The sequence below is a fragment of the Salminus brasiliensis genome, chromosome 6 (assembly GCF_030463535.1).
Source record: "Salminus brasiliensis chromosome 6, fSalBra1.hap2, whole genome shotgun sequence".
Lineage (NCBI taxonomy): Eukaryota > Metazoa > Chordata > Actinopteri > Characiformes > Bryconidae > Salminus > Salminus brasiliensis.
Window position 1 is genome coordinate 11,481,629 of NC_132883.1, and position 106,956 is coordinate 11,588,584.

At 41.0% G+C, this 106,956-nt stretch overlaps 3 protein-coding genes across 3 annotated transcripts in view; 2 read left to right on the forward strand and 1 right to left on the reverse strand.

The window, feature by feature from the left end:
• Positions 1-18,813, forward strand: part of wnt2bb (wingless-type MMTV integration site family, member 2Bb) — a 23,142-nt gene extending 4,329 nt beyond the window's left edge. The window contains exons 2-5 of the mRNA XM_072681623.1: positions 4,965-5,185; positions 8,025-8,302; positions 9,630-9,894; positions 15,474-18,813. Of these exons, the coding sequence (XP_072537724.1) occupies positions 4,965-5,185; positions 8,025-8,302; positions 9,630-9,894; positions 15,474-15,703 (994 nt within the window). The 3' untranslated portion in view covers positions 15,704-18,813. The remainder of the gene's footprint in view (positions 1-4,964; positions 5,186-8,024; positions 8,303-9,629; positions 9,895-15,473) is intronic.
• A 20,741-nt stretch (positions 18,814-39,554) lies between these two features.
• mov10b.2 (Mov10 RNA helicase b, tandem duplicate 2) lies at positions 39,555-59,733 on the forward strand. Its single transcript, XM_072681624.1, has 22 exons — positions 39,555-39,807; positions 39,900-40,005; positions 44,562-44,749; positions 45,594-45,832; positions 45,961-46,204; positions 47,059-47,187; positions 47,322-47,484; positions 47,603-47,757; positions 48,051-48,227; positions 48,343-48,490; positions 48,946-49,107; positions 49,198-49,295; positions 49,477-49,574; positions 49,826-49,924; positions 50,902-51,004; positions 51,210-51,327; positions 52,747-52,938; positions 53,295-53,369; positions 53,472-53,597; positions 56,068-56,156; positions 56,240-56,358; positions 58,245-59,733. Exons 1-22 carry the CDS (start codon positions 39,653-39,655, stop codon positions 58,304-58,306), a joined length of 3,045 nt encoding a protein of 1,014 aa, XP_072537725.1. The 5' UTR covers positions 39,555-39,652; the 3' UTR covers positions 58,307-59,733.
• Positions 59,734-68,191: 8,458 nt separating this feature from the next.
• On the reverse strand, positions 68,192-104,417 carry rhocb (ras homolog family member Cb). The gene is made up of 5 exons (XM_072681625.1): positions 104,307-104,417; positions 75,978-76,135; positions 71,243-71,363; positions 70,006-70,136; positions 68,192-68,851 (listed from the first exon to the last, which is right to left on the reverse strand). The coding sequence occupies exons 2-5, from the start codon at positions 76,131-76,133 to the stop codon at positions 68,678-68,680; spliced, it is 582 nt and encodes a 193-aa protein (XP_072537726.1). The 5' UTR covers positions 76,134-76,135; positions 104,307-104,417; the 3' UTR covers positions 68,192-68,677.
• Between the last annotated feature and the right edge of the window lie 2,539 nt (positions 104,418-106,956).

A 106,956-nucleotide genomic window follows, 5' to 3' on the forward strand; every position in this document is an offset into this window, starting at 1 on the left:
TTGGATCTAAGCAGCTAGCAAGCCGGCATATTCCATTTGTTTCTGCAGGAGAAGAAATGAAAAATGATAGAACTGGCAGTGTAGCAAGAAGTGGATTCGGAGTAATTTTGCCGAACTCTCAATTAAGTCTTATAAGCTTAGTTCCAAGTCAGGTCAAGTATTAAAACAGCTTGTGTCAGGGAGTTCTGAATGGATAAAGACAGGGCCAGAGTGAGTTCAGCTGCTCCTGTCTCTCTTCATTCATATGCAATCCTGCAAAATTGCTCTCGCTCATAACAATTCCTGAAAAGGCTCGAGATGAGACAAGGTTCCGCAAGTATGCAAATAAAATAACTCTCTAAGTATTGCTTACATGTTGGGCAACGTTTGTTCTTGGGAAAAGTCGCTGGTGTGCAAGAAATACAAGAACGCGTTTCTGACTAACATGTTTAGAGAACCTGAAAGAATGCTGCCATAACATCTTACGTTGCAACCGCTTTATTAACTTCACATAAGGCACAGTATCAGCAAAAAACTGCGATCCCAGCCAGACGTCCCCAGTTGACGATTAAGCAGGACTAGCTGTACCTGAGGGCAAGATCATGGATGTTGAAGCAGGGACTTGTGCATGCCTCAGACGTAAAAGGAGAAAAAGTCCAGGCCATAATTTTGGTCACCGTGATCATTTTGTACGCTGAGACAAATGGGTCTACATGGTCTGCGTATTATGAGGTTATTGGCCAGCACTAACTCTAATTAGGTAATTGCTGAAATGCTGTTTTGAGTGGCGGGTTTAATTTTCTCAGTGTCCTCCTCTGACTGTGCGTGTGTGTGTGTGTGTGTGTGTGTGTGTATGTGTCTGGCTCTCTACCCATCCCTATGAGGGGCAAATCACTAGAGTCATGCATTCTTTACCCAGTCAAGCTTAGCCATGTCTGATCTCTCACACATACACACACAGTGTAAATTCAGGGGTTACTGAATGTGTTTTTAACGGTGTGTTGTGATAGTCCCGTGGAGAATGATTTACTGCAGCAGTAAAAAAGCCCCTCTCCATCCACCATCATGTGTGAAACCAGAATGCTGTGTGTGAGAAGTGAGCATATGTGTGTGTGAGAGTTTTCTACTACTTAACACTCTCAAAATTATCCAGCCACAAGACAACCAGTGTAGGAATAGACCATGACCAGCCTCAATTCAAAAATTGTTTAACTCAGCTGACCTCATCAGGGGCAGCCCAGTTTTATGATGAACTTATGAAGGGTAACCATGGAAATGAGGCCTAATCGTCCATGTAATATTAGTGGTGTAGTCTTCTGCAGGTATAGTTTTACCCAGTTTTAGTTCAAATTACTGAGAAATTTTTCACACCTGGGCAGGTAATACAGTAATCGCACTCAGATAGAGAGAATATGCTTTGTTGTGACGTAAGGATTTTCCCCCTGTGTGAAAACAAACCAAACCAAATTTGCAAAACCTGTAAGTGTGAAAACGCCCTAAACATTTCTTGCAGTTTTTCCTGAGCTGGAATTTAGTGTTCTTCCAATGTTAGCTAGCAGAGTTAGTTATCTGAGCAAGCCACCCTGAACCCTGTAGGGTCATGTAGTGATGAAAGGTTTTAGATAGTGAGTCAGACAGGCCCATTTGTCTTTTGCCAGTCAGATAAAGTTATAATTTATCAGTCAGTCAGCCATGGCATTTAGTCCTTTATTTATTTTCTAAGGACCAATATACTTCGCTCCACCTCTTTTGAAGGTGTGGCACAACCCCTGCACTCAACAACCACCAGCTTCTGGCTGAAGAGCTGAAAACAAAGTTTGTGGTGGAGCACCGTTCTACTGGGCAGCACTGCTCACCCAAACTTGATCTGCGACATCATCACAAACCTACACTAAATAACATCTAGGTAATCCAGAGGCATTTTGGAAACAAGCTGTTCTGTGGACTGATGATTTGAAATCTTTGTTTAAAGAGAAAAAAAGGATCAACATTTAATGAGAAGAACTCCTTGACAACTGTTAAGGGGTTGCATGTATTATGCTTTGTGGGAACTGGTAGTACAAGAAGAATTAAGAAAGTGGAAGAATGGGTTCCACCAAATAAGTGGGAGCAAAAGTGATACAATCAGTCAGGAAGCTGAAGCTGAAGCTGAAGCTGGATGTCCTGGGTTCCACACCAGGACATCCAAAATCCAAAACGTCTCCACAAACCCCTTCTAGGAATGCAAGTTGAAGCTTTTGGAAAGATCCTCGCAGCCCATTGACTTGAACATCATTGAAAATCTGTGGATTCAATATGGAGGAACAGGAACAGTGACCCAACTTTTGCACACGCCATAACTGCAATTTTTGAAGTTCGTCAGATATTAAGAGACTAGGCCTTGACGTTGGTATAAAAATGCAGATTCACTCAAAAAAATCAACATTATATGCAGTTTGGCAGGTTGCCCAAACTTTTGCATGGAAAACCCGCAGTAGGAAATCCACCAAGTTCATCAGGTACATGGAATAAAGCTAGTTCCAATGTTAGCAATGGCATCCCGGCTTGAGTGTGTGTGTCTGTGTGTATACATGTGTGCGTGTGTGTTCCGCCTGTAGTGTTGTACAAAGACATGCGTCCTGCTGTTGTATCTCAAGCTGAGACACAGGAGTTGTTAACAGGAATGTTAAAGATAAAGCTCATAGAGGGAACGAGAGAGAGGGAGAGAGAGAGAGTCAGACAGAGACAGAGTGTATGTGTATCATGCCTATACGTAGTTTGTGCCACTCTGTTAACGGGGGCGTTAGGAGAACGGTAAACAAACGGTGGGCAGTGATGGAACAGGACATCCATAACAGGAGTGGAAACTGGCAGGCGGGAGGGCGAGAGAGAGACTGAGGGAGAAAGAGAGGGAGTAAGCAGTAGGCCCTGCTATCTCTTAGGCCTGAGTTAGATTAGTGAAGATAGCAAAGTCACGGTGAGTCTCTGAACACAAAAGAGTAAAAGCAGGACAGCATTTAAACACCCCTCAGAATTCCTGTAGTATTACACTTGATGTAGTATCCTTGTCAGGAGCTGTCTTGGAAATAGATCGAACATCTCACACAGCTGTTTGTGCCTCAAAATGCCATATTTCAGCATTTCTGGACAAGCTGAGAGATACAGAACCGGCACTGAAAGAAGCAAGTGGACTGAAATAGTAAAGTAATATTATAGGATTTTACACGCATATAACTCATATAAATCAATACATAATTCTCGCGAGTGTTGTCCTGTTGTCCTCGTTGACTAGAGAGGTCAACTGAGAATAGCTGGTTTAAGCTGACAGGAAGGCTACAGTAACTCAGATATCCACTCTGTACAATTGCTGTGAGCAGAAAAGCATCTCAAAAGGCACAACATGTCCGACTTTGAGGGCGGATGGGTGACAACAGCAGAAGACCACATCAGGTTCCACTCCTGTCAGCCAAGAACAGAAAGCTGAGGCTGCAGTGGGCACATGATCACCAAAGCTAAACATATGAAGACTGGCAAAAGATAGCCTGGTCCGATGAGGCTCACAGATTGTAAAGACAGAATTCAGCACCAAAAGCTTAACTCCATGGATGCAATTTGCCATGTGTCAACAGTCCAGGCTGGTGTAAGTGAGGTAATGGTATGGGGAATGCAATTGTACCAATGTGGACCAGAATCTTTTGAGAGCAAAAGGAGGCCCAACCCAGAATTAATATGGTCTTCCTAATAAATTGCTCAGTGAGTGTATGTGTTGAAACTGATGTGGGTGAACTGCCATCTTCATATATCATTGTACCCTTTGGTTAAGACCCTTTTGGTCAAACTGATGCAATAGTGCAGTAACAACAGTATGCAGGTATTCAGACTTTTCATTGCCAGTGCTTTTTTCACTCAGAACCTGATGTGCACGTCCAAATAAATCTTACAGTAACACTGTTGCCAAAACCTGAAGAGCACAGTCAGGATCTTTTGTGTTCTCACCCACAGCCAACTTTACCTCTCTACTATGCGCAGTAGTTTTAGCAGGTCAATAGTGGGGAATTTAAGCCTTATATTATTTGAATGTTTATGGAATATTTCCAATATGTATTCCTTTTAAAATGCTATTAAATCCAATTTAATTGAGCTATTCAGACCATTTTACCCAACTTTTTCTAAGTCAGATTTCCATATCCATTTGTTGTAAAGGACAAACATTGCTTTTCAGTTGTCACTGAACTAAAAGACTGCTTGGTCATACAGGTTATTATGGAATAGGAATACAAATAATAACATAAAATATGTGATTTGAGCTTTGGGCCCATATTCTACAATTCCTTTGCCACTTACATCCACTAATAGCATGTGTGTAATTATATGAACCAAAAAATATTTTAAATATTTTTGGATGTGTCAGAATTAAAATTTATATGACCATTTTATGACCAACCTCTCTTTATCCTTTAAAATGAAACAGTATGTTACGGTGCCTTTAAGACTAAGATATGTCAATGACCTGGATGCCCTGTTTTTTGCCTTATTCAAAAAGCAATCCAGGCTGAAACACTCCTTAGAACTTCAGTGTGAGTGGGCGGAGCTAAACTAAGGTAGTCTGAATGAGGGTTAAGTTTTCACATATACTGTATATAGTACAGACAGAGTAAAGACCAAAACTTTTACCATGTTTTTACTTTTATACACTGAATAAAAATCAAGCACAATTTTTTATCTGTGATCTCCCGACTGCTCGATCACCATGTCTTCCGTGCCTGGGAGTTCCAGAAAGCACAATTGGCCTTGCTGTCTCCGGATGGGTAGGCTGGCCATCCTTCTTCCCCAATCATTTAAACGCGAGACTAGTCAGTACAGGCATCTATTAACTGACATAACAGAACTGGCAGTTAGTGATCTCCTCCAAGTGTGTTCAGCTGTCCAATTATTTATTATTTTTTGTATTTTTTTATTTTTCTGTTTGCAGTATATGCTCAAATATGTTTGTGTGTGTGTTGCAGGTACATCGGCGCTTTGGGAGCACGGGTGATTTGTGATAACGTCCCTGGCCTGGTGAATAAGCAGAGGCAGCTGTGTCAGAAGCATCCAGACGTGATGCAGTCCATCAGTGAAGGGGGTAAAGAGTGGATCCGCGAGTGTCAGCACCAGTTCAGACACCACCGCTGGAACTGCAGCACTCTTGACCGCGACCATACCGTCTTTGGCAGAGTCATGCAGCGCAGTGAGTGTCTCTCTGGATGTGATGTGAAGTGTTTGTGAGAGAAGAGAGAAAGAGAAATGCAGAGGTAGTGAAAGGTAACAAGTGTCGGATGATGCTAGTGCTGATAGTACGGTATCAAGGTCCCAATTACTCACCCATGGACCACGAATGGGGCCTCTTATTTCACATAGCGCAGTGACCTTGCAATACCTTGCATTTAGCCTTGCTTGGTTCAGTAAATATGTCCTACAGAGGGTAGACCTTTCCCATTTAACCATTCCTCTGAAATCAATAGCATTAGTAAGGGGTTTGCCTTTACATTTCTGGGAAGACCTTCCACCAGATGTTTGAACATTGCTGTGAGCATTTTATGCAATTCAACCACAAGAACAGTAATAGGGTCAGGTACTGATGATCTGATCAGATCTGCTTTACAAATGATATTTAGATGCTCTCTCCCACCAATTAACACTGTTACACTGCTTTACAGCTCAATGCCTGGGAAGCTTTTACCCCTCTAGATAATGCTAAATATTAGGCATGGAGACCTCAGGCTCATCTGTTGCTGAATTGTCTAATTGATTGGGGTGTCTGGATATTTTTGGACATCAAGTAATGTCTACTGAATTGATCCTGCCCCCACCTGTCTCAGACTATCATAGTCAGAATTACTTTTATTTATTTATTGTCATTCTCATTACACCTGTAAATGTAGAACAACAGCAGACTATAGTCCAAGCACTGGACAGTAGTAACTAGACATTGGACAATTAGGGTTGGGACAAACAGGCAAGCTGTCAGTCCACATTATCAGTGCATTGATGGTTAGGTTGTTTTTTGGCTGTTTTCCTGGTACCCTACTCTGGATTCAGAGTTTTCCAGCATACATCCTTGGAAACCCTTAGGAAGTCCACACATTTGCTTTACCTGACCTGAGCAATTTAATGCCAGCTACAATTGTCCTGCAAGACAGGATACTGTAAAAATGATGACTGTCTGGGGGTTCCTAAGGACTATTTAAGCACTTTTAGATGAGTGGAGACCACATCTTCTATCTCTGGTTGAAGAATGAGGGCTATTGTTTGGTCTTGAGTTGGGTGCACTAGAAGACCAGGGCTGATAAATAGATGTAGAAGTCAGGAGGAGTAGGAAGGACACATGCAGGTGGTGAGGTATGAAATAGAGAGATGGATACAAAAGGCATTTTTGGTGTGATTTGAAAGGTACAAATTGATCCCAGGTCAGCAGCCACACCCTGAGAGCTCTGTCTCTTTACCTTGAACTGTGTTGGAGATGCTGGTGCCCCGCTCATTCCTACCGTGTCTTGTTTGTATGAGATGTCAGAGTGAGGATGTATGTGTTTTAGACCTGCATGTAGTTCATGGTCATCAGGGGCATGAGGGGTGATGATGAGGAAAAACGGGTTTCTTAGCTTCATTGCTTGTACCGGGGGTAGGGTAGGAATTCCATCCCTCCAGAACTGGATTTCTCTATTCCTGCCTTATACTCTAATGATCCATACGCACACTTTAATTCCAAGAACACAACCAAATCAAGTAGTTTCATAGTAGTTACTGAATAATCTTGAAAAAGCTTGATAATAGGTGAAAATAGTGCTTATAATTTAGAAACCTTGTATCTAAATGATTGCTCTCTCGTCATTATTTGACATGTTGATCTGAATATGGCAGTTGTTCAATATGTTGCATCCAAATGATGAAGGAACCAATAGAAATGCTTCTAAATGGGCTTCCAGTGGATTAAGACTCTGCCACTGTAATCCGAGGATCACCAGTTCGAATCTTGGGTCATGCTGCCTGCCATCAACAGCTGCAGTCCAAGAGAGCACAATTGGCCCTGCTCTTTCAGGGGTGGATTCCTCCCCACATCACTCCTAATGTGATGTTGGTCAGCACAAGTGTCTGTTAGCTGTTGTATCGGAGCTGGGAATCCGGTGTTTTGCTCCTGGTTATCCAGTGATCCTGTGTCAGTGGCAGTCGAAAATTGCCTTTACATGTATTGTGTGCTAGTCTTCACCCTCCTAGTGTTGGGGTATCACTAGTGATAGGGGGAGTTCACACGAACAGGGGTTTTGGTAATTGGCCTTCCAAATTAGATAGAAAATGGGATAAAATTAGAAATGAAAAATTGAAAGGTTTTTGCATCATATAGCAGGAATATTTGGTTCTGACACCAACACATACTCCCTGAACTGGGCCAATGCAAGACAACACTTTCTGATGTGTTAAATTTCACTGTAATCTACTGTAATTCCATGTGCTTTATGAAGGCTGCCTCACGTTCGCCGTCTTCCCAACACCAGGGAGAAATGAATGGTTTATATTTTCTCATTTTCTGTTCAGCCAGATTAATCAGTTTGAGTGACTGAAAGGCAAACACAGAGGCTGCTCTCGGTGGGGAAGTGGGTGTTGGGGAGAGCAGCCTACCTCAGCTGACTTCCACAGAGCAGCAGTGAGAGGGGGTATCAAACTGCCTGGCTTTAAACAGTTTATCTGAGTGGAGAGGAGCCCATCCCAGAGAGATTACTCCTGTACTAATATTTAAAAGTAACACTTACGCTCCGCGCTGACGCGTTCTTTCAGCGCTGTCAGTGGCAGACGGACGAGCTACGCGGGTGTGTGTGATATTGTTTGGGATTGGGAGTCTCTCACTTAAACAACATGGAGTGTGTGATTATACATTTGAATAAGAGAGAGCGAGTGACTGAGTGAGTCGGCATGTGTGGGTTTGTCATCATCTCCTCTGATACCCTTTGTTTTTTAGGGGGCCAAGCACTGCAGTCCTGGAACCCTATTGTTAGCCCTTAAAATACAAGCGTCATTCTGTCTTTCTGTTCCAGGCAGCCGGGAGGCAGCTTTTGTGTATGCGATCTCCTCTGCAGGCGTGGTGTATGCCATCACCCGCGCCTGCAGTCAAGGGGAGCTGAAGCCGTGTAACTGCGACCCACACAAGCTTGGTAAAGCTCGGGATGAACGAGGAGAGTTTGACTGGGGCGGCTGCAGTGACAACATTAACTATGGGATAAAGTTTGCCAAAGACTTCATAGATGCGAAAGAGCGGACGGTGAAGGACGCTCGAGCATTAGTGAACCTTCATAACAACCGCTGTGGAAGAATGGTGAGCAATCAGTAGACACTTTCAAAACAGTTATGTTCAAAACACTTTTCCACATATTGTCCAAAGATATTGGGCCCATATAAGCATGGCCACCAACCAGAAGGGCTTAATTTATAATGATGAGGTTTTAGAAAGCTGAGTAGTGGAGATCTGGCATGTCAGTAGGGTAGGAGAGATGCATCAGACACGGAATTTAGTGTGAGGTTTTCCAATAGTGTTAAAGTCTATGACGTCTATGATGATGGTTCTGAGGTGCTAAATGTTCTTGTTTAGCAAATGTTGGTTTCCCAATACCAAACAAACAGCTTCTAATGCGTGGGTATATTGATGTCTCAACATCACAAGCAAATGATTTTGCTCAGCATTACTAAGCTCTTTTAAGGGATGAACAATCACAGCTGCAGCAAGTGATAAACAGTTGCTAAGGCCTTGTTGAAAGTGAAAATGCAGGTGTTTCATTGCAGGAGACGGCACAGCATGCTACTTTCAGTTGACGTCAATCCGTTTTATAAATCATCAATTTTACAGGAGAATTTAAAAAACCTATCAACTTATAATGGAAGTCGATGTAAAACATGTTATTCTAAGGCATTCCTATTGGTCTGTTCACCATGACATTTTGACACAACGTGTGGTGGGAGGAAGGCAGAGTTGCAATTTTACTTGCCTTTTCATGTTAGGAGCCCATTTCCAGATTCCAGACAGCTTCAACTTGTGACGAAGGCGCTCCCAGCTGATTTAAAAGCACAGCTCTCTCCAGGATGAGAGAGAGGATGGGAGAGAGGACGCTAGTCTCCTGGCTAAGTAGCGAGAGTCAGTAGAAAGGACGTTAGCATCACAACTACGTAGTGAATTCCAGGAGAGAGGATGCTGGCCTCGAGGCCATGGAGCGAGAGCCACCACAAAGACTCATACTAGGGACGCAGGTTTAGAGAAGGGGTTTGGGTTTGATTGGTGCACTTTTTGGTTGACTCGCATCACTGTGTGTCTCTGAGCTTCGCACAGTTCTACAGTCATATGACTCAACCTCTCTCTGGGCAGAGATGTACACAAATCTTTATACAAATGTAAAGAACCACTGCCAGATTTAAATTAGGTCAAAAAGTTTTCCATTATGTTTCCACATACCATTATGTTCACTATAGCATAGACCTACTCCTGATGCAAGCTGTCCTGATCCTCATTGGTTATTTTCAAAATGGTCACCAACTGACCTAGTTGGCTTCATAGAAATGGCTGTGTATAATAGTACAGCGGTTAGCGGTTAACTTACTACAGTGTTTTTAGGGGTCTAACACCTTTGTTTCCTCCTGTCTGTTTATGCCAGTCAGTGAAACGCTTTATGAAGCTGGAGTGTAAGTGTCATGGTGTCAGTGGCTCCTGCACATTGAGGACTTGCTGGTTGGCGATGTCTGACTTCCGGAAGACTGGTGATTACCTTCGCAAAAAATACAACGGTGCCATCGAAGTCACTGTCAACCAGGATGGAACGGGATTCACTGTGGCTAATAAGGATTTCAGGAACGCCACCAAAAATGACCTGGTGTACTTCGAGAATTCACCTGACTATTGTTTAATGGACAAAGCTGCAGGTAAGAGATGATCACTGATGATGCCTGATAGTCTAATCACTAAGGGCGTTTTCACACAAGTCCGCACCCAGGACCGATTCCGACTGCTTTTAGGGGAGACGCAAACAAGAAACTGTTCTCATAGGGGAAGGTTTTTGACCATGCAAGCGACAACTAAAAGCAGTCATGTAAAAAAAATTAACCAATCACGCAACCCCACATACAGCATCAGGAGCGTATAGTTTCCACACCTTAAACCAAACTTATCAAACTCACAGAGCAATCAGCCCTGGATCCAGAAAAAAAAACTTCTAGTGTGAAAATGCCCTAAGATAATGTTAATGCCATAGAACAGGGCTGGGCAATGGGGGCCGTAGTGTTCTTTGCTGATTTGCCTGTTCTAACAGACCTACTGCCAATTAACAGATATGTGGAATCAGGTGGTTTTGAGCTGGAAAAGCCAAACCGTGCAGCAATGCTGCCCTCCAAGACCTGAACTGGCCACCCTTGCCATATAGCATTAGGCATATTTTATATATCTCACTTTGCTATATACACCAACCAACTATAACATTAAAACCGCTGACAGGTGAACTGAACATTGATTACCGTGATGCAATGGCACCTGTCAAGGCTTGGGAAATATGGGTGGCAGGGTCATGTGTGCCTATGGGTTGAAAAGGAGGCTAAGAAATTGATTGGGGAGTGAAGTAGTTCAGCTGCGTAACTACACTAACTACTAGGTGGTGTTATCTATAATAAAAACAATGAACTCATATTTCCCTATTCTTATTGGTGCCCACATGAATTAACATGTTCACAAAAAGAAAATAGGCTTTGTGTTGTAGATAAGTCATGAGTATCCGCCACTGCAGCATTTATTTCTAGTGCTAGCGTTGGATAGCAGTGCATTATAGTAGCATATTTCACTATCTAAAAAATAACTAATCCAGTGAGCGCAAGATGCTCGTAGTGTAATTGGCTCGTAGGCATTGCTGGAATGGGAATGTGGACTGTAGACAGCGAGGGTCCACAGCCATGTCATGCGCCTAAAGCCAGTCCGATTAATCTAAAGTGGGTAAAGTATGCGTGAGAAAGCCACTGAGAGTGAGACAGGTGAGATTTGCTGGCGGGAGTAAGCTGATTCTCACACCTGCCCCTGCGCAGGCCCCTGCCATGCAGCCCCTGGGGCAGTAAGAGCTTTTTAGGGGTCAGGAGAGGTGGAGCATGATGTTTCTGCCCCGTTAATCCCTGACACTCTCACACTGTGACCCCTGCTGCCTGCAGGGACTACACTGAGACACAGCAGACACTCACCTATCTGCCAGTACTCACACTACTTCACACACGTCACCACCTGACACACACACACTTATGGCCACCAACTTGGGTTAAATGTTAGAGGGGAGTGGGTTGATATATGTACTAATCGAATGACAGTTGAATTGGGTCAGGAATGTTAACATAAGAGCAGGAATCATGTGGGAATTACGTTTATTAAACAAGGGTATTTAAAAAATAGTTTATCCTGCTTTTGATGGAGTAACTGTCTCCGCTGTACCAGGAAGACTTTCTACTAGATTTTGGAGCATTGCTGTAAAAATTTGATTGCCTTCGGTGACAAGATCATAAGTGAGGTCAGGATGTTGGATGATTTCCACCCACCTCAACCCTAACTTCCCAGCACATCCCAAAAGTATTGGATTGACCACCATCATTCCAGAGAACACAGTTCCACTGCTCCACAGCTCAATGCTGGAAGGCTTTATACCCCTATGGCCCAGGCCTGGCATTAGACATGATGTCAATGGGTTCATGTTTACCTGCTGTGGAGAGTCCTATTCTGTTGGTAATACTTCACACAACCTTTCTTGTGCTAGGCTGCCCCCATCGCCCCCTCTTTCATTTTGGGGAGGAGTGGTTAATGACCTATTGGCCCCCCATATTTGGCGCCTACGCACATTCAACCACAAGTGCATATGTGTGTTTTCTTTTGGGCACATTTGGTAGTAAGAACAGCACTGACAGTCTCTCAATACAAGCAGGACTTTCTTATCTTCCTACATTCGTGGAATTTGGCAGACTTTCTAATCCAGATTGACCATGACTATAGAGCTAGGACTAGGATTCTACAGTAAAGCATGGATGACATGCTATTGGACAGACAGCATGACAATAGTAAAACCCTATTTGGTGTTTTTAACAGAACCATCTATGGGAGGTTTTACTTGTTGTTAAAACTCTCCCCAGTTTAAGAAGATTTTCACCTACTAGCTGAGCCTCCACTACAATCTTGCAACCAATCCTGGGAGGGTAAAGGCTAGACACCAGCCAACCACCTATTTTCAAACTGCTCTTTACACATTAGACAACTGATTGTGTTTGGAGGAGAATGCCAACTGTCAACTCTGTTAAGTTAGCTATCATATGCCCATGTTGGCTAGTATGTCTCTGAGGGACAGGGAAAAAGAAAGGTATGCTCTCTTGGACTCCCAGTCACAGGACCAAATTCACCATCTCCAACTGACAATGGGGCCAACATTTATACATTATCTCTTAATGGTGAGGCCATGTAATTCCCACTGTACAACATACTATTTGTTTATCTAGTTAGTGTAAAACTGCGAGACACACTAAGCATTTGCAGCAAAACAGGTGGGACCCAAAATGTGAGCAATCTTTCATTTTGATGCAGTCAGCAGTTAAGCAATGAGCGCAGCATTTTAGCTGTGGCTAGTGAGATTGTGGTGAAAATGGGGAAATGCGCTCAGTCAGTCAGTTATTATCCTCTGTCTGTACTGTGTTGTCTGTCCGCACTTGTTTGTTTGTGTTGCACTTGTGTCTTGTATGCACTGTCTATGTTGCACCATGGTCCGGGAGGAACGTTGTTTCGTTTCACTGTGTACTCTGTATGTAGTTGAAATGACAATAAACCCACTTGACTTGACTTGGACATGGGACAGTAGTTCAAGACCAATGGACAATACACAAGACAAGGTGCGTAGAAAATAAATAAATACAATAGAAAATATACACATATGTGCAAATGTGTGCCACCAATTACTGAACTTCAGGCCTCGTTTTATCATCTTATAACATTGATGTTAGTAATACTACTTGCCAAACAAAAGCACTTTAATCTAACTGGTCACAAAACCGGTGCCATGATCATACAGAACCATCACACAAGACAGACAAATACTTCAAGTTTTGACTGGATCAGAGCAAGTTTCACACATTTATTTACTTATGAAATCATGAAATTTTTCTATGTAGATAATGTTATCTTGCTCCCAAAATGTCACAAAAATGTTGAAGACTCTTCTTTCACTAGACACACTGGTGCCAATTCAGGGGGGCATGTGGAGGTCATGTTATCTCAACCTTTTGGTTGCAGGGGGTAGCAGACAATATGACTGAAAATCCAAATCTTACTTTTTCATCATTAAATTTTATAGAAATCAATGACAGACAATAAAAAAACTAAATTGAATCTGTATACTGAATACACTATATGTCCAGATATTTGTGGACACTTCCTCTAATGAATGCATTTATCTACTTTATGTTGCACCCATGCTGACATATGTGTTCACATATATAATATGAATCAGAATATGCATTAGGTTATTATTATTGACATTATATCAATTATTTTTGTGGTTTACTGTTGGGAAGCATTAGATGTCATGAAAAGATGAAAAGCCATTCTTGTTCAGTTAGTGTGTAGAAACCCTTGTATGGATACTATTGTCTACTCATGATGCCCCCAAACCCCCCTTCCAGTTTGTTAGACCAAATTTGCATCTTACTGGACCTGAGCTGGTGACGCTGCTGTTTTGTAACAAGACATATAAACTTAGTACCTGAACTGGGGACACAGGTGTGAGAGACACTGCTTGTGTGGCAGCGCTGCGCTGATCTGGGTGATTGTGTTACTGTTGTGAGGAATGGCCGCTGGAGCGGTGGAGCATGACTCATGTCGGAGTGTGTGTTTCGTCTGGGTTGTGTTTGGTTTGGGTTTGTGTCTGACTCAGACAGACAGCTTACAGCTCAGTGATTTCAGTGGGTCAGTGCGCTCTCGCTCTCTACCCCCTCCCCAACTCCACCCCTCCTGGTGGTATTTGCACCCCAAGGATACAACAGGCTCATTTTTCAAAAGCCATTCTCTCTTCCTGCCAACATGGCTCTCGAACTGATGTGAGCACGGCCTCAGGGCAGAGGGGGGGAGACGCCGGTGTCACTGATTCTTTTAGAGTAGTAGTCTCGCTGTCCTAAGCCTGTTTAACCCTCAGACAGCTATATGCACAGCAGCTAGGACCAAGCAAAAGCTCCCACCCCAGAGTTAGGCTACAGGACGAGTGTCTGAACATTGAGCAGCTGTTGAGCTAGATCTAAATATTTTAAGGCATACAAATTAATCACTGCATTTTTTAAAGACATTTACATGACTATTCTTTCATCATTATGCACATATACACTCTTTGCACACTTATAAAATGGCACATTATTTATATACATATTATTATGCTGCCTTTTTAAGAAATAATTATGTAATCTAAGAAATAATTGTGATACTTATTTTTAGATATTGTCCAGCTCTAGCAACTAGCACATAAGCAGAGCATGCTTGAGGTACTTGTTTCTAAAATCATGAACACCCCTGTGACATTTTCACTTACAAAACTATACAAAAAACTCAGCAGTCACAATAGTCATCAGGGTATTTCCTTGTAATGTACTGGCTGCTATTGAGCCCTACCAGCAATAACTTGTACAATTTGTATTGTACTGGGTCAGCTTTTGACTCTGGACTGACCCTTTACTGTTTAATTACTATTACTAGGGGCATATAGGTTTACACCACTGTAAAAAATGGCATCTTAACTTGAATTAAAGTTGCCATAAAATGCATGTTTTTGATGTATGGATAGTAAGCATGTGAATTTGGTTGGGGTAAAATTGTCCATATGTGGTTTTACACACCTGTTTACAACCACAGTAATTGCATAGCATAGCCTGGCATAGCCTAGCTTTGTTTATATACCTGTAATGGAATTGTTTTGTAATTATTTCAGAATCTGGAATAGTCTTGCCCTCCTCCCTGGGTGTCTGGTCAACATGGTAAAAAGATTCTCGTAGGGTGTGCTAAGCTTAGCTTATTGTCTATCTAGCACCTATTTGCTCCTGCACAGATAACCGTCGCAGTGATTCCACTGGTGGGCCCTTCACAGAGCTGTGTTATACCAGTGGATTACCAGAAAATGCTAAATTATTAATTTTTTATTTATTAGGGAAAGCTTTACGCTAGATGCTCGAAAATAGCTGTGAGGATTTGATTGCATTTAGTCACCAGAGTATTAGTATTGTCAGGCTCTGATAACAGATGTTTAAGTCTGGGTCACAAAAGCTAGTAGTGCAGTGCTAGACATTGAGAATGGCAACCTGTGCGTTTCCTTCTGTTGTCAATGCTTTTCTGTGGAGCTTATACAAGCCATGTGTGTGCGAATTAACACCTGTGCCAAATCACTAATAAGAACTAGTGTTTAAAGATTTAATTTGTTCTAAAATTGTTTCTTTTTCTACATTTCCTCTGTCAGGTTCACTGGGTACAGCTGGCCGCATCTGTAACAAGTCATCTCGAGGGACGGATGGATGTGAGGTCATGTGCTGCGGGCGGGGCTACGATACGACGCGCGTGAAGCGCATCACAAAGTGCGAGTGTAAGTTTAAGTGGTGCTGTGCGGTCGAATGTAAGGACTGTGAGGAGGCGGTCGACATACACACCTGCAAAGCTCCAAAACGAGCCGAATGGCTGGACCAGACCTGATGAGGCCTGAGCACCAGCTGCCTCCTTAAACCTCCTCCTGAAGATCTCCCTGTGAACGATGGCATTCTGGGACATGAAGTCCATCCCTCGTGACTGCTCTCCCCGATCCCTATTCCTTGTTGCATGGCTTTATTGTAACTCTCTGTGAAAGCACTACAACTGAAAAAAAATGCATTTCCCATGAGCGCCTTGCACACTATATCCGGCACGTTCTTCTGCCTCTCTGTTGCTCTTTATTTTTGGCAGTGAACTAACCAGAGGACACTAACGTGTAAAGAATGAACTGTGTTGCAACTGTGAACGTTTTTCTTGGTGATTTTTGTGGGAGGTTTAATATTTTGTTAATTGAGATGTTTTGGTCTTGGAGTGATGTTTCATGCTGCTTTCAAAGTGCTTTAAGGACATTTTACAAGGACTCTGAGCCTTTCTATAATATCATGGCTAGTAGCAGAGTATTCACAGTTATTGGTTATTGAAAACACAGCTGTGTGCTACGTATAAGTCATACACCTAGAAGGTTGTCTTGCTTTGACTGATGATGAAGTGAACATCTGAGAATGGATGCGGCGGCACTAAGACACAAAATGACTGACTCCACTCCATGGTCAGTTTGGACGGAAGGCCTTGAAGGATTGTACAGAAGTTCTTGGAAGACGACGAGAGTGAAGGAGAGCCTGCACTAAGAACATTAGCTAACCTTTGAGCAAAATCCTCAATATCATTGCATAACCTTCAATAACAGGAAATGCGTCAATATATGAGTATAAACACAAAAACCTTGTCAAAAAACAGCCATACACGAAAGTACTCACTTGTTTGACTGATGGTGTTGCTGTCATCTGGAATTGTGGTATCAGATAGATGCTGATGCTCTCTTTTGGCTCTTCTGTATAACTTGTGTATACTGCATTGGTATTTTTAAACAGACGTTCACATAAAAGTATTGAATATTCCATTTCATTTCATTCATTTCTTTCATTTCAACTCTTCTCTTAGGTTGAGTCCTCCTAACAGAACATGCTTATCTGTGACATTTTTTTCACCTTTCCCATTAATTTTTGGTTTGATTGACATTTGGTATGATTTTGAACGTACAGTGTTATGTACAGTAGTGGGCAAAAGTCAGAGACCACACCTCCTTCATTTAATTTCCAGTCAAAATGCAATTAAGTACAAGTAAGTTCATTTTTGTCATCAGTAGCACAAAACACACATTTGAGAAAAAAATTACAGCCTCAACGTCTAAATAGATCAGATTTGTCAGTATTCAGTGAATCCACTCTTTACCTTTACTACAACGTCCAGCTTCTTTAGGAGTTTGTCTGCAGAAGTCTACCAAATAGATCTATGACATGGAGAAGTGGCATTCTACACAATTGACTCAAACAATATTGGCTCCGGACCAGTCGTACTAATCGTAAGCTTCTGCTCCCTGAATGTCCCTGATAGTGTGGTGTTAATTTGATAATGATTTTTTTGGTGGAAAAAAAAAACCATATATAGTATTTCTATTGGCTAATACATTTTCTTGTCGGAAGCTGAGCCTTGTACACAACCACACATGACAACACAAGTGGCCTCGAACACTTACACAAGAGACAAGCTTGGGCAACTTTGCCTGATAGTGTGAACACAGGGGTAGAAGTTCACTCTTTAAAAAAATAGTGCTACAAAGTTTTCTTTGAGAGATTCCATGGTGTGGAAACCTTACACATGACCTGTAGGCACCGGTAAAGTAGCTAACAGTGCTGCTCTACAAATATTAACTAGGGGAAGAGAACATGAACATTTTTAAAGGTTTAAAGAAGTGGATGTAAAGGTTCTATACCATTTGGCTCAAAAATGGTTCATTATGGAACCAAACGTGGTTCTTCTATAGAATCGCTTAAAGAAGCTTTTGTTGCACCTTTATTTTTAAGAGTGTTGAAGATTGTTCTGCTTTTGACCACCCAAGTCACCTTAAACACATTCAGTGATGTTGAGGTCTGATGTTGAGGGGTGCTCAGTCCCTCGTTTTGAGAACATCAGCAGCTTCTCATATAGATTAGTAGATGTTTTCTCAGCAAGAGCTCCACCTCCCTTCAGACCCACAGTGTTAAATCATCTTCTCACAGTGGCAGGATTTAAGGTTTTTTTTTTAACTCCAGCTTAGCTCCTTGTGTATCGTATATCTAATGTCCTTAGAAATCTTTTCTGACACATGAATAGAACAGAGCAGAATCCTGGATAAACCATCAGCAATGCGCTATGTACAGAATGCCTCAGAGGAATGAGTTATTGCACAACTTGTCAGGAAGCAGCTTGGTACTTGGTGGAGTGACCTTGCAATCAGTGTCTCTGGACTGAAGTAATGATGAAGATCACAGGCTTTCTCCCTGGGCTGGAGACACTCCTGATTGGCCAATATCCAGCTGATTATCTTAATGACAGGGCAGCTGGCCATCGTGACAGCTAGGAATGCTTGTATGACAGTAGAACTTGTGTCTGCTTGTGTTTTCTCTGATTTTTCAAAGGCAAGCTTATCAAAGCGCATAGTTTCCTACAATCCTCCCTGTCTTTCCTCCTTATTAGCAATTATGTCCTTTTCTTGGAGGAAGAGCTCTTAATGAAAAAGCCCTCACACAAAGCAAGATAGGCCCATATAGATCATGTGCCTGTGTGGAATGTGATCTTGGATCTTGGAATGCAGAGTTGATGTCCTACTGGCCATATGTGTCTATTGATTAGAATGCACTATATGTCCAAAAGTATGTAGACACCTGCTCATCCAAAGTTCCTTCCGAAATCAAAGGTATTCATGGTTATAGGCAGATTTAAAAACATCCCAGTGCTTTTTATCGAAAGTCCACAAGACACACTTACATTTGAACTCACTGTTCAAAAGTTTGGAAACACTGTTCTCAATAACTATTAAAGGGGCAGGTAAATGTATTCACCTTATTTCGTCATACCAAGCAATTTTTTTAAGCTTACCAAAAGTTCAAAATAATTGAAAATTTCACCATAGGTAACCTCAGGCCACCTTTCCATTTCATCCACCCACTGTGTTATGAACCTTGGATGAGGTAATGTTGTTCCATTAAAGCTTCTTAGTTTCTTAGTGTTTTTAGTCTCCTCCCATGTAACTTTATTCAATTAGTTTGTTGTTGTTGTACTGATCCAAGTAGTATCAGTAAATTCCTACAGGCTATTTAGCATTATTTACAGCTATTAGGAGCATCTTCTAAGTCTTGCCTAACAGTCTCACAAGCACCCAAAGTATCCGCTTCACCAGCACCATGTCCTTGTGTTGGTTTCCCCTACAGAAAATGGTAAGAGCAGATGTATGGACGTTGGGTGGATTTTTCAAATGTAGCACCTTCAACCAGCCATGGGTTCTCTTCTATGGAAGGAGGATATAAGCTATATGGTGTCCCACAACACTGTGGTCATTTTGAGCTTTTTGTGTTATTTTATTATTTAAGTGAACTTCTCCTCTTCTTCCAATTATTGTTGGAGCACCCGCTAATGGAGCATATTACATACTCATTGTTTGTTAATGAATCCGCTGTTGCACCGGACGTTCTAATACAAAGAAAACAAAGATCTTCCCCATAAAGCTGTCATGGAAAGTGTGAATGATTTTTTTTTTGATTACCAATAATTAGTAGGAAGCCATAAGATGCTAAAAATAAATAAATAAATAAATAAATAAATAAGAGATTTCAGTGCTGTCAATGATTTGCAGAAAATAATATATAGGCAAGTAGATTGACAAAAAAAGTAGCTTGGCAAGTAGCACTTATACAAAAAGATCATTACTATATATTATTTATCCTTGAACATCCTTTTGTGGCAAAGATATGGAAACATTAATATCTAAATGTAATTAATTACTGAGCAAATATTTCACATTAATGTCCTACACTGTTAAAAGTATAAGATCCATGAAGACCTTTTGGAGGTTCTATAGTTCTTTAGGAGGTTCTTCAGAAACCTCCTATGGTGCTTTGAGGAATCTTCAAGGAACCTTTTTAAAAAAAAAAACAAAAAAAACTTTTCTTTAAGGTTCCTCAAAGCACTATAGGTTCACTCTCAAATGAAGAACCTCCAAAAGTATCTCAAAGATTTGTCCATGACCTTCTTTGTAAGCCTGGGCTAAAGCACCTGCCTACTGGCTTTTACTACAGTGTGTGCGTGTGTGTGTGTATGTGTGTGTGTGTGTGTGTGTGTGTGTGTGTGTGTTGACATAGTTTTTCAAAGTTTTCTTTTTCTAAGCACAGAGGTGAAACCTCAGTGTGTTCCAAGACACTCCAAGGTATCACCATGCTAGAATCATACATCACTCTATATTGCCAGAGTGGCATGGGGTAGTATGGGAACTGTAGTCTCCAGTGGTCGTTGATGTCTCTAGTGCATCTCGCTTAAGTGAGGGAGCAGTTGCTGTCCGACGGCGCTCCCTCCCAGGTCTGTAATGTGCTACAATGCTCCATGTAATGCGTAGAGATGGTGTATGTCTCCCACGGTGATGAGGTCACTGTTCCTCTCTGCCTGGGAGACTTCATGCACCACAGCCCTGCGTGAAATGTGGCCCACATTATTCAAGAATGTGTTTCTCCAAGGTGCAGCTTCAGGGTGTTCAGGGAGGTTTCACTCAGGAGATCCTGCTCAGAATGGAGGAACTTTAAGCAGACTTTGTGCTGTTTGGGGATATGCATTAGTTAATGCTGTATTTTACATTGAGGTCAGTGCGCTTAGACGTAATCCATAACACATGCATGTAATAGTGTGAATCAATGTGAATCTGAAATCATGAAGCATTTTCCTTGCATACCATGACACTGAATGCAGTCTTGGATAGGGTCTCTGAGCTATTCGAGCATTTCTAATTGGTGGCTTTAGGTGGAGGTGGTGGGAGAGGGTTATAAACCTTTATATTATTGGTTAGTTTACCCTGAAGGTTGGTACATGGTGATGTAGTCAAAGACCAGAAGATGTTTCAGAAGCTGGACAAAGTCATTACAAACAATAATGTTTTGGAAAACTAATTGGTCTTTGGAATGATATAATTGTGTTTAATATGACCAGAACATGACACACTCAATAGACAAAAGTATTGGGACACTACTACTACTATTAATACTACTAAACATCTATTGTTTCAAAGGGCATTTAAAAAGAGTTTATCCTGCTTTTTGTAGGAGTAACTGTCTGTACTGTCCAATAAATGGCTATTAGATTCTGGAGCATTGCTGTGAGGATTTGATTGCATTCATCAACAGCAGTGTAAGTAAGGTCGGGATGTTGAATGAACACAACTCCACCTTATCCTTAACTGCCCAACTCGTCCCAAAAGTATAGGCTAGAGCATCATCCGTCATTCCAGAGCAGTTCCACTGCTTCACCGCTCAATGCTTTATTACTCCTATAGCCCATGCCTGGCATCAGGCATTCTGCCAATAGGTTCATGTTTACCTGCTCCAGAGAGTCCTATTCTATTGGCAGTACTACTTTACAGGGTCTAGACAAGCTGTGTGTGTGTGTGTGTGTGTGTGTGTGTGTGTGTGTGTGTGTGCATTTGCACCTCTGTGTCATCATTAGGTGCAACGTGAAGTAGGTGAATGCGTTCATTCGAAGGGGTGTCCACAAACATTTGGACATAAAAAGTGTATTACGAACAGTGAAAGTGTTTTACAGTGAAAAGGGCACCGCCACTCACTGAAATTCAGTCACTGTAAATCAGCCCTCAAACCCTGCAGCATTCTGCAGACACACTGCTCTACTGTGTCCAGCATGGCCTGTTCTGCATCATGCCATTACTGCCTGTGCTAGCATGGTGATGTAGTCTTGGGCTCATATGGGAGCAGATGGCAGCAATATGTTAGCAGAGCCTGAAAAGATCTGTAACAGCAGAGGCTGGAAATCACTCGGGCTGATCTGGATGCAACTGGCCATTTTACCAGCTAATTATCGTCGTTGCATAAAAAAGGGAAGTTAGAAGTACTCCTAAAGGCTCTTAATGTGACCCTGGGGACAGAGCTTTACTGAAGAGCCATGTGATTACATACATTGAGAGAGAGAAAGAGAGAGAGCGCAAGAACAGCCACAAAGTAGTCAGTCTGCCATTTGATGCAAGCAGGCTGAGCTGTTAGCCTTTACTCTATTGGAGGGTGTCTGGTGCTCTGCCTGGACAGAGAGTGAGATTTCTGCAACTGATTTTTGAAAGGATATTGTTAATTTAACAGCTAGGTCCTTTTTTATACAGTGTAAACATTTACAGTAAGGAATCAGGTCATGTATGTTGCATGTGACAGAGCTTGAATCACCCATGGTGTAATGCTTAAATTGAGGAGCTGGTGTTTATTAGCCTAAGGTCTCCCCATGTAAAAGTTCTCCCAGCTTAAAACTTCTGATCAGACCTATCTGACAACTATGTGGATGTAGACCTAATATTCTAATGAGCACAAGATAGAGAAAGCTAGCTTGCCAGCTTCTGCACTCAAAAATGTGGGTTTGAGTTTGAGACTGTTGGTTTTACATAAAGAAAACATGCTGGGGTGACACATTAGTCACATTTCCCATCTAAATATGAATAACCTAACATAAATGAGCTGCTGGTGATTTCATTCGTTTTTGAAGACACAAAATAGTTTGCTTGTGTTCAAACTTCCACACACAAGGTGCATTCTGGCATGACCACGCCCACAACTAATTTAATTGGCCAGAAGACGGTTCGACACTTGAGATTGCATTTCTGGGACTTGGTGATGAATTTATGGGCAGTGCAAACCTAATTAACAAAACTCATGCACCCAACAAATCCCCCCCACCCCCCACTCACCATCAATGTGTATTCGATTGACCCCAGGCTACTGTCTCTTAGGAATGTACCCAGCTAGCATGTCAAAGGCTTTAGATGTGAGTTTCTATGCTGTTGCTGAGTATGTCATATGTTGACTGGATGCTGCTGTGGCTCTTCATATAATAATGCTGAGCTGTGTTGGGTTTTGATTTCAGTCGGCTTCAACATGGTTTACAAACACATATATTGGGTTATTTTGTTTTTTTATTCAGTTTTCCATCCACTTCAGGATTGGTGTTTACTTCTTGAACTATAGATATAAATGCTAAATGCATAACCTTAACTCGAGAAGCAATATCAATACTTTGTTTAACTTAAGTTGAAGCCAATAATTGCAACAAATGAACAAAGCTCATATTAAGTCATCTGTATTTTAAACATGTAAGTCGAAACAGCATGCACTATATTGTCTAATCATTTGCAGAGAGGAGTCCATTAAGTTTTTGTATTACAGCTGATAATTTGTTTGTACTTAGAAAGAAATCTGAATTTAGCATCTATGCAACTTTAGCTTTGAGTTGAATACAGGAGCATTCTCTGCTCATTGCTATACTTAAACAGCCTTTACTGTAAAAAACAAAATGCTATTACAGCAAATTGCCAACAGTATTTCTTGATGTTCTTAAAAAGCAGCTCTGTAGTATAAAATAAAATGATAAAATTAACAGTCAATTTGTCTCTTTTACTCTTTTTACAGCTCTTTACTGTGAAAAGAGTAAAATTGACTGTTCATTTTAGAATTTTATTTTATATAAAATTAACAGCCAACTTGACCTTTTTACTCTTTTCGCAACTCTTTACTGTGAAAGCATTGTGATGCAGGAGCAGTGTGTTATGGAGCTGATGTGGCAGTAGCTGGTCACAATCCCTCATGTTCAAGCTCTTAATTTTCATCCATCCTCAGAATGAACTGGTTAATTCAACACTAAGTCAAAAAGATGGTAAAACACCATCATGGTGCTAAAAGGGGATAATGTTAAATTGTCAGTGTTTCATTTAACTCTGAAAGGGTTAAATCACCACTGAACACAAGTCAAGTCCTGATAAACTCCCAGTGAGTGTTAATGGATTAGCTCCACCCTTCACATGCTGTGTAGCCCTAGGGGGGATGTGTTAAAGAGGTCTGCAGCAGCAAAGGAGGATTTTCCTGCTGTAAATGTGCTGTAAATTAGCTGTAACTATGCTGTGTTCTGCTAGTTATTGTAAGGTATGTGTGTGTTTTCTTTCTGTATGTACACAAAGTTTACACACACTTTTTTACTACTGTCACCATTTATGAGGCATGTGGTGTGTGTAATGATCTCAGACTACAGTGGATGACAAACTTTCTTTCTGTGAGTCAGCTTGATGACTTTTTTCTTTAGTTCTTTATTTGACTTGCAGCTTTTTTGGGATGTTTTCAATGTGTTCATCATCTGATAAAGAAGAAATGATACAGTACTGTAGTACAAAATGCGAATTCGGAGGTGTGGGGTTTACAAAAGATGTGCTGGTTAACACACCAGTGTGGAGGGGAAAAAATAATTTAACAGTATAATACTGTAAAGGTTACAGTTATGTTGTGTATTTATAATAATGCAGTATTTAATTGTATATTTGTACAATTTTTACAATTATATATTTTTTGCATATTATGAGTAGTATTTTCAAGACGTTCCACTGAAATAGATGTATGTGTTTGATGTAGGTTTAAGATTTGAGGCAGCTTTTGAACTGAGGTTTTTGTAGAATAATATTTTTCCAAAATACTGGATTTTGCCTCCATATGGCTTTAGCTTTGGGTTGAATATGGGATGCATTCTCAGCTCACTCAAAAACAAAAAAGAATGCTGCAAAATAATGGCCATTTTCCAACAGTATTATCCGGTTATACTGAAAAACAGCTCTTTACTGTATAATGAATGCATTGTGACGCAGGATCAGTGTGGTATGAAGCTGGTGTGGCTGTAGCTGGTGACAATTCCATCTTGATTTTCATCCATCCTCATAATGAACTGGTTAATTCAACACTAGTCCGAGTTCTCACAATTTTGGTTTACTCCATCAGCAAAGAGATGGAATTAAAACACCATCATGGTGTAAAAAGAGAGTCACAGTGTTTACTTAACTCTGAAACTGTTACATTATCACTGAACACTGTCAAGTCCTGATAAACTCCCAGTGAGTGTTAATGGATTAGCTCAATCTAGCTCAATCTCATGCTGTGTAGAACTGGATGGGCGTGTTTAAGAGGTCTGCATCAGCAAAGGACTCTGGGAAGGAGGATGTATGTACTGTAAATCTTGTGTTCTGCTAGCTATTGTCAGGTGTACGTTGCTGTAATGTGTGCTGTGTGTTTTTGTTCTATATGTAGATACAGTGTGGGTACAGAGTTAACAACCTCCACAGTTACCATTTATAAGACATTTAGTGTGAGTAATTATCTCAGGCTACATAGAAGCTACATCCCTCCCTGGCATACATAACTCCCTATGGTGTTGTAGGAGTGAATGGCTTCTTCAGTTCTTTGATTGACTTAAAGGGCTTCTTTTTGGAGCATTTGTCTTATGTGTTATTCATCTGTGAAATGGTTGTAAACTGTAGATGGGGAGGTGTTTCCGTCAAAAAAGGCTACTACTTAACACTGCACATCAGTATTGAGGAAAATATCATTTGACAGTGTGGTACTGTTAAATGACTAAATTACAGTTATATCCTGTACTGAAAAACAAAACAGTAGGATATTGATAATTTAGTATTTAGTCAGAATAGACCAATAGAAATGTTCCAAAATGACTTGGAATTAAAGCTTCTTGCATTAACTTGCAATGCAATTAAAAGTTCAGGTTTTAGACAGTGGTGATCTATAAAATGCAAATAAATGCATCAGTGATTTCACACTTCTGAATGGTGATTGCAGCCGTTTGATCAGCAGTGTGTTTTTGACATGACAGAAGTCAAAGGCGTCTGCAGGGCGAGAAACTTTCAGCATGACTGACTGCGTCGTGAGGATGCAGACAACAGTGCGAGATGGAATCCGGGATCAGAAGGCTGGACGGTCTGTCTCAGGACAGGGCAGGTGTGTTGTGGGTCATGTCAGGACACAACCTAGAAAGCCTTGAGGTCAGGAGTGAATGGCGCAAAGTGAATGAAGGATTGGGTTTTCTGCTGCTGCATTGCGGAAATGGAAAGGTAATAGAGTATAAAATTAGAATGTTAGCAGTTAACAGCTCCAGGGGTCTATGGCTGGACATTAGAGGACTGTATGGTGACTGAAGTGGGGAGCCCAGAATAACAGAACTGGCCAGAGAAGATTAGAAAGAAGAGGAGAAAAAAGAAGAGATGAGGGAAATAGAGAGAGAGAGAGAGAGAGAGAGAGAGAGAGAGAGAGAGAGAGGAGTGTAAAGTTACTGAGTTGCCTAGCGGGCACATTTATCAGCAGGCCTGATCTTAATCTGGGAGGGAAAGACAGCCCCCACACAAACACACACACACAAACACACACACAGATTCATCTTCATTACTCACCCTGTCGGCTTTAGCGTCTCCACACATGAGACCAAAACAGTCAAGAAATCCCTACTGTTTCAGCCAACAGATCAAACCTGAGCTGCAGTTAATCTACATAAACACACACACACACATTTTATGTGTAACCTCAGCAATCAAAATGAAACATGTAACTTCTGTATAAATCTCTGTAAACGCAGGGTCTCTTTGGTGGTCCTGATATGGGCTGCATGGTATCCCTGTTTATTATATTCTGCCATTTACACGCAGCCCTGAGCCCTGAGGCAGGAGATATCGGTATCAGAGACACCCGGCCCCCCTTTCAGTGTCCATGACACCAAGCAATCATTTGTCTTTCTCTAACAGCAAGCATGTCAGCACACTTTTCCAACACGTCTCTCACTTCTGTCTCTTCCTTTCTTCTCTCCTTCTCCCTCTCATTCACCTCACCCTTCACATTCTCTTCCTCTATCTCCTCCTCACTTCATTAATCTCTCCTTTAACCCCCCCTTTATCCAGCACTGTATCCCTGTCTCTTTCCTCTTTAACTCTGTCCATCTCTTTGCCTACATCTTCATTTTGCTTGTTGCTTGTTTCTGACTGTGATCTGAGAATGAATCTATCTATCTATCTATCTATCTATCTATCTATCTATCTATCTATCTATCTATTCATTTAATTATCAATATATCCATCCATCAATTTATTTATCCACCCATTTATTTATTTATTTATTCATTATTTATTTATGTATCTGTCCATCACTCCATTAATCCATTATCACAGGGAATAGGGGAACTGAGTTAGAAAATCTAAATAGAGAAGTGGCGGGGGGGGTCATCTGTACCTACCACCTGTCTGTCTGTTTAATATACATGTGCTACATCAGAGACATGCTCAGAATAAATCATATAATGACATTATTTATTTCTTCAGCCTGCTTTCAAGATTTTTCTTTATTTTGTTTGCTTTTTTTAACAATTACCTTTCAAATCTGTGATTACTGAGCCTCACTCAGTGTCCAGTATGGGGACAGTATTCCACTCCAAGCTACTCCAACACTTGAGACACACCTTGACCTTCAAACCACAACTGCTAGAACATTAGCACTGATACACCCTTTAATAAATACAAAAAATCTTTTTTTTGTTTGTCAGTGTGTGTGTGTATGTGATTGTGTGTGTGTGTCTGTTGTGATCAGCGGATTTATGGAAATAGCACAGCTTTGATAAGAGCGGGCGTGATAATCCGTCTGCATGCTAATGTTTTGATATGTGTATGTTTTTTTTCTTTGCTGCATATGGAGGTGCTGCCTCTGGGCTTCAGGGTCAAATATACAACATTCCAGCCCCCTGAAAGGTGTGAGAGAGTGGGCAAGAGACACGGACAAAGAGGTTGAGGAATAAAGAGAGGGAAAGAGAGAAAGAGAATAAAGAGAAGATATAAGAAGAAATATGATGATAAACATGTTAGAGCAGCAATCTCCAACCCTGCTTCTGAAGATCTGGCTTCTAACACTGACTTTACCTCTATCTCTTCATCTACCCCACCTGATCCATCTAATTACTGCCTTACAGCATTGATTTAGTCAGTAATTCTCACTGTTGTTACCAGTGAATGAAAGTGAATAGTCACTGAACCTTCATCATTCAAATGAAGTATACTGACCAGTCATAACATGAGTACCAGGTGAAGAGAAAAACATAGATTATCTTCATCTACAGTAGCATCTGTCAAGAGATGGATGTATTAGGCAGCAAGTGAACAGTCAGTTCTTGAAGGTGACGTGTTAAAACAATCTGAGCCACTTTGACAAGAGCCAAATTGTGATGACTAGACCACTGGGTAAGAGCATCTCCAAATGTCAGGCAGGTCTTGTGGGGTTTTTCTGGTATGCAGGGGTCAGTATCTTCTAAAAGTGCAGCACGGTCCGAGACAAGATAACCTGTGAACAAATTCCTAAGGCTTATTGTTGTGATCCATGGAGGCCCCACCTCACAACTTTTAAGATTTAAAGGATCTGCAGTTAATGTCCTGGTTCCAGATACCACAGGAAGCGTTCAGAGGTCCTGTGCAGTCCATGCCTCGACTGGTCATATCTGTTGGGGACGGGGGGGGATAGGGGGGTTCAGTGTCAGACAGGTTATGCTAATGTTATGGCTAAATGATGTTTTGCAAACTGGTGACTATGTTCCAGTCATTGTTAGCAACATTAGCATGCATGACTATTTTATTCTAATAAACTATTCTTTTCTCTTAAACTTAAACTTTAAAACTTAAAAAATAGTCAAATGACTGGCAGCAACAATAACCAAACAAAAACAATGTGAAAGATCCTAATTCAAATTCAGTGCAAAAACAAAGACTTAATAAAACTTTATGTGAAGTTTTTAAATTATTAGCACTTTCAATAAAGCAACAGCACTGAAGGTTCTGTAGTGGAACTGTTACTTCACAGTTAATCTTTCTGAATTACTGCAGTGAGGACCTTCTACAAAAATAACTAGCCACTAAACAATAACAAATAATCAAGATAGAACAAAAAAGCAAAACATCCACTAACCAAAAAATACCATAGCAATTTATTCATACAGCCAACACCACCATAGCCAGCCAACCTACAATAGCAATGCCCAAGGGCACCCAAAGAAGGTTATGTCGGGGAACTGACAAGTCATTGACGGTAAGTGTCAATGACTGAAGGACATGCCCAGTTTGCAAATACATGGTGCCATGAGCCAATAAGAAATAATTATAGTCTAAGAAGGTTTTAATCAAAGAGGCTGTGTTGCACAGACAAACCGTACAGGTCAGTGTATATCATTAAAGCAGCACAGCCGACTCAGAAATGATTAAATCCAACACCAGTGCAGTGCAGTTTCTGCTTTAGAGTATAACTCACACCTTTCCCATTGGCTCCTGGCACCAACTATTTGTATATTGGGTGTGTCCTCCCTCCTCATTCACCGCCAATGTGTAGTTGTTTCCCACATGCTACCTTCTCTTTGGTGTGTGTTTAAAGATTGTGCAAGGGTTAATGTACTGACTGCAAATAGCTGTTTTTTGTGTTGCAGATTGTGTTAATGTTTGTGTTACCACATGCTTGAACTGTAAGTTTTTTGAATGTCAACATTTAATTAAGAAAGTCAAATATCTAACATTTGCAGTGCCTGTTTGATCAGTGTTAGTGGTAAAACTTGTAGGAATATGGATCTTTAAGAGGAAATAACTATTCAATAGCTACAGGGATGTCTGTGCAAACTGGTGGGGCTATTCTTTGGTTATAGAAGTTTGTAATATAGGCTGTTAAGGGGGTTCATTTAATAGTATTTAGCGGTATCCCTGTATGGTGTATGCTTATACATCAATACTGCTCAGTTTGATGTTCAGTTTCTTAATTCTAATTTATTGTAAAGAATTCTTCTTATTTTTATTCATCTGAATGTTGTATGTAACCTGGCCTTGGCAGTAAAAGTATACTGTTATCTGTCATGCCAATAAAGTGCTCTGATTTGACCTGAATCGAAACTGAGAAAGAGAGAGAGAGAGAGAGAGAGAGAGAGAGAGAGGTGGGTGCTATGGCACAGGCAGTGTAGAGGGAGGATCTATCATGTGCTTTGAAGATCTTTAGTGAATCTGAGCAGAAATTCGTGGAAGCACAAACAACTCTGACCTGGGAACACTGGGGAAATTCCAGCTGGATTCCAAGCCCGGATGGATCAGGATGGAGACAGCAGGGCAAAAAAATGGAGGAGGAGGACGTGTTCAGGGTCATCAGACAAACACACACACAGACACGCAAAGATATGATAAATGTAATAGACATAATAAGCAAAAGCTCATACCCCAATTAGCAAATTGGCTTTGCGATGGCTGATGCTATTTTTAGTTATGCTACGTAGTTTTTATAGATAATTGTAAGTCATACAGTGTCAGAGACCAGTTCCTACACACTGACTAAAGAATTCATTAGGAAGACCTGTACATTTATCCAAAAGCATCTCAGAACACATTGGACATTGGAAGGATGGGTTAGGATTGATGGACAGAAAGCTAAGGCTGCAGCGGGCAGAGGCTTACCAAAACTGGGCAGGTGAAGACTGGAACAACTTAGCTTGGCCTGGTGAATTTCAAATTCTGCTGAGGCACACAGATGGTGCAGTCAGAACTCTGCACCAACAGCATGAATCCATAAACCCAACCATGCTTTGTGTCAGCAGTCCAGGCTGGTGGAGGTGGTGTAACATCTCAGATGTCAGGCAGGGTATTTGCACTCACTTTGTGTAATATCACCACCATTATGAAGAATTTCATGCCAAACCTTTGTTTACATCTTAAAGCAACATTTTATAGCATGTTTAACTTAAAATAATAATAAAATGATAAAATAATTGCTTTAAAATCGTGTTGACGTGGTACTGACGTGTTAAAGGGGGAGTAGTGCCTCTATCATGGCAACTCGGGGCTCGACACGCTGCTAACTGCACTACGTAACTAGGAAGCATGCACGATAACAGGAGGACTGTCTAATGCTGCACAAACCGAGTCATATTTGTGTGAAATTCTGTAACATTACTCTACCATGTCAGTCCACCTGCTTCCCTCACATTTAAGGCCAGTGCTATATCTCTCAGCTCGTCCAGAAGTATGGGGAGCACAGAAACAAGAAAGAACAATTCCCACATAATGTTGCTTTAACGATTTAATTATAAAGAAATTTTGAAAAACTGGTTGAATTGCCCTTCAACAACTTGACATCGGTGAGGGCTCAGAGTGGCTCAGTAGTCTAATGCGCTACCACTATAGCCTGGGGGTTGTGAGCTCAAATCCTGAGCCGTGCTTCTTTGCCATCAGCAGTCTGAATAAGCACAATGGGCCATGCTCTCACCGGGTTGGTAGATGGCACTCTCTCCCCTCATCCCTCCTGAACCATGTTGGCCGGCACAGGCATCCAGTGTATTAAAAAGGTAGAGAGTTAGTCCTGCTTTTGTTGGAGTCACTGTCTCTACTGTCCAGGACAAGCTCTCAAACTAGATGTTGGAGCATGCCAATAGGTTCATGTGTGCATTTGTGTGTGTGCATTTGTACATCTCGGTCAACAATGGGTGTAACTTAAAGTGTCTGAATGCACTCATTAGAAGGGGTGTGTCGTCGACAGTCCCTCACTGTGTCTGTGTCTAATCGCTGTGTTCTTCTTACGACCTGAGAGGATTTGTGAATGAGCTCGGTGATTACTCCGTGTCCATCTCTTCATGTCTGTTATTTAAATAAAGAGTCCAAATGAAACGCATTGCCACATCCTGCTGCTAATCTCTGACTCATGGACATGGACCCCATCTAATGCTGAGTCACTTTTATGATTCCCATCACTAATAAACACTGACGCATGTCTCAGCCGTGCACACACACACACAAACCTGCATGTGGACACACACGCACAGGGATGCGAAGCAACAGCTGAGTAGTCCTCTCCGACTGTTGCCTTTGTTTGACATTTCCTTCATCATTGCAAAGCTGACTTCATTCCCTCCCCGCAGCCTGTCCCAGGGGTCCGATGCTGAGGACTCCCAAAGCAAAATAAACAGGCACGCCAGGGACCCCTAAACGGAGCTTCCTCAGGGTTGTGCTCACAACACTGTAGCTCCAGCCACATTTTTCAAAAGTGTTTAAATCGCCACAGTTATTCAGCCGTAAACAAACCTCTAATGTGTTTACAGACTCATATATTCTACCTATCACCAGCTGCTGGAGAGAGAGAGAGAGAGAGAGAGAGAGAGAGAGAGAGAGAGAGAGAGAGAGAGAGAGAGAGAGAGAGAGAGAAGGAAAGTGAGAGACAGAGAAAGAAAGAAAGAAAGAAAGAAAGAAAGAATGTGTGTGATAGAGAGACAGAAAGAGAGAGAGAGAGAGAGAGAGAGAGAGAGAGACAGAGAAAGAAAGAATGTGTGTGATAGAGAGACAGAAAGAGAGAGAGAGAGAGAGAGAGAGAGAGAGAGAGAGAGAGAGAGAGAGAGAGGGAGAGAGAGAGAGAGAAAAGGGAAGTGGGAGACAGAGAAAGAAAGAAACAATGTGTGTGATAGAGAGACAGAAAGAGAGAGAGAACGAGAGAGAGAGAGAGAGAGAGAGAGAGAGAGAGAGAGAGAGAGAGAGAACAAGAAAGGGAAAGTGAGAGACAGAAGGAGTGCTGGAGAAAAATACTACAAAAGAAATTAATAAATGACCCATGGAGGAATGTGGTATTGACTGTGGTGATACTGTGTCTCTTGACAAGCAGACAGTTAGACTGCTGCACCACCCTAGAGTTGTGAAGCCATGTACATTTCTGTGTAGAAGAAAGAACGGAAATGTAAATTTACTCAGAACTGTGTTTATATGTAGTGTGACTTCACAGCTCTAGGGTGGCACAATGGTCTAAATGCTGCTCATTAAGTATGGGGAGATTCCTACATGGGCTCAGTTCTCTATTTTCAAAGTCTATTTTCCCAGTCTGGGGACACCATGTGACAGGGTGAGTTTTAACCTACAAATGTGAACAAAGTGTGGAGGAGGAGCGCAGAATAAACATTGTACAAAATAACGAAGGAATTACAGCTGCAGCTCATTTACCGATGTTTCTGAGGCTCAAATCAATGTGTACTGTTGACCAAACTGAGATGCAGAACTAAAAATGTGAGTTAGGAGAACATCTGCCTAAACTGAGTAAGCAGTTATATTAAACATGTATTACAGGGAGTCAGAGAAAGGGAGAGAAAGATGTGGATGAGTGCAGTGTGTTGTCAGTGGCAGTGTAAGGGCAGCCAGTGAAAGGGAGCGACAGTGGGCGAGGGAGAGAGGGATTCGGAGAAACGGGTGTGTGTTTGAAAAGCTCAGTAAACATTTCAATAAACACCCGTCCACTCGGCCGAAGCCAACAACTCCACTGACCAGTCCGCAAGAGTCATGTAGCAGAGAGCAGCACAGCACAATTCTGGTACTGTAAAATGTGTCCTCCGCATTTAACCCATCTGGTAGTGAACACACACTCACATGTGTTAGGGGCAGTGAGTACACACACACACCCAGAGTGGTGGGCAGCCAACTCCAGCACCCGGGGAGCAGAGAGAGTAAAGGGCCTTGCTCAAGGGCCCAACAGTGGCAGCTTGCCGAGCCTGGGAATCGAACCCACAACCCGGTTATCGATATCCCGGCGCTTTAACCGCTGAGCCACCACTGCCCCTGTAGGGGGGGAGGGGGAAGGGGGGCAGAGAGAAAGGGCTGGCTTTGGTGTTGACCCTCACTCAACAGCCTCCCCACATTCATCCCTCAGCACCCTTTTTTTGGTTTACCAACCGTCCTTTTTGGAAATTACATTGCAGAAGACAGAGAGGGAGAGGGAGTGAGAGAGTAAGAGAGAGGGGTCACTGTCATGAGGACACACTTCAGCACTCTTCTGCTCTTCTGTCAGACCACCAAAGCTACGAGGCGCAGCATTCCAGCTTGAACTGAATTACATTATATTTGCCAAGTGTACATCATACACGAGTGTGGAGCATACATCACACACACCAACACAGCTCTGTGTACTGATAAATACTGACAAAGGCACAGAATGGGAGCGAAAGTAGGTCCGTATGTAGGTATGAAATGTAAACAACGAGTGAAAGCAGAGTAAAAAACTAAATAGAGATCAATATCTCTCGCTTCCTGCTGCTTCCTCGCTCGTGGCTGGGTGGCCTGTACATCACAGTGGTGTACATCTAACTGTGTGTGTGCATGCTGGAGGCCCTATAGCCCACACAGGCTACTTTACTAACAAACTCCATCCCCCTAGCAACACCACTGTACATGTCTGTGTATACTGTGCTACTGAGATGCATCATATGTGGGGTGGGTGGGAGGAACGAGAAGGGAAGAGAAAGTGAGAGAGAGAGAGAGAGAGAGAGAGAGAGAGAGAGAGAGAGAGAGAGAGAGAGAGAGAGAGAGAGAGAGAGATGTAGCTCTTTTAGAACAGGTCAGTTAATGAGGGCTCTACACTGTCCCTCATAAAAGTGAAGAAGCCTGTCTCTGATGGTTATCTCTGCAGCATTACAGACAGGAACCAGTAAAACACCAGGCCTCCTTAAGCATGAGTGACCCACAGCCTTTACTGCTCACCATCTGCCACAGACAGCTTCCATTCCTTTTTCCTGTGGCCACCATGCTTGAGAACTTCTAGAGCCCTTTGCACAGCTGGGATCGAATTCACATCAGTTTCTGAACTACCGAGCTGGCCACTGGCCACCTGCCACCGGCCACTGGCCACCACTACGTGCACTCTATCACTCAAAAGTCAAAAATCACTGTATTCTGTGAAACCATTTTTTAACAAACCAATGTATTAAACAATTAAAATATGAAAGTGATACTCTAATAATTGGAAATAATTTGTGGGAAGCTGAAATAACTACATAATGTGATTGTTCCTAGAATGATAAATAGAGCTGTAGGTGACTGCAGTTATAACTGAGAAAGCTGCATAAATAATATAGTGTTTGAAAAGTGTGTGTATTTATTTATTTATTTATTTATGCAGTACAATTTTGTTTATTTAGTTTTATTTAGGCATCACTGTGGTAATTTACATAATTAGATTCTTGACTGCATAAAAATTATATATATAAATAATAAATTAATAATATATATCTCATTAATTTATTATTTTAAGCACTATTATATAATCTATTATACTACAGTTAGTTCCGAGCCCGCAATATAATTGGCTAAGAGATGTTCAGTGTGTACGATAATGGCACACCGACCGAAGCTCTTTAAGTATTACTCCGCCACATACATGATACATGGCAAAAACAGCAGCCATAACTAAGCAGCAACGCTATAATGAGCTCAGAAAATGTATTCGCTTTAAAACATTTGTTTCGATTTCAATTTGGAAGATGACAAGCCCGATACGTCCAAAGAGCCGAAAGCTAAATCCTGGACATTTCACGCTATTACTCGCACGGCGTCCCAAACCGCATCCAAGTACACTAAACCCAGACACTGTGGGAGCAGCACAGAGCAATACTCCTCAGAAGTGTAGGTAGGTAGGTAGGTAGGTAGGTGGGTGGGTGGGTAGGTAGGTAGGTAGGTAGGTAGGTAAGTAGGTAGGTAGGTAGGCAGGTAGGTTGGTTGGCAGGTAGGTAGGTTGGTAGGTAGGTAGGTAGGTTGGTAGATAGGTAGGTTGGTAGGTAAGTAGGTAGGTTGGTTGGTAGGTAGGTGGGTAGATAGGTAGGTTGGTAGGTAAGTTGGTAGGTAGGTTGGTAGGTTGGTAGATAGGTAGGTTGGTAGGTAAGTAGGTAGGTTGGTTGGTAGGTAGGTAGGTAGGAAGGCAGGTAGGTAGGTAAGTAGGTAGGTAGGTTGGTTGGTAGGTAGGTAGGTAGGTAGGTAGGTTGGTTGGTAGGTAGGTAGGTAGGTAAGTAGGTAGGTTGGTTGGTAGGTTGGTGGGTAGGTAGGTATGTAGGTAGGTAGGCAGGTAGGTAGGTAAGTAGGTAGGTTGGTTGGTTGGTAGGTAGGTAGGTAGGTTGGTAGGTAAGTAGGTAGGTTGGTAGATAGGTAGGTTGGTAGGTAGGTAGGTTGGTAGGTAGGTAGGTAGGTAAGTAGGTAGGTTGGTTGGTAGGTTGGTAGGTAGGTAAGTAGGTAGGTTGGTTGGTAGGTTGGTAGGTAGGTAGGTATGTAGGTAGGTAGGTAGGTAAGTAGGTAGGTTGGTTGGTAGGTTGGTGGGTAGGTAGGTATGTAGGTAGGTAGGCAGGTAGGTAGGTAGGTAGGTAAGTAGGTAGGTTGGTTGGTTGGTAGGTAGGTAGGTAGGTTGGTAGGTAAGTAGGTTGGTTGGTAGGTAGGTAGGTAGGTTGGTAGGTAAGTAAGTAGGTTGGTAGATAGGTAGGTATGTAGGTAGGTAAGTAGGTAGGTTGGTAGGTAGGTAGGTAGGTTGGTAGGGTACATTGTGTGGTTTGAGAGACGGAAGTAGATCAGAGGAAGCTTGATCTTCTGCATCGTTTAAGGCAGTGCTAGCTGGAGCGGATCATTTAAATGTAGAGTGGGCGGAAAGTGCACGAACTTCAGCTTTGCATAAAAGTAAACAGTGTGTTTAGTAGTGTGTGAAGCCATGGGATTAATATAACCTGTAACATCTCCTAATGTTTGGAAATGATTGGGAAATTATCAACAGTTCCTCTACTATCAGGCCTGCGGGTTCGTGCCTATGACCACAGTACACCAGTGCCTGTATTTCATGTTATAGGACCCTCTCCCGTGTATTAGTAGCTTAAATCTACTACTACAATTATTATTATTATTGTTATTGTTATTATTATCCAAATACTATTACTAGCAATCTCAATAGGTAAGTTGCAGGTATTTGTGTTTATTGTTGCTTCTTCCAAATTAAAAATGCTGAACAAAATAAATAAATAAATGAAGGTGACAGAATTACACAGTAAATAAAAAAATAGTTATAAGAAAGAGAGTTATAGTTATATAAAGAGATAGTTGTAGTTATAAAGAGAGTTATAGAATAAGTTATAAGAAAGAGATTGCTAATTTGAAAAGTGCTGACCAATCTCTAGGTCACATGATAAGAAATGACTAAAATAGATAGTTACAGTATGTGAGTAAGAAATTTATAAAACACTTTTATACTTTTTTATTAATTTATTAAACTAAAAGTGCTGTGCATAATAATAAATAAAACACACAAACGTTTGAACATGTCACATAGAGTTTAAAACAAAACACAAACCATATAAAATATATACAAAAGCCGGACGCATTCTGGAAATCATCCCTGTGATCTAAACCAAAGGTTTTGGCTACAATGAGCAAAGGTACGTTTGGAGAAAAAAAGGTGCAGAACATCATGAAAGAAACACCTCTTCAACTGTTAAGCTAGAGGTTGGCTCAAGCAAGCTTTGGGCTTGTGTTGCAGCCAGTGGCACAGGAAACACTGCACTGGTAGAAGAAGGAATGGATTCAGTAAAATATGTTTTCCAGCAAATGTTACAAGCAAACATCACTTTGTCTATAAAAGGAGATGTCAAAAATTAAAAGATTGCTTCTACAGCAGGATAATGATCCTAAACACACCTCTAAATCAACAATGGACTAGCACAAGATGTGCAAAATGAACGTTTTTCCATGGTTCCCACAGTCCACCGACCCAAACAACATTCAAAAATCCTCCAAACTAGAATTCTGGCTAAAGAAAGCATGCTGTTTACAATCAACAGCTTTTGATTTCCACATGACAACCACACCAACTCGTTCTCTAGCAGTGATGGAGAGGTTCTTCTCCTCGCCATCTACTCTCTTCTGCTCCCCTCGTTTCCTCAGAGGGCCGTTTCCCAGTCCCGCTCGTAAACAGCGCAGTAAACAAGAGGAGAGCTCGTAAACACAGTGGAGTGCAGATTATCAGCCCAAACACAGAGGGAAAGTAGGAGGCCATCAAAGCGCAGGAGAGAGGAGCACTTCAGGCTGGCCTGTCGTCTTTTTAAAGAGGCGGAATAAATACACACTCACACTCACACATACACTCAGACAGAACAGCATGTCTCATATGTCTGGAGCATTCCTGCGGAGAGCAGAGAGATAAGGGCATAATGAGCGAGCGGTGGCCCAGCAGGGTGCTCTTGTCGTGGGGCATCCGAAGGAGGGCCACTCCAGTCTGTCTGGATCCAGAGAGCCATGGTCAGGAGGAGATAAGAGACCCGCAGCCAAGTGGACAGGCCTCTTCACCATAGACAGACCAGCTCACTCCCAGCACCCCTCACCAAATAAGCACCTTTGTTGCACGGACAACAAGTGGAAAAGGGAAGAAATGTCTAACGGTTCACATGTAGAGACTAAGCTACATTAACAGCCTGCTTTGAATATACATTCAATACATTTTCTTATATGCTTCTGTTCATACCTATAGCCCACTATCTTTATGTTGAACTAAGCTTTAAAGAGTGTTTTAATCTGGACTGTCTTTTTGAATGAGGTAGAATACAAGGCAGCCAGTCAGAACAGAGATCATTTACATAATTACATGTCAGTACAGTAACAAAAGACACAGTAACAAAAGTAGCCTGTTTAATATTAGGGGATAAATAGAAATTGGAAAACAGAAACATGCATTGTAATTGTTTTAAACACACAAATGTAACAAGTAATAAGTGGGCACCAGAGCCAAACAAATAATATTTAAAACATAAATAAAAAAAAATACATACAAAACAATATATAAATACATCAAAGAAATACATCCATGCTTGGCCTGTATGGATCTTATAATTTAGTTAAAGAAACATATGTTAGATCAACATTATAGCAAAACTCTGTAACAGTTACAGCCTTTTAATACACATTTTTAATACACAGTAACTCATTTACAAGTTATGTGAGTTTTATTGTTGTCAAAAAGTTGGGATTTTAAATAAACAGCTACCAGGAACCTTTTTTCTGTTTTATAATGCAAAAAATTAGGGGTGCTCAGTCCTGGTCCTGGAGATCTGCCATCCTAGAGAGATTAGATCCCATACACCTGACTCTAATATGCAGATTCTCTCAAATACTTAGAGAAAGTCAACTGCTAAACAACATTTATAACAGAAAGGACATGCAGTGAATTGCAGGGATATCCAGCAGAGAATACAGGTGATCAGAAATCATTCAGTCCTTTGAGTGTCTCTACAGATAACAGTGAAATAACAGTGACATCTAACGGCTGAGTTAGGTAACTGCAAGTACTACATTTTCTCCCATAAAAAAATATTTTATTTAGCTGACATAAACTGAATTTATATATTTTTTCGTGTTTTCTCATTTTTATTTATTTATTTATTTATTGTTAGTCATTCGTTCGTTAATCCATGGATCTACAGAGAGAAACAGGTGGATAGTGACACCTAACGGCTGAAATAGGCTACTGCTAAACAACCTATATAATAGACCACAAATATCCTCCTACTATAAATAATGTACAGCACAAATAACCAACACAAAATACATGCATTTTAAAGCACGAGGGTCATACTAAATATGAAATTCATTTTTTAAACCCCGACAGAAAGCGACATAGAGAAAGTGAGAGGACATAAAATCAATGTAGCTAAGCTAATATTTCGTGTATTTTAATGTTTATTATTTTTTGCTATCCTAATATGTTTTTTTTTATTATTTTGTTTCTTTGTTTATACATTTATTTATTCTCGTTGATTAATCATTTATTTATCTGGGGAAACTACCGCCCCCGGCCACCAGGTGGCACAGTTTCACATAATACCGCACCTGTCCGGTTCACACTGAAAGTCCTCATCTTGGATAAAAAACGTGAAACTAATGTAAACCGAGCATTTCTCGACCTCTGTGGGCCAGTTTATGTTGTATTAAGCTCGAGATCCCATGAACCCCTGCCGTGTGCTCACGGCACGTGTTCCGTGTGTTTCTGCTGAGTATTTGGCCCATCCTCAGAGACGTGCGCTTAGTTTCGTTTCACTGTCAGGGTCATGTTTTCTTCAGAAGAGGCGTCACGACGCCCAGCCCTGTGATCAGTGTTCCTCAACCGCTTACAGACTCCAGTACATCCGCATGAAAACCAGACCCACAGCAGGAGTGCCTAACTTCACACGATGAGCAGGAGAAGGAGAAACACCCGACCTCCTGCGAGTATCGGATTAGTTGGCCTCGAGTTTATAGGGTTTCTACAAGAGACGGAGAGGATCGGTATTACTGAGAGAACTGCCCTTCAGCTGATCTACAACAGCGAGTTCAAGCTCAGGCAGAGGTGAGAGGCTCACAGCCTTGTGAACTCATAAGCTGTTCTAGCTGAAAAAACGAGGCTAACTGTAGCTCCTACTGTTCATTTCGTCCTCACAGGGATGGGGTCAGGAAAGACCCAAACTTCTCATCAATCCTCTATGCGCTCAAACTGGACTGCAAAGTTCGGGTCACCAGGGACCGACAGGTTTTCTTTAACAGAAATGTGAGTGTCTTCTTCTGAAGTCAGATTCAGCTGCTGTTGAATCAGTCAGTGTGAGACTGTAGTGATGGACGGCCCTCCTCTGTGTCCGCTGTCCGGCGCTTCTCCAGGTCGGTCACTTGTTGATGTTGTGAAATTGGCCAGTGGCTAATAAATAGCCTAATAAAGTGCTGGAGGAAAGTATCAGCTCTAAAGATTTCTGCAGTCGGTGACCTGTCTGTAATAACACTGCAGAGGACCTCCTGTCTGCTGAGCTCCTTTGTGCTCTAAAGGAAATACAGTGCACAGATAATAGACTCAGGGGTATAAGATGAGATAATATTATTCTTTATTAGGATTATCTTATCCTATCTTATCCTATCTTATCTTATCTTATCTTATACCCCTGGATCTGTTAACTTTGCACTGTAGCATTTAATTTACTTGTATGTGTATTTATTCACACTTTACCGTTCATAGCTTTACAGACGTGTATTTATTCACACTTTACAGTTAATAGCTTTACAGACATGTATTTATTCACACTTTACATTTCATAGCTTTACAGACGTGTATTTATTCACACTTTGCAGTTAATATCTTTACAGATGTGTATTTATTCACATTTTACAGTTCATAGCTTTACAGACGTGTATTTATACACACTTCACAGTTAATAGCTTTACAGACGTGTATTTATTCATACTTTACAGTTAATAGCTTTACAGACATGTATTTATTCACACTTTACAGTTCGTAGCTTTACAGACGTGTATTTATTCACACTTTACAGTTAATAGCTTTACAGACATGTATTTATTCACACTTTACAGTTCATAGCTTTACAGACGTGTATTTATACACACTTTACAGTTAATAGCTTTACAAATGTGTATTTATTCACACTTTACAGTTCATAGCTTTACGGACATGTGTATTTATTTACAGTTTACATTTCATAGCTTTACAGACATGTATTTATTCACACTTTACAGTTCATAGCTTTACAGACATGTATTTATTCATACTTTACAGTTAATAGCTTTACAGACATGTATTTATTCACACTTTACAGTTCATCGCTTTACGGACATGTGTATTTATTTACACTTTACAGTTCATAGCTTTACAGACATGTATTTATTTACACTTTACAGTTTGTAGCTTTACAGACGTGTATTTATTCACACTTTACATTTCATAGCTTTACAGACGTGTATTTATTCACACTTTACAGTTCATAGCTTTACAGACGTGTATTTATTTACACTTTACAGTTTGTAGCTTTACAGACGTGTATTTATTCACACTTTACATTTCATAGCTTTACAGACGTGTATTTATTCACACTTTACAGTTCATAGCTTTACAGACGTGTATTTATTTACACTTTACAGTTTGTAGCTTTACAGACGTGTATTTATTCACACTTTACATTTCATAGCTTTACAGACGTGTATTTATTCACACTTTACAGTTCGTAGCTTTACAGACGTGTATTTATTTACACTTTACAGTTCGTAGCTTTACAGACGTGTATTTATTCACACTTTACATTTCATAGCTTTACAGACGTGTATTTATTCACACTTTACAGTTCGTAGCTTTACAGACGTGTATGTATTCACACTTTACATTTCATAGCTTTACAGACGTGTATTTATTCACACTTTACGGTTCATAGTTTTACGGACATGTGTATTTATTTACACTTTATGGTTCATAGCGTTACAGACATGTGTAGTTACATTGTAGTTATTTATTTATAGTTTACAGATAATAGATTCAGGGGTATGGATATGTATTTACAGTTTGCAGTTGTGGGTTAAGTGATGTACAGTTTACAGTTAATAGCTTGAACTGTGATGTGCCTTATTTCAGTTTAAAGTTAATATTTTAGTGATGATGTGTTTTCATTTACAGTTTATGACTTTAGGGATTGTATTTTTAATATTTGCAGTTTCACAAAATGTGTTGTGACATTGTTGATGATCATCATTATTCATCAGTAATGATCACTTTCATTTTCTTCAAAACGAAACTCCCGGTGCAGACTCACTGGCTTTTTGCAGCCTTACAGATAACCCAGTTTTTAGGGCAAGAGCTGCAATCAGCACTGCTTGTACTTTGAAGTATTAGCTTTCTTCTGTCATTCTGAACTCCTCGACTATGTAGGTATGGAAATTCACATGTCTGTGTGCTTAAGCGATGTATGAGTTTAACATGGATTGCAATGAAATGTTCTTTAAAGGTCTGAGAGAGAATTCCCCTCTCTTCTGTATATTGATCAGTAGAAATGGGCTGTGGATATCTGTCAACCATTAATCTGCCACTTTGGCTCAAAATGGCGTGATGACTTGGTCGTCACAGGAAATTGTGACTCCTCGGCCACGTCAACAATTCCGAGATACCACGGTTTGAGACATTTCCTAGTTAGGAAAACTAGAACATTTAAAAGATGAAACTAGGGATGTTAAAATATGTTGATGTATCCTGATGCAGTAATTTAAAGGTGGCAATTTGTAGGTATGCTGTCATATTTATATGTATTTATAAAATAGCATTTTCAGCTGTAAAGCTACACTGTTTGTGCATTGTTTTTCATGGCCTTTATTCCACAGCTGTGTGAATAGTTATGTTAGTCATATTTGTGTATTTGGTGTATTTTTAAAATGAATCATACCAAAATAATAAACATCTAATAAATGTGTGGTGAAATGTAAGATTTCACAATACAGGAACAGGTGTTCATAAGTGCAAATTCGTTCTGCTCTCTTTTGAGGCCCATTGTGTCTCAGTCTTTACCAGCCAGAGATCACAGTACTTAGATTTTTAGAGATATATTTAGGTATACTTCCATTCTATTGCCAAAATGTGTAAATTTAGTGTATTAAAATAAAAATAACAACTAAAATCATAAAAATAATATGGAATAAGGTTGGCTGGTTGTCAGAGCAATGCTGTGTGTGTGTGTGTGTGTGTGTGTATGTTTGTTAATCAGTAAGTGCTTTTTAAACTGGTCTCAGTAGTTTAATCAAATTTAATACACGTAATAAAAGTTGTGGAAAAGTTGTTAGTTACATAAAAGTTTAGGATCTATCGTGATGCTGTTATTCTGTGACTTCTGCTGGCGTCTGGCGCATTTTGTCCCCACTTAAATAGCAGATTTAGCAAATATTAGAGAACAGTGGTATATTTCAAATCCAGTATTCAGTAGGGCCACAGTAAACACCTCAAGTAATGCCTTAATTAAAGTCTGCTGTACATCTTAAATTCCATCACTTCACATTTCACACAACAATTAACATATATAAATATGGAATCTGCCAATCTGACGTAATCAGTGAGTGTCTACACAGACTTTGGCATCATTATATGTCAGTAACAGCGTCCTTGTATAAAGGCCGTTCTACAAGTGGATAAAACCAACACAGCACTTCTATAAGTAGGTAAGGTGCTTCTAGTGATTTTCAAGATCAGATGTTTGCCATATTAAATAAAATATTTTTGGCATTTCTTTGTGTAACATATACTGTGTTTTATTTAACAAAATTGAAATGAAACCTACGCCACTGTTGTGAAATATTTATTACAGTAACACTAAATATCACCATATTGATCAGCTCAGAAGGGTGAGGACAGCTCAGCCCATTTCAAGTTCATTGTATTGTATTCATTGTGTTCATTGTATTGTGTTCATAATTTTGACTGGACAGCTTTGAAGTTTGGGCTCACTTTCAAAGAATTCTTATACACCTACTGAATCATCTTTAATCCTAACCCATGCATTTAGTCATTATTAGGCAGTGCTGTGTTGTGTGTATTATGTACAGTTATTTATGTCATTATCTTTTGCTCATGTTTCTGTTGAGATGCTATGAACTGTCTTTGCTGAATTTTTGAAAAGAGAAATGAGGCAGGATAAGGCAAGAGCATTATGGAATTTCTGATGGCGCTACAGGGCAGTCAGCTCCCTGTCTGTTGGATTCAGGATTATTAGGGTGTGCCCAGACTGCATAAATCCTGTAGGTTATGTAATATGCAAGTATGACAGATGTTTGGTAGCAAGTGATATGTTGCACTATGGACTGATTTGGGACTAGCAAACAATGCCTTGTGACTTTGCCTAGTTTTATTGGTTAAGGAGAAGATTCAGTGTTTTTCCCTTCTTACATGATGTATCTGGGCTGACCCTCTTGTGTAGACGGAGTTATCTGTGGTTAATGTGTCGGCCTTTGTTCGTTTCAGGAATTTTAGAGAACAGTATGCTTAGCAGTGGAGTATCTTAAATAATATAACCTTCATTTTACATCTTACATCTTTTTCTGGACCAATTGAATCATTTGCAGTGTTGTGCAATAACTTTAAAAAATAGCAACTGCAGGCCAAAAGAAAAACCTTCTTTAAGTTTTACTGGATGTCAGTGTAAAAATACTTTATTACTTTATTTTTACTAATTAAGTCTATTGGTCTATTTTATTTGACACAATTGTGAAGGACAACTGCTCAAATTTAATTAAGGAAAATTTTCTTGATATAATGCTTGACAAAATGCAAACTCTCAGTCATTATCCCTGCAGGAGGTGTTACGGGACCAGTGGTGGAGGCCTCGTGACAGGCAGCAGAGTTCCAACAGAAGCTCTCCACTGCCCCCTAATGGTGCAGAGGCAGCTTCTTTTGCCACTCCCTCACCCAGTGAAGCTGAAGGTGGTGTTAAAGCCAGAAGGAAACTGGCTCGAGAGCTTCTCAGCAAACTCAAGAATAATAGGTCAGCATTCAGGCACATACAGTTGCTGTTGAAAATGTACATACAGTTATCAAGACTGTCAGTACTGTAGCACTGGGCTTTCAGTGATTGCTTTGAACTGTTCCTTTAATACAGCAGACAAAAAAGCCAGAGTTCGGGTTGGATACTCGAGTACTCAAATAAATTTGGTTTCCTTGCAAGAACTTTTAAGCACAGTTCACTTATGTGAGGTCAGAACTTTGAGAGAGCCATCGCAAAAGCATGATGCTTTTCTGCGTTATCCATATTACAGTATTATATACAGTATTACAGTATAGTCACTTTTGATGTGTATTTGGGTTCACTGTCCTGTAGGAACTTTTCCTCTTCTTCATGATTACATCTACTTGATTTTTTTTACACATATTTACTGTATGTTGTTTATGTAGCAATAAAACATGGTAACAGCCAATGCTGGTCGATGAACTAAGCCATACAGCAAGATCCACTTTATGAAGACTGATTTTCAGCTAAAACTCAAATCACATTTAATTTTGCGTTGTGTTTGTACAGGTAATCTAAAACCATTCACTGAAAATACTAAAGAAAAATGTAATCAACTTGTCAAATATCAAGATGTCTTGTCAAATATCAAAGATTAATGTCCAATTCCAATGCTGAATTCATGCACATACAGTATTTACTTTCTCTTATTTTGTCAAACAGCCTTACTTTTTTAACGCCACTGTCTGCAAATGGTCGCTTTGTTGCCATTTATCACCTTTCAGCTAATTTCTCCTTTTGTCAATTACATACTTGCATTAAACTTAAAAATGTCACCTATCACTGTGTCTCCCTTACTAGTACAATGCTGTTATTTCCTCAGGTCAGAGTTTTTAGCTGATAAAAATGGAGTTCACGTCACCTCTGATATAGAGATGGTGAATGACAAAATCCACTTCTTTGTGGACTGTAAAGTGGTTCATGAACAGAAGCTGTTTGTGGAGAACAAGGGGGACAGCAACGTTTATTTCACCTACTACTCGCCACTTCAGTGGATACATTGCTTCAAGTTTGAGGACGCTGAGAGAGTCACACGCAACAATCCTCTGCTCATCAGCCCTGGTGAGAATAATCCTCTCTGTATAGCCTCAACCATGTGATATGATAACCCATCCTAGACCTGTTTTTTTTCTTGATTTTACATTGTGGCCCAAAACCTGACCCCACGTTATACTTGTTTTGTCCACCAGGTGAGACGTATGAGGTCAGAATGAAGTTCTTCGCAGAGGATGTAGGTGTTTATGCGGCTACAGTGGCCTTTGAGTTTAAAGCACACTTGTCCACCAGACCATTCCACATTGTGCGCTTCATTGAGGCGCAGTTCAGGACACAGCTGGCAGCGGAGTTGGCGCCCATTGAACCCTACAAACCATTCAAACTGAGCAGCATCCCAAATATAAAGTTCAATGTGGATGAAGGACAGCCTCCAGAGAGGTACGGCTTATGAGCACAAACAGCTGTTCTTTAGAGCAACCTAAGACTTAGGCTCTGCCTAATAGAATTTTTTGTTCCTCATTTTTTACACAATTTTCCTCCCTAATTTTAGATAGCAAATTAGCCATGCCACTCGTTAGTACTCTTCCCCTATCACATGTAATCCTCTGGACACTGGAAGGGTGAGGACTGACAAATGCCTCCTCTGACACGTGCATCCAGCCACTTCCTCTGTTTCGAACTGCTGCCGATTGCAATATCACCGGGCAACCAACACACTCAGGGGAAAGTGCCGGGTACCTGGCTGTGATTCATTGGCTAGCAGATGCTGGTGCCAGCCAGCATCACACTAAAGTGATGTGGGGTAAAAGAGTTACATCTACCCACTCTGAGATAGCAAGACAAATTGTGCTCTCTCTTAGGCTTCGGCTGCTGATGGCAGGCAGAATGACAAGACCACCTTTCATTTATTTAATTTCCAGTCAGAACAAAAGCAGAAGACATACATTTGATAGAAAAATACACAGCCACTACAACAAGTAATGTAATACCAGATTCTCAGTATGTAGTTTCTCCACCCTTTACCTTTATTACAGCCTTAAGAGGCTCACTTTCAGTTTCTCCGAAAAAAATGTGAGTCTTAGAAGTCTTCTAGGAACTTCTAAAAAGCGCAGTCTTAAAAGTTAAACACATTTAGTGATGTTGAGGTTTGGACTTGGTCAGTCCGTTGTTTTGAAAACACCAGCAGCTTCTTGGTTTGATTTGATCAGTTCATCTTTTTTGTGTATTTGTCCCAGGTGGGACACTTTCCTCTGAAGTTACAGTCTCTTGTCTCTATGTTTTGTCTCCTTTAGCCAGGGCTTAAATCGTCTTAGAAATGATGTTCCATTACAGCAGTATAATATTCCGCCTTACATCAGTGAGCTAACCAAGTTCCTGAAAGACCCTTCAAAGCCCCCTCGGGACCATCTACTGCAAAAGAAGTAAGTGTGACCCACAGGACTAACCATACAGTTCAATGTCTGTGTTGTGATGACCAAGACCAATGACCATAGTCCCTGTAGTATTACTGTTAAAGCCTTTTTCGTATTGTGTTTTTGTGTGTGCTGGTGGTTAGGACTCTGCTGGAATCTCCACTGGATTTCCAAAACTATGCAGAACGCTTCCAATTGCTGCTTTACCTGGAGGAGTCTCAGATGTTGGTGGACATCAAGCGATATGACAAGGACAACATCACCATGATTCGAGACAGGCAAAATAAGAAGCTGTTGGAGCTCGAGGTAAATGCAAAAGCATTGTCAGAACATAAAAGCATTGCTTATCGTCCCACATGATAATACTCCATTAACTGTCCTTATTGATAGGTAGCCATTTTAAGGTAGACATTTTTGTCTCTAGGTTCCAGGTGTTTCTGAGAATCGGCCATCAGTGCTGAGAGGCGATCACTTGCTGCTCACTAGGAAGGAAGACCTAGACCTGCAGTTTGTAACCAAATACAAGGGCTACGTGCACCGTGTGGAGCTCGACAAACTCAAACTGGGTTTCTCCTCAAAGTAAGATGGGCTTTAGATGTTGAAAATGATGATATTTAATACTCACTTAATACTTGTGTTTACTTCTGACCTTTAATATTTAGAGAATTCATGTGAACATGCAGTAATGAAATGCAGTATATGAATGTGGTTCAGTTAGAATCTGTGAGAGCTACTTCAACTGTTTTATGTTTGTTGCCTGATGTTGCAGTTGTCTGTTGTACTTGTAGACTGGAGTGTGTTTATGATCCTTATGGTTATCTGTCTTTTTAAGGCTAGACATAAATCTGTACCCTGTGTACATGGTTCTGCAGGTTCCTGGCCACTTTTATAGACAACATGAAGTTTCGGGTGGAGTTCACTTTTAATCGACTCCTGATGAGACTCCAGCATCGTGCTGTGCAGCTGGCCATCGAGCACAATCTTAAAGAGGTCTTATTCCCAACAGGATCAACGCCTGTGACCTCAGGGCCTAAACCTTCATTGGACAAGTCAGTGAGCCTTCACTCAGTGTCTTTTACTGGTTGTGAATGTGTTTGTGAATGATTCCATAGACCTGTTTGTGTTAGCAGCTGTATAATGCATTTTTCTTGTGTTTGCAATCAGGCTCTTTGATCGTAGTTTGGAGCAGAACCATGAGCAATACACTGCTGTGTGCAACATTGTGGCAGGAGTGTCTAAGCCAGCTCCCTATCTGGTGTTTGGGCCTCCAGGCACTGGCAAAACAGTCACTGTGGTGGAAGCCATCAAACAGGTAGGTCAGGTTTCATCAACAGCAGCACTGGCCAGACATGTAGTATGGACAAACATAGTCATTACACACTTATCCAAACATACACACAGGCAAGAGAGTACAGGGGACATACGGGTACCAAAGTGAATACTGCAACCTCAGATGTCCATGAGCAAGATGCAATAATATTTTAATTGGGATCTCACCTTTAGGAGTTAGTCGTGTGTTTTGTTGTTTGTTTGTTTCCAACACTTAATTTCCTGTGGTTTGTGGGCCATTATTAGCCATTAATTTTACACTGGTGGGATTTTGGTGTAGCATCATTGTGACAGTTGCCTGCCTGCAGACATTGGACATAGCAATGGTCTGGTAAAACTAGTGGCTCTGAAATTCAGCCCATGTTGTTTACATAAGAAAATGGAAAGTGTCTTCAGTTAACTCCACTTTCACTCACTTTATCTCTCTCTCTCACACAGGTGGAGAAGTGTGTGTTGGGTGCCCATATCCTGGCTTGTGCTCCCTCTAACAGTGCTGCAGATCAGCTATGTGAGAAACTGCTTGTACATGTCGACTCCCACAAAGTCTACCGAATGTATGCCCTCAGCCGCAGCCCTGACCAAATACCCCTCAGTCTGCTGGTTAGTAGCAGTTAATGCATTGTGCTGACATGAAGCCTGTAAATATCATGCTCTCTGTGTGACCACTGACAGTGTTTGCTGTCTCTTTAGGACAGTTGCAATCTTAAAGGTGAAGAGTATGAGTTCCCGAGTAAGGAGGAGTTGATGGAGTACAAGATCCTGGTCACCACTGTGTACACAGCTGGCAGGTACAAAATATTTTCAGGATGGGTTTAATTACTTTATTCTATTAATAATCCAGCCTGTTTAGAGCTAATGGTTAAAAACTCCCTCGAAAATTGAGCAGCATGGATTCTCAGTATTAAAAATAAATTATCTTACATTGTGCTTACTGCATGTGTGTGTGTGTGTGTGTTTGTGTGTATGTAGGCTGGTCACTGGGGGATTACCTGTTGGTCATTTTACTCATATTTTTGTGGATGAAGCTGGTCATGCAGTGGAGTCTGAGGCCATTATTGGCATGGCTGGTAAGAGTTCTACTCATCCCCTCTCACACTAAGAAATGATCTGATACATAAATCACACACAAAACCGGTATCTGAAGTGAAAGATGTTACTCAGGTTCTGAGTACTGAGTAACATCATGTTACCTTTGTCTGCAGAATATCCTTAATTTTAACAAATGTACAAATGAAATGGGTGGAATTCCCCTTTTATTTGTTGTAGTATTAGTCATAGGGACAGACTTTCACTTTTGTTTGTTTGGGATTGTGTTTAGGTCTGCTGCGTGCAGAGGCAGGGCAGCTGGTACTGGCTGGAGATCCAAAGCAGCTCGGACCCATTTTGAGGTCTCCAATCGCTATTCAATATGGACTGGGTGAGTTGCAGGCGCTCTTCTGTCTCAGGTTATATATCAGTAGTTATATATCATTGCTGTTTTAAAAATGACATGGGCCGCTATTCATCAAAATTTTGGTGATCATTTTGGTGAGTTACTGCACACAAATTCCAGCCATTTTTCTTTGATAGAGTAAGTGTATCTTTGAAATAGCTATATAATGTTGTTTGATTTGAGTGCTTGTAAAGTTGAGCACACATGTTGAAAAATGTTTGAATTGGTAATCAATATCAGCAATGATATCAACAGTAACAAAACAGACCATAATAAGTGACACTAGTTTCATACCAATTACTAAATCATTTAGAGTAGACATAGAATAATTTATAATAGTTACTAAACCATTTAGTATAGTAAACACAGAATCATACATAATGGACCCTGAATAATTTATAGTAGATACTGAATCATTTATGGCAGAATCATCTATAGTAGATTCAGAATCTTTTATAATCGGTACTGAATCATTTATATTAGACAGTCATTTATAACATATACTGAATCATTGATGGCAGTAACTAAGCAATTTATAGTATCTACTGTAACATTTATAGTAGACACAGGATAATTTAGAATGGATTTGGATTCCTTTATAGTGGATACAGAATCATTTATGGCAGTAAATGAATCATTTATAGTAGATATAGAATAATTTAGAATAGGAATCATTTTTATAGTAGATAAAGAAGAGAATCAGAGGGAGCTGTGCATTCACTGCTCAACCCCAGCCTGCGTACGAGGCTAGCTTTTGGCTCATGAGCTACTGAATGCTTTCTATTAGCTCTAACTACTATCCTATCAAAACAACTTCAAAGTTGATGTTCTTCATCCTGGTGCTTTTCACAAACATCATCAACAGTGTTCAAATGTCTACTAATTGTTGCTGTATTTAGAGCAGTGTTTACACAACTTGGCTGAACAAAATTAATGTTGTGTTGTCCACTGTGATATTCTAGGTTTGTCACTTTTGGAGAGACTGATGACAAAAAACCCTCTCTATCAGAAAGGCGACACTGGGTTCAACACTCGCTATGTCACCAAGCTGCTGCGCAACTACAGGTGCAGTGTGGCCAACCAGTTTGTCTAGAAACTGCTTGAAATTTTGCAGCCATTTGGACAGCGGCCTTGTTGTTGATTGTATTTATTTGAATTTTGTTTGTTTTTCTATTTACTCTGCATTATTCACAATGTAAACAATGTAAGGTGTAGTTGATTCTGGCCCTGCTTGTTCTGCTCCTCACCAGTTCCTCTCTCTCTCATACAGATCTCACAGGTCCATCCTGAAGATTCCCAATGAGATGTTCTATGATGGAGAGCTGCAGCCATGTGCAGACGAGTACAGCGCAAACTTGTACTGCCACTGGGAACACCTTCCCAAGAAAGTGAGTGCAGTATACATGCACCTTACTGTGTGTGTGTGTGTGTATGCCATAAAGAGTTACATGATTGGTACGAATTAGGGAAACTGGGGCTGGTTATTTTTTTATGCAGTTAGTAGTTCGCTTTTTTTAGCTGTATAAATACAGGTTTTGCTGGTATGACATAGGTCGTTTGAATGTTTTCCACACTTTTCATTACCATGTGACTCACACACTCACCATTCCTGCAAGAACTTTTTGCATTAATTAGTTGTACAGAATGAGATTGTTGCTGTTAACAGCACTAAGAGATGGGAGGCAATATAAATAAATACATGAAACTGAAGAAATGTCTTTGTCATGTTGGGTCAGGCGTGGCAGTAAAAACATGGAAACACTTACAGGTATGGATGGTGCACAGTTTTAAATAACAAAGGGTACAAAGTAACAGGGAACAACCAAACAAAACATAACCAGAGGTACAGCAAACTAGAGGACAGAACTATAAAGTAAAACTCAACTTGGCAAAGTAAACTGGGCAAAACAACAAACCTGGGACTGGGAGGAGGCTGAGAGGGGCAAGGCGGAAAAGCACAGAATATACTGGGAAAGGAAAACAACTAAGTGACAACTGAGCTGTGCTCAGAAGGGAACAAGGGAAAAACCAAAACATGAAGCAAAGCTTCGGCTGGGCAACGAACAAAAACACGAAGCAGAGCTTCGAAAAAACAGGGAAAAAACAGTAAGGCAGAGAATACGAAACAGACTAGGGGTACAAGGTAAAAAAAGGGTCAAGGTTACCTCAAACAGGGCAGGACAGGACAAGAAGCACCGAGACTAGAGCGCTTTTCCCTTGAGCAGACCATGGAACACACTGATACAGAGGCTGTAACAGAGCTAATTCATGGTGAAGTGTGTGTGAGGTGCATGAGTATATAAAGGCACAGTCCCAGGTGTTGTGCGGCTGACTTCTGGAATCCCGGCTTTTTATTTGCAAAATATAATTCAGAAAAATGTAGCTTTCTAGTGAGGAATAAATTAGGTGACCCCCAAATTTATTACTATAAATGCCTACCATTACAATCAGGTGCAGCACATCAGCATAGTTAGAGAGGATTTTGGAGAAGCCAGTCTAATTTAAACCTCAGATATTTAGTTAGGTTTGCCCTTCATAACTGTACATGAAACAAAACATGACACCTAAAAAGAGACGTTGTCTCTAAATATTGTAGGCCTTTTTGCTGCAAATTAAAATGCATATTTATAAATTCCTGCTGATCTATATAGATATATATATATCTGTATAAAATCCAATTAGGGAACTAGATTGGCTGTAGATTTTACAGTATTCACTCCTACTGAGATGTCTTGGGGCGTGCGCCTCTGCACACGCTCACTAAAGACTGACATGTCATGCTCTCTGCTTATCCCTTAATTTCTCAGGGCTTTCCTCTGATATTCCATGGTGTACAAGGGAAGGATGAGAGGGAGTCGAACAGTCCGTCCTTCTTCAACACCACTGAGATCAGCAAAGTCGTCGACTACCTGAAGATGCTGCTAATGTCGCAAGGCAAGAAGGGCATTGCCAAGATCGCACCCAAAGACATCGGCATCATCACCCCGTACAGGAAGCAGGTGAGAGTTTGGTTCTGTTCTGTTCGGTTCAGTTCAGTTCAGTTCATCCTATCCCATCCCATCCCATCCCATTCCATCCCATCCCATCCCAGCCCATCCCAAAGGGCTACTGGTGGCAGGCAAACACAATTCACAAACATACATTAATATTAAAAGCAATTAAGAGTCACATGAAATAAAACCATCAATAACATACCTCAGCAGTCATCTTACCATCATACCAACAATCATTCACATTTGTCCCCATTTCCCAAAATCAAACAAATCAATATATATACACTAGGCAAACTTAGCTTGGACAGAATAAACCTTACACTGTATGTGTCTTTGTGTATATGTGTGTCTGTCTGTCTCAGGTGGAGAAACTGAGGAAGGCCATCATAAAATGTGATAAAGAGTTGAAGGTCTTCAAGGGCATTGAAGAGCTGAAGGTAATGCTGAAAAAAATCCATATTCACATGGAGTGGCCTTGGTGCAGGGCTTTCTTCTTACAGCCCTGTTAAACCATGTATGTGTGTGTGTGTGTGTTACAGGTTGGCTCAGTGGAGGAGTTTCAGGGTCAGGAGCGGAGGGTAATCATTGTGTCTACAGTCCGCAGCAGCAGTCAATACATCAATATAGATGCAGATTTCAACATTGGCTTCCTTAAAAATGAGAAGGTACTACACGTGCACACACACACACACACACACACAGCTGCATACTCGCCTTCCTCTTCTGCTTCATGTTGCCAAACAGGTGTAAAATGTGAACTGGTAGGTGTAGCTAAACCTAAACCCATACTCTAACGTACTTTATGCAATAATGAATCAAATAAACGTTGAAGTACTTTTCCAACCAACTACTTGATTAAACGAGCAATAGCAGCAGCTTTGAAACTACTGAAGTACTGAGTTCACTATAGAATTGCAGTGGAATCCACTAGTACATCCAGAAATGGTTTGGTAGGCTTATTCTTCTGAGGTGTGATCAACTACAAAACAGTACAGTTGCTGTCACCAGCACACACACACACACACACACCATGTAGGTAAACACCAAAAAATGTATATGATTAAAATGTGTTTCCTTCCTCACAGATATAATTAGGTAGAATATTTAATGCTAATAATGTAACTATATAGATCCAGCTGCTTACTACCCACCTGTAGAAGAATTTCTCACAGCAGCTAAACTGTACAAAGCTAAATATTTATATGCAGTTTAACCAGCAAATTGGTTGGCGGACAATAGTGGCCAATATTGGCTACATTTGGTTTGATCTGTAAAAATATTGTCAGTATTGTGCCGATAGGTAACAATAATTATGATTTCTTTATAGCTGTTAGTTGGTGTGGTGGAGTTTTTTTTTAAGCGTGTCAGCTGCCAGGCGAGTTAGAACAAATGGCTTCAGATTGTAAGGTTTTTGAGTCCTTGGTGAAAAATGTCAAAATGAAGAGTCTGAAATTATGCTTTGCTAGTTTAATGATGGAAAAATGCTGGTCAAAACAAGTTTTTGATGATGCAAAAAAAATATGAATAACAGGATACAAATCAGGCTTAAAATCAAGTTGAGTAAATAAACAAAAATCAATAAGTCTGGCCCAAGCCAGAGTAAAAATCAGAACTTCCATGAGGAAGAGTTGAGCTGCGTATTGGCTGTCAACTAAGAAAGTGAGTTCGGTCTCAAGTGGTCAGGTGGGGGTGTATTGGTTAGGGCAGGTATTGTAGGCCTTCCTTTAGAAGTGTGTGTGTGAAGGTGTGTTATCCGTGTGGCCAGTGGGTATGTGTATGGGGCCTTGGAGGAAAGGAACAGGGTGTGATGGATCTGTCTTTAGCACTACGAATGCATGCGTAAACATGATAAAGGGGATGGGGTAAGGTGTCCTCTGGGCCTGCTGGAAGACAAAACAGCTTTGGCACATTACATGCATTTCAAATGAACCAATAGTACATTAAAAGCAGTTACATAAACGTTTAAATGCTTCTAAATATGATTGGTAAACAGTTAATATATATTATTAGCAAATTATTATATAGTATTGTGAATAAGTAATGACCTGGGATGGATGTAGACCATGCATTTCTCTTACAAGATGTATCGGAGGAGATGTGTTAGGTCCTTACCCTCCTAGTGTCGCAAGCATTGCCAGTGCTAGGGGGTAGCTACAAATGGGTGGGTGTTCTACCAAATTGGGAGAACACAGGAAAGATTACTTACTTGATGTGACCCATGATGCGCTCTGTACGGCCTCTGCTCTGACTGAGCCAATGAGCAGTGGCTGAGCAATGGCTGGTTCGTGAAATTGCAGAACCAAAATGGAGGACCATTTACGCCACTGATTTCCGGCCCCGCTCACAGCCATGGCCATTTCGCCAGACAAACAAAAAAAAGGTTAAATGCAAAAACAACAGTGTGACTGCAGCGCAAGAGACCAGTGGCGACAGTGGTTAAAACCTGAACAAGACCAAGAGTGCTTTGAGATTCAAGTACGGCTTGGCTTGACCCACCATCCCCCAAAGATGTATGAAAGATCTTCTAGACTTTTCTTTGGCACCATGGGAGGGGGGTGGATCAGACCTCGCCTGGGTGTCTGAATGGCAGAATCGCCGACTTAAGACCCATTTCTTTCAAGAGCTCTTAATCATGCACTTATCGAAGGCTTGATATAGCTCTTATGGTATTTTCTTGTGTTCGGGCACAGTATCTAGCTGTTGAGTATGACGCATCTTTTGTTTGTAGGTATGCAAACTGACTTTTGTATTTGGGAGTATCCAAGTATTTTTTGCATTCTAGCCTATTCAAACAAGCTAGGGATATTTTCTGAGTGAACTGCGAAGTAGCTGTGTATGTCGCTTTGGATAAGAGTGTCTGCTAAATGCTGTAAAAAAACAAATCCACCTAAAATTATGGGTAGCCTCACCTCCAGCACCCAGTATTTACATTATTTACATTTTTTATTTCATTTGAACTTAAAGAAGTTTATTTATAACTATAACTGATCTGAAATGTACGTATGAAATAGAATTGGCTGATTTTACTGATTATTAGAATTTTCACCCTCTTAAACAGGTTCAGCATCAGCCACAGAAGTGTCATATTAGATAATCCCCATTAAAATCATCTCATCTCATTCTCTATCCTTGCAGAGATTCAACGTTGCTATGACACGAGCCAAGTCCCTCCTCATTGTGGTGGGAAACCCCATCATTCTCAGCAGCGATTTCTCCTGGTCCAGGTAGGACAATGTGATGTCATGTCATCTCTATCATTGTGTTTTGGTGTCGTTATGCGCAAATATGTTTGTGTGTGTTTATTTAGGTTCATTCAGTACTGCACTGATGAGGGAGGCTACACTGGTTTGAACCGTGCCATTGTAGAGGGACCAGATGAGGTAATAGAACGGCTAGCGGCCCTTAGCATCCAAATGGAGGACGAAGGTGAGTAGCTCTTGTAAAACAGAGAAAACAAGCCACACTTGATTCAGTTCCTACATCCTTCCTTTGACTGTTCACGCCTCTTCTGTACAAAAGAAAGGTGTATTAATGTGTATTAATGGTCCAAAGTCCAAAACATACTCATTGAATGCTACCTCAGATGAGTACGAGTGGCCAGAATTAGTGGGCTTGACTAATTGCTTAGTCTGGCTAAAATAAGAAACATGGAGCATTGCCCTATACTTTTGTTTTCCCTGAGCTACACAGTTAGCAAGCAAGGGAAATTGTCAGAATCGTGTGTCCTTTAAGTCCCTAACTGTACGTTCACACCAGCTGCAACTTTTTGCCTCTCTACTGATTGCTCATCATCTCTGGGCATTTCTAAAGCCGACCATTGGCTAAAGAACGTAAACAAGACCAATTCACAAATCACACACCTTCCTGTCTGATTTTTACCACAAATCGGACAATCATACTGGAGGGAAATTGCTTATATATAAATTCCGTCCCTGCTAAGTGCATCACTGTCACTGTCAGAGGTGACTGCTGATGTCTGTTTGCGGCAAAACCACTGCAACTGTTTTATGCAAAAAAAAAAATGGTTCAAGTCTGGAGCTGCGGCTTGATGATTTCAGATTCCAGCAGCATTTCTCCTCCATCTTTAGTAGGAAAAAATATCTAGGAATCAAATAATGTCCACTGTTTCACAGTGAAGGACACACGCCTGCAGCACCTTGCTTGGTTTTCACTGGATATCGCCACACCGCTTCGGTCCTAATTTGTATTAAAGTTCAATTCCTAAACTCCACCAAATCTGCGTCGCCAACAGCCTTCTTCTGTCACTGGAAATTGCCGGCTCCCGTTGTAAATAAATGAGTATCGGCTGCTTCATTATCTGGAGGTGTGAACGCAGACATATTGACATATTGTCAATATTATCAGTCAAAATCAAAAAATATAAAATCACCGAAATGTAGCTCACTCGCATTGCTTTAAAATTATCATGTGTCTATTGTGTAATAATACTAATAATAAATAATAATACTATAATTATTAAAGTAATAATAAATAATACTAATGAAGATTTAACACAAATAAATCTAAAAAGTGTTTTACTGAAAATGATCAGGGTTGTGGCATTGTAATTTATGAATTATCGATTGTTTTTAAATATTGCACTTTTTTAGTTTAACATAAGTAACTTCTTATTATGTTAAGCTATGTTATTATAGCTGATGTGAAAACACCGTTTTGTACAATAATGTGTGCTAGCACAGAAGGGTATTCGCCTTTTTAGTGCAAAACCTTCAACCGTTTTGCATATGATGGGGTTAAAGGGTTGTTGCAGAGTTAAATGACTGTCACCCATTCCTGAGAATGACTCATAAGCCCCCAATTTTCTCCTGAGTCTTGAAAGGAAACTGCATCAGATCTGGGTAGCTTCTCCCACTGATGAGTACATGTATATGAACTCTATCCACACCACCAAGGGCTCATCCTACAAACTTTAGTGGAGGCCTATACAGTAATGGAACAGCCAGCACTTAAAGTTACATTGAGGAGAAGTGAAGAAATGGACAGTACAACTCTCGCAACTGGACAAGGGTATTTTTTTAAATGATGAAATAGAGGGTAAGTTAACATAGGGCCACTTTCCCACGCCCAGATTGAGCTTAGACTAGCAGGAGTCTTAAATGGTGAAACATCATTCACGTTGTACTTTAGTCCAAGACTGGGCTTAATCTGTGAGTGTTAGCATGGGGTACAGTGGTGCAGCAGTTAACTGCAAAGTTTCTTGTAGTTCTTAAGAATTAAAAAGGAGACTCTTAACAAAAGTGTCTGCTGTTAATTCCCTTGTACCTTTTTTCTGTCTCTCTCACATCCTCTAGTGGACACTGAGGAGAGTAGCATCCAGCAGCTTGTGAACCCCGAGTGGAGGAATGAACAGTGACCCTCCACCGATTGCATGTTTCTAAGGGCTTCAGCAGACCTGCCCCTCTCTTTCACCTGGAGTTCTTCATCTTTAGAACCAGTGGGCATTATCTGAACGAGTTTACATTAAGACATGAGTCACTATATGAAAGAACACAAGCTTAAGTTGAACTGACTCAGTATCACTGGGTTAAATGAATAACCAATCTGCAGGGTCATAAGAGTTACCAAAAATATATTCACTCTGACCAACTCTGGATTAATTTGAACACTTTTTTATTTGTTTTTCGCTATAAATTCTTTTCTTGTCATAATAAAATATAATACACCATAATCGGAAATCAATAAATTAAAATCAGTAAAATCCTTTATGCTTCATCTTCGCTGCAGAAATGATAATGTTTGCTCCAACTTGTAAAGAGGCGATGAATAAAGTTGAAAAATAATATTTAACAGACACACGACATTAAACACTTTACCCAAATTAGTCTATCCAAGTTTGACTGGTTAGCTGACTAACTCAACTGCTCGGCCAGTGTTAGCAAAGTAGCGCAAATTACACAGACATGTCAACTTAAATGCAGCAACCTGGGATACCATAGTGACCACTTAGCTACGCCATAGCAACCAGCTCACAACCCTGGAGTCCATTCTGCAGCTCCTTTAGAAAATGCACTTTTGTAGTTCATGCTGATAATTGACACTTTGGCTGAGTTGTGAACAGTAGCCCAGCCACTGGGCTACATAACTACCCTGTATACTGACGTATACTGACCCTACCGTCTCAACCCAGCAGTTTTTAGAATGTAAGAATATACTTGAATTTATGATCCTTAATGTAAATCTGGTTATTGTTGATTATGTTGTGATGGCATTAAGAACGCAGACCTTTTATTGTGGTCTAAATTAAAATGTATTTTTAAGTTGGTCCGGGAACACTGGATGAACGCAATAATGAGAGATCTAACTAGTGATTGTTTAAACCTCAGGATTTTTGTACTGCAGGGTTGTTGTTGTTTTGGGGGGGTTTGTTTGCACTGCTTTAGACCTGTGTGTCTAATCATGCTGGAGCTGTGTGTCTGATGAAATGTGTATCTGCTGGTCAGTCTGATATTACTTTGACTTCATTTGAATTTTCATTATGTGCAATTTGCTTTGACTGAATCTTGTCATGTACAGGTTTCCCCAAAACACAAGTAAATCATCTGATTTGCTACTTCATTATTTTGCTTGGTATAAAATAATGCAATATTGTAAAGGTGTTGGATCACCTTTAGTTCTAGTCCCCCCCCATTTATTACACTCAAGCAATAGAAACTGTGTTCCCTGTACAGGATTTGTACTAAAAAATAAACCCAGAATTTGAACAGAGGTGTCTAAAAAGGTTGACCTTGTATTTTAAATACACCCCACTTTCTGATATATTAAACAATATTAAATATTAAACTTGTCTTATTGATCACTTGCCTGAACTGCTACACGACTTTTAAGTAGTCTCGTTAGACCTGGTTCCCCAACTAGAATAAATGTTAGTACTTACAAGTTTATAGTATTTAACATGACTTGCTATAAAAGATACAACACACACACTCACACACACACTGGTATTTATTTAATACCATCAACAAATTAAAGAGACTTACTTTAAACCTCCTTCTATAATCTAAGAAAGTACATAAATCACATCCGATGAGAATAATCCAATAAGAATATTCTGACTAGATTATTTGTAGCTGCTGGCCCATGTCTGCATTATATTAGGCATTGCACTGCTGCCACTCGATTGGCTGATTAGATAACTGCATTCACATGCAGGCAGCAGAGATGGGTTTCTGGATTGGTGCCAGTGTTTCAGGCCAGCAGGTCAGGTCTGACTGGGCCTGATAAATCTGCAGTGCTGACAGCATTAAAAAAATAATTCCTTACAAACAGAAAGTCAACATGATCACAGACTCATCCATCAACTAAAAGCAACGTGATGCAGAAGCTAGAGTACATTTATTCTTAAACATAAGAACACCACGGCAGAAGAGACCCTCTCATCGCACTACATACATGAAAACGTGTTCAGGGCGCCTACTGGTTATTAAGGAGGAGGAGCCCTTGATTTGAGACACAGCCGATTATATGGACTGTTGTTCAAAAGATTCGATTCACTGTTCAGAATCGGAATTTTTGGGACCTTATGAGCAGGGGTGAAGTTTAGAGTGTCAGATCAATCAATCAAGCTGAGCTTCGTCTAAAAACGGAACTCTGAGCCTCTGGAAGACCTACACGCATCGGAAAACGTTACAAAAAGCATGAACCGATTCACATTTACATTTAAGGCATTTAGCAGACGCTCTTGTCCAGTGCTTTGCTATTTACCCAAGAAAAACCTCAGCTAGTTTGAAAAGACTAAAAATTAAAAGATACCTCTAAGTTTAGACTCTACTAAACACAAGTCAGTAAGGTGACCACTCTGCTATTCACCCAAGTATTCTCTGAAGAGGTGGGTCTTCAGTCTGCGTTTGAAGACAGTGAGTGACTCTGCTGTTCGGACACCCAGGGGAAGTTCATTTCCCTGGACGCTTGTCTTCCGTGGATTTTGAGGGATGGCGGGTCGAGCCGAGCCGTACTTGAAGCTCGAAGGGCTCTTGGTGCGGATCGGCCTTTGACCATTGCCATCAAGTACAGAGGGGCTGGTCCAGTCTTGGCTTTGTAGACCAGCCAAGGCTTTGAATCTGATGCGGGCAGCAGCTACAGGAAGCGAACAGGAAGAGAACGACTCATGAACCGATTCGCACATATTAGCATGAACGCTGTCGTTAGCCTGACACCGAAATTCCACTTACCTGCTTTTTCCAAATTAATTTACTAAGCTTTTACAAGACAAAAAAAATACTGTGCATTTCTTACAGTACTGAGATATTTAGTAGGGCGATTAAATGAGTCATTTTTATTAGAAGAGAGAGGGGAAAAAAGAATAATTTAGTTTTCTAAACCTGGAACGGCGAGGTTTGGTGCCAAATTGCATTAATTAGTTAATTAATTGATGAATTTATTAATTAATAATTCTAGCTTATCTAGCTAACTCCTCATCCACTCAATACATCCACTGAATATTGCTCCTAATTTACCTTCATTCACGTCACATAACAAATTCACAGTCCTTATATTTCTTGTTAAGGTCACTTTAATAATTTAATAATTCTTACATTTAATAATCATCCTTATATTTACCCCATCATACAACATTTGCGTCCAACATCTCCCCATTTAAACGTTATAGCCGTTATAACCTGTTGGCTAGTGCTAGCTAGCTGCTTGTTCTACAGGTTGTGAGCATGGCTAGGTAAATAGATGGGTGCTGGGTCACTAGCCAGACACCTGAAAAGCTGTGTTGCTTTTTAAATGACCATTAAAACCTCCTGGCCTTTTCCTGATATATTTAGGAAGACGCACACCAGGAGGCAATTATTTTACCGGATATAATAAGCTTGGAAGTATATTTTGGATCCTAGTCTATACAAACTAGCTAATTTTCTGGTACTTTTGTAAGTGCTTGACTGTCTCCATCCTGAGAGCAACGTGGAGCTGCAAGGATTTACATTAACAGTAAACGCCTTAACTGTAAATGTAAATCCTTGCAGCTTCATGTTGCTCTCAGGATGGAGGTGGAGATGGAGAATCGACTCAAAATGACTCAGTTATTTGGTTCTGAAGCGTCTGGGAGTCGAGGCCCACTTTTGGTTCTATAACCAAAGCCAAACTACAGACAATGAGACCTGTGGTATTCTACCATTAGCATTATTAGAAATAACCAGATATTGAGTGAAGATTAGTAGTCAGTTGTAACCCTGGGTCTCCAGCTAGATTTTTATATCACCATGATCCGCAGCAACTCCACAGACTGTGTCCGGAGTGGGAGTCAGGAGTGGGAGTCAGGAGTCAAGAGGTGACTGTGGAAACCTCGGAGTCGTGCACTATTTGGCAGATGCTTTGGAAACATGGTGTCCAGACTATCAAAATAGTATAAAAATATCAAATATCAATATGCACACAATCCAGATATGGCTAAAAATCGAACCTGGGCCGGCAGTCTGAACACAACCCTAGAGAGCACAGTTGGCCTCTCTCTCTCTCTCTCTCTCTCAGCTGCCACAGAAAGATGGGTGGTACATATGGCATTAATGGGTTCATGTAACAAAAGCATCAGGGTGGACCATTGGTGATAAAGTAAAGGCTCATGGTGATTTCTGCTGGACAAATAACCTATTTGTTAACCTATTTTTTTTTTTTTAAGAATATGACTAATCACATTTGTAGATGTACTTTCACGTTCATGTTTTAGGAACAACATTTCATTGCAGAAAGATAACGGAGTGATTCACTTTATCAGAGATTCTTTCATCTGTGTTTCTGTGTGCTTTTCTCTTGCTGCTCTGGGCTTCCTGGGTCCTAATTAAAGTATGGAGGAAAAGCTAACAGAAGGGAAGCGCCTTTTCATTCAGAAAGGACTGATTAGCCAAACAAAGAATAAGCCTTAACCTAGACTGCAAACACTAGACCCTTGCTATTTGGACGTGCAGTACTTTTAAGACTTTCTATTACAGTGGAAGGTTTGCTTTCCACCTAATGTGTTAACCAGTAATTGAACGAGCAAATGAACCACTGGTGACAACATATATGGATAACTTCAGTTACAACTGAAAGTAACATTGTAACCGGATAGCTCCTGGCATTTACACTGTTTATACAGATCCAGAATGATATGTTAAAAAACTGAACTATGGTCAATCTATTAGTTATAGAAGCGTCCAGCATCTCTGCATTGTAAGTTTCCAGTGTAACCCTGGAAACTGCAGTGTAATACATAATGCACTTAAGTCCCTAGCCATAACTGGGACCATTTTTTTTTAAATCAGCTATCATCTAAGCGTTGCACTTTCATTGGGAGAGCGTAAGTTTGACTGCCAGAGCAACCACAGCCTAGGCTATAGGTAACGGTCCACTGTTATTCGCAAATGATCGGATTTGGGTGGCCGGACATCACATCGGACATCGGTCGCCCTGGATTTGACGTGGTCGCTGTCTGTCACGGCAAGCAATGCAAAAGACACTTGGAAATCTGACGGTCAGATCATCCAGACTGAGCTGCATCTGAACAAATCCAACTATAATCGCATTTCAAACCAAAGATTGAAACCAGATTTCATGTTATTTTTGGCTGTTCAGTCTTTCCAAAATCAAACTGCATACAATCCAGACAGGCCAAACAAAATCTGACCTGGGCCGGCAGTCTGAACTCAACCCTAGAGAGCTGGCCTTACTCTCTCTGGGACAGTAGGAAGCCAGTACACAAGCCCTCACACCCACATCTCTCAATGCCAGTCAGATGATGTACCCGAACACTGTAGAGGGAGCTGTTCTGCACTAGCTGATCACATGCACGAGCAGCAACTACGTACATTACTGGGACGCGCTTTAGCTCTTCGCTGTGCTTCCTTCAACAAGCGAAGACAAACGTTTTCATAGTATGAGGTCTTCTAATAAATGTGTGCAGACCAGAGTTTCATTCGCTGTTTTAACATATGAAAACTTCGGGAACGTGATCGTCAGAAAATAACACTCTGTTTTCTCAACACAGTAAAAACTGAGTGAAACACGAAGTGAAATTAGAAAAGACCACAGCTGACATGTACACGTTTATCATAGCACAGCAAGAAGCTATCTGCAAAGGCGCATCCGAGTAACTACCGAAGATTGCGTGTGAAGGCATGTGAACAGATATCGCAGGACAGCGCCCTCTATAATTACAGAATTCAACGCTCACAAATTTCGGTACAACCCTGGCAGTTAACTCTTGAAGGATCTGTCCAATGTCCAAGGAGTTTGAAAAGATGTAGTTGTCTGGTTCATGCGACTCAGAGAAAGCATACGTAGCCTCCACCCTCCCTGCGCTAGTGGCCTAGTGTGACAGGGGGAGTCTTAGCTACTGGGTGTGAATTAGATATGACTAAATTGGAGGGGGACTTTTTTCTTTCTGTCTTTTGGCTGTGATTAATCATTTTAAAGTCTTTTCAAATGAAAGTCATGTATCGTGTAATACTTCCCCCACAGATTCCCAATTAAGTTTTATTTTAATGTATTTTTCCAAATCAGATAAAAATGTGTCCTGCTGCACATTTCAGGTGTATTCAGTGTTCAAAATGCATTTTGCGATTCATCGAATCCTTTCCTAAAAAACTGTAATCAGATCAAAATTACATCCCTTGTATGGACATAAATGGAACCCACGTCCGGAAATGTCAGCATTCAGCTACAGCCAGGGAACCGAGAAGGATTTTTTTCCCAGTATACAGTGAGTCCAAGAAGTATTTGATCCCTTGCTGATTTTCTTTGTTTGCCCACTAATAAAGACACTATCCTTCTGCACTTTTAATGGTAGATATATTCTAACATGGAGAGACAGAATATCAAGACAAAAATCCAGAATATAATTTTAAAGAATATATTTTAATTAATTTGTATTTCAATGAGGAAAATAAGTATTTGATCCCTCTTGCCAAACACACTCAATACTTAGTGGCAAAGCCTTTGTTTGCAAGCACAGCGGTGAGACGTTTGTTGTAGTTAACCACAAGTTTAGCACACACACCAGGGGGAATTTTGGCCCACTCTTCTTTGCAGATCCTCTCTAAATCATGAAGGTTGGTGGGCTGTCGCTTGGCAACTCTGACCTTCAGCTCCCTCCATAGATTTTCGATCGGATTGAGGTCTGGCGACTGGCTGGGCCACTCCATGACCTTAATGTGATTTTTCTTGAGCCAATCCTTTGTTGCCTTTGCTGTATGTTTAGGGTCGTTATCATGTTGGAAGACCCAACCACGGCCCATTTTCAGATCCCTGGCAGAGGGGAGGAGGTTGTCCCTCAGGATTGTGCGGTACATGGCTCCATCCATCTTCCCAGTGATGCGGTGAAGTAGCCCTGTACCCTTGGCAGAGAAACACCCCCAAAACATTATGCTTCCACCTCCATGCTTGACGGTGGGCACAGTGTTCTTGGGGTCATAGGCAGCATTTTTCTTCCTCCACACATGGCGGGTGGAGTTGAGGCCAAAAAGTTCAATTTTGGTCTCGTCTGACCACAAAACCTTCTCCCAATAACTTGGTTCATCTTTCAAATGATCATTGGCATACTTGAGGCGCGCCTCCACATGTGCTCTCTTCAGCAGGGGTACCTTTCGGGCACTGCAGGATGTGAATCCATTGTTGCGCAAAGTGTTGCCAATTGTTTCCTTGCAAACTGTGGTCCCAGCTGCCTTCAGGTCATTTGCTAACTCCTGCCGAGTGGTTGCAGGACGATTTCTGACTGTTCTCAGCATCATTGCCACCCCACGAGGCGAAATCTTCTTTGGAGCACCGGGCCGAGGTCTGTTGATTGTCATGTTATACTCTTTAAACTTTCTGATAATTGCACCAATAGTTGTTACTTTCACATCCAACACCTTACTAATCTTTTTGTAGCCCATTCCAGCTTTGTGAAGGTCAACAATTCTGACTCTGAGGTCCTGTGACAGCTCTTTGGTTTTACCCATGTTGGAGACTTGAAATCTGTGTGATCTGTCTGATTCTGTGGACAGGTGTTTTTCACACAAGTGATTAGTGAGAACAGGTGGCTTCAGGTCAGGTAACAAGTTGATTGGGAGTGTCTAACTGGTCTGTAAAAGCCAGAACTGCTAATGAATACTAAGGGATCAAATACTTATTTCACTCCATGAAATACAAATCAATTAATATATATTCCTTAGATTTATTTTCTGGATTTTCTTTTTAATATTCTGTCTCTCCATGTAAGAATACATCTACCATTAAAAGTATAGAATGATCATGTCTTTATTAGTGGGCCAACGAAGAAAATCAGCAAGGGATCAAATACTTCTTGGACTCACTGTATATGTGCTACATTAAGTAATCTGAATCAATTAGAGTTGGATCAATTACATGAAGATGTAACTTCCGTTTGTGTTAGTGTTAGGGCAATAATACAGCCCATGAAAAATGAGGAAATGGCAAGATGGAGGAAAACGTGACTTAAAATCATTAAGGAACCAGGTCACATTAGTTAAGCTGGTTGACCCTAGGTGATGTTTTTATTTCATGTTGATGGTTTAGCTGGTCTACCAGGATGACCAAGTTGGTCAACAAACATAACCAGCACAACCAAGCTAGTCAACAATCATGGCTACACTGGTTGACCATCAACGTGGTCCTCAGACCATCTGAAACCAGTTTCTAGCAAAAACCTTCAGCTGTATTTTTTTTTCCTTCAGCAGGGATTACAGATGAAATTTATAACAAAGACCAGTAAAATGTTATATTTTTGTTATATTATGCATTTTATAAGCATTTTGCTGCTATGGATTATGAACAGCATTGTCCACCATTTTTCATGTGTGAAAAGCCCTTTAGATTTGAACACACCGGATCTTCACTTCAGTACAGTTTCTCTGTGATTCTCCCACCCCCAGTACAGTCACTGTGCATTTTATTAGACACATGATACAGCTTCATCGTCACAGTTGTCCACTCCCCCACGACCTGATTCTCACAACACTCTGACCAGGTCCTTCTATAAACCATCGATTCCACTCTTAATAAGCAAAGATAACGTAACCAACACAAATTGAGATGTTTATGTTGGCCCTCTTGCATATTTCTGAAATAAAAACCCATTAACAGTCCTATAAACTATTATAAAGAAAGCAGGGCACCTTACAGGTGTTGAATATGGTAAATTCTCTTGCTCCGCTTATACCGGACAGCATTAGTGTTTTTGTCCCCCTCTTGTGGTGGCTGAGAACACTGCAATTGAAGCAGTCACAGCTCAGCATGTGCTCTGGGTATTTGTGTACTGGCTACCAGTGGCACTATAAAGCTTTTAGCACTTACAAATGAATGTGCTAACTGGATCAACTTCATCCCCAAAAACCCCATTAAACTGTTGGCTGATTGTGTAGCTGTTAATCATTAGGGTTGGTATTCAATAACTACTAAAACAAGCTAGTTAACACTTAAAGCCCTCCTTCCAACTCCAAGTGCATGTAAGCATACACTTCTTTACCGTCAAAATGTGCATCAGTTTTGTAGGCCCTCGAATAGAACCCTGCGGGAGTTTTTTGCTTTAGGATCAGTAACTGAATCGTTAGTATAGGGGTTATGGGGTTCAGTGGAGGCTTGTAGGAGAGATGTGTGATTAAAGATGAGGAGTGAGCCCACACATGCTTCTTTACGGAGTTAAACACAACCCAAAAGCAACTGAACTGTAATTCTAGGCAGGAATGTTGCTTCTTTACTACAGCATGGTGCAACAGAGCAGATTAAAAACGTATTCTCAACACCACACTAATACAAAGGAGAGGCTTAAGACAATATTATCATAAAGAGCTAAGCCAGGAAAAGGCAGAAGAAGACTCTAGACAAGAGCTGGTTCAAATGCTTTGGCACTGGACCAAGCTGCAGACACTGGGCTCTAACTACCTTTCACAGTAAAAGTTAGGAGAACTGTTAAATGTATTCATCCGTCATTGTCCAGATCCATGACTGGTTGCCCTTCCCAGCCCTGAGGCCTGACTGCAACCGAGACAGTTCCGTCAAGATACTGACAGTTTCAGACTCCGTGCACACACGGCAAGGAGCAGAGAGTGACAGGTTGAACGAGCTAATTTTGTTAGCGCTCTGTGCTAACTCAATTTCACCCCACTGGGCCCCATCTTTACTGTTCATCTGAGTTATCGCTGGCTGCTGATTTGAGAGCAGTTTCGCTGTCCCTAGCCACAGAAAAAAACAAAAAACAAAAACAAACGCCGGCCTCCAATGACTTCCAATAGCACATAGACTACGACACAATGATGCCAAGTGGTTTGAATGAATAATAAATGTATTCTTGATAAATTTCCAAACATAGCAGAGTTTGCCAGTCAGGCTTCAGCCCAAATAAGTAAACAATACATAAAGAAGCAAATGTCTGAGTATAACATGGAATGGGGAAAGAGAAAGAGAAAAAGAGAAAGAGGAGACTAAGATTTATGTACAAATACATACAAAATCAAATCCATCAAATCTTTCTCCAACACAGATGAAGATACGCTGGTAGAAGAAAGGAAAAAGTCAAGAGATGGCAGAACAGGTCTGTGTGCATACAGAAACGTTAAGAGCACAGGTGGGTTGGTTTCGCTATAAACAGGTTTGTCAGTCTCTCTCGCGCACATCTTGCTTGCGTGAAATGCGTAATACAGTACAGCGATGATGTCGGTTTGGTAAAGGTTTCTTGGTTGTTTTTTTTGTTTCTTTTCCTGGAGCACTGTGTCAACCGTCAGCAGAAGAAGTGTGTGCATGTAGCGTGGGCTCATAAGATCAAGCAGCCGCTTCTCTTCTTGCGCTTGCGGACCTGCAGTGCCGCTCTGGTGGCCATCTCAAACACCTCCCGCACCCCCTCTTTAGTTTTAGCGGAGCACTCCAGATAGCCGAAAGCGCTGATCCTATTAGCCATGTCTCTGCCTTCCTCTGGCTTTACTGGCTCCTAGAAAACATACATATAGAGCACACATTTATATCTTTACCTAATAAAGTCAGTAAAGTCAAATGTATTTATATAGCGCTTTTTACTACTGTTGTCACAAAGCTGCTTTACATAATTAGTGAAAGACAGAAAAAAAGAAATAACACAAGAAGACCTGAAAGTCCATAAACAAACATATACATTGATGTCAAAAACCTTGCATCTCTGTTTTTGACTTTGACAGAATGAATCTGGCAGTAATTCTGTACATTGTGTTACAATTGTGAGATAAGTAGACCAATTGGGGGGGGGGGGGTATTTATCATATAAATATCATTATATGATATTTGGAGGATCATATTATGTCCCTTAGCAGCTGAATTACTCTTTTGCTCATGCATACCCAGATTTTTTGCTTGTTTGGGTTATGGACAAATGGGATCTCCTCCCACCCCTTAACTTTATCCACAAATCTGTGACAACTAAGTTGAAAATGTTGTCATTTTTTCTGCTTAATAAAGTGGACATTTCCTCTGCAAGAGTCCTGGATCCATGTGTTATTCCTAAAGTTATGATTCCTATTGTACAATTTAAGACCAGGAAAATGATTTTGCTCCATGAATTTTAGTTTTCTTTTACTGGAAAAGCACCATTTCCCCTCAAAAAGATAAGGACATGACGTAATTCTAGAGGGAATAATGGGCAGAAAAATGTAACAAGAATAAATAGACTTAAGGAATCCCATCACTCAGGCCCTGTGTTTTCAGGTCCAAGTGACTTCTTTTTAATCACTTACACATGACTTGTGACTAAGCGTGTCCTACTAATGCAATGTAACATGGGCAGGTTACACGCATACACACACTCTCCCACACACACGTACACACAGTCTTCCGAAGCATGATGCAACTACTAAGGAGAGAAGTGTTTCTTTAACAGGAAACAGCTGCACTTCCACTTCCTAATGTGAGTGAAGGAGAAAGGAAGTGCCTCAGCGTCTGCTGTTACAGTGGATAAGTCAACATGAGCATCTGCCATCATTTAGGATATGTTACCTGCTATTGCCATGACACAACACACACACACACACACACACACACACACACACACACACACACACACACACACACACACACACACACACACACACACACAGCTCAACTCCTTGTGTGTACCTGCTTCATCTTGGCAAGCTCTCTGCGAGTGTGTTCGTCATTACGCAGGTCTTTCTTATTCCCCACAAGGATGATTGGAACATTGGGACAGAAATGCTTCACCTCTGGTGTCCACTTCTCTGGAATGTTCTCTGTGTGGGAGCACACAAATAATTAGTGCAAGAGCTCACGTGCATATCAATCCTTTTTTGGCTTGACAAACAGAACAATATAACTTAACCAATATTATTTATTATTATTACTTTTAAAGGGGCCCATATCCCACATTTCATTTCATTCACAGCTTTACATGTTCCATAAATGTCACAATTTGTATTTTCTTGATCCCTTACACTTAAAACAGGCAGTTTCTGTTACAGTGCCTTAGTTGACTAAGTTGCTGTGTAAGTAAGTAAGTAAGCTGTGTTCTGATTGACTGTCATTATAATGCGCCTTGCCCAAAAAGCACTCAAAGATGAAACCCTCCTACAAACTGCAATATGAATGGGTGGGGCTAAACTGCAAGAGGAAAAACAGGTGGAGATATGCATGTGAGCTGGACCTCATGACAATAGACAAACAGTGATTTCGAAACAGGGTGTTTTTGAAGCTTCATGTCCGTATATGGATTGTATGGAACTGGGAAGTGAATGGCAAGTTTTGAAACTTTAACAATGTGTGTGTGTATTACTTCTGTATTTGAAGTAATAAACATATTTATTTCAATACAGCAAGTGAAATCCAGTTTTCTATATTAGGGGCTTTATGTTACATGAACAAATTCATAAAAATATTCTTTTCTTTCCCCAAAAAAGTAACTGTTACAGATACAAGAAAAAAATAAATCTAACATTTGTATTAGTACAATAACATATGCTAATATAGCATTTCTTTAATTTATCTATTAATAACTGCTGTGGGAGAATCAGAATCAGAATCAGAATCAGAATCTCTTTATTTCACCAAGTATGTTACCCATACAAGGAATTTGTCTTGGTGAGAGCAACACGCATGACAAGTAACAAGAAACACAGAACACAGTCTTAAACTAAAGGAAAATGACACTAAACAATAAATAGGGTAGGGGATAAATTAAAAAAAGTAGAAAGTACTAAAGGTAATAAAGGTAATAAAGAGCTGAAAAATATATTTACAGAAAAGAAAAGGACATCTGTACAGGTGTGCAAATAGTCATAGGGAGGTTTTGTTATGTAAAAAAGCTTTGTGTACAGTGCACCTCGTGGTTATTGTAAAGTACCTAAACTGTCCGGGCTGTCTATGGAAAAACACATGAGGATGACGTCTGTGTCGGGGTAGGACAACGGCCTCAACCGGTCATAGTCTTCCTGCCCCGCCGTATCCCATAATGCCAACTCAACCTGGGAGAGGGAGAGAGAGAGATAAAGAGAGATGGGGGGGGGATGGAGATTTTAAAAATGTATGCACGCATGCATGCAGCCACACACTTTATATCCCCATCTAACACCTCATATTTTTTGACTAAGTATGACAGGGCCTTGTCAGCTGAAGGTCCCTTTCCTGGGCCTGTTGAGTGGCCTCAATTCCAGCAGGCACAAATATGGATCTCTCTACACACACATATACACACACACCAGGGTTTATTTATGGCACTAGGAATGTACAGATAACTGCACACAAACAACCTTCTTCCTCTTCCCCTTAAACAAACTGCGCGTGCCGAGCCTCAAAGAGTAAACGGAGGTGTCTACTTTTCATTCCTCACAAAGCTACAAGGGAGAGAAAGCTAAAAGGAGAGAATGTCAAGCATGTCAGTGTGCTGTGATCCATAAAAGCAATGCCTTGCTGAGATCAGAAAGCTGACCACACTTAGGCCTGCTTATTTTACTACCACAAACAAGTAACTGCCAGCTACCGAACACTACATACAGGTCAGTGCTGCTGTAACAAAGCCCATCTCTAGTTTCGCTACAAGACGAGGATGTGGTATTTATAAGCAAAACTGCTAAAAAAGGGTAAACTATCCACTGCAGGTCTGAGTGAACGCAAGAAACTCCAAACAGCATGTGCATATTTGGCTGTCACAAGCATAACTTTGGGTTCAAGTCAAGGCCATCTTGTATTAAAATAAATGACCCCCATCAACCACTGAATACCCAAGGAACACTCCTCCACTCTACATCCTCTTCTCCTCTGACTAACAAAGTGACGTGGAGTTACCATTTTTGATTCAGTCATTAAGGGAGCCTTATGTGGGCATCCCACACAGAAAGTTGGGTAACAACCACATTTCCATGGTTTTTAGTGAGCATCAATACATCTCCCTGTAGGTCGTCACATGATGAAATACTTTCTATTCTTTAAAATAAATGGATCAGCGGTGTTGGGGGACTGCTTAAAGGTTTCTCGCAGTGCAGATCAATTTGGTCATAAAGGCCATTCAACGTGCTGTGCATATCCCTCCAGCAGACCATGCAGAATTCCACAGTACCTGGTTCTCCAGCAAGGAGCCAGCACCTGAATGGTATATATATTTTTTTAGAGGATCCTATGCAAATGTGGCAAGAACGACAGGGAGCCTCAGTTTTACCTGTAACAGAAAAAAGATGTTTGTAGACTGCCTTTGCAAGAAATGGACAAAAATGGCCTTCCCAAACTCCTGACTTCAAAATATGTGGACTAGGCAGTAAAACCACCATATTTAATTGATCTTTACCAATTCTGGCAAGAGTAGTGGCAAAATAGTCAACCAGAATTCTGCCAGAAGCTTGTAGATGGATATAATACTTTTTATGCTCTTGCTGTGATGTTCGCACGCATTAGCACTGGAATCTTTCAGCTGTTTACCTTTCCTTCTGAGATTTTAGCAACAGCCTTTGGTGTTCTAGGCCTGGTCTCAAACATTAGGACCTACACCACATGAGCCAACATTATACCCAATATGCTGTTGGTTCTCTGTGCGCCACCAAATCCGCTCACTCCACTGAACATCTGAAGGTCCCTGATGGAACCCAGCACCAAGATGTTTGCAGCAGATTTTGCAAGGTTGCAATTTTGCAGTGCATGCCACAGATAATCCCACCATGATGAGAGAGGGAAAAAAAAACAAAAAAAACACAACAACAACACAGGACTCACAGGACGCTTCTTTCATTGCTCGAAGGTCAAGTTCTGATGCCAACATGTTCACTGTAGGTGCTTTTCTGTGTGGACATGCACCCTCTGACAGGGTGTGATGTACTGTGGTTTAGATGACTTGTGTTACAGCAGCCCTTCTGTTTGTCTGCTTTTGATAGTATAGCCTTTGTTGTCCTCACATGTGTCTTGTCGTCACCTGGTTTTCTCTGGCCAAAGCCACTCAGTTCTCGTAGTCAACGTGTAAAGGCATGGAGACCTAAGCTAACCTCGAACCAACATCACAGACCTCGACAGGTGCCATTGGTAAAACATTTACTTCATTTCTTGTGTTCCTAACATTTTGGTATGTACTTTGAAATTTGGTGTTTCCTGTAATTTCATGTAATGAATGTGCGATCAAACTGGTTGCAGTGCGCTAGTGAAAGGAACAGCCCTCGGCAAGTATCACTTCTCTGAACATGACCATCGAAAAGTTAATAAACAGTGTTTCAGTACAAATTTACACCCACTGCCCTAGTGTGAGTTTCAGCTAGACAGCCAGCCCACTGACCATCTGACACAGTTCTATGTGATTTCCAAGTTCGACTTCAAAGGCTTCAGAAATATCCCTTCAATTGGCCAAAAGAAGTGTTAATCATAGGTACTGTTCCTAGACATCAACAAAACCGTGTGTGTGGGCTTGATTTGCACCTGGTCTGTTGAGTGTATATCAGAGGGTATGTTTGCACAGTGTTTGCTGCTAAAACTGAATGATGATGACAGATCCTTTTTTAATTATATGGAGGAGACATCTACAGATGCATTACACAACATATACCCAACAGCCATATACATCAGTTCTTTAAATAAATAAAAAAAATATATTGTAAACCATGCATGACCAACATTTACCTTCCTTAGCCTAAACCTCACAAATAACACCTGTACTAGTCTTTAGTCTTTCTAAATCTACTTACTACTCAAGTTCTCTATAATAGCTTCTCATTCAAGGCAAAACATGTTCCCCACACGTTCCCCCTTGATCGTGCTTGATCCATTGTTACCACCAGTATCTGAATTATACTATGCTCATGTTCATTATCTATCACACACTGTTTCCTGTAACATGTCTATCTACACCGCACACTTTAAATCCCTTATCTGGATAAAAACTGTTACTTGTTATGGTCACTTTACACAATGTGTTGCATTACAACACAATGTCAGCTGCTATAATAATCTCAGGTCTCAGAGTACACATTTTCCACATTGTATCATTAAAATACATCTAAATTATCCAACCATACTGGTTAAACTGTTGCCACTACGATAGTTCAACTACTGAACAATTGACAGGCACTGTTCATACTAATATTAGGCCACTATTAGGGATGTCCCAATCCAGGCATATTTTAATGGATCAGATAATGGCTATTTTAATCCCAATCCAGTTCTGAGTCTATATAGTATAGTATACAGTCTGCAGCATGGAGCTATTGTACATGGAACATAAAATATATAAAATGATTAGAATCTTTATAAAACTTGCTGAAACACCCTGCTTTACTGGCAGAAAAAAAACCCCGCACACATACGATTCATTTCAGACAAAAAGAGCAAAGCCATTAACACATCTACAGAGCAGAAACTCTTAATAGTCAGTTTTTCCCTTCCCAGCATGAACACTGCAGGTGTTAATTGAACTCCGTAGGTATTAATTCAGAACCTGGGATTCTGCTGTGTAAATGTGCATTGCCTTTCATTTGTGGGCTGATTACATAAAAGCACAACCACTACACTCCCAGAATCAGTATTAACAGATCACCACATACAGCTAAAGCTTGTATCCTAAGATATCCACATTTAGCCTCCAAGCAGGCAAGCAAGAAACTCAAAGTCAAGTGCAACCATACCTAGTCAGCCATGGCCGACTAGCTGCTTGAGTGCCATTCCAGCCCGCCCAGTCTATAGAGACCATCTCACCCATTGACTGTACATTAAACATCAGCGGTGCGTGACTAGGCTTTGGAAAACCTGATTACACAGTGCCCCTTTTGTATTGTAAGAGATTCTATACAACATGTCCAGCATCACTGAGGCTAATGTTCATGAAGGCATGCCGTCCCATGTCAGTGACCAATGAAACAAACCTGTTCAAGACACTCAGTCAGTCAGTGTAGTTATTAGAGCATGTCGACATTTATCTAATGGCACTTACTGAAAGCACGGGGTATTGTGAAAGTGAACGACACAGTCCTTGGTGAATCCGAAAAGTGTTATTTTAACAGACCATCACTCCCCCGACACACACAAGCACCACAGCTCACTGTCCCTTCCTAACACTTAATTAACTGTTATTATGATCACCTGATTCTCATTTAATAAAAGAACAACCCCACCATACACACAGTAATACAAATTTATTTTTATTATTATTATTAATAATAATAAACATTCTGTGGGGGGGGGGGTCTTAGTATAAATATTGTATTTTACAACATGCTAATAATTTTTCATAACTTAAAACATTTGAAAAAATAAATGCATTTAAATCACTTTATTATTTATGTATTTATTTTTTCAATATTTTAAATTAGGTAAATAAAATAGCTTACGATATATAATTAGTACATTCTCTGGGATAATAATAATAATAATAAATAAATAAATATCAAAATGCACTCCTAAGCACTGACTGACTGGGGACTAACACAGTCATAGTCAACTCTTTATTTATCCCTGCATTTTAATAAGCATACACTCAACATCTCAAGCAGTGAATTTCTTTTAATTCCAGAAGGCAACTCCTTCAGTCTCAAGGCCAATCCTTCAGGTTTGACAGCCCTACTGCTGAAGTATAGAAGCTGTAGAGGACTGCCTTCCGGCGCCTGACTGACCTGTTTCCCGTCCACTTCAATGTCAGCAATGTAGTTCTCAAACACGGTGGGCACGTAGACCTCTGGGAACTGATCCTTACTGAAGACGATAAGGAGACAAGTTTTCCCACATGCTCCATCCCCCACGATCACCAGCTTCTTACGGATAGCTGCCATCGCTGTGGAGACACAGAGAAGGGACAGAACTGTTAAAATGGCTGACACATCACTGTTCCCAGCGTCTGACACATTGTGTTGGATTTAAAGCAAGTCAGAGTGGAAGGTTAAACTACGAGATACCAACTACTACAGAAAGTGCTTGTTCCTTTGCTCAGAGTGAAAGTGGACCTGAAGCTTGGCCTTGTTCAGCAGATTGCAGCTCACCACTATTACTACTAGACTCCAGAGTGAGAGAGAAATAGTGAGAGGTAGAGAAAGAGCAGCACTGATGTGGACCTACTTCCACACACTTGGCAGAAGGGAAATAACAGAGATTGAGCGCTATTTTGCTGCCCCGCCCTTTTCCTTTTGTCTCTTCCTGCAGGGAGCACATGGAAAACAAGGACACGATGGCCTGGAAACGTCTCTGCCAGAACAGCATGGGAACACGAACACACACATACACACCCTTAAATAGATCCAACTTCAGCTGCCGTCCGAGTTTTGTAGGGATACAGACTTTCAGGACATTGCGGTCACGTCGCTTCACTAGTTCATGAAAAGTCTGCTGGTTCAGAAAAACCTTACGGACACTTGTTCAGACTTTTGCTTGGCCTTGGTGTTCACTAGAGGTATTCACTATTTTGTATTGTCCTAATAAATTAGATTACAACACACTTGAGTATAAAGCGAGTATTATCAAACTCTAGAGCAACAAGTAGCTGATTATTCATTAATTAAATCATCTTATCCACGTCTTCCTGGTCGGGACGAGTTAAGTTTGGAGTCTACCCAGAATCAAAGGGCAGAAGGCAGGAATACCCCCTGGACAGGGTGCCAGTCCATCACAAGATGTGGTGCATATGCATTCGTTTACAGTTAGGGCAATGTAGCATAGTCACTTCACCTTCAAAGTGTTTTAGGGAGGTGGGAGGAAACCGGAGCAGCTGGAGGAAAGCCACACTGACAGCAAAAGACCCCCTCAGAGACATTGAGCACAACACCACACCACCAGCAACAGCACTTGTAATTTACTTTTACAGTCTTCCCCCCTTTTGTTATGGAGAACTGGCATTTCTTGCTCCTGGGCTCCCCCTACAGTCAAGTAGTGTAGTCAAGGCACTGGACTAAGACCCCATTTGCACCTTGTCACTTCATGTAACTAGTATCTGGATTGTATCCACATACGATTTCAGCCACGCGCTTGGACATGCCGTTGTCAAATGTGTCTCCAGTTAGTCAGACTGAAATCAATCCAATCACTGTGTGGGACGAAATATGCAAATTTGCTCGTTGCACAGCAATTACTGGCGTATTGGTTGTCGAATGTGTCTTGGGCTATAGCAGGAGGCTCAAATGAGTCTCAGCCCACCTTCTGGTATCATTATGGTTTGTTATAAATACACATACACAAAAAGTATAGTAATGGTATTTTAGTGTCATATTGCCCACCCTGCAGTAGAGCAGTGCAATACAAATTGGTCAAGCAGGACAGTGGCAGGGTCGAGCACGGATACAGTTAATCCCAAGTTAAAGGACACATCTAGTTATATACACCAGAAGGAGGAAGGAGGGGCTGCATGACAAACACAAAGAAACCCCATCAATCATGACTGCTGGAATGAGACCCTTTATACACACACACACACACACACACACACACACACACACACACACACACACACACACACACACACACACACACACACACACACACCTCCTCTGACCAACACACGTCAGAGTTGGTTTGCTTTCTAAAAGCACACACCTATGTGCAATGACTAACTGGCACGCATACACACGCACAAATCGATGAAGGACTCCCACAAGTGGACATTAATAGAGTGAAGGGAAGGAGACTGTGGGTTGCTTTTCTGGGGGTCTGCCAAAGGTCGGTAAAGATCTATACCACCCCCCCCACCCAATCCTCTGAACACCCACCCACACATACACACCAGCATGAGCCTGTGGTCCATCAGCCAGCCTTTGCAGAGTCTATGAGGTCTAGTGCAGGACACAGAGGGTGATTAGATATAGATTAGAGCTGCTAACTGCCCAAACACAGCACTCAGGATTTCACCTCTACTCTCCCCGCAGCACACACACACAAAAAATCAGGACAGGTCATACACACTTCTACACAATACCACAGGCTTAAAGTGAGAGAGAAACTCAAGGAAAGGAGATCAAAAGCAGGTCAGGGCTGTGTGTGTCTGTGTGTGTGTGAGAAAGAGAGGGAGAAAAAGAGTGTGTTCCTGGTGATACTGTCCCAGTTTCACACACACATTCATCACACTGTCACTCTCGTATGAGAAAGTCTTCAATTACACTCGACTCTGCTCGCTATAGCGGACCGCTGACTTTTAAACCACCAGCGGAGGGTTTACTGCAGATTGAACACAAATGCTCTCCGTCTGCAATTACTGCGACACAAATGAGAAACAAGCAGCTCATAAAACCTTTGGCTGCAGCCGGTCTTTGAGTTTGACCTTGGTCTTTACTTCAGTGAGTGGATGAACAAAGAGCAAACCGTTTCTGCCCTTTCTTCGTTTACTGTAGAAATATACTGATTCCTGGCCATCTTAATTCTACTGTACTACTAGACTGTAAGCTACTCCCTGCAAAGGTTTTGGGGGATAGTGGAAATTGGGGATGTCCTGATCAGGCTTGTACCAACACAAGTCTCTTAATGCAAAGCATCAGCCGAAACCGATCCAATATTTGTGTTTGTATAAATAACCTAGTTATTTTACTTAAAATGACCTTCTAAGAACGTCCTTACTGCTGCCGGCTGGATAATAATGTCCATCAATGGCGCCTTGAGGACACTTGATGCCGCTCTTAACACCGGATTGGGATTAAAATAGACGATACCCGATCCATTAAAAAAACGGCCTGGATCTGGAAAATCCCTAGTGAAAATTATATTTAAAGACCTCTGGGTCAGTAAGTGTTTATTAGCTCAGTAAAACACTAATATTACAATAAATACAACTAACCTCCCTTTATGGGAATCTAGTAGTATTTACAGGTATTATCAAACAACTGGTTTGATAAATCTGTGCTTGATGTTAAAGAAGAAATTTGGAGCCAAGCTTTGTTCTTCGTACAATATCTCAACTAATTTATTCATAATGACAAATTCCATTACTTTTTAATGTATTCATGTTAATCTGTACATGTTCTAATCTGATCCAATGTAAAGTAATGTATATTAAATAAACAGTCATACACATGAATGTAACAATATGTTTGGTCAATAAACTAATTTAATTAATGATATGGGCTTTTACAATTCAATATCTCCACAATATGGTAATGAAAAATGGTAACTGTAACAGTTTTGTTCCATATTCTACTAAGAAAACTAGTGCCGAGAGTGGCGGTGAGCTACAGTGGGTTGCTAATTGGTGCTTGTTGTTTGCAAACTTTGGTGTTCAAGCAATGCAACTGATGTTAACCATCAATTCATTCAATTCAATTAATTAACCAACCTTTAATCTTGGAAATACTATCTAATAAAGACCTAGTATAATATATAGCAGAGTATATAGGGCTAAATAAAAACATTAAACTAGGCGGATAAACTAAGAAAAAGTGAATCTGTAAATCTGTGAATCAAGTAAATAAAAACAAATGCATAAACATAGCTAGAACCTGCAGAATAACCAAATACAGATATGAAACATAGAACAACCAAATCAGTAAAATAGCAAAAAACCAAACAAAAACAGATACAAATAAGTTAAATAAGATAAAAATAAGATAACCTATAGAAAATTAAAATTCAATTTAACAAGTAATGTACGAAGGTAATAACCAGTAAGAGCCTATAAATAAAGTGCCCATCATGCTTTGTGCCAGCCAACCATACAGCTCACAATAAGTACTGTAAATACCAGAATTAAACATCAAAAAGATAAAGGTTACACTCAGTTTGTCCCGTTTGTCAATTTATTATTTGATATTAGAGAACTAATCTTACAAACTCACTATTTTCAAGCTAAAGGATGAAAGCCTAAGCACTCAATGTGACTAGGTTAGCAACACTGGTCAGGTCAGCTATGTTATTCTGTAGCTTTTTATTCAGGTTTTCTTTGGGTGGGGTGATTATTACATTTTTGTTTAAGTATATTACTAATATAAAAACCAAACTTAACTGCAATGTTCTCTAGCAGCCCAGCCCCTGATACCATTTCCACTGGCTTTTTTTTTTTAATAAGCCACACTCTGAGGTTTTCCTCCCTCAGGTCTTTAAAAGCAGCAACACAGAGAGAGGGGAAGAGGCAATGAGCTCACTTCCTGTTCTGACCACTCCCGTTCTGTGTCCAGTCAGAGGTCTGAGTGTGAAGCAGAGAAGGTTTACTTTCACATTAGAAAATATACAGATTACATTTGCAGCATCTGACTTCACCTTGAAGCCGCACATGGAAAAGCTCTTCAACAGCTTGCTAATAATAAGTAATCTGAAATACTCTCAGGGACATTACCGATGCCCTGCCACTCTCCTGCTCTATGCAAGGGCATGAGTGTGTATGTGTGTGGTGTTGCTGCAGTATGCGTAGTGGGGCAGCGACACAGAGGGGTGCTGAGATGAAAAGTAGGCAGGCAAAAAGGAGAGCAGATTGCTGCCTGCGACTGGACCGACGGCAGAAGTGATTCTGTCTGGATAAAGAATGGACCTTTTCATAAAAGAATCACAAGGGAGGAAACTGCAGCATTAGAATGACCTCCAAATTGTTGCAGCAACAAAAACTAAAAGAAGATTAAAAGGTTCGCTCAACTGAATGCCCCCTATTTATGAGTGAATCGTTGCTGTCGTACAACAACCTGGATTTTTGTCGTTTCATCTTTCGACTACTTGACACAGGCAGGTGTCTTTTCCATAGCATCAAAATTTTATTATGAATGGACCAATACTAATGCTCCAAAATGAACTGGAATGAAATTCCACAAAATGTTTTATACTGACCTGCAATATAAGTTAAGAAGGCCCTATGCAAAGATGCCCTTTTGGACATACCAGGGTTGTGTGATATCCGTTTAACTTTGAATAAAGAAAAAAAACTGGCTGCTACAAGGGGAAAAAAAGCTAGCTGAGTGCCACGTCTGTGCAACTTTCTGTCCCTTCTATCCTTATACGCTGTGAATACACTAGAGCCAATCAATCAAGACCACAGTATATCTGGTACAGTTGCGCTAGAAACTCTGGGGAATGCATATATAGACTAAAGCCCCTTTCAGACATGGCACGGCAACACAGAACTTTACCTCTTTACCTGGAGTGGCTGCATGTGTGAGTGTTAACTGAACCAGCTGTACCGGACATTACACAGACTTTATCCTGCCAGCCCCCTAGTACAAAGTCCAGGTAATGTCTGAGTGAGCCCATCTGCAAACAGAGCAAGTAATATTCGGATGAGAATTCAGAGTGGTTATGCTGGACCTCCTGTACGTACTAAACAGGCATCGTCCCTTGCTATCCTTTGCTATACGCTACATGTGAACTGGAGGGGGCCAGGTCTGACAGCCAAGGACAGAAAGCTGAGGCTGCAGTGGGCACAGGACAAAATGGAACAGCTGTAAACTATAGCAAACACAGCTTAACCTGGTGAATCTCAAATTGTGTTGAGGCACACAGATGGTAGGGTCAGAATTTTACACCAACAGTATGAATCCATGGAGCTGCCTTGTGTCCGCAGTGCAGGCTGGCGGAGGTGGTGTAATGTGTGGGAAATGGCTCATTAATAGCAATAAATCATCACTTGAATGTCACAGCATATTTAAGTATTGTTGCTGACCATGTACATCCCTTCATGACCACAATTTACTATCCTTAAAAGGCTACTTCCAGCATGATGCACCATAACCCAAAAGCGTCTTAAACTGGTTTCTTGAACTAAACAGAATCTCAAAGGATGGAATCCGGATCTAAGATTTGGGGCTATTTTGAGAGCAAAGGGAAACCTTACCTAGTATTAGAACTAGTTCCTGATAAATTGCTCAATGAGTGTATAAAGCTAAAGGAATTGTTTTCTACAGAGGTTCAGCAAACCAAAACCCTTTAAAAAGTGTGCATTCATTGAGCATTTTGCAGAAGTCTTTGCATGACTCCACCATTTCTTTCTAATGATACAGCAAATGCTCCAATACACTTAACATATCCACTATCCGGCTTTTAGCTCAGTTGCTCATGAAACGGCTATGAGGAGTACTCTTGTGGCTGCATGTAAGCGAAGCACTGTGACTGGGACAGGGCCAGCTAACTGTACATTCGGGACAAGACCAGGGCTCTGGGCTCACCCTGCGAAGCAAAACAACACACTTCCTGATCCTGGGAGGGGTGCTTGGCAGAGCATTTGCCTACAAGGGTTTCCACACAGAAACAACAGAAGGGCTGGGCTCAAATCTGCGCCTGCTCTTCCAAAACACACGGCCTAATCTGCAGCCAAAGCTACGGATCCTACTGACACGATCACAGAGATTTTCCTTAGGGAGTTAAGCACTGTGCAGAAATGGCCAGGCATTAATAGAAAGTGTATGAGAAAGAGGGAGTTTCATTATGACTGATAAGAATCGATGGTAAGAATCCGATTATGAAAAAATGAATGGAAATTAACTTGAATTAATGAGAGGATTTGACAGATGTGTTAGGAAGATTTACACCAAGGAGTACAGAGTAATTGAGTTCAGTCAATGTTCTCAGGCCTTAGCCATGGCTCAATCAGAGATGACACAGGTGGTTGAATGTTATGATCATTGTTCACCCCCTGAGAAAGCCTGACCTGAGCCCAAGCATTAATGTGGCCATGTGGGAAAGAGCAGCAATGGTGAGACTGGAGGCTCTAAACGCCTTCAGCTGACCTTGAAGGGTTTGAACTGTTTGGCCTCTTTTACTAAGGCCACGACAGTACAGAGTTTTCTTTTCCTCATTTTGCTGTGTTGCGAAATTGGGACCAGGAAGTGTACGGCATCTCGTACTAATGAAGCGATAGTTTCAATTAAGGACTGTTCCAAGTATGGTGGGCTAACCGTGCTGCAAAAACCGGGGCCAGCCTGTGTTGCAAGTGTTCTGTGCCGAACCGTGTCTGTGTGACCAAGCCACTGGAACGGTTACCCTCCATGCTCAGAACTGTTCGGCCCTGCAGTGGAAAAGCAGCCACCGTTTCCCACAGGTCTGAAACTAGCCCAGAGGGTGCACCAGGAGGTGGGTGGGGGATGTTCTTTGAATATGAATATCTGAACTCATCATAGCTTCGGGTGTATGAATAAGGCATCAACTAAATTACGTCACATGGGTGCTTCTCAAATTTTCAGAAATATCTGAATGCTTGTGGACAAGGCCGCAGTCTATCTGACTTATCCCTTTATCTATAGAACAATTTCAAGGGTCCTCAATCCATGGGAATACAAAAAGAATGCCCGCTAGAACCTGGAGGCATTTTTGACCTCACGCAGTTAGACCCACCTACATCTCAAATGTAGACTCACTCACTATGTCTGTCCTGGTGTAGTTCTCCATTTCCCCCAAACCACACGTCCCTGGACATGTAATAAAACCTAAAAATGGCTTCAGTGAATGGCCATTGCTTCCCCTATGTGTTCTAGGGCAATGGATCAGTGAGTGAGAGATGTAGATGATCATGAGAGGCTGTCTGGTGCAGGCTCTGAAGGACATGTTGTTAATATTTTATGTCTGCAGGAAGAGCAGAGCTCAGCGAGATGAACCTGCTACAAGCAGGGATGTGACAGTGCTGCCTGAAATCTTCACACATTCAGAATTCCAGATGCCGAAATTCAGCCAACTGCGAAATGACTTTCTGTACCACTTTTCCCTACAGGCAGACACCAAACTAGCATGATCAGGTTAACAACGACCTTGGACGGTTAGATCAACTCCTCACCGAGATCCATGACACTAAATGTACACCCCAAGAAAGGATGACGCAGGGAGCCAAGATGTATCTTTTCATCTGAAAATCCTGAGGTGAACATCAATTTAGCATAACCTGCTGGAGGCAATTAGAACTATTTAATGAGCTTTAAGTATTTATTTAATGAGGAGAAGCTGCCCCATTAATTTTGAACTAATCTCGTGGCGCAGCTGAGGCAATGACTCACGCAGCTCATGGGGGAGAACGAAAGGAATATCATAAAGATATAAATCCAAAAATACAACAAAAGAACTGGTCCATCAAAACAACAGCAACTCTTGAGGGTCCACCTGTTCTAACTTTCCTGCAATTTTGCGTCGAGAATTGAAGTTTTGCTCCTTACGTTAAAGCTAAGAGCTAAGGATGGGAACTGCTGTGTTGTAGGCTGCACAGACCAGCACAAATCATTACATCTCTGACTGCATTTCCAACCACAGCCTGGAGATCAGAGATGGACTGATGCGTGTTGTTGATCACAGATTGTCTTTCAGATTAATGAGCTAATCACCGATAGAGACCAAGGGTGGAAGTAACCACATTTAAAATGCACTGAATTACGAGCACTAGCAGGAAGAGTCAGTGAATTGCTGTACAGAACTGCACTGTGTAGCTCAAAGTATCATTAGTGATGTCTGCTAGCTCTGCTGTGCACTGTACTGGGCTGAGTGATGTACTCTCATGAGGAGTTTCTGGTTAGTGGTGTTAACTCTTTATCTGACTCACTCACATATTTGTAGAATGTGTAAAAGTGTCATTGGGGTGTGGAAATCAGAGTATAGTAAACAAAAAAACCAAAAAGGAAAAAAAACAAAACATCTAGCTGTTGAATGAGGAACTGCAGCCTCCTGTGACCTCGCACAATGCTGCAGTAACTCACTAAATATAGATCATATGACCTGACCAACTTTCAGGACTGGCTGAATTATCAAAACACCCGCATATTTGGGCTAAAAATCGTCCAATATCAATATCGATAATAGACCAATATTGACATCTGTACTGGCAACAAATCTATTATTGTACACCAAGCGTCCATGGCAAAACTTGGGAAACAATAGTGCTAGCTAGCACAAACAGCGGAGGTCTTTTTTTTTTGCTGCACAATAAACGAACTTTCTCAGGGGTTAGCAACATTAACATGCTGTTCCATGGAAAAATACTTCACGACCATTAACTTTGAGCTAATGTAGAAGAGTCTGGTGTGAAGGACTCCAACACAGCAGCTTATTGCCTATACGTTTTACGGCTTGCACTGAGCATATGCCACTGGTTTCTACTCTCCTGTGGCGATTCAGTTTACTGGTTTACATCTATGGTTGTTAAATTTCAGGAACTCTACTAGACTCCTCAACCTTAGCTCAGCTTAATGCATTGCACCAATGTCTGCTGTTTTAGGTTCACCCCTGACCAGGGCTGTGGGCGTGGCAAGCAGTGGCTCATAACCATTGAAAGAAACAGGTGCACAAACCAGCCATTCTGAATAGGACTGAACAGGATCAGAAGGGTTCTGTGGTGCCTGATGGTTAAAGTATTTTGATCACAGACATTTTATTAAGACCCCAGGGAACTGTAAGAATATTTTCCTTTGGTTTCTGTTGGTCGAGTCAATGGGTTTTCTGTTCCTTTATGAAGTACAAAGAAACGTGTCAAAATTGTACACGATAACAGACTACATGCTACAAATGTGGCACATAACATTAACCAGAAGGGAGAAGCAGAACCAGGACAGTTATGCGTGGCGTGGGCATATGCCCGATCTGATTTAATCAAGGCCAAGGCTACAGCAAAACGCTCAGCAACACTGTTGCGCTACATTATTAAAGTAAATTAAATTTAACCAGGACAAATACTTCTTTAGGGAGATTCTGCAGAACTACGCAGCGGCTGTTAGCGCTCTTAATCTGTCACCTAATGAGACGTGTGATCTTATTCACAGGGTGGAAACAAGAGCATCAGGGAGAGGAGGTGCAATGCCATTGTTCTCAGTTTAGTGTCTGGACTAAATGAATTTAGCTTGAAGCTCCAGCAGCAGCCCCAGACAGCGGCTGCTGATTTAGTATTTCAGGCACTTGAGAAAATTCAATCAGGGGTCGCTTCTCTCATCACCTCCTGCATCACACTCCCCTTTCTTGCTGTGGGAGGAAAACTCCAGCGCCAATATAGCAAAGTGGAGGGGCACTGGAAAGTTTAATAGAATTTTGTACTTCATCATGGCAGTCCACCAGCAATCACACAATGCTTGCTTGCAGGTCTCTGATGAACTGCAGTGCACCATTTTCTTTACAAAATCAATCCACAACACAGAATAAACAAAAACATGATGACCATAAAAAGTAGAGTCTCATCTTGTGTGTAGCTTGCTGATGTAGGAAGCTGTGTCCCTGCCTACAGAACTGTTTGGGCTTGGAGATACAGGTCACATGGCATGTCTGTCAGCGTAAAGAGGCCTAGCTCAAGGCCTATAATTACCATGTTTCATTTCTACATGAGAAACAGTAGTGAGAGTACTGGGAAGAGGGAGGGGCAAGGATCTCATGCCTGTCTGCTAATGTGAAACATCAGCCAACATCTTGCTGGTCACATAAACGGATGTGACCACAGACAAGGTATAATAGGATCTCTCTGCTTCACTGACATGCTGATGACAGTCGATGTTCCTAGCTCAAAGAACAACTGTGGGGATTTTCTTACTACTTTTTTTGGCACAAACATGGACTGATTATCAAAAGAAAACCTGTTCTGCATCCTCCTACAAAATTCATAGGAAGTTCTGAACCAACATCTAACAAGTTTGCATAAAACGTTTTGCAGTGAGCAAAGAGAAATGCTTGAGGACAAAAAGGTGCAAAATTTCACAAAGAGAACTAAAGAGAAGTAAAAAAAAATGTAAAGGTTTTAAATGTGATGATATTTTAGACTGTTTGTACCTAAACAGCAGAAAGATTTGGTTCCTCAGGGCTATGTGTCTAAAACGTTTTCATTTGATTTATTTTATTGCATTTATCTGACAGAAACAAGTGTTCTATTTCTCTGCGATGCTAGTCTAAGCAGATCCACTTTTGTAGATGTTTATGTTTCAGCAAAGGCAGATCTATAAATGGAAGCATCAGATATGGGCATCAGTCAACAATTCCCAAGTCTGTGCAATCTCGAGTACATTTATTTAAGGGATTTTTTCCACTTGATCAAAACATGATTTTACACTTCCACTTTAAATGTCAAATAAAATATCTCTACTTATTTGATGCAGAACATAAAAGTCCACAGACTTTAGAGTGAAACCCGACCCGATGGGATCAAATTGACCTAAATGCATGTTCCACAAAAGAGGAGCCACCTACAGCTATCCATGCAGACAAGTCTCCTAATGCAGTTGCGTTAACAGTCAGCCATTATGATTTTATTACACACTTTATAAGGCTTCTTTTACAGCCCGGGCGCCGCCTTTGTTTATTTTGTGTGGAAATTGCTCATGAGTGAACTAAAACTTGTTTTGCTATATTTCTAGGAACAGTTAGGATAAGGATTCAAGTAGTAGGACCCAAGACATCACTGTAAAAGGAAACACCACTATAAAACCTGGCTCATATAAAATCATTTGGTGTTTTGGACTCCAATACACTCTTTTTCCTTGGCTGGATTTTTTAAGATGATCAAGTTTCTCACATTTAAAGGTTTAATGCCAGTAAAATATTTTGTTTACATCTTCTGCATGAGAGGCAAGTGGAACAAGGGATTATTTGCCAAAATGTCAGTTTTGTTCTTTAAACAGTGTGCATCTGTGAGTGCGTGACCCATAACAGTGAGTAATTCACAGAGAAGTGTGTGTGGGTCTCTCAGAGATGTGGAACACAACAAGGCACAAACACTCAGTTCCCAGACAAAGCAGAGCCTCTCTACAGAGAGTGATGAGGTCATGGTAAAAGAACTTACTCTGTCATTCTGATGTGCTCACTTCTCAGACGGTACTGAAAACAATCCATGTTCATTCAGAAAGCATACACAGCAACATCTCCCCTGTAAAAGAGTGAGACAGGCCCCAGTTCTGCCTTTCACAAATTTAGAAATTTCGTAAAATTATGTATCCCTTTTTGAACTTCTTTCAAAAACTGTTTGTATTATTAAACACTTTGGTCAGCATCAAAATTGTACCATGGGTACATCTACGGTCTACTCTACCTATCTAGATACCTAACCATATTCCAGAACATCAGCACCACTGACAGGTAGAGTGAAAATCATTGGTCATCTTTATCTACAGTGGCATCTGTCAAGGGCTGGATATACTATATTATACAGCAAGTGAACAGTCAGTTGCTGAAGCTGATGTGTTAAAAGAAAGAAAAATGGGCAAGTATAAGGATCTGAGCCACTTTGACAAAGATGACTAGATGACTGGGCCAGATAATCTCCAAAACATCAGGCAGATCCTGTGTGGTTTTGTGGTCAGTATCTACCAAAAGTGGTCCAAGAAAGGGCAACCAATGAATCGGTGACAGGCAGACTGATGTGATCCAGGAAGGCCTCGCCTCACTAACTAACAGCCCTTAAAGGATTTGCTGCTAACATCTAGGTGCCAGATACCACAGGACACCTTCAAAGGTCTTGCCTCGAATGCTCAGAACTGTTGTGGCGGCACAACTGGTACTCAACATAAGGCAGGTGGGGCTAGCGGTATGGCTGATCAGTCTATATATCACCAATTTATTTTTAGAACTTTAGAACTGTATTTCAGCAAAATTAAATGCATTACAGTATTTCTAATCTAATCAATCATTTCAAATCCTCCTTAGCCTAACTCACATTAACAAGAGGACATGTATGTTGAGGATTAGAGCACAAAAACAGCCATCAAAGAACAATGACAAAAAAGGCTTCTGGACTGAGGCTTATCCCCACCCCCCCGCACATTTATCAGTAAACTCATTCTCAATTTATCAAAACTTCATTCTTTCAGTGCAGCAATATTAAGAAAAATGTTCCTTCACTAACACATGTGGCTACTGAAACAATTTTGGCAAACCAAGTTGGACAGGGACAATTAATCAATTTAAAAGAATCAAATTATTGAATATGAATTCCACCTTCACATTCGTGGATGTTACACATATGCAATCTTGATTAATGTGGGTTGCCAACAGACACATTGATCAAGATCATCATAAATTATGTTGAACTGTGCTTTATATTTCTGTCTTCTGCTTTCCCCATTCGCTTGTCAATACAGGAATGCTTATAGAACAGTTTGTCCTTAAACTGTCCAGATACACTCCATGTCCGAATGTATGTGTTTGTGTCCAAAAGTTGTAGGGCTGTATTATTTATAGAAACACAAAGATCGGTACCAGCAGACAGGCAGCATTAAGGTACTCTGATCGGATCATTCCTAGTGATGGGGTCAAAAAGTGAAGCCAAAAGCAAAATGAAACCAATCCTATATATCCAGACGTGAACGCAACAAGCAAGAAGACCAAGAGGCAACATCAACAACAACAAATGAAACTGTCCAACCCAGCAGCCTATAATCATTAACAGGAGAAAGTGCTCCTGACCCCTATGTGACAGTGTTGCTGTTTGCAGCAGTGTGTGCCATAAAGATACCGCTTATTAAAAGTAATAAAATAAAACACCAGTGTGTTTCTGTGTGTGTAGCTTCTCTCCTGCGTGTGCTTACACATCTGGTTTGAAGCTCTGACATCACTGTTCTGCTACAAACCAGCCATAAAAACCACAGCCATTTTTAGAGATTCAGGAGATGCATGACCCACTGGATGGACACCATCATTTCAACACTGATAACTGCTCCAATAGTGGCTGATTTCAGTTGTTTTTCTGTAACATTTTAGTGGCAGAGGATGGGTTTAAGGCTGCGGACGTAAAATATTAATAACTACCTATGAATAACATCGAAGCTCAGACCAGACAGCCAACAATGTCAGTTCCCATTCACATTCCTCCTGGTTATTATGAATGAGCAAAATCACTCAGGAGAAAAATTAAGTGTGCGCTCCAATCAGTCTTTAACGCCGAGCTACACTGCACTCCTATCAGAGCTAATCATGTCACACTGACCTGAGGACAACAGCTTCATAACTCTGCTAAAACTGCTACCTTCTCTCTCTCTCCCTCTCTCACACGCGCTCTCTCTCTCTCTCCCTCCCTCTCTCACACGCACGCTCTCTCCCTCTCTCACACGCGCTCTCTCTCTCTCTCTCTCTCTCTCTCTCTAATGCCACTAATTACTGTGGGTATTAACAAAGTTTGATGAATTCGGTTCAGATTCCTAGCAGACTGTGCTGCCACGATAAAACCTGGCCGCTGTCATTTGTGCTCAGGCTGTTGAGTGTTTACAATCATCACAGTAAACAATGGTTTAACCAAGGACTTGCATGAACTGCTTTTTGAGGCCTGGCTGTAGAGGTTCAGCCAGGGCATCAAGACGAGGTTGGACTGTAAATCACGGTGTATTCGGAAACTTAAAACCCCAAATTTCACCTGTAATTCAACTACTTTGGCATGATTCAAACTTACTTGAAAAAATAAATAAATAAATAAATAAATAAATAACTGAAGAAAGAGATCCATGGACTCTTAAAGCAGCATTATGTAGCATTGTTACCTTCGAACCCTAAGCAATGCTGCTTTGCCATCAGCGTCTGGAGTCAGAGAGAGGCCTCTTTCCCCTCATCACTCTTAAGCGATGTTGGCTGGCACAGGCGGTGGACCTGGGAACCTGACACAGTACACAGTGGTATAGTGGTACACAGAGTGTACCACACACATAAAGAAAGTGATTTGACTGCAGTGTTTTACAGGAACCGGGAGCTGGATGATCAAGGAGCGCAGTCACGGACTGTTTGGAGGAGCACTAAGTTCAGGCAATATTACTTTACCGCCTCAGTCCACATGCTTCTTTCACTTTCAGTGACGGTTCTGTACCTCTCAGAATTACACCTCCCAACTATAGAAGAAGCCTAAGAGAGCAAAAAAGTCAAATTACCAAAATTGTATGGATGCTTTATTTATAGAAAATGTTGAGCATTAAGATACTGTAATCGAAAAAAAATATGATTGGAATGTCCCTACGTTAAAGTTCAGACCTTTATCCAAAATCTCGTCCTAAAACGACAACAAATGGAAAGAAAAACACGCCCTCCTATCGGGAGAGCCAGAGCCATAGACCCGGCAGCACAGGAGATGAGGGCAGGCCTGTGTAACCAGAGGCAGTGGAATGTTTTTAGACTGATGTGCAGATATGTCGGCATGCCGGACAGCAAGCCTGGAATGCTTTAGTGCTGCCGTAATGCCACTGTTCATACGGTATAAGTATGTGTGTGTCTTGGACAGACAGTGGAAGTCATATTGATCAGATTTTTTAAATACACTCCTAAAAATAGAAGTGCTTCAAATGGTTCTTTAAACAAGGTATTAGAACAACCACAGTTAGGGTCATAAAGGACCTTGCTTATAATGGAGACGTGCAAATGTGAAGAACCACAAACGCACACACGCCTCTAGAACAAACCAAAAGTGATTCTTCTACAGCTTTCTTCTAAGAACCCTTAGAAGCACCTTTATTTTTTTAAGAGCATATGCAGGTCTTGGCTTCAGTTTTCTCAACAAGTTCTGTCTGGCAGCGTTGTAGAACTGTCCAGCCATGTTTAGGAATCTATTTTCCAAACAAATCTGTTTACTTGATCTATTTGATTCTAACACTGTTCTGAGGACAAACACATAGCAGAAGATGGAATGCAAATGCGTGTGGTTTGAAGGGGGGTGGTGGGGGTGGTTGGGGTTGTAAGCTGAAAGGAATGTCTCTCTTGACTTGGCTCACCACAACCCAGCTAGGAAAACCACACACCACAGCTCGTTCACTCACACACATACACACTCTTCTCCATTTCCCCCTCTGAGCTTTTTCTGACATTGTTACCACTGAGAAGCTAAGGGAATTAACAGAAATTAGCATACACCCAGAGCTTACGATGCAGAATTACAGAAGAGGTTAAAATGCGTGGAGGTACATGTAGCACAATCATGAGTGCTGCAATGGACTGATTACTTGGATAAAACAACAAAGAAAGCTTTTAATACAAATGTGGGCATTTTTGAAGCACTTCACAGTGTATGGGAACATACAGCAGGCCTAAATAGGACAAAGTTCACTCAGTCAACCAAATCTGCAGGAACAGTGGCGGCCTTGGGATAATAGCAGGTCCAGGCTCTGAATCCTACTTGTGTGAATGTGTGTGCATGTGTCGTTCATGAGGAAAAAGCCATCACGTATGAGTGCCTGTGTGCTTGAGTGAGTGTCCTTGGCCTGAGGGGATCCTACAGTAGAGCAACCCATTGTATGAACAGAAAAATAAATAAATTATGCTTGGTTACAACTATATATAGACCACTGCTGCAAACAAAACAAATGTTTATCTTAAAATCCACATCCCTGTGTCTCTACATCAGGCTAATTTAGAAAACGAGACAAATAGTCCTCAAAAGAATTGACTGCAACAACAACCAGACTTCCACCTTTTGTGAGCAATGACCACTACACCGTCTACTGTGTACAATCAGTCTCTGTACAAACCATTGCCCATCAACGTAAGTAGTGAACCACACCAGAACCAAGCAGAGTGTCCAGCTGATTCACGGTTCTCAGAGGTCAAGGAGTTGGGAATGATGCAATGGTAGATATCAGACGGACATCAGAGGAAGTTGTGTTAGTCTTTGCCCTCCCAGAACATGATGTAAACATAACAGTGGAAAACCCAACAAAGGGAAATGGAAACTGCTGTCAAAACAGCACCTTGGTTTCTTTGAAACAGCTCTGCCTTTACAGCAAAGACTATGATTAAAAATACATTGCAAATGTTTTAGTAGGTGTGGCATTGTGGTATTGTTGTCAGTATGCCTCAGTGTTGTTTTTGTAGAGGTTCCTGCCACAAATAGGCTAGACTTTCCATGCCTTTCCTTTCAACGGGGCCAGATTAACTATAGCGATGCAGACACCATGTTTCCACACACAATCATAATTACACAGCTAATGACAGGGTACCTATGCAATCATTGACATCTTTGTTCTGCATGGGCGAGGAGTTCTGTTTGTGTTACTGAATCTTTCAGCCGGTTAACGCCAGTGGTACCACCATAGTACAAAGTGCACAGTACTGTCGGTTTCTTAGGTTTAACACATACACACTGCTTTCTCTTAAAACAAATGCTAACTGTGCCAATAAGAACTATGCAAATGTACATACTAGAGCTATGGAATGCTGAAGGAATGTGGTCCTGGGGAAAATGTTCAAAAACGGAGGTGAGAGTTAATTTCCTTACCTTTAAGGGTGCTCTCACACCTACCTTGTATGGTCTGGTCTTTTAGACTTCCCAGTTTGGTCCCAAAAAACAACAAAAACAAACAAACCACATTGCACTAGGGTGGAGGGAGCCTTTTAGGATTCAGTCTAATCTCGATATTCAATTTGTGGCGTTACTGATTTGAATGTGAGCACGTTCACACTACATTAATAAACACAGATCACTCATCCACATGACTGTGGACCATCATGTCAGAATCATCAGATTTAGGTGCAATAATCAGAATTTAAACAATTAGGCTTGAACCATGTGCCCATAATAAAGTTTTACTACAAAAAAAAAAAAGATCTCATCTGAAACCTAATTTAGTCCATTTGGCGAACTGGAACTAGACTCAGGTTCTGCGCTTGAAGTTGGTGCTGCTGGTAGTAATGCCATAATATTAGCAGTAAAATGTATATAACATAATGAATCGGTTTTCATTTTTCCCCAGTTAAGGAGACCCATCAAACTGACAACATGCCTATGCCACTCTACAAACAACTGTTTCAGTTATTTTACCACAAAAGCACATTTTTTTCTTTGCTAAGCGCCGTTGCTATAAATAATGTAACTAACCAAGAAGTAGTGGAAATGCCTTGAAACTAGTAGGATTAAGAAAAGTGAAACACAACAACAAAAAGAAAAAAAACCAAGTGGGAAACAGTTTAATTAGTTGGTCAATGTAAGAAGCTGGAGAAACAACAGCATTTTCAGTAAGTGAGTGGAGTTTGTTACTGCAATGAAATAACTTGGTGGAAGGAAATGCTGATGCTAAAACATTAAACCACTATGCTCGTGGCTCAACTTCTTTATTTCTTACTTTATTTATTTTCTGAAGTGCTGTTTAAAAGCGATAGAACACTCGAGATAATACTCACGTCATCACGAAATAACAGCAAGTGAAGACATACATGACACTGGCCTCCGGCTTGTGTCTGCTTCATTATAGCAATGCTGTTTTTTCCACAATAACACACTCCCTCTCATGTTTGATTGCTCGAACCAATGTCCAGTAGAGGGAGATGCAGCCAACGTATGTGATGTAGACGGGATTTAGGCATCATGCAAAAGATCTTTAGTGTGCTTGCTAAATTTTCATTGTGAAATCAAAATAACCGGATCAAATATTTACACTGTGACAAAAACATGAAACTTGTCCTTGTCCTAACTGTGAGACTTCATTTACTGGAAGGTTCTTGGAGTTCAACATTGAGGTTAAAAGGTAAAAGCTGTTTGGGCTAAATCCTTACACCCCCAGTGCAAAAGCTTGTACACATGTCCAAGACCAAAACTATAGGGAGCCATGAGAAACCTAGCATTCGAAAATCTGAAGTAGCCCACAGTCAAGGAAGATCCTCATCCCACATTCTTCACGCTGCATACTGCACGCACAGAAAGTGAAAATCAACTCAGATTAGTCACCGCTAGAGTTCTCAGTCAGTGTGAGCCAGTAAGAGAGGGAGAAGGCAGGAAAGAGAGAGAGAGAGAGAGAAGGGAGAGTGCTCTGCTTGGAGATCAAGGATGAAAGCAACGCGAATGTACTTATGGAGAAAACTTTGATTAATATTCAATGGCTTTAGATAAATAAATAAATAAATGAATAAGTCATAGCGAAGGGCCCTCCGGGAAACTGAGAGAGTGTGTATGTGCATGTTTGCATTTCAGACGTAGTGCGTTGCACTCTAATCTGAATACACACACTCAAACGCCAACAGTCTGTGACAACCATATGCAACACTCCATTCCAGAACAGGAGGCAAACAACCTCAGAAACTAGTAGGTTTTGATTTACTGATGAGCAAAAGAATCTGAATTCTCTTCTGGTTCACTGTGGCTGTGTTTACACTACCCACGTAATGTGGTGCGAATCTGATTTGTTTGCCTCAATGGGACCCAGATGTTTTCGGATCTGTGTGGACAATAGCGATGTATTCGTACACAATATATGTATATCATTGCAATGTCGAGTTATATCAAACAGGTCATGATGCAACTTATTCTCTGCTTATACAAAACCAAATTCCTGGTTGTTGTTCAGATCTCCACTGGACATATACTGAGTGTAGAAGGCACAGTTGCATGACCTAAACAGTGCACTAGGGTGGAGGGAGCCATTTGGGATTCAGTCTTCTCTCGATATTTAATTTGTGGCGTTATTGATTTGAATGAGACTAGGCTGGGCAGGTACGTTCACATTACGTTAATAAATACAGATTGTATATCCACATGACTGTGGACCATCAAGTCAGAATCATCAAATCTAGATGCCAGAATCAGAATTCAACAATGAGGCTTATGTTCTGAGCCCATTTTAAATTTTTACCTCATCTGAAAGCCAATTGAGTCAGTTAGCATTTCTAAAGTGTTTTCAGACAAAAAAGGCACCATGACACCAGTTAAATGTAGAAAGAAACCTGACACTGAATGCTGGCCTGGCCACCCTGCTGCCTCTCCCCATCACTGCTGTACTGAGCTCTAACAAGCTGAACTGAGGGTCAGGAAAAGAGAACACCTCCTCCTCTCCCCAGATTTAGCACTGACTAAAATATACAGCTGATAGTCAAACGAGCAGTCTTGATGCCATAGCAACACAATGGAATTCATAATATCCCCCCCTCTCAAAACAGGGAAGGAAAGAAATTATATAATTATTTTTTAAATCAGAAACAATGGCCTACTTGAGTGCATGTCAGTTCTTAGAAAGAAAGAAAGAAAGAAAGAAAGAAAGAAAGAAAGAAAGAAAAAGAGCGAGAGAAAGGAGAGACACATACAAGTACACCCCCCACACTTCTTCCTCTTTCCCCCCTCTTTCACATAATGAAGTTGCCATCATGGAGGTAATGGACTGAAGCCCTTAGGCAGGACACTGAAACGGTTTGAGATGGGCACAAGAGACACACGTCTGACTCATATATTAAGAACACTCACTCAATCTAAAACACAAAACCCAGATGCTAATCACTTCCACTTCCCCTTCCCCTTTCGTAACAAAGTAAAAAAGTGACTGGGTAAAACGTGTTACACAGACAAACTCGTTTTTTAAATTGCGACCACATTTTAGTGCCACTGGCAAATTCAGACTCCGCTCAAACAGTGAGAAGTGGAAAATTATTTTTCCTCCATTTTTTAGGAGGGCTGGTGAAGGGAGCCAGATTGATATTAGGGGACCTTTATTGATATTTGGGTTACAAAACCCAACAAGGTTACATATACTGCTTATTGGGCAGCTTATTAAAGGCACATTACACAGCAGCCAATCAGAAATTGAGAAATTACTTATCGGTCTTAAATGCACAATAACAAAATCAGCCTAAGACAAAAAGAAAAGGTTGGATAAAGGACATGCAAGACTAATCAGGACTGTTTTCAGGAGCCATATATATGGCTTCGGCCCTTTTACAAGTGCAGTCATAGGCTAAATGGTATTAGTGGTTTTGAAACCAGACCACTGCCGGTTCAATCCCCTGGACTGGCAGGTGATATATAAGACACGACTGAAGAGTGAAGGGCAGACATTTCAGCCACTGATGTTAGGAAGAAAACAATGCTCCTTCACTTCCTCTGTCCTCTTAAAAAGGACCAAGCCAACCAGACGCAAGTAGTATACACGCTACCATATTCTAAATGGGAACTGGGTCAAAACATGACGACCTTTTGAGCACCTTAGAATTAAATTAACAAATGTAAAATTCATAGAATCTTTTTTTTTTTAAAGATCTGGTCATGGATGCAATAAATGCTAGGTTATACCTCTCATGGAAAAGCTTTGCATCTCCACTTTTACACAATGTAAAACTGACAGCTGTTCCTTACATTGTATCAGAATTATATAATGAATGGACCAATAGAAATGCTCCAAAATTACATTGACCTCCACTGAAAGTTGAGAAGGCTTTCCCTTCTCCTGTAAAAGTTGACATTTTGGCAAGGCAAGGTTTGCACAGCAGTATATTTTTGATGGGGTGACAATGGCTTATTTGAGATGTTATGCAGGACAAATGCAGACCAGAACTCAGCAGCATTTGAACTGAACCTGTGTGTCCTCCAATAACCAAGTGCTAATCTCTCAACAGCAAGAGTCCTGCAGTGGGAGGCTTTATTTTGTTGCTAATGCTGCTGTTGACCAAATCCAGGTCCATGTTTATCAAGTGTCTGAGAGAGCGAGACGAAGACAAGGCACATGAGCGGGGTAATCTAGGATCAGCTTCTTCAGATCACGTGACTACTCATATGGCTAAGAAACAGAGGGGACAATGACAACAAGAAAAGGGGTGGGGGCAATAACAAGAAAGAGAGGGTGACAATTGCCAAAAACCTGTTCCGGGATCATCACGGTCAGTGGGCGGCTGCATATCATTATTAGCTCTTCTCTGGTATCCATTCATGTGCCCGATTTAGCACAAATCCGCCTCACACAAATACACACAGTCCTGGAGCGCAGATGTAAGATCCAAACTCCCCCCATAAATCACCACCTTAAGCCATAATGACTTAAAGCACCATGTTGTAACAGTATCATCTGTTAAGACACTGTTTGGGACAGGATTCAGGCAGAAAATCTTCCCATGGTTGAGCTTTGTAACCGGCTTTAAATGAAAGTAGCAGCAAGTGGTGTAAATGCCTGGTCCATCAGAGGATTTATTCCTCTATAAAAGGGCGATAGTGGAGCAAACATGGCCCACAGACACAATCCGACTGCTGCGCTACATCACTGACTTGTTTCACAGCCCATCGGATGGGAGAAGACGGGGGGCAATCATATACTAAATAGATATACTGAACACACATACACATAAATAAAAGATCAAATCCTCCATGGTAAATTTCCACAAGCAGATTAAGTCCAGCCATGGATTATGTGCCTGCTAATAGGGATTCTACACTGAATGACAAAAAAGCATTTCTAGTTTTCAATAATACTTGCTACTGTGTGTGCTGTGGATCAATCTCCGGTATTTCAGCTAAATATTCTGTGAGCATGCCGACAAACTTGCTGAGCAGAGCTTGACAAATCACATGAATTCCTTTGGAATATGCTGCAGCTCTAGACTGAACCATCAATCACAGTTCACCATTACTGATCCCAAACGCAATACTGCTCAACATACATGTTTCTAATAGCCAAAGTGTGCAGACCTACTTAAACAGTATGGAGTAAGAAAACAGACCCAGAAACACTTCTCATGGGTAGAACTGACAGTAGTCAGTAGTTTTTCCTCTACACCCCTAAAATAAAGGTGTTTCACATGGTTGTTTGAGCACGGCCACAGAAGAAGCACTTTTGGCCCCATAAAGAACTGTGCTTGTAATTAAGATATGTGTGAGAACTGGTAAAGAACCTTTACATCAAGTGATGGTTAGTCACACTTACACAACCCTCTTACAAACATGGTTCTTACACTGCATCGGTCAAAGAATCATTGGAGAGTGCATGTATGTATGTACATCATTCAGCAGCACTGTTACAGGCCATTACCATACAGTGAAGCATGTGAAACGGGGACCAATCCTAGTTTCAACCCCCAAGCACACTGTTAGTTCTATGCACATCACTATACACTCCTCTAGCTTTGCAACTGCACTGTACGAAAATATGATGTACAACAGGCCTGTGCCACCTTGGATTGAGAAGACCTGATGACCTGGCTCTGGTCAGGATGCTGGGCAAAAGAATGTATAATTCCACAGGCCTTCACTTTAGCAAAGAACGACGCCTCAGACGTGGTTGTTTCAGCTGTAGATGGACTTACATACAGCAGTTACAATGACAGTGTTTGTGCTGACAGCACAGTTATTACATTCTGACAGTCCTGTTTAGGTCTGTATTACTATCGAACATTGTATTGTATGATGTGTACTAAAGAAATAACAGACATTTCGGTTGGTTACTACCTCTGTCACATGTAATCAAACAGCAGGTCCATTCCCACTACCAGCACCAGAGAGCTTGAGTCCCTTTTCTGTAAAGCAATGCAGAATACTAAAGTCTAAAAATTCTTCTCAATGATAATAAACACATGACTTGGTCATTTGTAGGTGAGACAACGGATATCAAGGTGGTGTGACAATGCATTGTAAATTTAGGATATCTAATGCAGCTGCATTGTAGGAACATCCAACAACCAGCAAAATCAGCTCATGCGCCACAATCCTCCTGTGTCTTTCAAAGACTATGCAACTTGAATAGTCATCATTTTGTGGTAAAAATTGTGAAATTGAATTGTGCACCCATTATTGTGATGATGAGTTGAATTATGGGTAGAATGTATTGTTACAACCCAGATTAATCATTAACAAAAAAGTTGTTTTTTTGGGTCTGAGAGATCTCGGATTACCAGGACAAATACCTTGTTTACACCAGGTCACTTAATGTGACTAGTATCTGGATTGTATCCTGATAAGATTTCAACCACATGCATTTATACTGGGTAGTCAAACACAACCCTGGTTAGTTGGACTAAAATCTGACTGCTGCGTGGGATGGAATATGCAAATTTGTTAATTGCATGTAGGACTGGGCAATATGGGAAAAATACAACATCACAATTTTTAAACACTTTTATCACGATACACAATATACATTATCCCGATACATGTGATCACACTAAAAACATCAGTAGCAACAGATTCTTATAAAGTACTAATCAAACTCAATACAGTGATTTATACTCAACATCTGCTGCTCTTCATCTAATTAAACCAGTCAAATTACTAGCAAAGTGAAAACTGCAGCTAATCAGTGTTTATTAAGCGCTTATAGTATGCTCAATGTGCTTAGAAAAAGCATATTGCTACCACGATAACAAAATTTATCACAATACGATAAAAAAAAAAAAATCATATTGTCCAGCATTGCATGGCATTTATTATTGGCGTTTCAGTTGTATTTAGAGAAACAGATACATTTACACTCCTATGTGGCTTAAATGCATCTATAAATCTCAGACCATCTCCTGAAGCGGTTTGAGTAATGGGATTTGTATTCATCTCATATACTATAATACCTTGGGTGCGTTTACATATAAATCTTGATACCCAAGACATAAAGCGTAAAGCATAAAGCGACAAGAGTAAACAAGGTCAAAGTCACAGTCAACCAGGAGTAACTAGATTAACTGTGGTTGTAAGTGTTGCACATTAATGCAAGTAGGAACATGGCCAATCACGCTAACACCTTTAGAATTTGCTCAATTACAGCATGGCTACTATGGCAGCGTACAAATCAACAGCTAATCTTGATAAGCTAATCTATTATACTGCAAGTGAATTTATGAATTAAATCTGAATAATCATAAAGATAAACATTTACAATTTTAGAACAGTGGGATTTTTCGACAGTCAGAACAGTGGGAACACTGCTATCTAGTGGTTGGTCTTTTAACACAACACAAAATAAACCACTGCCTGCCACCAATCTTTACATGTAAATTAATCATTAAGAGTGTTTTGATCACCATATCTCACAAGTAAAAGTTTTTACTATAACCTAGTAAAAATCTGCATTGGGTATGAGTGCTGGTGGGTGTGTTATTTGGAACCAAACAAGAATAAAAGTTACATGTCTCTAACGCTAAACCACACAAATCTCTATGCTTTATAACTGTGTATACATCAGTATTGGCACATAAATCAGATTTCTGCACCAGCCCACAATTCCCAAATCAGTGCATCCGTACATCCAGTGAATGCAGATGTGTGTTTAGACACAGATCTCAAAATGATATCTAGCCAGCTTTCCTCCCTGCAGTCAGTCAGGCACAAGTAAACAGACTTTGGTTTTGATTGACCGTTTGCGGTAAGGAAAAAGCTGACGAAAGCGCTGCCTAAATCTGGCTGGTATGAGGGAAAACTTGATGTGAGCTACTTTTAATGTGCTTCAGCCCAACTTGGACCCAACTGAGGAAACAAACGCACCAGAATCTCTTCATCCAATTGACCAGTGTTGTTCTTTATTAGGAGCTTATAGCCAAAAGCATAAAGAGATTAAGCAAAAGCCACTACTTGAAGCAACCAAATAGGAAAAACAGCTGAGTCAGAAATCTACTGTCCAATAAGAACAAGCCAAGAACACTCAGAGATAGAATTCCATCTGATTTACTTGACTAGCAATAGGGCGGGTTAATAAAATCACAGATAACACAATAAGGTGACGCATTCTGAATATTTTAGCATCTGGAAACAGGACAAACAATGCAATCTCAGCATTTGGAGCAAGTGGAAAGTGAAGACAATTTCTAATCTATACATGCACCTTCCTATCCACTTCTTGTTAGTCAGGGTTGTGGTGGGCCCAAAGCCTACCCAGAATCTTTGGGGAGAAAGCAGGAATACATCCTGGACAGGGCACCAGTCCATAGCAGGGTATCACATGCAACCATTCACCCACACACTCACGCCTAGGGATAATTCAGCATAGGCAATTCAACTCCCACCTTTTTTGGGAGGTGGGAGGAAACTGCAGAACCCGAAGGAAACCCACTCAGAGACAGGGACAACACACCGTACTCCTCACAGGCAGCGAGTGGAATGAGGATCAAACCCACCACCCCAGGCTCCTGAAGCTGTGCAGTGCACACACACTATTGCTGCACCACCGTTCCCCTGTACAACTATAATCACTTCAGTAATTTAGTTCTGACATAAAAAACAATACATTATTATAAACAATACATTAATACATTATTTTACACAAGGACACCACCCACATTGTTATTTACTTATTTTTTGGAAAATTCTGTGACAATTTGTGGGTAATATCAGAAAATAATTTCAACCTGTAACAGTGAAAGTACACTGCACAAAAGTAGGCATTTGTTATGTGACTGCAGTGTTATGCAACTACGTCCTGTCAGAACCGATGCTGAGAATTAATGTGGAGCAGTTTTTAAGGACACACCAATGGAAATTGTGGGGCAATGCCAACATCCAATTTTTGCCATTTATGGAAATAGAAACTGGTACCAAATCCACCAGGATTAGCATTGAGGAAAACTAGAGGCTAACAAGTGCAAGCCTTAAAAGCTTAACCTCAATGTTTTTGTATACATCGATAATATCCATAACATTAGCACCACCTGCCTCATTCGGAGTAGGGGACCTACTGGAGGCAGGTGGTGCTAATGTTATGGATATTATCGATGTACCACCACAACAGATCTGATCACTCAAGGCATGGACTACACAAGGCGTCCTGCGGTATCTGGCACCAAAACATTATCAGCAGATCCTTTAAGTCCTGCAAGAAGTGAGATGTGAGGTCGGGCTTCCTTGGATCGCATCAATGACGCCATGACCCTGTTGCCAGTTCACCACTTGCTCTTCCTTGGAGCACTTTTGGTAGTCGGGTATCAAATACTGCATACCTGGAACACCCCACATGACCTGCCTGCCGTATAGGAGACGTTCGGAGCCAGTCTTCTAGCCTTCACAATTTGGCCCTTGTCAAAATTGTTCAGCTCCGTATGCCTGCTTTTAACACACCCTGTCAAGAACTGACAGCTCACTTGCGGTCCTAATATCCCACCACTTGACAGATGCCACTGTAGATCTTCGCCTGGTGGTGCTAATGTTATGGCAAATCAGTGTATAGTCAAAGATTAAGTGTTAAGTGATTAAGATTTTTTTTTTTACAGCAGTTATCTCACCCTTACTAGTAAAAAAAAAAAGGATAACCCCCTCTAAATTACTTGGAAGCAACGCTGCCCTCAAATCAGTGCTGTGCCTTCAAAAGCAGGAAGATACTGAACATCAGATCCCAAACCTACTGGATGACACTTGATAAAGCCTCCTCGGTGGGTGTGGAGACCTGATCTGGAAAGTTCTGTGATTTCCTAGACAGGAATTTAGGCCACAAGACCCAGTTCCCGCATATGTTGGCGGAAGAGGAGAGGGTTAACGGGACCATGTTTCGAGCAGTTGCATTCCTACAGGAACTGGTTTTAGAGGTCACTGTAAACTTCAACAACAAACGTCGTCATCCTTCCAGTCGAGCAAGTTCTCAAATGAATCAATTAGCCACATTTTCAGAGTATAGAAAGCAGCCATCCGATACTTGGCTTACAGCTTCATAAAGTATCTAGCTGCATTAAATATTTACAAGCTTGTTCACTGCGGTCCGCCATAACAACCAAAGCGTGACAGAAACTTCAGGTAGCTTCAAGGTTAGCTCGGAGCTGGGTGCTATGGTGTTGGTGTTTTTCAGGAATGCCACTTGGCTGAAACTTTCAGTCTACGCCCGGCTGGATCCGGTACAGCCTGTTAGTGGGGGAGCTCCGGTTTTAGCTACCTTAGCACCACCTCGTATCACAACAGAAAAGCGGGCGGTGTCGGACACGGACACGAGCACGAGCACGAGCACGGTTCTTATGTGGTTAGCTTGGGAGCTAGGCGGTCATTTCCAACCAGCAAGGTGTCGTTGAGTTGAGCTGAGTCGAGTCAAGTCGAGTCGAGTCGAGTCGACGGAGAGGGAGAAGGAGAGGGAGAGGGGCGAAGCCTCGGCCGCTCTCAGCCCCTCGCGGAGCCCGCAAACAGTTGCACCGCCGCCTCCTCAAGAAAACAGGTGGTGGTTCATTCAAACACCGCACAACTTCGGGGGACGACTAGCTACTAGCTAGGTTTCCCCCGTTTTGCCGTCGCCCACGAATCATAAGCGTTGTCTATTAACGAGAGAGGGAGACACTGGCCTTGAAGTAACAACCAAGTTGATCTCCAAACAGAAAACCACACAAGACGCCCAGTCCGAGCCACCACCTACTTTTCCCTTCAGGCAAAGTGCGAGCAGTGGAAAGCTGCTGCTGCTGCTGCTGCTGCTTGTTCTTTAGCCAACCTATCTATAAAGCTACACACAAAACCGAACCCATAAGATGGGCTTCCTATGATAATGATTTAAATTCCGCCTCACCTTTCTCCAAAGTTGACTCTCCAAAGTCTGTGCTCCGTGTTTTTCCCCCCCGTTTTCTCCTTCGCCCCCTCTCAGTCTTTGGCGCAGTGTGTTCAAATGTGTTCGCTGCGCTGAGGAACCCAACTGCCACAGGCGCTGGCCCCGCCCACCTACCGAGCACACACAGGGCTCGAGACGTGTGCGTCCTTCGCTTATTGGCTCCTAGGGAGGAGCAGCCGTTCGAATCGCTCGGGGCTCCGCCCTCCCACGGTTGGAACAGAATGACATCATCATTGGCACAAGTGGAACTGGTGTGTATGCGCGTGTTCGTGTTTGAGGGGTGGGTGAGTGGGTGTGTAGGGGTCGGTGGGTGTGTGCGCGCCCCGCACGGACAAGAAGTTAATTGTCAACTGCAACGACCGCGTGTATTCCTGATCAGAGTACGTTATTTACATATGGATATAAAAACAGTACAATACACACACACACACACATACACACACACACATAGGCTATATTGGTAATTGTAATGGACACAACGTTGATATACTGTATATTATAGCAGAAACAAATAATCTGGACCATTTTCAATGAAAACCGATAGTTGTTCCCATCTCTGGATCCTAGAGTACCCCCGTCCTTACACTTTTTTCCCAACACGTCCAGTCTAAATAATCGACTAATTACCAAGCCCTCTCCGAGCTGATGTGGGTCTGCCCGTGGAGGGAAAACAGACGTCCAGGAAAAGGTTTGGGAACCTGTGGGCATATTTAGCAGGATGCAACATGTTACCATGAGCTGGCAGTGTAAAAAGGTAAAGGTGCACATATTTGTCACAGTACTATGTACAGCAAAATAAGTCCCCTGCATTTTACCCATCTGTGGTAGTAAACACACACACACAAACTCGGGACAGTGAGCACACACACCCCCAAGGTGCCAAGCCCGGGTATGAAACCCACAACCCTGACATCAACAGCCCGGAGCTCTAACCACTGAGCCACCAATTTTGTATTCATTTAGGAAGAATAAAAAATAAATAATACTTGATTTATTTAATTTGACATTTATATATTTTTCTATAATCAGAAAACTTTTTTTTACCCTGTTAGTAAAAAATAATGAAAGCTTATGAGATCTTATTGAGCATCGTCGAATAATAAGAGCTTGGTACATGGAAGTGAACCTGAAACAGCGTTGTGTCTTCTTTCAAAAGCAATTCCACCAATTCCACCCCCCCAAACTACTTCAACAGTCTTGACTTGTTAAATTCAAAACATCCACAACTTACATAAATAAGCTAAGCTAAGCTAGAAGCTAATTTTAGTTGACCAGCTTTTACCATCTTTCCTATAACTTACACTTCTTGAAAAACAAACTGGACTACCTCCGCACAGATCCGAAGGGAAAGCACCAGCTTATTTTGTTTCCAGTAAGCAGTTGTTAACAGCACATCGCACTGAGAATACTCAATGAGAGGACAGCAGCACTATCTGGTAAGACTCAGGAAACATTACAGTGTTTTTGTACAGTGTTATAATATGCAACTACTGTGAGCTGTTGCCGGTGCTGTAAACCAGCCAATAAAAGCAGAGCTTGTCATATTTTTTTCTACAAGCTCCGTAAATGTAGTTTAATTTTAAGGCAAGATAACAGGGTGGTAAATAGGCTTGTAACATTGCTTCTAAGCATTATATATCCCAACCAAAGTCCCATACTTACTACATGCTCACTTTTACAATCAATAAACAACTTAAAATGTTTAATAAATCCATTTTTTGGCACCTTTAAGCGCATTGGGTCAGGACATTCTATGAATTTCTTTGGTCAAAAAAGGCTTCGAACATTTGCCATGAATGTGGCCTAACTCCTGAAATGAAAGCCCTCCTCTGCTCCTCTTCCTCCTCCATCAGTATTTCGCTCCCTCATCCAGTGTAGGTGCCAGTGTGTTGTAGCAGGTGGTTGACTGCAGGCTAGCGTTCGGCTTTGGATTTGAAACGCCTGCTTTTCATCATCCAGTCAAATTCTTCAGGAAATGCAGTGTTACGGGGAAAACAAAACTGGGTTCATATTCATGTTCTCTGGTAATTTTTTAAATGATGGTTAGTTTTTCTGAGTCTTGTGCATGAGTCTAGGCCAGTCTGCACAGTTTGGTGATCTCCCACCTCAAAAACACCTAAACCTAAAAATCTGATGAGTTCTGCAGTCCCTAACGCAGATTTTAGAACGGCAAAGAATGATACAAAAAACAATAAAGTGTGCTTGTTTTAGGGTGGAGGTTGCTACAGTAAGCCAAATCATTTTCCTTACCATCTGTTGACCAATTTGGAGAAGAGTCAAGAATACAAAAGCAAGTAAAAGTGGCATGATTTGCATTTTAAACTTCTTTTAAAATATACTAGTGTGATAATGGTTTAGGCCTACAGTGGTATGAAAAGGTTTGGGCACCCCTGATCATTTTGATGATTTTCCTTTATAAATCATTGGTTGTTCGGATCAGCAATTTCAGTTAAATATATCATATAGCAGATGAATACAGTGATATTTGAGAAGTAAAATGAAGTTTATAGGATTTACAGAAAGTGTGCAATAATTATTTAAACAAAATTAGGTGCATATATATATATATATATATATATAGAGAGAGAGAGAGAGAGAGAGAGAGAAAGAG

Coding starts and splice junctions, on each gene's coding strand:
- mov10b.2 (XM_072681624.1), top strand. CDS start 39,653: ATGAGCAGGAGAAGGAGAAACACCCGACCTCCTGCGAGTATCGGATTA. Junction 49,108..49,197: donor AAATACCCCTCAGTCTGCTG/GTTAGTAGCAGT, acceptor CTGTCTCTTTAG/GACAGTTGCAATCTTAAAGG. Junction 56,157..56,239: donor AGCGATTTCTCCTGGTCCAG/GTAGGACAATGT, acceptor GTGTTTATTTAG/GTTCATTCAGTACTGCACTG.
- rhocb (XM_072681625.1), bottom strand. CDS start 76,133: ATGGCAGCTATCCGTAAGAAGCTGGTGATCGTGGGGGATGGAGCATGT. Junction 70,137..71,242: donor AGACAGCCCGGACAGTTTAG/GTACTTTACAAT, acceptor GCTCCCACACAG/AGAACATTCCAGAGAAGTGG. Junction 68,852..70,005: donor AGCTTGCCAAGATGAAGCAG/GTACACACAAGG, acceptor TATGTTTTCTAG/GAGCCAGTAAAGCCAGAGGA.